This window comes from Ammodytes marinus (genome assembly GCF_949987685.1).
Source record: "Ammodytes marinus genome assembly, chromosome: 5".
Lineage (NCBI taxonomy): Eukaryota > Metazoa > Chordata > Actinopteri > Uranoscopiformes > Ammodytidae > Ammodytes > Ammodytes marinus.
Window position 1 is genome coordinate 25,164,264 of NC_137234.1, and position 144,179 is coordinate 25,308,442.

General features: G+C 40.5%; 4 protein-coding genes across 7 annotated transcripts in view; 2 read left to right on the plus strand and 2 right to left on the minus strand.

The window, feature by feature from the left end:
* Positions 1-21,531: 21,531 nt before the first annotated feature.
* LOC307250583 (homeobox protein DBX1-A-like) lies at positions 21,532-26,481 on the plus strand (the record flags this gene model as incomplete). Its single annotated transcript, XM_080027699.1, has 4 exons — positions 21,532-21,826; positions 22,365-22,436; positions 25,932-26,134; positions 26,293-26,481. The coding sequence occupies 4 exons, from the start codon at positions 21,532-21,534 to the stop codon at positions 26,479-26,481; spliced, it is 759 nt and encodes a 252-aa protein (XP_079883825.1).
* A 590-nt stretch (positions 26,482-27,071) lies between these two features.
* On the minus strand, positions 27,072-92,323 carry ckap5 (cytoskeleton associated protein 5). Of its 3 annotated transcripts, none has more exons than XM_080027212.1 (44): positions 92,234-92,323; positions 82,995-83,094; positions 80,707-80,900; positions 78,438-78,644; positions 77,763-77,934; positions 77,527-77,659; positions 77,302-77,402; positions 76,835-76,948; positions 76,545-76,649; positions 74,736-74,825; positions 72,074-72,238; positions 71,419-71,547; positions 69,757-69,930; positions 67,679-67,774; positions 65,059-65,169; positions 64,300-64,392; positions 62,358-62,543; positions 62,120-62,214; positions 61,309-61,492; positions 60,745-60,887; positions 59,817-59,991; positions 59,457-59,570; positions 59,022-59,150; positions 58,700-58,894; positions 58,465-58,591; positions 58,086-58,168; positions 57,604-57,708; positions 55,131-55,253; positions 51,754-51,903; positions 51,464-51,667; positions 51,246-51,381; positions 50,921-51,114; positions 49,653-49,828; positions 38,189-38,365; positions 37,924-38,044; positions 37,229-37,408; positions 36,483-36,670; positions 31,240-31,315; positions 30,963-31,151; positions 30,689-30,826; positions 30,422-30,505; positions 29,787-29,946; positions 29,591-29,712; positions 27,072-28,865 (listed from the first exon to the last, which is right to left on the minus strand). In XM_080027212.1, exons 2-44 carry the CDS (start codon positions 83,049-83,051, stop codon positions 28,605-28,607), a joined length of 6,156 nt encoding a protein of 2,051 aa, XP_079883338.1. In that variant the 5' UTR covers positions 83,052-83,094; positions 92,234-92,323; the 3' UTR covers positions 27,072-28,604. The 3 variants fall into 3 exon arrangements, with proteins under 3 accessions (XP_079883338.1, XP_079883337.1, XP_079883339.1); XM_080027211.1 differs by having other exon boundaries at positions 27,072-28,868; XM_080027213.1 differs by lacking the exon at positions 57,604-57,708 and having other exon boundaries at positions 27,073-28,868.
* A 1,637-nt stretch (positions 92,324-93,960) lies between these two features.
* cstpp1 (centriolar satellite-associated tubulin polyglutamylase complex regulator 1) lies at positions 93,961-109,347 on the plus strand. 2 transcript variants are annotated; one of them, XM_080027608.1, is made up of 10 exons: positions 93,961-94,142; positions 94,274-94,376; positions 95,797-95,927; positions 96,789-96,873; positions 100,979-101,064; positions 102,671-102,857; positions 103,371-103,480; positions 106,592-106,655; positions 107,092-107,309; positions 107,399-109,347. In XM_080027608.1, exons 1-9 carry the CDS (start codon positions 94,046-94,048, stop codon positions 107,258-107,260), a joined length of 1,032 nt encoding a protein of 343 aa, XP_079883734.1. In that variant the 5' UTR covers positions 93,961-94,045; the 3' UTR covers positions 107,261-107,309; positions 107,399-109,347. The 2 variants fall into 2 exon arrangements, with proteins under 2 accessions (XP_079883734.1, XP_079883733.1); XM_080027607.1 differs by having other exon boundaries at positions 107,092-109,347.
* A 16,395-nt stretch (positions 109,348-125,742) lies between these two features.
* Positions 125,743-144,179, minus strand: part of LOC307250584 (C-Jun-amino-terminal kinase-interacting protein 1-like) — a gene marked incomplete at both ends in the record, with an annotated part of 24,003 nt that continues 5,566 nt past the window's right edge. Inside the window, 11 exons of the mRNA XM_080027700.1 lie at positions 125,743-125,815; positions 126,126-126,224; positions 127,490-127,560; positions 128,401-128,511; positions 128,943-129,046; positions 130,573-130,739; positions 130,828-130,903; positions 131,192-131,461; positions 132,037-132,591; positions 136,760-137,341; positions 142,413-142,488. Coding sequence (XP_079883826.1) covers positions 125,743-125,815; positions 126,126-126,224; positions 127,490-127,560; positions 128,401-128,511; positions 128,943-129,046; positions 130,573-130,739; positions 130,828-130,903; positions 131,192-131,461; positions 132,037-132,591; positions 136,760-137,341; positions 142,413-142,488 — 2,184 coding nt within the window. The remainder of the gene's footprint in view (positions 125,816-126,125; positions 126,225-127,489; positions 127,561-128,400; positions 128,512-128,942; positions 129,047-130,572; positions 130,740-130,827; positions 130,904-131,191; positions 131,462-132,036; positions 132,592-136,759; positions 137,342-142,412; positions 142,489-144,179) is intronic.

A 144,179-nucleotide genomic window follows, 5' to 3' on the forward strand; every position in this document is an offset into this window, starting at 1 on the left:
GGCCCCGACAGTGCCTGAGTTACACGGGGATTCCACTGGTTTGTGACGGCTCTACTGCGGTTTTGCTCCTCGGTCTCGCAACTCCGGCTGTCGGTAGTGTCCAGGAAATCTCATGTACAATCAGACATCCAGCACCCCCATATAGCCGGAATACAATGATCTTTGTTTCATTAACACAATTTGCGACTATTCGACTGTGAGATTGGCAGTCGAATCGGGCTCCTCCCATCAAATAGGGTCAACCCTACTCAAGTTGTTTCATTTTAACACAGGGGTGTCCAAACTTTTTTCACTGAGGGCCACATACAGAAAAATCTACGAAGGGCCGGGCCACTTTGCAAAAATAACACATTTATCAGGACATGTAGCTGCTCTGATGTTTTGTTTCATAGTGTCTTCGTAAATTGTAATCCTTCTTCACGGCAACACTTTACTTGCACATTAAACAGATACATTCCCCCTCTTGTTAAATGCCATTGATACACCCAGTGTTTTCTGCTTTTGCGTCCAATGTCCAGCTGAGTGAAAATAGTAGCCAGCCGAGATCCCGCCCCTCCAAGGGGTTTCCGGGGGTATGCCCCCCCCCCCCGGGAGATTTTTTTTTGTTTTTAAAGTGAAATGCATGAATCTGGTGCACTTTGAGAGGGAAATTAAGAGACTAAAGCTGAAGAATTTTGTATGAAAAAAAATGGAGGCACTATGTCAGATTAATTAGAAGCTATTGGAGAAGGACACATGGATTTTCCATAATAATATTAATTTAAAATAATATATAATGCAGGGTCCTCTGGGATGGGCTTGGAGCTCTTTTTCCTTTATGGGACATATTTCTCTGTAATATAATGAGTGCATTTAAATTATTTAAAAATTAAAAGGGCCATATTACATTATATTTTTAAAATGTGCCACGGGCCAATCAATCAGTTTTGACACCACTGCACTAGTGGGTTAACTAAAAAAATTATTATTTTTTTTTTTCAAAGGGCCATATTACTAGCCTGGAAATCCAGACCCTGATATCTTGAAGATAGAGGGTCTGGCCACGATCAATAGTAATTTCCATCTAACGGGGCTGCTCCTACTCGTGCATTTCAAATACCACTGCACGCAGTTGGATAGCACTACAACCAATCAGAGCGATGCACAAGGTGACGTATTAAGTCCCGTTCGTTTAGCGAACAGCTGTTAAACTGTTCAATTAAACTTTTGCCGTGGTCGGTCGGCAAAACAGAACATTCCACTTACTTGCTAATGGAAGATTGGAGTGCCGTCTTCCAAATCGTAAAGGGTCGAGGCCAAAGCAGTCTCAAACTCACACAACATATCCGCAGCCATCTTTGATGTTTACTATCACGGCTTCGACGTCGCATGCACGTCACTGTCGTCATCCGGTTACGTCCGCCCCAGCACCATACAAAGGGCTCTGGCGCGCCCATATTAGATAGAACCAATTGAAACGTGAGCCCCGATTTCTGGGCTTTTTGAAAAAGCTTCAATGGAGAGTGTCCAGACCAACAGGCGCAGCAAATTTAATTTGCCAGTGCCTAGTGGCAGGTCTGGGAATGCCAGGCTACCATATTACATTATATTTTTTAAATCGGCCGTGGGCCAATAAAAAGCGGGCCGTAGTTTGGACACCCCTGTTTTAACACAAGAAAATACACTTAGGAAAATGAAATTTTCACTTGGGTAGATATACTTTCCTGTTATGCTTATATTTCCTTTTAATGTTGTTTCATTTAAATATAATGATTTCCCTTAAAAGATAATTTATGTTTAATCTCACAAACTGTCTCTATCTTGATACCAAATCGAACTTGTAGATCTGTTGCTTAATTATGAATATGAGTAAATTAAAAGTTTTAGTAAAAAAAAATTGTTTGGTATTTGTTGTTTACGATGTCTGACGATATGATGATATCTAACAATGGGTAGATGCAGGGCTGTACAGTGCGACAGTTTTGATCGCATTTGCTACTGAAATTGATCACGTGCGATGATGAATACAAGTCCAGTCGCACCAGTGCTAATGAGCAGATGCTGTCTGTTTGAGACACAGAGGAGCTATGCACAATACTGCTTAGAGGGCTCTACATTAACACTCTCCAAATGCGGGTGAATGTAGTCTTAGGCGAGTAAGTTATTAAGTCTACCCTCCACTTTGGCTGGTGAAAGATGTGTGCTCGGGATCTGTGCTTGTGCGGCGATTAGTGTCTAACTTCACCAACGGTTAAAAACAGGAAGGAGACGGCTCTCTTTACATTAACGCAGTCAAGTTAGTGCGTGTGCAAACAGAACATTTCCTGTGTACCTTCACAATAAAAGTTGGTTACTAGCCAAATGCGAGTTGACTCTTATTTTGAAGCAGGTAAGAACAGGAAGTTAGCGCTTCACAGTCCTGCAGTCAACCATGGACCTATAAAGCTGGGAACACACCGCATTGGCCGCCTGCGGCGGTTGGCCGCGTGAATGCAGGAGGTTCGCCGCTTGGTCATATTGGGCCATGTTCACCGCAGTCGCCGCCGCGGCCAACCGCCGCCTCATCGTAGGCAGCGGTTGGCCGCGTGACAGCAGGAGGCTCGCCGCTTGATCATATTGGGCCATATATTCCTGACGCCGACGCCGAGATCAGACCCGTCACACTTACGGTGCAACAACAACAATAACATGGTCCAGCTGTGCCAAAAAATACAGATGTAGGTTCACTGTGTAACCAGCGGCAGTCTTGTCACAAATATCATTAAAACAGCCTGAACACGCACCCCGATCTCAAATACACACACATTAACAGCAATTCAGCAACATACTAAACACATTAACAACAGCAGTGTGTGCTCAGCAGCACAAATAAAGGCAGACATCAGCCTACCTGAAAGTGAAAGTGTGCCGGCTGACGGAGGACAACACCGGTGCTTCGCTGTACTATATGGAATTCCACACGGACACTGCCATCAACTTTGGGTTCATATTATCCTCAGGAGCAGCACACAGCTGGGTGAGTTTCACTATGCTAACCGGCGCTACCTTGGCTAAAGTACAACCAACAGCTAAACAGATGCAAAATAGCCTACACATATTTGCAGAATGTATTGGAAGCCCGATGTCCTCACTCCACACGCCCACCTCGTCTTGCAGACCACCGCCACCGGGCAATCTCAACGCTGATTGGCTGTGGAGGCGCGGTGCCCGGCGGCGCTGCAGAAAAAGATGAAAAATTTCATCTTTTTCTGCGGCGCCGTGCTCGCCGCACAAGCCTTCGATTCACGCTCCTTCGATGACACAATTTCTATGCGCCGCTAATGGCCGCGCTCCCGATTCACGCGCCTCTCATGAGGCGCGGCCACGCGCCGCGCAAGCCCCCGCCGCCGGCCGCTGGACGCCGATTATTGGGTGGACGCGCAGCCACGCGCTAGTACATTGACTTTGTATGTAATCTCGCCGCGCGGCCAGTGCGGTGTGTTCCCAGCTTTAAGCTGGGAACACACCGCATTGGCCGCCTGCGGCGGTTGGCCGCGTGAATGCAGGAGGTTCGCCGCTTGGTCATATTGGGCCATGTTCACCGCAGTCGCCGCCACGGCCAACCGCCGCCTCATCGTAGGCGGCGGTTGGCTGCGTGACCGCAGGAGGCTCGCCGCTTGATCATATTGGGCCATATATTCCTGACGCCGACGCCGAGATCAGACCTGTCACACTTACGGTGCAACAACAACAATAACATGGTCCAGCTGTGCCAAAAAATACAGATGTAGGTTCACTGTGTAACCAGCGGCAGTCTTGTCACAAATATCATTAAAACAGCCTGAACACGCACCCCGATCTCAAATACACACACATTAACAGCAATTCAGCAACATACTAAACACATTAACAACAGCAGTGTGTGCTCAGCAGCACAAATAAAGGCAGACATCAGCCTACCTGAAAGTGAAAGTGTGCCGGCTGACGGAGGACAACACCGGTGCTTCGCTGTACTAGAATTCCACACGGACACTGCCATCAACTTTGGGTTCATATTATCCTCAGGAACAGCACACAGCTGGGTGAGTTTCACTATGCTAACCGGCGCTACCTTGGCTAAAGTACAACCAACAGCTAAACAGATGCAAAATAGCCTACACATATTTGCAGAATGTATTGGAAGCCCGATGTCCTCACTCCACACGCCCACCTCGTCTTGCAGACCACCGCCACCGGGCAATCTCAACGCTGATTGGCTGTGGAGGCGCGGTGCCCGGCGGCGCTGCAGAAAAAGATGAAAAATTTCATCTTTTTCTGCGGCGCCGTGCTCGCCGCACAAGCCTTCGATTCACGCTCCTTCGATGACACAATTTCTATGCGCCGCTAATGGCCGCGCTCCCGATTCACGCGCCTCTCATGAGGCGCGGCCACGCGCCGCGCAAGCCCCCGCCGCCGGCCGCTGGACGCCGATTATTGGGTGGACGCGCGGCCACGCGCTAGTACATTGACTTTGTATGTAATCTCGCCGCGCGGCCAGTGCGGTGTGTTCCCAGCTTTAAGAAAGCAGCCAACAGCAGTAACTATCTATGATTTAAACAAAGATTAACACAACCTATTTAACTTGGCCTAAATTGTACAACTATGTTTACTAATTTATTTAATAGGCTATATGTTCAATGTTTTAAAGTATGGTTTTCATTAAAAGAATGAAATGTTCTAAAAATGTTTGTTATTATTAGCCTAATATAATAATGATATGTTTATAAAAATATATAGGTATAGACATTATTTTTATAGTTTTATGGGGGGGAAATAATTCTGAATCAGCAAAAAAATTGCCATTGGCAGGTTAGACTCTTTTGTCTAAATTGCAATCAGTGCACCCCTATTCATTTTTCTACAATTATTACTGCACACTAGGATATCATATTCATTGAGAATCTCAAATAAAACCAAGATGACATGCTCAAAGGTAATTAGAGCTAAATGCAAGGGTTAGGGTCATGCAAGTTTTCGATCATACTTTGTGTGCTACCAAATTTATTTTTGTGCTACTGAATTTTTTTGCTTGCTAGCACCAGTGCTACCACTTTAAAAAATAAGCGTACAGCCCTGGGTAGATGTGATTGTGACACTGTAGAAATGCCATAATTGAAATGATTTGGAATCTGAAGATGAACAGCGGTACACAGAAGTGTATTGCAACAGAATCCCTCTGTCTGCTGATCCGTGTGAGAACGCTTGTCCATCAGCCTATGTATTTATAAGCCTCCTGTTCTCTTTTCTCTTTCTCTCTTTTCACACACACACACACACACACACACACACATACACTTTCTCTCTCACACACACACTAAAAAGGCACAGTCCCCTTTTCCCTGTTATGCAAATAACATCAGCCCTGAAACGGTTTGAGTGAGTATTAAATGTGAATTAAATGAGGCTTGGCTCTTTTCACTCCATTCTATCTGAATAGGGCAAAGTCCCGTCACCATGGGAGATCCCCACGCCGTTAGCCATGCCTGTTATGGGATTGACAAGACGAGAAGTGACATAAATACCATGGCTGGTGTTCAATCCAATTAAGTTGCGTAACTTGATTCAATACCTGCTAGCCATGAAGTGCTGCGCTAGCGTCCTTGTTCTCTGTCTGTCTCAATAAAAAAATAAGGCTGGTCATATTCATCTTCAGGCTTAGCACTAACTTTGGTGCCTTCACCTCAGCTAGCTCTAACACTCTCCGCCCTCCACCCTGCACTCCCCCATTCCCCTGGTTTGATACAGGCCTTTGGATAAGGTACTCCCCTAGACACTCTAGAAACCTGAAATAAATTCCCTTCTGTGCTACCTAAATAATCCAAGTTAGCAGTAGAAAGCTGTATTCACACTGAACAAAGACAGGATTTCGATGTCTAAGGAAATAATGATGTGACGCTTCTGTGAGAGACTTAAGGTTTTCGGCTAAGTCACATTTTAAATGCCAGGGAAAAACCAAAATAAATCGTTTAGGCCCTTACCGGATGAATTAAGTTGATGATGATCTACTTTTGCATTAAGGAGTTATTGAATTTAGTTGAATCAAGAAATAGTGTTGCGATCTAACACTACGATTAAATAATAATTTTGTGATTTTTTTAACCAAAAAAACTGCTTCTACATTGAGCCTAAGAAGGAAGCCCATTCCTTATTGCAAAGCCTGTCCTGGTCAACAATTTGCTAGGCTCTGTTAAACTACCTTCTGTATTTGGCTCTTGGTCACTTTCTATTTCCCTACTGCACTAAAAAAAAAACGGACAGAAATGTAAAATGGACTTGACAACCAAATCAGTCCCACCCTCCTCCCCAGGAGCGCCTTAGCTTGTGTCTGTGCCCCAGAGTCCATTTTAACCACAGGAGTTTACAAGCTCTCCCCTCTTAACCCACCAGGTGATTTAATCCTCCCGCCGAAAGGGCCGCACAACATTGTGAGACTCCACTCAGATTAGAGCAGAATAGCCTGTGATAGAAAGAATGGAAGCTGTTCTAATGAAAATGATTGTAAGCGCAGGGATGTTGTTGGTCTGAGCTCCCATGACCAATCTACAACTAATGAGCATTCAGTGTGTGAGGGGCTGTGATGGTGATACACTAAGGCAAGACATTTGTCGTGTTTGTAAGCAACACTGGCTAATTGCTTGGTTCAAGTTTACTCTTATATGAATTCAATATGCTATAGGACGTTTTCACACTCTCACACTGTTCGATGAAAATTCATGGGGTTTGCCACTGGCAGGCATTTATAGTGAGGTGTTCTTTAAGCAAAGAGAATTTTGTTTTGAAATTTGGGTATGTGCTGAGAAAAGAAAACATATTCTAAAATGTATTCTGCTGTTGTACATGGTTTGATTTGCAAAATGTAAATGTACATAAAAGCAGTTGTGGAAAAAGTACTCAAACACTTTACTTAAGAAAAAGTCAAAAATAAACAGTCAAAAGTGTACTCTAGAAAAAGTTAAAGTTAAACTTCTACTGAAGTAAAAGTAAGGAATTACTTGCTTTTAAATACATACAGTCCCCTCCATAAGTATCGGAGTATTTTTGCTGTAGACATGGAACCATTTGGGTTTGACACCAAAAGATGAATATGAGACAGTAGCTCAACATTTCAGCTTTCATTTCCAGGTATTCACATCTGGATCTGATACACAACTGAGAATATATCATTATTTGTAAAGGAACACCACATTTTTAGGCGAGCAGAAGTATTGGAACAGATAGACTTTAAATAAATTAAAGTGAATAAAACGTACTATTTTGCCGCAAATCCTTTGCTTGCAATAACTGCATCAAGCCTGTGACCCATTGACATCACCAAACTTTTGCATTCTTCTTTTGTGATGCTTTTCCAGGCTTTCACCGCAGCCTCATTCAGTTGCTGTTTGTGTTAGGGGGTTACTCTCTTAAGTCTCCTCTTTGGCAGTTAAAATGCATGCGCTATAGGGTTTAAGTCTGGAGATTGAGTTGGCCAGTCTATAGCCTTCCACTTCTTGCCCCTGATTAACTCCTTTGTTGTGTTTTGGGTCATTATCTTGCTTCATGATGGAGGATCTTCCAATCAGTTTGGTTGCATCTTTCCTTAAATTGTCAGACAAAATGTTTCTGTAAACTTCTGAGTTCATTTTGCTGTTGCCATCATGTGTTACATCATCAATGAAGAATAATGAGCCCGTCCCAGAAGAAGCCATGCAAGCCCAAGCCATGACATTGCCTCCACCGTGTTTCACAGATGAGCTTGTATGCTTGGGGTCATGAGTAGATCCTTTCTTTCTCCAAACTTTAGCCTTTCCATCACTTTGGTAAAGGTTCATCTTGACAACAACACAGTAACACATGATGGCAACAGCAAAATGAACTTATAGTCCAGGCAAAATAGCGTTTTTCATAGAATAAATTGTAAAATAATTTTTTTCAGCTCAGATAATTTCTATGAGGTGTCCAGAACAACATACTAAAAGTCCTAAGCAATCCTAGTTGGGGAAATATGTTTAATTCTCATCAATCCGAGATGTGTGCCAATAAGGCGAGACACCAATAAATCCCAATGGGGCTATTTTTTTCCTTTAGTCCTATCAAAATGAAACTTTACACAATGAAAGTATCCATGAAAATGTAAATGTTTTGTATTACAAGTTTCTTTGAAAATTTATTTTAATATGCAAATGAGCTATACACTAATCGTACACGCCCAAAATAAACCCAAATAGGCTTAATTTTTTCCTTTACTCCTACCACAATAAAACTTTACATAGTAAAAGTATACTTGAAAAGGAAAACATTTTGTATTACAAGTTTATTTTTAAATGAATTTGAATATGCACATGAGCTCCACACTTATTGAATATCCAATCATCGTACTGCCAATGGGTGATGGCGATGCTGCTTTTAGACTGGCCTCTAACCTGAAAAACTGCCTGGCTTACTTATAACAGGTGCCTCTCATGAATTAGATCCCCCCCCCCCCCCCCTAGCTAGTGTAATTTTTTACTTTTTTCAGTGCCATTCCCTTTCCAATGCCAAATAGACGAGACGTAGAATCACAGCCTGAAATGGCATGGAGAAAGAGGAGATTGTCACACACTTTGGGACCAATTAACTCGCCTTTTGGAATTTTATTTATTTTGACTATCATTAATTAATTTTTATCAATACCAGTATTTTTTATATGAAATAACAGATGTTTGTTTATCAATTCCACATTTTTCTTTACCGGAAATCAATTGTTAAAACTGATAAAAAATTAATTATTTGACAACTTTTGTATGTGCAAAAGTTTGTGAACCCTGAGCTGCATTGCTTAAATGGAGCAGGTAAACACAATCAGGTGGGCCAAATTGAGTGATGAAATGGACCAATGTAATGAGAGATCTTTAGGGAAGTAATTGGGCGGCACCAGATAAAACAGAGATAAAACCAGGTCAGTGTAGGTCCACCAAAGTGAACCCATACAGGTCAGACATGCCAAAAGGGAAAGACAATCTCAGAGGATCTCAGGAAGAGAGATGTGATGTTGCACATTTGTCTGGGGACAGCTATACATTAATTTATTTGGTTCTTGTGCCATAAACAGCTTGTGTGCATTCAGATCAGTATGATGCAACAAGAGTACTAACAAGTCTGTGTCATCACCTACAGAGACTGTGTCTTTTGTTCTGGCAGAGCCAATGGCAGTTTGGACAATGAGCACATCTGCATCGTGCTTTGCATGGTTTGTGATACACCATTTTTTGTCTTACAAGTTTCTTTGAAAATGAATTTTAATATGCAAATGAGCTATGCACTAATCAAATATAGGCTACCCAAAATATATCTGCATAGGCTTCATATTTACCTTTACTCCTACCACATTAAAACTTTACACAATGAAAGTCTACATGAAAAGTAAAACATTTGTATTAGAAGTTAACTTATGATGGTCAAGGCTTTCCAGAAGGGGTTGGTCGAACGTCAGAACAGGGGTCACATCATACTGCAGAGCTTGAGTTGCCACAAACCTCAATGTTGAGTATATGCAGGATTCATCACTGGGATCAAGATCAATCATTGGAAGTAATGTTACTGAAGCTCTCCCAGGGTGTTCATCTCTAGAAGATGCAGGATCTGCATCATACCAGACCATGATGGCCTTTGAGAGTGAAGGAGTAGGGATGTCTTCCACAAAACATCCAGCTGTGATGTTTTGTTATCTGCTGGCAACAGAGCCAGTGGCTGATACACAATAGGTTCACGTATAGGAGGAATCATAAAGTACTGAATGTGTATGCAACCAACCGCAGCAATATCTGCAGCAGTCACTTGGATCTTTAAAGGAAAAAATGAAGCCTATGCGGATATATTTTGGGTAGCCTATATTTGATTAGTGCATAGCTCATTTGCGTATTAAAATTCATTTTCAAAGAAACTTGTAAGATAAAAATGGTGTATAACAAACCATGCAAAGCACGATGCAGATGTGCTCATTGTCCAAACTGCCATTGCCTCTGCCAGAACAAAAGACACAGTCTCAGTAGGTGATGACACAGACTTGTTAGAACTCTTGTTGCATCATGCTCTTGTCTCTGCCTTAGATAATAGTAATCACTGTGCTGCCCTCTTTATTGATCTCAGTAAAGCCTTTGATACAGTAGACCATTCTTTACTATTAGATAAATTGGCTAACATTGGTATTAGTGAAAATGCGTGTAGCTGGTTCAGTAATTACCTTTCTGACCGATCTCAATGTGTGAAGCTAGGTAATATCCAATCTGGTTTCTTACCCATAACCAAAGGTGTTCCACAAGGTTCAATTTTAGGTCCGGTACTATTCACCATCTACATCAATGATATTGTGTCTCTTGTCAGTGGTTGTCAAATCCATTTATATGCTGATGACACCATCTTGTATTGTGTTGCTGACTCTGCAAAGTCAGCTATTGAGAACCTGCAACTGTCCTTTAATGCTCTTCAGAATGCTCTTATTTCACTTAAACTTGTCCTTAACCAGACTAAAACTAAATTCATGTTGTTCTCTAGGGCTAGAGATTTAGACAATAGTGCATGCATCTATGCTGTGAACGGTTCTTTGATCGAGAGAGTCTCTGAATATAAGTACCTTGGTATCTGGCTAGATGAAAAACTCTCTTTTACATTTCACATAAAAAATCTTGTCTGTCGTCTGCGACAAAAGATTGGATATTTTTATAGGAATAAAGCTACCTTCCCGTTGTTTAGTAGGAAAAGGATTATTGAGGCAGTTTTTATGTCTGTCCTTGATTACGGTGATGTGGTTTATCGGCATGCATCTCGTTCATGCCTTAAACTCCTTGACTCTGTATTTCACTCTGCTTTGAGATTCATTACAGGAGATGCTTATGATACACACCATTGTGTTTTATATGAAAAGGTTGGGTGGTCCTCCCTTAAGGAGAGACGTGATGCACATTGGCATATTTTTATATATAAAGCTCTGACTGGAAAGCTACCACTCTATCTGACAGAAATGCTGCTTATTTCAGATGGGCTTTATCAAACCCGCTCAACTGACATGATCATGTTATATGTCCCCTATGCCCGGTCTGAGCTTGGTAAAACCGCTTTTAGCTATAGTGCCCCTGACTCCTGGAACAGCCTACAACATACAATTAAAATAAATACACTCATATCTGTTAACCAATTTAAAAGTATTATTTTGAATCAACCCCTCCACACTTGTAACTGTTTTAATTAGGCTATTATTTATTTCATTCAATTGATCTGAATGTTTTAAATTGTTGTTGTCTGTGTGTGTGTGTGTGTGTGTGTGTGTGTAAACTTGTTATGTATTCTCATTGTATATTGTGTATCTGTACTCGACGTCATTGTAAAAGAGGGTCACCCCTCAATTGATCTTTCGAGGTTAAATAAAGGTTACAAACAAACAAACAATGCTGATCTGAATGCACACGAGCTGTTTCTGGCACCAGAACCAAAGAAAGCAACAAAAACAAGACGGATATGGTGCATAAAGTAGACAAAGGAGTTACTTGGTCCCAAGGTGTGTGACAATCTCCTCTTTCTCCATGCCATTTCAGGCTGTGATTCTACATCTCGTCTATTTGGCATAGGAAAGGGAATGGCACTAGCCTGGAACTCCAGACCTGCCACTAGGCGCTGGCAAATTAAATGTGCTGCGCCTGTTGGTCTGGGCACTCTCCATTGAAGCTCATTAAATATGTCAAGAAATCCTGAGCTGCGTTTTAATTGGTTCTATCTGATATGGGCGGGCCAGAACCCTATGTATGGTGCTCTGGGGCCTCGACCCTTTACAATTTGGAAGACGGCACTCAATTCTTTCATTAGCAAGTAAGAGGAATGTTCTGTTTTGCCGACCGACCACGGCAAAAGTTCAATTTAACAGTTAACCCCGCTGTTCGCTAAATGAACGGGGCTTAATACATCACATTGTTCATTGCTCTGATTGGTTGTAGTGCTATCAAATTGCGTGCAGTGGTATTTGAAGAGACACATCTAATTCATGAGAGGCACCTGTTATACCCCTGGCAGGTAAGCCAGGCAGTTTTTCAGGTTAGAGGCCAGTCTAAAAGCAGCATTGCCATCACCCATTGGCAGTACGATGATTGGATATTCAATAAGTGTGGAGCTCATGTGCATATTCAAATTAATTTAAAAATAAACTTGTAATACAAAATGTTTTACTTTTCAAGTATACTTTTACTATGTAAAGTTTTATTGTGGTAGGAGTAAAGGAAAAAATTAAGCCTATTTGGGTTTATTTTGGGCGTGTACGATTAGTGTATAGCTCATTTGCATATTAAAATAAATTTTCAAAGAAACTTGTAATACAAAACATTTACATTTTCATGGATACTTTCATTGTGTAAAGTTTCATTTTGATAGGAGTAAAGGAAAAAAATAGCCCCATTGGGATTTATTGGTGTCTCGCCTTATTGGCACACATCTCGGATTGATGAGAATTAAACATATTTCCCCAACTAGGATTTCTTAGGACTTTTAGTATGTTGTTCTGGACACCTCATAGAAATTATCTGAGCTGAAAAAAATTATTTTACAATTTATTCTATTTTTGGCCCCAAAATGCCTTACTTTGCCTGGCCTATTAGAAGTCTACAGAAACATTTGGTCTGCCAATTTAAAGAAAGATGCAACCAAACTGATTGGAAGATGCTCCATCATGCAGCAAGATAATGATCCAAAAAAACTGCAAAAACAACAAAGGCGTTCATCAGGGGCAAGAAGTGGAAGATTTTAGACTGGCCAAGTCAATCTCCAGACTTAAACGCTATAGAGCATGCATTTTACCTGCTAAAGAGGAGACCGAAGGGAGTAACCCCCCAAAACAAACAGCAACTGAATGAGGCTGCGGTGAAAGCCTGGAAAAGCACCACAAAAGAAGAATGCAAACGTTTTGTGATGTCAATGGGTCACAGGCTTGATGCAGTTATTGCAAGCAAAGTATTTACGACAAAATATTACGGTTTATTCACTTTAATTTATTTAAAGTCTATCTGTTCCAATACTTTTGCTTGCCTAAAAATGTGGTGTTCCTTTACAAATAATGATATCTTCTCAGTTGTGTATCAGATCCAGATGTGAATACCTGGAAATGAAAGCTGAAATGTTGAGCTATTGTCACATATTCATCTTTTGGTGTCAAACCCAAATGTTTCCAGTCTACAGCAAAAATAAAGGAATTGGCCTCACTGTTCCGATACTTATGGAGGGGACTGTATATATAGTATTTAAGTAAAAGCACATGCCAAATGTATTCTCTAATGCAACAGTCTATTACAGTATATATATATATATATATATATATATATATATATATATATATATATATATATATATATATATATATATATATATATATATATATTGTCTTGGGGCTTTTGAAAATGTCAAGCAGAGTTGACTTATGTTTAACTATACACGTTGCTCCCTAAACACATACAGTACATTGGTTAGCATCTGTGGTATACACATGGTTGCCAGTTTATTAACAACTGAGCTAAAACGACCACTGCAATACATCCTAACTTCATGTAGGTTATAATGATCAGTATTTGTCTAAACGGATTTAGGGAGCAGATGCTTAAACAGTGGCTGTAGTTTGGAGTGCTGTTGAATGGTATGGAATCATTAGCATTTCTCTTGTTATTTGTGTCTTATTTCGACCTTATTGCATGACTGCAACTGTGTGCTTTTATGACACCATTGTCGCGCGATTGAGTACGTACTTCACCTCAGGCAGGGGGCGGCAGTTGAGTAGGCAGTCCCTAATGTGGACAAGAGTCACATACCTGTTTATACTACTATCTAATCGTGGACACATGCGGCCTAAACCACCTCCGATTGTGGTTTTATGAGATCAGATCTCAATGCGTCTTCAGTGCGTCCCTAAGAGTGTTTCCATCTGTAGTTAGAGCTGTCACCTTGTGTTCGGATCGCTCAAACCACATTAGTGCCAGGTGGAAACAGGGTCTGCGCTTTCTTTCATTGTTTTTTGCTTGTTTTGCTACTGGCACGCCGCTCGTACTCGGGGGGCATCTTCATCTTGGAACCCGCAGAACTAAAAGTCGCTGAGTCGCGCGAGTAAAAAAACACATCTGATCTTGCAGTGTACACGGGTATGTCACGAATAACGCAACTTAGTTTAGAAATGTAGTGGAGTAGAAAGTACAGATATATGTTGTAAAATGTAGGGAAGTAAAAGTCAAAAGTCCCCGAAAATGAATCTACTTAAGTGAAGTACAGATAAATGAAAAATGTACTTAAGTAGAGTAACAAAGTAGTTGTACTTTGTTACATTCCACCATTGCATAAAGGTGTTCATAACTCTGTATAAGTTTGATGATCTAGCATCGTTTTGGGTTATTTTCAATGAACATAAATGGGTATTTGAGTATTTGCTGTGAGGCTGGGCTTGGAGCTCATTCCAACATCAGTATGCTAACCTGCTCACATGCTGCTTTGACATTGCATAAATGAATTGAAATAAATGAACAAAATACAAAGTCTGGATGAGGCTCATGTGAATGTCATGGTGGTGTTAGAAGATGAGACACAGGATGACAAAAGTCACAAGTTTCATCATCTTGAGCCATGATGAATGTCGGTAAAAAAGTCTAGGCCAATCTGTCGCATAGCTGTTGACATTTTTCATAGAATATGTGTAACAAGGGATTACCAGAGTCATTAGAAATTATTCTAAGGTGAGCATGAACGTTTATGAAAAATACCATGGCAATACATGCTGTAGCTGTTGAGATATTTCAGTGACTGCAAAAGTAGTGGGAAGTTGGACAGTTCCAAATCATCGTCCGAAAATCCAATGGTGAAATTCAATTTCATTCAGTTTACCCTTATTGTAAATGTCTAAAAGAAGTCCTGAAACCAACAAAACTGAATTCCATTGCAGTGATATTATTAAAGTGCCCTTTCTTTTTTTCTTGTCAGAAAAGTACATTGCCTGAACAGGTGCATTGAGGGTGACACCCTCCCCCCCTCCCCCCCCCCCACACACACACACACACACACACACACACACTCTCTCTCTCTCTCTCTCTCTCTCTCTCTCTCTTTCTCTCATTTCTCTAAGGAGCTTTATCCCAAGGCTTGGTTTCTCTCCTTCAACAGAGAGAGGTGATGTGTAATGGAAAGTTAATGTGGATTTTATGCTTGTCGCCACAGTTCGACACCAAAGGCCCCACTAATCCACTCTGTTCCACACTTCCTGGAAACAGATGCTCTGACTGAGAGACACATAGAGAAACAGAAAGACTCACACAGTAGGCACAGAGTAGAGTGTATGAGAAAGGAGAGAGAGACCACATACCCCAGATAGCATAGCGATGTAGATGCGACGTAAGGGTTTACGTAGACGCTATGTAGTGTAATCATCGTTTGCTCATTGTAAAGACGTCGCGGCGGTAACAACCCATTAGCTGCCAAACAATTTACTAGAGGTTTTTATGTGCTACCTAGCCATGTTGTGATCTGGTTGTTGCTGTGTTTTTCGCTTATAGTTTCTGTAAATCAGTGGATCTCGAAGATTAACACCTAAAGACACACTTGATTTGTCAATTCCTTGGTTCTTACAGCAGACATCAGACTCCTCAATCCATCAGTGTTTCTGCAAGTTGCTGGTTTAAGGATTACCTGTATACTTTGGAGCCCCATGTGTCCATGAGCATGCAGAGCAAACATGTCTGAACTAGGGCTATCAAGCGATTAAAAACATTAATCTAATTAATTACAGGCTCTGTGATTAATTAATCTAAATTAATCGCATACTTTTATGACACTTTTATACCTGTTTATAAACAGCTGTATAGCCCACTACAGTTTGTTTCTCAAATTCAAATTTTTCAAATTCAAATTCGCTTTATTGGCATGAAAGTTTAAAATAGAAAAACAATGTTGCCAAATCAATGTATCAGTAAGATACAATAAGTCCAATAAATCAAACAAAACACATTTGACAATTATATACATTATACAAATTATATACATTATGAACATTATATTACGTGTGTGTGTGTGTGTGTGTGTGTGTGTGTGTGTGTGTGTGTGTGTGTGTGTGTGTGTGTGTGTGTGTGTGTTAGGAGAATGTGCATCTCTGTCTCAACCTCACCTGTCGAACAGTGACCACATTTTCTGTTTTCTTTTGGTTGCCATGATTTTTTGTGTCTTCCTGTTTCAATTGCCAGTTTGTGGTCACTGAGCCTGTACTTGGTTAGGATCTGTCTCTGCTTTCTATCTCTGACAGTAGAGAGATATTCTGCTAATTCATAATTTCTTTTAAGGGCGAGATAACATTCCAATCTACTTTGGGTTTTAGTTGTTTCTTCCCAATGGTCCAGATAGGTTTCTTTACATTGTGCTATAATTTGCTTTACTCTGATTACTGTTTGGAGAGCAGTGTTGTTGTGAGGCTGGTCAGAGTGTGTCTGAGAGGGGGCAGTTAGCATCAGTACCAACTGACATAGGGGACTCTTTTCTGGGCTCAGCTCTTGGGTTTGGAGGGCTTTGGAGTGGAGGGCGTCTCTGGGGCTGGATTTCAGGTGGTTAAAAAAGTTGAGCGTTTTCTTTTGAATGTTAATTATAAGTGGGAATCTGCCTAATTCTGCTCTACATGCATTTGTTGGTGTGTTTCTGTGTACATGTAAAATGTATCTGCAGAATTCTGCATGTAGAGATTCTGTTGGATGTTTGTCCCAATAGGTATAGCTCTGATGACTGAGTGGACCCCATACTTCACTACCGTACAGCGCAATGGGCTGGATGACACTATCAAATATTTTAAGCCAGATTTTTATTGGAATTAGGAAATTATAAAATTTTCTCTTAATTGCAAATAGAGCTCTTTGAGCTTTTTCTTTTAGTGCATTCACTGCCATGTTGAAACTCCCTGATGCTGTTATGGTTATACCAAGGTAGGTATAACTCATACTGTGTTCAATTACATGATTATTAATGGTAAATTGATGTTTGTTCTCATGACACCTGGGGCGTTTTTGAAAGATCATGATGTTGGTTTTCTTCATGTTTACTGCCAGGGCCCAGTTCTGACAGTACTGTTCTACTACGTCCAACTGTTGCTGTAGTCCTTGTTCAGTAGGAGACAGTAGAACAAGGTCATCAGCGTAAAACAAGGACTTCACCTCTCTATCTAGGAGGGAGAGGCCAGGAGCAGCACATTGATCTAACTCAACAGCCTGTTCATTTATATATACTGTATATTAAATAAAGTCGGACTTAGATTGCAACGCCTCTTCTCCGGGGGAATTTTTTTTTGTTTATCTCCAATTTTGACAGCACACATGTTTTCCAAATACATGGGTTTTACCAGATCATAGGTTTTGCCACCTATACCACAATTTAAGAGTCTGTAAAAGAGCCCTTCATGCCAAATAGAATCAAAAGCAATGAAGCAAGAGAATATTTTTCCATTTTTCGTTTGTTGTACATGTTTGTTGATTAAAGTGTGAAGCGTATATACATGGTCAGTGGTGCGGTGTTTTGGGAGGAAGCCAATCTGACTTTTACTTAGTATTGACTGGTCCTCAAGGAAATCTATTATTCTTTTATTAATAATACTACAGAATAGTTTCCCTAGACAGCTGCTAACACAGATGCCACGGTAGTTATTAGGGTCTGATTTTTCCCCACTCTTATGAATGGGGGAAATGAGCCCTTTGCACCAGATGTTGGGAAAACATCCTGCCCGTAATATTACATTGAACAAGTGCAACACTGCACCCTGCATCTCTGGGGTGCTGCTTTTGAGCATTTGGTTTTTAATGCTATCTGGACCACAAACTTTCCTTGGCTTCAGACATTTTGTCTGTGTTGTTAATTCTTCTAAAGTTATATCGAAATCAAGGGGGTTTTGATTGTCTTTAATTGTTTCTTCTAATATTTGGAGTTTTTATTTTATAATACATTGATCCGAATTGATTTGATTGATTGGTATGTCTTTGTACAGATTTTCAAAATGTGATCTCCAGATGTTACCGTTTTGGATTGGTAATGTCTGCTGTTGCTTTGGGTTGAACTTGTTCCACATATCCCAGAATTGATTTTGGTCAATGGCATTCTCAATATCTTCAAGTTTCATGTGGGTATAATTTTGTATTTTGATCCTAATTGTATATTTATATTTATTTAAAATTTCATTGTATCTAATGCGCAAGGCTGGGTTGTTTGGTTGGCGATGTTTCTCATTTGCTATTTTTCTCAGCTCATTTCTGATTGTTTTGCACTCTTGATCAAACCATTTGTCAGTATTTTGCCTTTTAACAGGTCTCCGTTTTTGCTTTGTGAGGTCAGCCCTAATAGCTGCCTTATGAAATATCATATTGATGTCTTCAATGGCCTTGTTTACACCATCTCTGGAAGGGATATACTGATTTTGATTATATATTGCTATGTAATTCATCAGATCAGGAGAGTTCAAAACTTTTATGAATTTGTCTCCACTGTCTGGGGCCCATCTGTAATTAAGATTTAATTTAAACAGCTTACTGGTTTCTATTTTTGTGTCACTAATTTGACCTGACAATTTAAGGAACACATTAATTTGATTGTGGTCTGAAAGGGGGGATTGCTGTCTGACAGTGAATGCACTGATAGTTGAGGGGTCCATGTCAGTGATTGCATAGTCTACTACACTAGACCCAAGAGCTGAGGAGTATGTGAACCTCCCTAAAGAGTCCCCTCTGAACCTACCATTAACTATGTACAGGCCTAAGGCCCGACAGAGATGCACTATCTCCCTGCCACTTGGATTTAATAGTGGGTCAAGGTTATTCCGACGGGGGATCGTTGGTGACATAATCGTTTGTTTCTCTCTCTCTCTCTCTCTCTCTCTCTCTCCGTCTCTCGTAACTTCTGTCTCCTCCCCTCAGCCAGGTTTCTACATGAAATAAAATTAGGAACTAGCGCCGAATTTTCTAAAAAAAACAAGCAGACTAAATGACGACTTTCCATCTCCCACAACAGACAGCGCTGTACCGATTCATTCACCATCGTCGTACTCATAGGCAAAAATATTGACACACACACACACACACAGGGCGGGTGTCCGTTTATGCGGGAGACGAGACAGCTAGCAAACAAAATTGAGTCACACGGAGGAAGATTGGGAGATACTGTTTTGAACCTACATTGTTGCACCCACTAAATCAATAATGCACAGACACTGCGGAGAATAAAGTAAGATGTCTTCCTACCTTCATGCTTATTTGCCCGATGCATCCCATAAACCGTCCATAGAGCCCTCGGCCCCTTTCCCCTGCTTCTCTCTTTACTTTTCTCCCTTTTACCCGTGCGGGCCATGTCTGCAAGCTACAGGTGCAGCTGTGCACCACTTTTGCACTGGGTTTTAATCGCGTTAATTTTTCTGTGATTAATTAATCGAAATTAACGCGTTAATTTGACAGCCCTAGTCTGAACCAATTAAGATGAATAAAATGACCATCTATTATGTTTTTCTCTTTGTGTCTTAACTTAAAGATTTTGACACAGTATGTATAAATTATCAACAAAACAGAAAACTTTAATTTTAAAAATGTATTTCAAATCGTTAAGGAGTTAACAAAGTTTTGCACCAGTTATAGTCCAAGCTTGAACTTGACATTCTTAACACTGAATGAGTAAGTAGTAATATGATACAGCTAAGTGAGTACTAACTTGTGTTTCTTACTTTAGAATCACATGTTAATAAAGACCTACTTCACCGGTGGAAATATGAAGGTGTATTGAACTCTGAGATCCTATGTAATATAAATGTGCAGATATTTTAGAAATCGGTTCATCCTAGTCTGAGAAAAGGCAGAAACAATGTTTTATGGTCTCACTGACTAATCCTACATTTCCCCAAGTGTGATCACACATGGTAAAATGTAGGGTTAGGGTTAACAGGACAGCTGGGCCAAGCAGTGGCGTTTCCAGGAAATGTTTACTGGGGTGGCCAAGGTGGGCCACAGAGCTAGAGTGGGGTGGCCATCGCACACCAGAATGAATAGCATGTGATATGCTGTACAAACAATTCAAAGATGATTTATAATCCCAAATTCCCAAATCATGTTAGTATCCATTGCAATGTTTGTCAGAAAACTAAACCCCTGGAGGGGGGCCTGGGGGCATGTCCCCCAGAAGATTTTTTTGTGTTTTTAACACGTAATCTAAGCATTCTGGTGCATTCTGGCGAAGAGAATAAAGAAAAAAGTCAACATTTATTTCAGTTCAGATGAATAGTAAAATAAGCAAGAAAACATAAATTGCTAGCAGCCAGATGCCTAACAACTGGACAGAGGGATGGATGACCACTAGCTTTTGACCAAATATCTTGCTAAGAAAAGAAACCTTTATTTATGAAATTCTGCCCTTACTAAGAACATGTTACACTTGCCAACTACAAACTTTTATTTTTTTTATTCAGATTTAAAAAATCTGCTGGGGCACGTGCCCATACACGTGCCCATACACCTGCATGGGTGGCACGCGTATCACAAGCTTAGCACACTTATGCTGTTTTCAAGACCTTTGCTGACCAGACACCAGTTCTAGTGGCCACAGTTCTACCATTAATTTAGTACTTGAAAATTGCAGACTGATCTCATATCAGGGGATTGTAGTGTGTGTGATGAACGTGGCAACTACCTATAAAAAAAAAACCAGTTAAGAATACAAAAAAAAACTACATATCAGGAAAAAAAAATAAAAAAAACATCATTATCATCTATTAATTGAAACGCATTAGGCGTACCTTTCATTCCAGATATAGCCTAGCCTACAAAGGAGAATACACATATTTGCTTGACATTTTGATTTTTGTTTTTCTTGAACAAATTCGCTGAGGGATAATTTATCTATCATTCACACAATTTCAAACTTTGTCCAGTGGAATTAAATGTTTTAGAGTAAAGTTGGCTAAGATAGGCCCATGTAGGCCTAATGTCTTTAAGTAGATTTTCAGAAAGTTGAAATCCATCAATGTGGCTAATTGAAAAAATAAAGGAGGCTTGAAGCTTTTTTTTTTGTTTTTCTTAAAGCAACAGACAAATGCACAAGGTGTGGCTACTGGCTGCATTACTTGACCTATGGACAAAGCTGTTTTAATGGTGTAGTAGGCCTAAACTATTTGTAAGTGAACATGCACTTTCATCCAGTTTGTGAAATAATAACAAAGCATAGCCTGTCTGTATGCCTATTAGCTGCTCATAAAAAATCAAATGAATAACACAGTTACAAACAGTAGGGTAATATCATGGTTTCTGATTGAGGTCCAATCCAATGAATCAGAGGGACATTGACCAATCCCCTCGCCGTTGAACCAGATTCAAGTGTGTGTGTGTGTGTGTGTGTGTGTGTGTGTGTGTGTGTGTGTGTGTGTGTGTGTGTGTGTGTGTGTGTGTGCGTGTGCGTGTGCGTGTGTGTGGAATGAGACTATTGTATAAAATTCTCCAATAGGTTACAGAGAGCCCAGAGTAAGTGTGTGCAAAACTGAACAGAGGAAACTTCTCCATTTCGGACATGATGTTTCAATGCAGCGCTGCGCCGCCTCACGCCGCTCTGGCCCCGCCCTGGCCCCGCTCCCTGCCCGCTGGCTTCCTGGTGGAAGATCTCCTCCGGTTGAGCCAGCCTGTCAGCTCCACACAGCGGGCCCTCTGCTGCAGGTGTCCCGGGGACATGGTCCCTCTCGGTCCGGGTAATGCGCGGTGGGTGCCTCTGAGCTCCAGCAGCACCAGCGATCCAAACACTACACGCCCCGACTCTGGCTTCCTCAAGTTCGGCGTCAGTGCCATACTGGCACCGTCCACGCGAAGCGGTGAGTTGGCCTATAGGACAAAAACTGATGATGATGATGATGATGATGATGATGGCGCCTATGATCTGCATTAGTAATAAATAAAAGTAGCCTATGTAGGCTATATTGACATGTAGGCAACAAATAGACTGATATGGCCTAGGCAGCCCTATTCACAAATCTGATAGAAAATATAGCATAGGCTATAGCCTAAATGTATTAATTGGGTTAAGCCATAAAAAGGTTAAGCGTAGTAAATAAATTATCTGTCTTTAATTGATGTGCCTCAGGTGTATGGAAACCGAGAACGTCCATGCCTGTAAAAATTATATGCATGGATGTTTTCGGCTTCAATGTTAGGTTTATTTTCTCAATACATTCTGTCTCATTAGTCACAGTTTTAAAATATTTGTATTATTATTAAAGTTTAAGAAGGGGTTATATTTCCTTTATAATTTATATTATCTCTATGCCTATGTTTAGATGTTCAGTTATTTTCTGGTGTTTGTGGTATACTTATTCATTCTATATATTTTATCTGTTTCTGCATGCTCCTCAGACCAGATCTGTCAGACTAAGTCTTTCTTGGATGAAAGCCTCCATCACTTCATCAGAGCTTCCCGTTTCACAGGTAGGTTTACCCTATATTATTAACATATCATTTCAGAACTCTAAACATACACTTCTTAGATTTATAGATGACATGTTATTTGGATGGTTTCCTCAATTTTCAAAAAAAAAATTAACAAGAGAGAAAACCATTCCGTTCACCGCTAATCTAGGAATATAATACATTTTCACTTTGGCTTTCCCCTTTAACTAAGATCTGGTACACTTTAATGGAGACAGAATGTGAGTCTTTTCTACCACTAGTATGTCTCAGCTGCTGACATAGAGAATTTAAATCTGTTACATCCATGGCTAATTTTCTCCATCCTATTAGGAAAACTCCAAAAACACGACTTGCACTAAATTTGTGGTTGCTGAAAGACAAATTGATAATTCTGTCAATACTGTGCGCTATATAAGGGAGAACGGGGTAATCTGAGCCACTTTTTACATTTCCTCCCCTCTAAGCGAGCTAAAATGATTTATCACTCAAATTTACACATTTCCCATTAATTCAGGATGTTTCCTAGAAATGGGCATTAGCAGAATTTTTTCAAGACAAAGGGCAGTGAAAATATGATTGTTTTAAAAAAAGTTGTCATGTGGCTCACTTTACTCCAGCTGTGGGGTAAACTGATCCACTTACCTTCTCCACTCTGAAACTATCATAACAATACATATTGTAACAGTAAGAATCCTGAAAGCTAGCCACACATTCCAGAACTAATGTTGGACTAGTAAAAGAATGATGGGGTTTGGTCAATTAAGCAAAGTAAATTTTCTAAACACTTGAAAGTAACTCTGAACAAAATCAAATACAACATATTATAATTCAAAAGGTTTTAATACGATTCAAATGAAAGATAGAACCAGTTAGATTAGAACAAAGTCTGGGGGTCAGAAGACAGGACCCTTAGAGCCAGCTAGTGTCTGGGGGTCAAAGCATAGGAAAATCAGAACCAGCGAGAACAGCCTGGGACTCAGAGCACAGGACAAGACCCAACTGGATTATAACATCAGTCATACTCTACAACTAGGCTTACTCTACATTCCAGCCCTGAAGGTTACAGGGAAAGATGAGAAGGTGCTCTTTCCGTTTGGTTGCCCCAGGTCGTCTTCCTGGTGTATTTCCTTGGCATGATGGCTTTTCTAAAATGTGTATGACATTAAAATAAAACATATGTCATGTAATATTACATTAAAATATGTTTAAGACTAAACTTAACTTGTGCCTCATGGTGGGGGAAAGTGAGACAGTGGCTCACTTTCCCCCACCACCACAATTTGAGAAAAAACTACCGCATTTCAGACTAATCTTCAGTTATCAGCATCACATGGTTTCATATGTTGGTAGTTCATCATCACATATGATAGAAGTTTTTCTACGTGAATACATTTGCCTTGGCACAACAGTTGATTTAGTTGACAGCAAGACAATTTACTTTTACATGCAAAATACCTATTTTGGTGAAAAAACATGCTTACCACAGCACCATGAGGTCCTCTCTTTCAGGGCCATGGGGAAATGAGAGGGGCTTGAAAACATATATCTTACATGACCACAAATGTTTTCAGTTGCCTAGATACAGGGGGTGGCTCACATTACCCGATGCCTCAGATTCCCCCGTTCTCCCCTATATTTTTAACATATATCACAACAGTATTTTTTTCACACGGTGAGCCACAGGGGTGGCCTATTTTTCAGTCAAGTGAAAGAAAAAAAATATTTGGGAAAGTAAAATGTAATTTAAAAATAATTTAGATACACATCTCTTAAGTTTGTTAATATTTATTTCTTAACTTGTGACACAGGCCATTGAAGAGTTACTTTGCCACGTTTCTGCCTGGTTCACTTTCTATACTTCGGGCCATTAGATTAAAGGGTGGTTGTTTGGCTTAAAAAAACTAATCCAAGAGCAGTTTTATTAAACAGTAAATGTGAATGCAAATTTCTGATTAGTTATTCTCAATTTCTTTTTCTTGTTACCTAGTAGGCTATGTAACTGATGTAAATGCCCTTAAAACAGAGAAAGAAAGAAAAAAATCAATGTGGGAGATAACCTTAAACATGATACAACTGAATAGGCATTAAAGCATATAACTGTAGCTATTTGGTTAGTTCAGTCCTTAATGGTTCGGAAATTATCTGTGAAAACACAATTCACCAGCTGATGTAGGCTAGATAGTGGTCTCGGTGGGCTGTTAGCAGTTAGCATGGAGAATACCCGGTCATCAAGTGCTATTTAGGCATAGCACTGACTGCTGACATTAGCACCAGTTGTCCTAATCTACAATTGAGTCCGGTTGGTCACACTCTAAATGTATTAGAGCCATTTGTCACGGTCTTAATGTGAGGCGGGCATCTTCCCAGCTCAGGAACTCTGTCTCTTCACGTGCATTCCTTTTCCCACCAAGCCCCGACAAAGCTCCCTGCACCGTGACCAATAGGAACCAACACACACACACACACACACACACACACACACACACACACACACACACACACACACACACACACACACACACACACACACACACACACACACACACACACACACACACACACACACACACACACACACACACAATCTCAAAGATTTGAGTTAGGTCGTTTTTCCTCACAAGATTTGCTCAATGCACAGGTTTGAAGCTGGATTTTTACTTAATTTAATTTTTCATCATTGACCATCATATTTTTTTTATTTAGAATACAATATTTAAAAGCAGGTATAAGACAATGTGAACAATCCCTAAGATCTCTGTATCTGCTAAAGCTTGAGGGAAATGTTCTTAGGGTGATAACTTATAGGCCTATACACTGGCCTGTCTTTAATGGGTCTATAATATACTCTCATGTCCACAGCCTTTTCCACTCAATTCATTAGAACACAATTACCCTTCTCTATGCATTTGCAGCCTCCATACAACTCTTTCATGCCTGATTAGAGGCAGTGTGAGGCAGGCTTTGGAGAGCGCTTCTCATTAGCATGGGCTGTGTCTCCACTGTTGGGACAAATTGGGCTTTTAAACACCAGATTTAGGGCTGAACATGTATATAATGGGCAGCATCGGGGAGTTGACAAGACACTTAAAAAAATCCAAGTTAAGCTAAATGAACTAAGCACACACGAGCATCAAGGAAATCTGATTGAAAAAAATATTGTTGACACATGGCGAGGAGTACAGTAATAGATAAATACATTCTTCACCCCCCAAGGGAAATGGTCTAATTAAAGGAAAACAAATGCAGAAATACCAAAACGCTCAATTCATAGAGGGCTGGGGAAGCAAAACACTGAGAGTGCAGGTAAACAGACACTTGTGACTTCCACATTTGAATCCTTAAAGGTGGGTACAAGGACCCCAAGGGCTGTAACATATTTTAGTCTCTTTAATTTATTTGACATCACAACTATTTTTCCAATTTCATATAATATACTTATATAATTCCATGGGGCAAAATCCAATAAAAGGGGTTGTTTATTAAATGGAATCACTGTGATTGTGTTCCTTCCAGCTTGGTCCTGTGTGGTTCCTGTCCTGGGGAGCTTTGCCTGGCCCCTGGCCCCCACAGGGAGGCCTGGGAGGGGCATGCTGCGACGCGCTGTCTTCTCTGACCTCCAGAGGACGGCCCTGGAGAGAACCTTCCACAAGCACAAATACATTAGCAAACCAGACAGGAAGAAGCTGGCATGTAAACTGGGACTTCAAGACTCCCAGGTACACTATTGTATTTAGTTCAACTTATTTTAGACAATCCCTTCCCATTGCTCTTGCATTTAAAACTGGACTACAAATGATCTATGAAGGTTAGTAGTTATTATGAGGAAGTCAGACCAAAGTATATTGACATGGTTTTTTCCTGTGTCTTTTAAAAGGTGAAGATCTGGTTTCAGAACCGGAGGATGAAATGGAGGAACTCCAAAGAGAGAGAGCTGCTGTCCACAGGAGGCTGCCGTCAGCAGACCCTCCCCACCAGGACCAACCCCCACCCGGACCTCACTGATGTAGGCAGCACACACTGCCACAAGCCGGACACACACAGCCAAGCAACCAGTTTACAGTGAAGAAATAACAGTTCCATAAAAGCTAAATTCTTATACAGCAGCAGACTATACTGAGACACTGTCTATTTTGAAGGCTGGCAGGAAAAGGAGTTATCAAAGATAGTGCTGAATGGAAGTTTATGCCACAAGTGCTTGAATTTGCTCTGTGCAAGGCTGTCTTTTCTCAGCCTTCAGTGCCATATTTCTGTACAGTGTACGTATCAGTAGTTTAGTATATCTATATACAGTAAATAAGTCACTGTTAAAATATTTGTAGATGAAATGTGTAAAACATTCACACGTTATTTTCAAATATATTTGTATTCTTTATATTTCTTAATAAATCTTCATATAATTAATCTGGAATATTCTAATTTAATGTTAAAGGGATACTTCAGTATTTTTGAAGTGGGGTTGTATGGGGTACTTAGGCATAGTGAGTGTGTTACCTTATGGAGGTGGCGGTCGGAGCAGTCACTTTAAGGAGTTTGGGGGAGACTTCGCTGGTAGGGTTGCTGAAAATTCCCAAAATTACCCCCTTTTAAACCCCGGGATTACAGAGCTTTTTAAAATAAGCAAACTCAAAAATATATTGTTAAAAAAAAAATGACTTTATTGCCATTTTCCACTATCGATTATACAAGGAAAATGGGGAGCAACAATATAAGACTAGTACCAACTTTCAAATTAAATACAAAGACAATGTTATGTGTTTTTCTTTACTCAGCATTTGGCTACAGAACGGATGAGTGACAGGGCCATCATCACCATGGTCATCATCATCATCATCAAAAAAAAAATATTTTAATTAAAAAGTGGTTTTATTAATCATTTTATTTACACCAGAAAATAAAAACAAAAACTCATCTCATGCCATGCTCTGTTAGCCTACAAAAAACAATTGTTGCTGAGTGGACACTATTAAATAACAGGAGGTTAATGGGATGAAATGACATACAGTATTTACAGGCAAATATCAACCCACAAGCACAATCCAACACAGCTTAAACACACCTTCATTTGGCTCTTCCTGAACAAAGCGGGGAGGGGGGGGGGGGAGAGAAATATTCTCAGTCCTGATTGGCTGAAAGGCCATGTTGGGCTAAGACAGTTTTGAAACATGTTCTGTCTTACCCGTGCAGGTTTTTTCTAACTGTAGTTCAACCCTTTTTGTGTGAGTTGGAGGTAAAACAACTCTTTACCCTGACTTTACACTTACCAGAAGGCCATAAACACTGTACAACTGGACAGATTACTTGTGTAACCAAACACCTAAAAACAGACAAAGAAGTCACTGTGTGAAAGAAATCCCTTTGTTGATTAAGTGCTGGAGTGTCGAGCCCTATTTGCACTTTGTACTACCCTTGTCAACGGTCACCAATTTTGGAATTTATTCTTTACTGACATTTTCAAATGAGACTCAATTCCTCCAAAATCAGAAGATGAGCCCAGTGGGAAAACAAGACCATCAGAAATCACTGAGAAGTACAGATACTACATCTGTGTTTAGCCATAAGGGGGCATTCACGCTTCACAATCTTTCCCCATCCAAACACAGCAGCAGTTTCCTGGTATGTCATGGTAAAACACTAAGAATCAACATTTCTTTTTTTTCTGCAAAGATGGAAACAACATTGGAACAACCTTTTAAAGATGTACACGCATCTTGTGCCGCGATGCTAAAACAGAATGGTAAGGGGCACACAATAAAGTCAAAGTTATGTACTGGGGACAGCTCAGGAGCAAAATGTTGGCTGCATGAATTGACAGATTACCGACTGAGAACTACAGCTGACGATGTTCTGTACACAAAACATTCACACTTTAATAAGTTGACACTTAAACTAAAATGCCTTGATGTTTAATACGTTTCTGATGAGGTTAAATAGTAGCTGAAAAACTTTCTTGTTTCTGTGGTCTGCGTAGCGTAGTAAAAATCCCAGTCACAGCCTCAAGTCTGTCAATGTACTGAAGGGCGTTTGTCTGTTGCTACCTGCTTTGTGAATACAGAGAAGTGGTTTTGAATGTCAAAGTGTTAACTATTTCCTTTAACCAGAACATGAATAGAACCGCAGAGTGAATTTAAAAACGAGGATATTTTCATTTTTCTACAGGCTTTGCAGATGAGATGCGGTGGTAGCTTCTTACTGTCGGTTGCTCTTTATTCTTTCCAGGCGTTTCTTGAGGTCGTCCAGGTTTGCTGCGGGTGAAGCTGAGCGTGTGTGTGTGTGTGGGGGCGAGTGTGTGTTGTTGTGATCCTGCTGGTACAACTCTCTGGACTCTTTGAGCTGAGACAGCTTACTGTGGAGCATGTCAGTGGAGGAGGCCACCGGCGGCTTGGAGGAGAGCAGGGACGAGGCAGGAGCTCTCTGCTGAGGCTCCTCTTCACCTCCTCCTCCCACACCCTGCTGCACACACACACACACACACACACACACACACACACACACACACACACACACACACACACACACACACACACACACACACACACACACACACACACACACACACACACACACACACACACACACACACACACACACACACACACACACACACACACACACACACACACACACACACACATTATTAGTATTACAGGAATATTTATTTCCACTGAACAAAAATATAAATGCAACACTTGTTTTATCCCCAATTTTTCATGAGCTGAAATAAAATACGCAAAAGGTCTCTTTCTATTTTGTTCACAAATTTGTTCAAAATCTGTGTAATGAAAAGTTTGCAGCTCATTGTTTATTGTGTGGCGTTTTTCCTCTTCATTGAATTAATCAGTGGGCTACACTGTGTTTACAGTTTACACCGTTGGTCCGTTTCTGTAAACTAGCCATTACACAAATGGTGCTGCACTAGTTGGATGAGTTTGCAGAACTTGACTGGCCACTCTGCACATATGCCTGACCTCAACCCTATCCAAAACCTTTAAAAGGAACCAGAAGCCAGGCCCTTTGGTCCAACAGCAGTGTCTGACTGAGCTGCCATGGGAGGACCAACGTATCTATGCCTATGGATTCATAATGGGATGCTGTCAGAGGAATGTGGAGGTGGCCCAAAGGTTTATATCAAGGAAGTCAAAGCAGTGGAGTGAAGCGCCAGTGCATGTACTCACCCTGGAGGTGTTCTCCAGGCCTTGTCTCTGTCGGAGGATCTTGAGTCTCTCATAGTAAACGGCTGGTTTCAGCTCTTCATTGTTACTGCTCAGACTGGAGTCGGTGCCGTGCTGAGGGATGACTGCACAGATACAAACACACATCAGTAGAGAGTCCTTTACATTGTGCATGGTGCAGCCCTGGTCGTGCTTGTACCTGCAGAGGGCTGGATGCGAGCCTTGCCCTCTCTCTCAGACTCGATGACGCGGAGGCCTCGCTCCACGTAGCTCTGGAAGAACTGGGAGGTGTTTTTGAGGAAAGGCTCCAGGTCTGCATCAGAGTACCTCTGCTTATACTCATACAACTCTGTCAAACCCTGTGAAAAATTATTGGACACAATTACTTCAGATTTTCTATTCTCTTTGTAAATTTGTAAAAAATAAACATATTTTTTTTAATTAAATGTTTGTCTTCAAATCATATTGACTGTTTTAAAGGCATACTAATCCAGAACACTTTGTCACAAACAGCTAATATCTACTCACCATCTGCTACCTGTCGCTCGTTTGTGCATGCTGAAAAAAGGTTGGGTGTTTACACAGCCTTGGCTCCCCTAACAGGTGATCTAAAAAGCCTGGCTCAGAGCCAGCAGCCGCCCTGAACGTTGTGGATTGGTGTTTGGGCCCAACCACTCGCTCTTAGAGTCAACTATTGCTGTAGTTTATACTGCGATGTTTATTGCAGTATAAAACATAGACAAACGTTTGCTAGAGATCGCTTAGTATTCCTTCAAGTGTTAAACTGCAGCAAATAGTATACCAGATTGATTTTAAGAATGGAGATGAGCTGACCTCTTTAGTGTTCTCTTTGGATCCAATTTTCCTGAAGATCTCAGACAGAATGTCACTGACCTTGGCCTTCGACATGCGATCGTCCTGGTCAGAACATAGGAACAAATGCACATTTCATTTGTCATCACAACGACGAAACACAACTCATTTAGATACCCGGCCAGTCTTAAGACAAAAAGCTACTGTATCGAAATGTTTGACTTTTCTGACAGGAACCTAGATGAGCATAAAGGTGTGTGTGAGTTTTCAGATGTGTTTGTTGCTCACCGTTCGCAGGCTGCCTTTCTCATTGCCACGGTCGCTCTTGAGTCCTGACAGGTTTCCAGAGTGTTTGACCACCCTCCTGAGATGGGCCTCCAACTCAGACTCATTACGATTCTCTATCATTGAGAGGTGCTCCAGGATCTGTTTCAGTGGATGAATACAGTCGATTAAAACGCAGCAGAACAATAGCTGATGCTGGAATGAAAAAACTTAAACATAAATGAAATAAACGCGGCTCAGCAGCATATGATTAAATGCATTATCATTTGTGCGTTACCTTGGCCCCAGAGAGCTTGCACAGTGTGTGTAACAGAGTCTTGAGGGTTCTCTGCGGGACGTCACTCTTGAGCTGCTTGAGCTTCTCTTTGGGGAAAACCTTCATGAAGTTGTGGACGTCCAGTAAGATCCGGTCCAGGTTGATGTTGTCGATGGTTTCTGGGAGGAAGCGGATAATCCTCCACAGACACTGGACACAAACACACGCCATGTTAGCTTGTCTGCATGCTAACTATGCTAACTAGCAGGATGTGACTGGGGCTATCCTTATTCCTTACCTTCATCACCAGCTCAGAGAACATGGAGGGGCCAGTTGTTGTGACTAGACTGTCCTGAAGCAAAACCAGCAGAGCACTGCAGAGAGGCAAGAAGGAAGGAACCACAAGGATTATTTACTTTTTCTCCTTGAATAGCTTGATGAACAGGTTACTCTGCCACTTGAGTTGAATTCACTCAAAAAAAAAAAAAACCTTCCAAGAGTTCTCAAATGATTTCACTGTTGCAGACAGATTCATTTGAGTCCTGCTCAAATTGGCGCCCGCGTCATTTCAAAATGGTGTAAGGCGTCTTTATACACACACACACACACACACACACACACACACACACACACACACACACACACACACACACACACACTTTAACCCATTGATGACTATGGCAATCTAGGATGCATGTCCTTAATGCCTGAGGGTTTTCTGAAAAAATAGTACGAATTGTCAAGTCTACCAAAACCTTAATATCTAAGCCTGTGTAGCACATAGAAACATGAAATAAAATACATTTAAAAGGTAAGGTTCACAGGTTTTATTTAAACATGCTCCCTTAGCGCTTACAAACCAACGAATATTTCAAAAAATCGTCAAAATTAGATGAATTAGAAAATTATTAAATATTGTTAATAAATAGATGCAATGTGTTGTGTGATTTTCGTCAGTAGTCTATAGTAGACCTTGATTCTGTGCACCAAACGCCACTAACTGTTCCGTCGCCGACATAGCCGGCGTATTTTTTTTATTATTTTGTTTTATTTTTTTATTCTTTATTTTTTTGATTGACGTGATTTTCGGCAAACCACACAACTTTTGGGTGGTCACGTGGTCTTAAAAAAATCAACAAAACCCACCTCATGTGTATTTGAACCAATGACAGTGCATTCTATGCTGGGAATGCCATGAAAATTAGATAAAGTAATAATGCTGCGCGATGCAGCATCAGGCAGGAGAGCCAATGTGGCATCGCGCAGCAGCCGTCATCAATGGGTTAAATTAATATGATTATTGACGTTCCGACAAAAAATAAAGTTTGATATTATCATTATCGTACAGGAGGAGCAGTATAACGCCCGGCCTGAGAGCCTTTTTTCGGACCCTTTTACCTGGCAGACTCGGCTGGAGAACCACGCTGAAAACCGCATATTCTTAGTACTTTTCTTTCACATTTCGGGTTAGGAGTTAGAGTTCTTAGGGGACGAGATCAGTATATAAAACCATTTAATAACCATTATGAATCTATTATAGGCATTTTCTTATGGTTACCTCATGCAGGATAATGCACCATGTCATAAAGCTCAAATCATCTCAAACTGCTTTCTTGAACATGACAATGAGTTCACTGTACTCCTATGGCCTGCAGTCACCTGGGGCCTCATTTATAACGGTGTGCGTAGAAACCATCCTAAAACATTGCGTCCGCACAAAGCCAAAAATGTGCTGCGCAAAAAAATATTCAGATTTATAAAACTGTGCGGCGCACAGTTGCACGCAATCTTCCCTTTATAAATACCCACCTGCGGTAAAATGTGCGCGGACGATCTCCTCCCACTTCACCTCCCAGTTTCATCCCACAATCTACCATACTTGGTCAATGCTTGACAGCTCCTGAACATGGTGACGCTCTTAATAAGCACGGCATTTTAACTGACACGAGGAGAAAAGGGAGGCAACCGGCCGCAAAGAAAGCGACTGGGAAGGAAGAAAGCCCGTGATGTGCATGTGCTGCAGTGTCTGGCACACAAACACATGCGTGCGCGCATTTGTCACATATCATGATTGGCACAGTCAGTAGTCTTTGTAAAGCAGTTTCGCCCAACTGTGTACTGTATGAAATATCACGTATTAGCATACCTAGTAGCCTACTGTATGTAGGCCTATATAAAATGTGTTGTGAGAAGTGAAATAATGCATTGTAGTTTATTCCAGAGTATTGTTTCCCTCACGTGAGATCCACACATTTCCAACAACGTCATCTTGTAGTTAAAACTTCCAGGGTGGCTCAGTTGGTAAGGCGTCCCCCTCCCGGGCCGGGCCCAGCAGCAGACCCGGGTTCGATTCCCACCCGCGGTCGTTCTCTGCATGTCACTCCCCTCTCTGCCCCATTTCACCTCTGTCTCTCTGCACTATCAATAAAGCATAAAAATGCCCCAAAAAATATCTTAAAAAAAAAGAAAAAAGAAAAGAAAAATAAACTTCCAGGGTGAATTGCTATAGGAAAGAGATGCATGTAATGATTTGCTAAATTCATAACATGATTTTATCTAACGAAATATACAGTTTTAAATACATTTGTTGGCTTTAACTTTGTAAAAAACGTCTTTGACACACCGCCTAAGATATAGACTTGCTCTCCCGCTGGCCACTCACGTCACGGACACACCTCCCGACGTATATTATTATAGAGTAGCGCTATAAGATTCAATTAAAAGATATAACCAAGACATGTAAAGACCTACTTGATAAGTAAATCAAACAACATCATAACTGCATGCAATATACTACAGTGGCCTATATTCGCAACTATTGGTACGCTCATACATATAATTGATTAAATATATTGGGTGTTAAACCTGCAGTGTGTAGAATTTTGGGTTTTATTTCCTAGCAGATTTTGTAGAAAGTAATTATAATATCCATAAGCACATTTAATTTAGTGCTGAAACATTTTTTATTATTATTTTTTTTCCCTTAGAAAGGGTCTCATATATGTCCATATTTCTGCATATTTTGGACAAAGGCCTAGTGCCGCCATCTCGAAAGTGTCATAGTTGGAATGTCATCAGGTGCATTGTTTAAAATTTTAAATTTTTCTTGTCCTTGAAGGCCACTGTAGCTTCTGTTATTATTCGAAAGGGTTGGGGTTACCCAGGGAGCGTTGCAATCTAGAACTTTGTAGAACTTTCTTGATGATGTTATATTACACACTGCACCTTTAAGCATTTCACAGTAATATGTGTGTGTTTTTCTGATGACTGAGCTTTATTTCATGGTGTTGCCATTGAGGGTCGCTGAAAGTTGGCGTGGGAATACGCACAATTCTCCGCAAAGAATTTCTTTATAAATACAAACGTTTTGCCACCGCACATTTTACCGCCATTTCTGCCTGTCTACGCAAGGTTTTTGTGCGCAGCAAGCTTTATAAATGAGGCCCCAGATCTCAACCCAATAGAGCACCTTTGGAATGTGGTGGAACCAGAGATTCGCATCATGGATGTGCAGCCGCCAGATCTGCAGCAACTGTGTGATGCTATCATGTCAATATGGACAAAAACCTCTGAGGAATGTTTCCAACACCTTGTTAAACGCATGCCACGAAGAATTAAGGCAGTTCTGAAGGCCAAAGGGGGTCCAACCTGGTACTAGCAAATAATGTGTACCTAATAAAGTAGACGGTGAGGGGATATATTGGTAATGTAAGACTTAACACTTTCATGCTCAATTATAGCACAAATTGTGGCAAATTTGCATTTAAGAAATTCCTCACCTTTAAGAAGAACTCTACATTAAAATATATATTTACACTATACAGTGTCACACAAATACATTATTGTTGAAATGTGATGTCACGGGTTTTTTCACACAGCTGGTTTAAAATTTGTAGACACCTATCAAAACTAGCCTGTATGCTTTTCTGCTTGGATTTGGAAGTTCAGTAAAGCCAAATTCTGTCACCTTTGCTTAACCCATTGATGACTATGGCAGTCTAAGATGCATGTCCTTACTGCCTGAGGGTTTTCTGAAAAAATAGTACGAATTGTCAACGTCTACCAAAACCTTAATATCTAAGCCTGTGTAGCACATAGAAACATGAAATAAAATACATTTAAAAAGGTAAGGTTCACAGGTTTTATTTAAACATGCTCCCTTAGCACTTACAAACCAACAAATTTTTCTAAAAATCGACAAAATTAGATGGGAGAGAAAAGAAATTAATAAATAATATAAAATATTTAAAAATAATGTGCTAAATGAGGTTACAATCCTGCTTCCTTTTAGCATGGATAGTAGTGACTGAGTGTGTAGTGGAGGGATAAAGATAGACAGATATAGGAAGGAGGAGATAGATTTATTTTATTTAGAGCTGCAACGATTAATCGACGAATCGATTATTAATATAATCGGCAACTATTTTGATAATCGTTTTGAGTATTTTTTTAATAAATTTTTTCCAAATTCTCTGATTTCAGCTTCTCAAATGTGAATATTTTCTGATTTCTTTAATCCTATTATGACAGTTAACTGAAATATCTGTGTGTTTTGGACATAATACATTTGAGGACGTCAACATGGGCTTTGGAAAATGTATCAACATTTTCACCATTTTCTGACATTTTACGAACCAAAACACTAATCGATTATCGAGAAAATAATCTACAGATTAATCGATTATCAAAATAATCGTTAGTTGCAGCCCTAAATTATCACTGGCACCATAAATCCGACTTCCCAGTACAGTCTGATGAAAACGAAACTGAAACTTAACTATCGCCTGGCTGGGCTGAATTTGAGTTGGAGCAGCAAAATATAGCCTAAATTCATAAATATTGTTAATAAATAGATGCAATGTGTTGTGTGATTTTCGTCAGTAGTCTATAGTAGACCTAGATTCTGCGCTCCGAACGCCACTAACTGTTCTGTAGTACACTATCGCGGACACAGCCAGCGTATTTTTTTTATTTATTTATTTAATTTTTTGATTGATGTGATTTTCGGCAAACCACACAACTTTTGGGTGGTCACGTGGTCTTAAAAAAATCAACAAAACCCACCTCATGTGTATTTGAACCAATGACGGTGCATTCTATGCTGCGCGCACCATGAAATTAGATAAAGTAACAATGCTGCGCTACGCAGCATCAGGCAGGAGATACAATGGGTTAACATGAAGGAGGGAATAAAAGCGTAATAGTTCTTGACCCTCTGATTTGGTCTTGTTTGGCGTTTCTGGTGCACATGCAGATGACAACTCATATACAGGTGGGGGTGCCACGACAAATAAGAATGCTAGCTAGTAAACATGGATGTAAACAATGCTAGTTTAAATACTTAAGGATATACAAACTGTGTTGTGTATTAAACTGCGCCTCTATAGATGTACATATGTGGTAGGGTTAAAGTTAATACAATAAATAGAGGAAATATTGGGCTTTTGGAATATGTTGCATGACTGTTTGGTATAATTTTGCAGTCCTGAGCAAATGAAGAATAAGTTGTTATCTTAATGTTGAGTGGTTGATAATACTAACCTGATCATGTTGGTCTGGTCAGACTTCTCCAGCACTCTGATGACCAGCAGGTTGACTGATCTAATGAGCTGCTGTCCATCTTCTATCTCCTCCACTCTGCCATCCAGCAGCAGTGTGATGAGGCCGTTCATCAGGTCCTTCAACACCCCCATAGAGGCCTCTTTGGCCAGGGACTCCATAGAGAACAACTAACAGAAACAAAACATTGAATTGTTATGAGTTGGAGCAGTGAATTTCTGTTTTGCTTTTTTCTGTTTGATGGTTTTCGTTCATCTGTTCCATTATTTGTTATTGTCTTGTCCAAAAGTTTTGATTTGTTTTAACCCACGAGCCAAACATCATAGACACTGATTGATTCAAACTGAATTTTTTTTCTCTTTTGTTAACAATTGTAAAAAAATAAGAGGGGGTAGGACCAGAAACGTTTTTCTTAACTTCTTCCTATCCCTTTTGAACATGAACTATATTATTTGAGTTATGTATGTGTTGCTTAGGATCCTGAGGATCCCATTTGTTTGTTTTTAATTTATTTATTTCCTTTTTTACTGCTCATTCGTTTTTATTTTGTTTGTATTATTTTTAACATGTTCAATAAAAGACTTAATAAAAATGAAAAAAACAAAACAAGATAGGACAACAACAACTTCATAAAAAAAGGTTCCCTCTCTCCATCCAACTTTCTTTGATTTTTCTTATCAAATCAACATTACCACTAAAGCACTTTTGCTTGTTAGGCAGATACTCACAGATAACATGTTTCCAATGATGCAGCTGTAGAGCTTGATGATGTCCCTCTTGTCCAGACGGTCGTCGGCCATGTGTGTGCTGTAGATGAGCCTCAGCTGCATGAAGGTAGCTATGAGGAACTGATCGATGTGTCCTGACATCACCTCAGCTTTGTCCTCCTGACGCAATACCTCGTCAATCTGCACAGAGAGCCACAGGCTTTTCATGTAACTTCAAAGCTGTTATATTGTTATGATGAACATGGAAAATGACAATGTGAAAACAATGTTTCGGGTTGCTTGTAGTGATGAACCTACAGAGAATTATCACAATGACAAGACTCTTCAGGACCATTCAGCTTTATGAAGTTTTATAGTTAGCAGGTCATTATAAGCTGTCCAGCCTTCAAATGTACTGTTTTGGTCCATTCTCAGCAGCGCTTAAAACTGCACTGTGCATTACCCCATCAGGTAGAGACAAAAACAATTCTAAGAAGAATACTGCACTTGGATTCATCAGGTGGTCAGAAACAAGAATTAAGGAATGGGTTTTTAAATCCCCACAAACTAAAGGTCAGCTGATAACGGATTTTTAAAAACAATAGTTTTGAGCAGGACATTTTGGCATATTTAATATATATATGTGCAACTACATGTGACCAACCAAAGACTGGCATATGCCGGATAACCTTAAGCCTCATTATGTGTGTGCATACCTGTGCGAGTGCCTGTATGCTGGTGCTAATGTCACCACTAGCCACCTGAGAGATGACAAAATTGATGGTGGAGGCCGTGCTGTTGTGGAGGTCATCAAAATGTGGAGAGACAGGACGCATCCTTTGAAGACAAAAACACAAGCAATGTAATCAGTACAAAAAATAATTAGTTTTTTATTGCTCAAGCTTCTGTGTGAACTTTGTAGGGGCTTTGATGTTTTTTTTTAAATGTTGTGAGTGTGCTTGTAGTTGTGAGTGAGTTTACTTTGGTTCAGGGATCATGATGGGCTCCAGCAGCTCGTCCATATTGTGCTGGACCAGGTCTGGCAGCTCACACGCTCTGCCCTGGTTCATCTCAATCATGTCCAGGTCTAGCTGGAACTCCCTGGGGAAGGAGGGGTGGTGGGCCGACTCGCTCAGCTGAACATTCTGACGGGCTTGGCTGCAGGGATGGAGGGAGGAAGGGACAGCAGATTTAGACCAAAGGATTTTTTCTCGTGCCTTTTCATTTCAGTCTCAGACACAAGCTTGTACTAATTATTAGTTCGAGAAAAATATGACAGGAAGTGGATTTATCATTTGGCAAAAAATCAGCGCTTCAGTGCTTTTCATATGGTAAATAATTTTTTACTAAATAATTAATACATTAATTGTTTTGGAGCATCTAGTAAGGATGCCCACTGGGCGCCTCCCGAGGGAGATGTTTCAGGAGCGTCCAGCTGGTAGGAGGAAGACCCAGGACCAGGTGGAGAGATTATAACTCCACACTGGCCTGGGAACGCTTCGGGATCCCCCAGTCAGAGCTGGTTAATGTGGCCCAGGAAAGGGAAGTTTAGGTCCCCTGCTCGAGCTGCTACCCCCACGACACGACTCGAATAAGCGGTTGAAGATGATGACGATTAATCGTTTATAAAATAACTTCTTAAAAGTCAAACATTAAGCCGTATTGAGCTTTGAGTAATATTGCACATCTGTTCAGGATAATCTTATATCAAAGCCTTAAGTGTGGGAATAGCTTAATTTTGTCAATGTTGCAGATGGGGTGTGAGGACTGGAATCGACGCTGATCTAAAACCATCATTAACTGTCTGTATTCTTCAGAGAGCAAGGAGCGGGGATACAGTGAAAAGCTACCTTGGCTATATTTCGTACATTGACCATGTCCATTAATTGTTTTTTTCTAGTGTAATTTCACATACAACAGCCCCATTCTGATTGATATACATTCACTCAAAAATATTCTGCACATATTGTGTTAGTAATGCGTCACCCATGATGCCCAACAATACAATTGAAACCTCAATGAGTCCAAGCTTGAAACATAATTGTAGGCCTAACCTGAGTTGGAATTGCAGTGCACAAGCTCCAACACGGATTGATCGTCTACATCTTTTTTAGATTTTTAATAAAAATCTGATTTTTTTTTTATCTCACGCAAGTCACATGACATACCTGACATGTCTGCTCCATAGAGCAACAAAACCAATTGGTTTAATGACTTGAAGTCCCCTCTCAAATTGAAATAACTGCAAATTATTTAATTTTTCCTTTTTCAAAATTTTCACCGACACATTTTCAAAGTTCAAAATCTTTCAACGGCTTTTCAAAAGCCACGTTTCCATCGCAGGAACTAGTTCCCAGAACAAGAACTAGTTCCCAGAACAGGAACTACCGGTATGTGTGTTTCCACCGCAGGAACTAGGGTCTAAATCGTAGTTCCTGGAACTATGATTACCCCAGAAAAAGATCCTGCTCAAGGGGTAAGACTTTGCAGAGGTTCAGGAACCTTTGAGGCGGGGCTGGAATGCTGAAGATGTCTGATTGACAGAGTTGCCTGCTCGTAGTGTTTCACCCGCAATGTTCAAATCACCACTAAGCGAGCATCTAATTTCCTGGTTTGAATTAAATCCATTTGAGCGTCCTCCGTACTATCGCCTGGGCCACACATCATGCATCAGCTGCGCTTGCTTTGGCCTTTTTTTTCCCCTTCTTTGGCGAACCTGTTAAGATTATAGCAGCCGTTTGTATACAGTCTATGGTAGTACAGTAGTCTTTTTTTACCGTCAGATGGATGCTGTTCTCCGCTAAAATATACAGAGAATTAATCTGTCCGGTGCCCGTGTTAACGGACCAGTGCAGCCACACAGCGCACCTCGCCAGCACCGCTATTTATTGAGTTATTTTTCTTTCTTTTTTTTAAACGGCCGATCGCGTCTACTAAAATATAGAGAAATAATCTGTGGATTTGGATGCACTGATTCTGTCGAAACTTAAAAATGTTTTAAATGTAGACTATCATAGAATGAGGTGCAGTGCAGATACTTTTACTGCTTCTCCATACGTCATCGGCCTGATATGCATAACCTCCCCAGGACCTCAGACTCTGGTGGAAACAGGAACTAAAGGTTTGTGGTCGAGGAGTTCCTGGAACTCAAAGTTCCTGGTAGTTTTGGTGGAAACGCGGCTAAAGTTAAAATTCGGCCACTGTTCTCCTAGTGTATTATTTTGTTTCCCGGTTCTAAAACCTTTACAAATGGGGATCTGAAAACAGGCGCCAATATGTTGAGAAAAACTTTTTGAAAAGGGTGAAATTTATTCTGAAAACCATGTAGGGTGTACATTTACACTATTGTAACGTATTTATTTCATAACCGAGTTTTCAGCACTGATTTATGGGGTATAAGAAACCACATCTGAAAGCTTGTGGTTCATGTGATCATTGGCAGTGTTCTGACGCAGATGAGTTAGGAATCACTTAAAAAAAATAAAATAATCTTCAGCTAGTGCCTATTTGTTTTAGTTTCTCGCCTAACACTCAATTTTACGCGCTCACATTGAACTAATCGCTATGACGTTACCTCCTATAATAGGTCCATTGGTTAAATCTGCCGAATACTAATTTTAACCCACAGCACTTGAACTTATCACCATGTAGCGCTGCGCATGTATGAGCGCGTCTAAAATAGCTTTGTCCTTTTTTGAGGTTAATTTATTTTTTTTAAATTAAGGGTACATCACTTACGGGTATCATCCGTCAGCTTCTTGGCCAAACACGTTGTAGCGAGTGATTGCGGTGGCGTTAATAGACAAGAGCTTAACTTTAACCCAACTGTACACTTAAACTTGGCGTGTGAAGGCACTTGTCAGCAGCTCACAACAAAAATACCCATCGCACTAACACCAATGTGTTTCATCTAAAACTCATAGCATGCTGAAAAACTTCATATCAATCATTTTAACCAACAGGCCACCAGGGGGAGGCAGAGCCTGTAACACCTTTATAGCTTCTTCCAACACAGGCAGTGGTGCTGACAGAAGGCAACACACCGTTAAGACATTTATAATAAACATACACACATTACACAGATTTGTTTTTTATGACAGTAATGCCGGTAATGAAAGGAATATGTTACTATTTTTAGATACCCCAATATACGGTATTACCGTTCAACCCTATGCCATATTGACATCACAATATTCACTATAGTTTTCTGGCCTATCTTTCAAAATAAAAAACCTCCCATGTTAGGGAATAGAGCGTACTTGTATCCGATTTTCAAAACATATTTTCATCTACCAATATTGCAGCAAACATTCCCCTTCCACATAACCAATCATCAACGTGAACCCTCCGCCAACATTTTTTAGTTGTCCGTTGGGCACATGGACGTATTGGATCGCGGGGAATAGTTGCTGAACGGGAACCGGGATTCTGGTCAGCCCCCCGAGTACCGGGAGGTGACGACGAGATCCCGTGTTGCCGTTCTATTTTTTCTCCTTATTTTGGGTGGGATATTTTTTCTTTAATAGTGGCTTTTAATAATAAAAGATACTCTCGCCATCATGGCCTTTTCAGACGGGAGGCGATTGATATTCACTATGCTTCTGTATTACAGTCAAGATAAATGAATAACTAATTAAACAAATGTTAACAATATGAGTAGATATTTAACAGCAAAACAGTAAACAAAAGTTGTTTTCATGGTTACCGCACGGAGCCTCTTATCCCCGCCGGTCCATGCGAGTGCACAGACAGAGCGTCTCCTCCCGTCTGAAAAGGCCTTTAGATGACTTTTCTTTTAATGCCATTTAGTTCTTCTAGAGCTTGCATCCAGTCTGCCCTGCGCACATGAGGTTATAATGTGCCCAATAAACCACTCGGCCGAGAACAAGATAAAGTATTAAAAAGGCACTTCCGTTTTTAACGGGAACTCCCGGGATTTCCCGTGAGGTGGCTCTTTTATCCCGGATTTAAAAAAAGGTAAATTTCGGGAATTTTCAGCAACCCTAGCGGGGAACAGTCTAATATAAATTGATATCAGGATCGCCGTCTATGTGCTGGTCGACTCATTAGCATCTGTCCTTTGCCCCAGCACATTTTTCCCAACTGTGCCAGGGCCAACAAAGTGTACCGTGCTAGAAAACTCACACTAGGGAGACAAACTAGACTTTAGGGCACACATGTATTTGGGGGCAGGTTACAGATGGCCTAGTGTGAGTGCACCCCAAGTTCCTGGGACTTTGGTGGAAAAGCAGCTAAGAATTGAGTCTAGTGGTAGTCTTTGCAGTTACAATACCTAGAACATAGCCAGGGAAGAGGAGGACAGGAAGAGGTACTTACATCCTATACGTGCGATACATTATCCTGCTCCAGAATGAAGGCAGGCAGAACAGAGATAGGAAGGAAAAGCACACAGGAAGAAAAGTGAAGGGTTAAGTGAAAGATGGGAGGAGATAGGCAGTTGGCCAAGCAGCCAGTCAAAGACACACGCATACCGAGGATGGTTACACCGACAGAGTGGATATGACTTTATGCAACCAAAGAAGTATCTGTGAGACTAACCCAACATACAATGAATGAGTCAAATAGGACGAGGAGAAAAAGGACAGATTTGTTGCGAGCAGAACACAAACATGCAAGTAGAAGTCCGTTTGAGGATCTGATAGAATGGATAACACTAAACAATGTGTTTACAATGGACAAGTCTTTTCACATCAAGTACAAGACTATTTGAAACAGTTAACTAAACAATACTTAATTAGTTTTGTTTCAAAGTTTCCTGAATAAGCACTTTATTTTGAGAAGGCATTTCTACGTAGTAAATAAATTCAAACCAATCAAACAAGGGCATACCAAAATCCATCCGCTAATGAGGAGGCTACACAATTTAGATTGTGTTGCTGTGAGACATAGCTGAGGCCTGAGCCCTGGACAGCTGCAGAGATTCAACTTAAAGCCTTTCTGTGCCAGACGTGCAAGGAAGGCTAAAAAAACTTCTGAGATGCTCGTGGGTCAGATATGGCCAGGCTTATGATGTCAGTAATGATCACTCTGTGTAAACAAGAAATTATAAACTGAACCGTGCTCTCTCTTCTTTTCTGCCTGTGTGTGAGTGAGTGAATGAATGAGAGAGTGAGAGTGTGAGTGAGAAAGTGAGTGAGTGAGTGAGTAAATGAGAAAGTGAGTGGGAGAGAGAGAGGGAGAGAGAGAGAGAGAGAGACACAAGCAGGAAGTCACACTCGTTCACTGACTAGGCTACACTTGGCGATTGTCCCATAACAGATAGACGTTTTGATCGGCAGAACCATAACACCTGTGATGGAAGTTCTGTTAAGGTTGGAGGTCAACTCAGGTGGAAGAATATTTCAGGAGACTTGGATGAATTATGAAGCAATATTTATTACAGACTTGGCCAAGGAGAACCGGACTGCAACTCTCGTGACTTGCACTTCAATTCTCACAAACTCATGCTTGGAGCTGTGTTTTAACCTTGCGCTATCTCTACCACCTCCCCGGCTCGGGCACCAAGCGTACCAATGTTTTGGTTCAGAGCTGAACACAGTGAACCATAACATTCTGGAGTAGAAGGAGATGAGACTTTATCTATACAACTGACCTAAGTGTCTCCTAACGGGTTCCAAGGCTGACCTAGAGTCTGAGAGACAAACACAAGATAGGCATATATGACCTATTAATCTTTCCCATTAATATTACAACTAAAGACCCAAAATTCCCTCACAACACCCACAGTGTATAAACCTGACTGCCCGCACCAACATAAAAAACCACCCGTGCCGCATACAACTAGGGGTGTGCACGTGTAACCGGTTAGTAAAACATAATAAACAAAAACCTTTTTTTTTTCTTTCTAAGTTTTGAAATGACTTCAAGTGTTCTGGAAACAAGCATTAATTCATTTTAAATTACACAGACTATTTGGAGAAGATAAAAGTTAGCTCAGTGTGTGTGTCAGCCAGCACTTCGGACACACAACAGACACACATGAGCGTGCGCAGTCACAGCCAAGGCAGAGAGATGGGAGATAAACTGAAGATTGACTTAAACCCAGTTGACGTGAACAATGCTCGTAAGTAGGTGCAATAAAACCTACAACAGTAAAAAGCCCATACTTAATCTATACACCTGTTCAAACTGCATACAGTAGGCCTTTCACACCAAAAAGAACCATGAGTCAGTTCCGGGCTAGTCTCGCAAAGCCAGACCAAACTACAGCAAGTAGTATGGTCTGGAAGCACTCCGTTTAGAGCCGTCTATTCGGGGGGAAACTGGGCTGGCCTGTTTTTATTTCTTTAAACCAATCACAATCATCTACGGCGGGGCTAACCCCGGGAAGCAGCCAATGGAGGCGTAGCGTTGTTTGCCGACGCCAGCGCTTAATAGACGCTGGCTGAAGTGGTCAAGCCAGACTAGTTCCGGGCTGGTGCTGGGGCCAGTTCAAAACTGGTTACAGCCTTATACCAGTTATGAACCGGTTGGTTTCACAACGACCAGAGCCAGCCATGGAGCCGGTGACTTGTCATTTTCTGCTACCTATCAGATTTTGCTCCCTAGTGGTTTTGCGCATGCGCATTCCGAAAATAATAATCCTGCGTGAGCAGCCGTCAGATTCTGCTACCTTTTTGGCTGATGGTATTTTCTTTAAAACATTTTTTTAACTGTGCAATTATGCTACACATGTTTAAATTGCGCCTTTTGACCTGTGAGCATGTACAAATGTGCATGTAGATACTAGCTTTGCTGCTGAATATAGAAATAAAATGATAGGCTAGGCTAGTGTTAACTTTACCGGACTCAGAGTGGAGAAAGTTTTCGCCGGTGGTGGGAGGGGGGTGTACATGGGTAGTGGTGTAAAATAACGCGATTCTGTAGTGGGAGCATTATTTGATAGAGACAATTGATCTCACATTATACCCTACTAAATCTATAATAACGTTATGAAGGAGCATCAAAATATGCTCCCCAAGCTTTCAGTGTAGGCTACACGGGGTGAGTAGTGGTGTAAGTAACGTGATTCTGTAGTGGGAGCATTATTTGATAAAGTCTAAAGCGAATACGTCTTATTTTTACACGTGTTGGCTCTCACTTTATCTGTGTGTGTGTGTGTGTGTCTCCGTTTGTCGCGCTGCTCGGCTCAGTGGGCTCTGTGTTTATATGTCCATGCTGTGAAGGTGCTGCCTGCTTCAGCGTTTACTTTCATGTTACTTCAAAATAAAAGCCAACTCACGTTTGTTCAGTGAAATGCTAATGTGAAGCCAGTGAAATGCTTTTAATGTGAAGCCGCAGCCTTAATGCTCTATTTGTAACTTAACTGCTGCGCGCTGATCTAAAGATAGTGTTTTTCAATATAGAAAGCCGTGTCTCTGGCATTACCGGTGGTGACAAGTTTATTTTGCTAAAACAGGACCCATACAGCGTATTTTCGCCGGTCAATTTGATCGCTACGTTCGGTAATTATGTTATGTTTATGTCTCGTAGTAGCGGTGTTTTTAAATATGGCGGGCATGAGGTTTGAGTTGGTCTGGTTGGTCAGGATAATCACTCCCCCGGCAGCTGGCGCAAGCAGTTCTTACCTCAAACCCTGCTCAATCCTGGGGTTTGACTTGAACCGGTTTTTACAGCCCGGAGCCGGCTCTCTGGCGTTGTGAAACCAAAACACTGGCTCTAGCTCCGAACTAGCGGCGGTGTGAAAGGCCTACATGTGGACTTTTAGAAAGCGATAGGCTATATACTCTTTAATAATGACAGGCGAACGAACACGGTGTGTGTGTGCTCCCGATGCAGGACGACAATGACGGCTCCCTTTCTCTTCGCTTGCAAAAACCAATAAATCTATCAGCCTTACGGGCACACAATTTAGTAGCGACCAGACCCGCTGTGAAATGATTAAATGGGAAAAACTGCTCTACTCAAAATCAACCCCTTTTAGAAGTTTTCTGCTTTCAGGTCCCACAATGCATCACAGCTCATCCCTGCAGGAGTTTGTGAGGTGATTCAACTCTCCTGCTGAATGTGGACAAAACTAAGGACATGAAAATGATCTTCTCTAGCAGGGGGGGACCTCTGACCTTCTGAGGGAGTTCTGGGGGCACGTTGCCCCAGAAGAAAATGTTGTACTTTTAAAAGTAAAATGCATCAATCTGGTGCATTTCAGTAAAATTAAAAGGTTAAATCAACTTTGTCTGGAATAATTTGGAGACATTAGGTCATATAACGTGGATGCTATTGAAGCAAAAGTAATTTGTTAAAATATTTGTATCACACATAATAATACTATTAGTATATTATCATTAAAAAATGACTGGCTACAATACACAATCCAAATCAATTTTTTTATCCTTATTTTCGTTTATTTGAACAAGTCAGCATGGAGGTATATAAATTGGTTTTGTGTAAACCTCACATTATTTTATTGACGGTAAGTTAGTGGTCGCTGATGAATGTCGAATTATCCGACTTGAGACTAACTTCACTGCGGTAATTGATGTTTCCTATACTTGGTTTGAGGTAAATAGCGTTATTAAATGGATGTGCGTAGAGCAGTTTCTAAACAACCTTAAGGCCGAATTCCACCGGCTGCCTGTCCGGTCCCACTATCCAGGGGAAACCAGTAGAGATTGTTTAGGAGAATAAATAACTTTGGCACAATCTTTGACAACTTCATCAGATATTATTGTAACACATAGGAGATCCTCAGGAAATGCCAGCAGCGACAGTACCTTCTCAGGAAACTACCATCATTCAATCAGCAAAAACTTTCTTACATTCTTACTACGCCTTCATTGAAAGTGTTAGAACCTTTTCCTTCACGTGCTGGTTTCAATCAATCACATTGCAAAGGCAAGACCCGCCTGATGAACACAGCAAAAATCTGCTCAAAAATCATTGGCCAGCCTGTCAAATCTCTTGCCACCCTTTGTGAACAGCAGACACTCAAAATCAGCCAGTTCAATCCCGTTTCCTGTGTTTGACTGGCTCCCCTAAGGACGCAGACTTCTCCAGCTCCTCACCACACAGCAGCCCTGATCCAGATGCTACTGAGCAACACACTAACTATCTCACTGCAACTGAACACATTTCTGATCCTTTCAGGTTCTCTGCTCACTCCAAACCCAAAGTTTCATTTTGTAATTAGTGCATTCTTTCATGCTACAATAGCTGCATCTGGATGAGTCGCTGCTCTTATACTGCATCCATGATCTTATCTATACATGTTATGGCTGACTCAAGTAACTTGATGATTACAGCACACTCAATTACTACGTTTACATGCACAGCATATTATGATTAAGGTCCATAATCCGGTTAAGACAATATTCCAAATACAGTGAAGACATGCGCAGCAGCTACGGGGATATTCCTGTTTACGTGTCAAATCAGCATATTCTGAATAAAGCAGCGACGTGGCAAAAGCGTCATGATGCCTGACGTCAGCGGATTTTTACAGGTAATAATTCCTGTCCCATCCATGAAAAATGAACTCGCTTTGTGTCATTGCCGTTGTTTAATACACCAAAAATTACAACGCTTTTTTAAAAAGGAACCTTGTTGCATGTGAACACACTCTAGATAACAGCCGTAAACCAGGGCATGGTTCACAAACTGCGGCAAATGCCGAAAAATTTAGCAAAAACACAGATTGGTATATTTATTCTGATTAAGGTGTATACATGCCACAGTAATTTTATTAAGAAAGGAATACTCCAGGTGTCTTAACCCGGTTATGGCTTCTTTGGATTAAGGTGAGCCAGAACCTCTATTTACATGGCGATGTCTTATCCTGAATATGACCTTAACTGGCTTAATATCGAAGTATAGCTATGCGTGGAAACGCAGACACTGTTACATTAAATAGCAGCAGTGATTGGGAAACCGGTTAAGCGGACACAATTGGTTAGCAATCCCAGTGCTGTTTTTCTATATATCAGCACTCATGGAATGCCTCTCGTGCAATCAAATTACTCTTGTCAGAACTGTTGTATAATTAATAGGGATGCACCGAACATTCGGCCACCGAAAATGTTCGGCCGAAAATGGTAAAATAAGTAATTTTCGGTTTCGGCCCGAAACAGTTAAAAGGCCGAAAAAAATTACCGAATATTGACAAACTAAATGACAATAAGGAAATATTTTTTTAAAAGAGCTGCGCGCTTGCAAACCAGGAAATGGAAGTAAAGAGAGAGGTAACCGTGTATGCGAGTCCACGTCTGGTCGGGAGCGCGCAGCAGGAGCAGTCTGTAGGCTGCGTGCATGATTATGTCAGAGTCCAGTGTGGGAGCATTTTTTCAAACTGGATGAAACACGGCGCATTGCAATGCTTTAAGCAGCTTAAGATAAAACGCTCGTCCAAGACTGATGTTTTATCACATTAGAAACACAAAAGCCTTGCGCGAGCGAAGCAGCGATTCACCCAGTGAAACTAACGGTTGGTAACGGTGTCATTCACAGTGACACCTCGCCGGTGAGAGCCGCAGCGCAAAAAAAATCTGGTTTGACGGCGAAAATGATAATCATATTGTCCGTTAGCGCTGTGGGAGAGAGGGGGGGGCACTGCGATCTGATTGCATTGCTCGAGCCTGAATACATTTCTTTATATGTCCATGGAATACAGAGCCATCTCGGCAAACTGACAGCGTAACTAAATATATGTCCAGTGAGCCGCCTCCCCTTGTTAGTTTCAGTCTACAGCCGAAAAAGTTACAATCACCTCTTAAGCATGGACATCGTTTAAAGCCTCTCATTGTTATGATCATTAGGCTTTGATGCACATTCTGAAGTCTGATCATTACGGTGGGAGTTGTGGTGCAGTTTTTTAGAGCAACTCAACCTGCACTGCATTGCAAACAAAGAAAAGAAAAGAAAAAAATGGCAATAAGTCGATCTTTTTGTAGATTATTCCTCATATAAGTCAATGTACAAATCAATGAGTGGTTCACAATCACATTCCTAGTAAAATGTTAATTTTACTCTTAGATTTGAAGGCTTTGCTGTTTCTTTATTTATTTAGGGTTGATTTTTAGATGTAGGCTATGTTTGAGGAGAACATTTGGGGGTTCATGTATGCAATGTTGAAAGAAGTGGCAAAATAAATAAACAAAACTGCAAAAGCCTCTTTCGGTATTCGGTTTCGGCCATTCGGCCAACTGTTTCATTTTATTCGGTTTCGGCCAAGAATTTTCATTTCGGTGCATCCCTAATAATTAAATATAATAGAATAGTTGTCTAATTTGTAGTCTGCATGCTTCCTGTTATGTTGATCTATTGGATCAATATAACAATCGAACGTCAATATTTTAAACAACGATTTTTGGACAAAAAGCGATAGCTGACGTACAGAATTTATGATGTTCAGTCTTATGTATTTTATGGTGAACAAGTATAATTGGTCTTTATTGAGCTAAGGCTAGCGGCTGAGTGAGAGGGGACCTACTTGAGCTTGTTGGGGTCTTCTTGTGGTGGTTGCTTGCGGAGGAAGGTGGCGTTGGGGTTAGTAGGGTGCTCTCTCTGGGTCTTCTCTGGCACACTCTGCTTGACGGGCGCCGCAGCCGTCTTCTTGGCTGAACGCTTGATTCTCTCCTCTAGCATGCTCATGTCTTTCTCCGACAACTGGTAAAACATCCAGGAAAGAATATTAAGGTTTAATTGTACAGAGTATTTTTAAAGGGTTAAGTCTCATGAAACCCCACAAAGTATAGAGGTGACAAATGTAAGGAAAAACCGAAATAAATGAGTGGAGAAACCTTACATAATGAAGATGCTTCACCCCCAAAAGGGCATTGCATTGCACAATTAGGCAAATAACAAGCTGAGCAGGCCCAGTTGATTCTGATTTCGTATCAAGATGGCAAGAGGGAACAATCCAAGTGACTTAAGATCCTGCCCTCAGTGCCTCAAGAATGAAGCCTATTTCAGTAACAAAGACTGAGAGAAATAATATATATAACTAATAAATTCAACTAGCTTGAGTTCAATAGGAACGGTGACTAACGTGTCAACTTCATTTAGATCTAGGGCATGTCCCCGGATCCCCTAGATTATCTGGGGTCCCCTCCACAGTTTCACAAAATCCTGTGGGGAAACACTGGTTAGCTAGTTTAGGCCATAGGGGATAATAGCTTAACACAGAGGAACCATGGAGACCATCAAGTTAGTAACAACACCAACTCCTTGGAGATGGACGAATCCATCCTCATTTACAGCAATCAGTTCCTGCAGCTTCCTCACTAGCAGAAACCAAACCACTCCTTAGCCATCTCACTGCTAATCTGTTGTTGTACAAGTCATTTATTTCTGTACTTTCTTCCTAACTTTTTTATAACTTTGTTTTCTTTGATAATGTTTCATAATGCTTTTCTTCTTACTCCTGCACAACCAACCTCAGGACGTGATAAGATAACAGTCCGTCCACAATTCCATAGAGAGGGACATTATAGTAGGAATCACCCATGATGAATGCACGCGAGAGCTCAATGCTGCTGATATCACTGAATGGTTTGATGAATATAAAAATGCTGTGTATCATATGCTATGGATCACTGGATCGCAACTCAATTGAACACCAATGGCAGATTTTGGATAATAATGTTAGCTCTCTCCGCAGCAGCACATGGAGGGCAAACACCTTGCTTAGGCACTTTGTGGGGTTTTCCCTTTCATGTGTCAGCCGTGTGTATGAGAATGGTCTCCTCTCAGTCTTACATTGCCTATTAGCTTGTAGACTTGGTCCCCACAGACATTGTAGACAGCCACCACAGTGTTGAGGGCAGCATTGCGGACAGATGTGTCTCTGTCACCTATGTGAACGGCTATTTCCTTCAGACACTTAGCTGGGGTCGGTTGGCATACATTCATCCCAAAGCCCTCGATCAAACAGCCCAGCTCTTCCAGACATTCTAAGGACAGAAAAAAAAATGCATAAGCAGAGAAGTTTTCTTATTAGTTCCATATTAAAAAAGGCTTACAATGGAAAATAAAGAGAGATTGGGGCAACTTTAGTGTTTGCCCATTATCTGTAAAAACCTACCAGCCCTCTGTTTGGAGTTCTTGGATTTGGTCCCATCCATGAGAAAAGGGAAGACCTTAGATGCAGGGTAAACCTTAACCAGCATGGCCAGTATGGACCGAACATCTTTGCGTACAACATCCTTTGACTCTCCAACCTGCAGAAGAAAGGAGAAGAAACTGAGAAAACAGACGTTTACAATGGCTTGTTTTATCATCGTGAGGGCAACGTGTGCTAACCTTGAGTATGATGTAGGGGACAAAGGAGTTGGCCTCATACTCAGTCAGGTGATAGTTCTCTCTTTTCAGCATAGCAAACAACAGCTTTAGATACTCCAGCACCTTCATCAGGACTGTAGTGTTGGTGTCAAAGAATCGCAGGGTGAACCACTTCAAAATCAGGTCCAGACAGCTGATGGTAGCATCGCTCTCACTCTCCAACCTCTGCCAAACACAAACACACATAGAGACTTTACTACCAACAATAGTTTGATTGGCGACCACTATGTAGAAATAATACCAAGCACTACCTCAATCATGAGTCCAATAGCCTTGACATGTCTCTGGAAGTCAATGTGAAAGAGCTCATCCTGCAGCCACTTAGCAAAGCAGGTGGACATCTGAGTTTTGAGCTGCTCCACATATTCATCTCGAGGAGTCGTGAAGTTCCACTTCAAAATCTACAAAAGAAACATAGTTATACTGTTAGTCTGCAGCAAACCTGCGAAGTCTGGGGGATAGGGTTGCCGCGGTGTGGACATTTTCATACCGAGTAATACACGTGCGTCAACACCGGTGTTACCGGTAACACCACCAGACAGGGTCTTAAAAAAATAAAAAAAATATTATTAGGCTTCACCGCAGATTTCAAGAGAAGACGGTCCGTCGGCTCTGTAGGCGCTTACTTTGATCTTAAACATTAGATCGCGCAATTTATTCTTGAACAAAACAAATGCTTAGTGTTTGTAGATCATTTGGTTACATTATTATGCAATTTGTTCAATATGAGCCACCAGAGCCACCGTACTGTGTTGCCTCATCGAATCAGAATGACTGGTGGGCTACTTCACTTTTACCTGTCTGTAGGCTATCAGAGCCATGATCGGAGCGCAGTTTATTGAATGCTTGGATTAAATTCACTCGTTTAAACTCGGTGTGATCCTTGACTCATACCAACCCATATGAACTTTCTACAGTGTCAATAACTGTTGTCGTGCACTTTGAGGTGTGTCGGTGACGCGACGTCATTTTACCGGGGCTTCAGCTCCAAATGTTTTGAGTGAAGCTACCACGGATAGGCCTATATTTGCGGCGTGATTCCCACTGGGGACTTTACATGTTCTCTCCTCCCCCCCCACACTTTACAATTTATAATTTTTTCACCGCAAGCTGTCATCGACACGGAGCAGCAGCACACAGACAGCCTGCCGCTGTGTAGGCGCGGGTGTGTGAGTGTGTGTTACCTCCGGTTACCTCCCGTTGCTGAATCTTCAACAGTTTGCAGACAACCTAGTTTAGCCTACGTTTTCAGGTTCCCTAGTATTGGGGTTTCATCAAAAATATTGCCAAATAGGCGCGTTTGCTTTGGGCTTTGAAGCCAAGTCCTCCGCCATCGTCTTATAAACTCTCTACGGGAGACTCCGCTGCTGTGATGCGGCTCTGCGCTGCACGGAGCGGAGCAGACACTTTCAGTTTCATTGTTTTCTGAGTAGCCTTATTATAACGTAGAATTTAGAGTAGCCTTAGACATAGGCTACTCGTTTTTTATTTAGCCGAATGAACTGCCGCCGTCACGCAAAATTGAACCAATTGGCTTTTATGTCTATTTTTTTTAAAAATAGGCATATGCCTAGACTATCCGGTGTTGCTCGGTGTTGAGGCTCCCACCGGTGTGAGCCTCAACACCAAGTAACACCGGTAACACCTACTACCGCGGCAACCCTACTGGGGGGCAAAAAAAAGTAGTTTTATTAGCAAGAAAGAAGAATTTTCTGTTGCCGACCGACCACGACAAAAGGCTGCGTTCACAGTAAATCATGCGGTGTGTCAAATCGACGGAGTGTTGTGTAACGTTGGCAGTTTCAATTCATTGACATAAGCATACATCTTTCGACCTCTACATGCTGGGAGACGTTCCCACACTGTGGTTGGCTGCCACAGCTGGACATAGTGCTGCGTTCCTGGTGTGAATCAAGCCTAAAACTCTTCTGTCTGCACTGCATTAATGAAAAAATATCTGACACCTTAAAAAGTGACTATCGCTTGAGTTCTTTTACCTCTTTAGCTACACCGATCGGTTCACTGAATCTTTATTTTTTGAAATTTAATTTAACAATATTTTTTTTGGCGAGACAGAGGTGAAATGGGGTAGCGAGGGGAATGACATGCAGAGAACAACCCTGGGCGGATTCTAACCCAGGTCTGCTGCTTTTTTTTCAGGGTTCATTATGAATTATTATACATTATTAACTCTGCCTTGTTAGATGTAAATATAGTAATGCAAGCTATGGACAAATTCTTTTATTTGGTTTAACTTAATATGTACACTCACCGGCCACTTTATTAGGTACAGCGGTTCACTTTCTTGGTAACACACAACTAATCAGCCAATCACATGTCAGCTATTCAATGCATTTAGGCATGTAGACCTGGACAGGACAACTTATTGAGGTTGAAACCGAGCAACAGAATGGGGAAGAAAGGAGTTTTAAGTGACTTTGAACATGGCAATGTTGAGGGTGCCAGGAGGGCTGGTATGAGTATTTCAGAAACTGCTGATCTACTGGGATTTTCACCCTAAACCATCTCTAGGGCTTACAGAGAATGGTCCGAAAAATAAAAAATATCCAGTGAGCGGCATTTGTGTGGATGTAAAATGCCTTGTTGAAGTCAGAGGTCAGTGGAGGATGGGCATACTGGTTTGAGATGATAGAAAGGCAACAGTAACTCAAATAACCACTTGTATTGTACGACAGGGTAGGCAGAATACCATCTCTGAACGCAAAACACGACCAACCTTGAAGCAGATGGGCTACAGCAACAGAAGACCCCACCGGGTTCCACTCCTTTCAGCTAAAAACAGGAAAATGAGGCTACAATTCTCACAGGATCACCAATATTCGACAATAAAAGATTGAAAAATAATGCCTGGTCTGATGAGTCTCGAATTCAGTTGCGACATTCAGATGACAGGTTCAGAATTTGGCGTAAACAACATGAAAGTATGGATCCATCCTGCCGTGCACCATCAACCATGCCATGTTCAAAGTCACTTAAAGCCCCTTTCCCCCCCCCCCCATTCTGATGCTTGGTTTGACTTCAGTACATTGTCTTGACCACGTCTAGATGCATAAATGCATTAAATTGCTGCCATGTGATTGGCTGATTAGCTTTTTGTTTTTATAAGCCCTTGAACAGGTGTACCTAATAAAGTGGCCGGTGAGTGTATATCACCTACCGTAATAGATTGTTTTCCTAAAGCTGCAACTAGTTTCACTCTACTTAACAAATCAATCAGCATACTCCCAAAAGGAACACATTTAGCACTGCTCTGGTGAATAACTTGTTAAAGACAGAATATGTAACTGTATCCCTACATTCCAAATCACATACTTTTTCTTTTTACTACACTACATAATAAAGTATACAAAAGTTTGAGGGCCACAGGAGAGGAAAAAATAAATTAGATAAGGAAGTTTTTTTTCTTAATTTTGTTGAGAAATGTCAAGAATAAAGACAAATACATGCTATTGGAGTTAGTGGGGCATTTATGTATTTTGTCAGCATACAACAATTCACGTGCATGTATTGGGACAACCTAAATCTTTTTCTGGCGTACTAAATAGTAGGGAAGTATGGGGATTGGAACGCAGGGTATATAACATACGGAGCCTAACATGTCAGGTACCTTTAGTTGCTTCTCCTCTTTGACCCTCTGTTCCTTAGCGTTGGGGATAAGGACAAAGATTGGTCCGGACCTATCCTCTTCATCCTTCAGGCCTTTGGCTGCCGGCTTTTTAACAGCTGCACTCTGAGAGGGGGGGAGAGTGGGAGTCAACCATCGTGCTCCGTCTGTGGATGGCTACTTGGATAATTAGAAATGTGTGTTTCTAGGTTTTTCTCATGGTATTTTTATGCTGTGATTTGGATGTGTGTGTGTAGGTGACAGACTGTAAGAGTAAAAAACAGGAGACGAAGGGATGTTATGTCGCAAGGATCTCAGTGCTAGTTTACACACAAACACAGTCTGGAAACACTCATGTTATATAGAATTCCAAAACATTAAAAAAAAGCACACAACATTTCAAAAAAGACATTCATGCAGTGGAGGGACCTGAAACCTTTAAATGACATATGTACTCTTAAGTTTGTGTATCATTTCAGTAAGCATGCATATATGTATTTTTTTTTTACTTAACTCATATCAGCATATCGTTACATGTTAAAGCTTTACACATGTCCAGGGTTCCTACACATTTTCCATTTCAAAATTCCATACTCAAATTTCCAGGATTCTCAGTAGATTTTTCAGTCTATATTTTACATCTGAATACAAATAGTTAGATGCTTCTTATATATAAATAAATTGTTCTGAAGCCAGCCCAACTCAAGACCAGGTAAAAACTAAAAAAGGGAAATGTTTTGTAGGCCTAGGCCACTCGACATTTGTGATTGTCGCTCGAAAAAAAATCAGAAGACCTTTTTTATTTATGCAAATTGGCTAGATGTTTCAGTCGCAGGGATGCAAACACATGTATGGTGAAAAAAGAGCTATCCATTGTAGGGAAAAAAAACTATCATATTAATTAGTCTAATTATTCCTACATTGTTATGCTTCATATGACAGAAAATGATATTTAATGCACTCAAAACAATGAGAGACGGACATGTTAAGTGGTAAATTAAGATTTAAATTTTTATTTATTTATTATAGTATAATTATTATATGGGTTTAGGATGCATAAGTAAAGTGGGCGAGATTATTTGAGAGCTAGTTTGTATTTGTATTTTTTAAATATATTTAACCCATTGATGACGGCTGCTGCGCGATGCCACATTGTATCTCCTGCCTGATGCTGCATAGCGCAGCATTGTTACTTTATCTAATTGTCATGGCGTGCGCAACATAGAATGCACCGTCATTTGTTCAGATACACATGAGGTGGGTTTTGTTGATTTTTTTAAGACCACGTGACCACCCAAAAGTTGTGTGGTTTGCCGAAAATCACGCCAATCAAAAAAAATAAAAAATACAAAATAATAATAATAAAAATACGCCAGCTGTGTCGGCGATAGTGTATTACAGAACAGTTAGTGGTGTTCGGAGCGCAGAATCTAGGTCTACTATAGGCTACTGACGAAAATCACACAACACATTGCATCTATTTATTGACAATATTTATGAATTTAGGCTATATTTTGCTGCTCCAACTCAGCCAGGCGATAGTTAAGTTTCAGTTTCGTTTTCATCTCCATGGTATACAGCCGTTTGGACCAGCTGATCGTCTCCCAACAGCAGGAGTCAGTCTGCGTTCCAGTTGTACTGGGAAGTCGGATTTATGGTGCCAGTGATAACTGAACTAAATAATAAAATAAAGATATATTCTCCTTCCTATATCTATCTTTATCCCTCCACTGCACACTCAGTCACTACTATCCATGCTAAAAGGAAGCAGGATTATAACCTAATTTAGCACATTATTTTTAAATATTTTATATTATTTATTATTATTTTTTTCTCCCCCATCTAATTGACGATTTTTAGAAAAATGTGTTGGTTTGTAAGCGCTAAGGGAGCATGTTTAAATAGAACCTGTGAACCTTAACTTTTAAATGTATTTTATTTCATGTTTCTACGTGCTACGCAGGCTTAGATATTAAGGTTTTCGGTAGACTTGACAATTCGTACTATTTTTTCAGAAAACCCTCAGGCATTAAGGACATGCATCCTAGATTGCCATAGCCATCAATGGGTTAAGAGAGTTGGGGCAATAGTCCGGAAACACAAATATTATTCCATACTCGATTTTCTTTTTTCCATACTTATCCAGACCTGGAAATTACTAAAATCAAATTCCATACTTTTTCCATATTGCGTAGGAACCCTGCATGTCACTTGGTCTAATTTCACACGAAAAACTTGTGTCCGTGTGCATTTGATTATACACTGGTTTATTTAGTGACAGTATTAGTGATAAGAAAGACAGGATTAGTCTAAGCCAAAACCGGACCCGGTCAAGGCAGAGAAAAGCTGGACAGGGGGTTAACAAGTGTCCACTGAGAAACTGTGTCCATGTAAGCAGCTCTTGTACTGCAGAGCTCAAATCATTAAGACATTGTGGACTTGAGTTTCATCATGGCAACCGCTGCTACACATCTACCTGTTGACTGCCAGCAGCAGCCTTCCTTTTATTAGGCTGCTTTTTACTAGCATTACTGTCTTTGTCCATGGAGGGAGGGACAGGTTCCTCAGTAGGGGAGGGAGGCTGGGTAAGTAGAAAAACCACATTATGTTTACAAATCATCCTCATCAAATGGCTAATAAAAAACCCAATTGTTGTGCACAGACCAAAAAGGAAACCATGTCAAATGTACCTGCCCGATGTGCGCTACCACTAAACAAGGCTGACACCAGGTAAACATCACCTCCCAGGTGAAAAAACACACAACATTTTTAAACCACACCACTGGAAGTGGCAGACTGGATTTGTGCCCAAAAACTGAAATTAATTTAAATGAATATACCCCTAAAAAATGTTTTGCTTGACAGTCAGAAGGTTTATTAGGCAACACACTGAGTAATAAAAAAAAAATCTCAAGTTCAGTTCTTGTGTGCACACCAAATATATCCATCCAGACATACCTTTTTAGCAGCAGGTCCTCCTCTGATCTTTTTAGTCTCCGGTTTACCGTCACAGTCGTCACCAGCTGGCTGAGACCTAGACACTACAGGAAAGACACCATCATTATCTCAAGTTTATTAACTAACTACCGAGGGGATATTTGATGCACACATTTTATTTGCAATTTACCATTAGTATTGCACCACTGTATCTGTCAACTGGTAAAAGACACCCACGAAAGCTATCTGAATGTTTTGTACTCTGATGTTTCCTTATAAAAAACTAGCGAGGTGAAATTATCTGTATTACTACCTCAACGTACTACAGATATGGTTAGACATTGAACATCTGAAACTGGTTGTAATGATTTAAAGTAATTCATTATTTTGTCACACAAACCTGAAGCGGCTCTGCTTGGCTCTGCAGAGGCTTTCCCTCCCCCGCCTTTGGCAGGAGCAGCCGGTTTGGCTGGCATCGCTGCCCTGGCCTTTTCCAACATGGCTACCACCTGATCCTTAGAGGCAGGCTGGTGAGGACATAAAGACGTTCATTATTGCAGACGAGACAGCTGTGAAAACAGGCTCTATAAATATATTTTGAAACTGATTTAGTTATGAGTACAAGAGTTCAGTACTTTGAGTTTCCCGGTGGCTTTGTTCATCTTCTCATAGGTCAGGTGCATCATGAAAGCAGGCAGGGCGTCCTGAGCTTTCTTCCTCACATCTCCGTTTCTGTCCTCAAGACAGGTGAAGAGCTGAGGCACGCACAGCATCAGATCCCCAGGTACTGTCCGAAGAGTGGGCAGCTTCTCTGCTAACCAGCCTAGCACCTGGAACAACAAGAGTGTTAACTGCATTGGGCATGCTATGTGTATGCACAGCCACTTTCTCTCCAGAAAGTACAATACATACAAGAGCTTTCTCCACAAACAGTGAAGAGGATATGCATGTGTGTACCTCCTGTCGTAGGAAGGGATTCTCTCTCTTCAGCTCGTCCGACAGGTCTTCTCCCTCCAGCCACTCCTTCATGCCAGTCTGTTCCACCCAGGCCTGCAGAGTAGCCATGGCAGCCGCCCGCACGTTAGCCTGCAGAGGAAGACACATGGCTACCATCACCACAGGCAATGTTCCCAAATCAACAGTTGGCCCGCTTTCAAGCTTCTCCTGATTTGACTCTTTTCATCTTATTCAGTCTGTACTTTTGTGCATGATACTGTAGCTTTTACACCTATTAAATGGAACACTTCCTGTATTTCTCAATAACTTATCTTGTACTTTAATGAAGGCTGGCATTTTTCCTTTGAGCCATCAAAAAAAATACACACCGGCATTTCGACTTAATGACAACATTCCAAGCCTGTGCAGAGAGTACGTTTGTGATGTGGCCAGTACCTTGCTGTCTCCCAGTACAGTGATAGTAGAGAATCCCAGTGCTTTAACATGCTGCTTGAGTCCAGGCCCCATGGCTGCAGCTAGCTGCAGGAGGATAGTCAGGGTCTGTTGAACCTGAAGACCAAAACAAAGCTTATTTGAAATTACATTTTCAGATCAAGAATTCAAATAAACGACATAAAGTAAAAGGAAAGCAATTTTACTATTAATCAAATGAAACAATTAACCTGTTCATCAATTCAACTGTTGTTTCATGTTAAACAAGGCTGTGTTGGATAAAAGCTTTTGTGATGCAGTGGCAGCCTTTATTCCTGTACTAGATCAAAGTTCAAAAGGTGTATTAGGCAGGACAGGACTAACCAGGATCTTGTTGGAGTCGCTGAGGCGTCCCTTCAGGGCCAGAGGCAGCTCTCCCAGGTTGGCCGTGATGAACTTGGCCTCAGAGATGATGGCTGCGGCCTCATCCAGACCTTCCTTCCTCATCTTCCAAGACTTATCCTCCATCTTAGACACCAGATCAGATGTGATCTTGTCCCTTAAAAGACAGGAGAACAGGTAGAATATTTAACTTTCATGTAATAAGACAGTAAGAACCAAAAAAAGATATCAATTGAATGACAAACTCGGTTATTGTAATTAATTTCATTTCACCGTTATTTATAGTCGAGAGATCAATTGAGGGGTGACCCTCATGTACAATGACGTCGATTCAAACAAATGCAAAGAAAAAAATACAAACCCAATATACAATGCAAATACATCAAATAAAACAACAAGCTGTTAAATAGCCAAAACAATTTAAACATTTAGACAGCGATGTAGAATGGCTGCAATTAAAATTAAATGGGTGAAAGTGCAATATAGCCCAATTAAAAAAAAGTTACAGGTGGAGTTTGTCGGATTTAAGATAATATATGTCTGAATTTGTTAAATATGAAGGTATTTATTTTAAATTTGTTGCTGTAAGTTGGTCCAGGAGTCAGGGGCACTGAAGCTAAAAACTGTCTTTCCCAGGCTCAGACCAGGCTTGTGCAACATACGCCCCCGGACACCCCTAGAGGGTCCGCCCATAGATAAAACAAATCTGTGGGAAACACTGAACACCAGTATTCTGCCCAGAACTAATTGAATTGCCTGAAAACTACAGAATTCTCAGAGAAAAAAAATAGTAAAAAGCAAGATTTATGTCTATTAATATTGTGTTCATATTCTTAAATATAAAGGCTGTATCCAGTTTAACTTGGTTTGATTGGGTCGGCTGTGTGCTACACATTTCGGCTTTGGTTACCCAATATCTGTCCTGGGTAGTAGGTCCATGATGTCTGATCCTCCTCCATCTTCTTCCTGCTCCTCTCCTTCATTCCCCCCCTCCTCCTCTGCCACTGCCCTCCTGGTGAACTTGACTGGCGCTGGTGGAGTCTGGCCCGCCATCTACAAGGGAAATACACACATCATACATACTGTCACTCTCTGGACATCACCTCTTTATTTTTTTTTTTAAGTATTTTTTTTTTTACATTTTCAAAGCTTTATTTAAAAGTGCATAGAGACAGAGATTAAATGGGGCAGAGAGGGGGAATGACATGCAGAGAACTGACCACGGGATTCAAACCGGGTCTGCTGTGAAGAGGACTGAGCCTCCTGGGCCCTGGTGACCGGTCTGACTACTACACCACGAGCACCCCCTCTCTGGACATTACTTTTAGTCAGGATGACTAGGTAGTTAGAAGCCCTCTAGTTTGTTTGAATGTATTTTCTTTGTTTTCTTAAACTGAAAAAAAATCAAGCAGATTTGAAAAATAAAATAAAAATATATCTATTCTATTCTTTGCTCTCCGCAGAAAGCCCTTACCTTCTCAAACTCTGCATCTATCTGTGTGAGGAGGGCAGGTTTCTCGTCTTCGAAGAACATGCGCAGAGGAGCTCCCATGTAGAGGAACATGACTCCCAGCAGGCTGATGGCAGCAGTCCGCACCGCAGGGTTAACTGCTCCCAGAGCAGTCTTCACGTTGTTGATAAAACCTTTCACGTTAATACTGGAGAGAGAGGAGATCAAAGGTTAACATATGCCTCTAAGGCCATCTTTTATCCATCCTCTTCAGGCTAAGCAACTGAAGAAAAAAAATATATATACTGTATAACCTAAAACAAATACAATATGTTTAAGGCTATATGAGGCTGTAGTAAAAACACGCAGCACTAAAGAGAGCTAAAAGTATACAAAAATGCATTTAAATGTAGTCAAAAGCAACTGTTTTAACTGTTTCTATATGGTATAACTCCACTCCTTCATACGTTTTTGCAGAGAGAATATTTGAAAAACAATTGCAGGAACTGTGTAGTAGTATGTAAATATTAACAGTATTAAACAATATATGTTATTAGTTAGCAATGGCTACTTCTTCAATAGAAACAGGACAGTGAAGTAGCAATGCAGCCGCAATAAAGACCACAGCATCTTCAAAGTACAAGAGACCATGGTGAAAAGGGACATTGATTTATTCAGTTATACTATGGAATATGGTATGTGGATCAGTGAAGTCGGTCTTATATCCGATAAGTTAATTATGGCTATATTGGCACCCGGTACAGGTAATGGATTGGTCCCATCTGTACATGGTTACACATGATAAATTGCATTAAAATAAAGACTTTAAAATTACCCAGCAAAGCCAAAATCCTTCATGGCATTAGCCAGCCAGTTGAGCGTCTCTGCCTGGTTTTTGGGATTCTTCTGTGCAAATGCCATAGAGACAACCTGACAAATAAAATACAAACGATGAAGAACGCAGTATATCCACATTCATCAACCATCTGTTGCTCTTTATCTGGGATCAAAGTGTATCTTGAATTTCTATGTAGGTATATTAAAACCAATCAAGTTTTATGTCATGTAAAAACCTGTTCGGCGGTCCACGGCAGTGAGCAGGCTTCTCCAATAGCAGTCAGTCCCTCTTTAGCCTTTCCACCACATTTGACGTCTCCGACCTTATCCACCAAGCCATCCAGAACCACCGAGGCTGACGTCTTTGAGAACTGTCCCCTCTGAGCTACGAGAGCCACGATGTGCAGCTTCATCTGCATCACCTACACAGGGAAACAACACACAACATTAGCATAGCTTTATTCATCATCTCATGCTTGATCCAGACTTACCCTGGGTTCCAAATCACATACTTTTTTCTTTTTACTACACTACATACTAAAGTACAGAAGAGTTTTAGGGCCACATTAGAGAAAAAATAAATCAAATAAGGAAGTTTTTTTTTCTTCTCATGTCAAGAATAAAGACGAATACTGCAAAATGTTATTGGACTTAGTGGGGCATTTATGTATGTTCAGCATACTACAATTGACATGCATGTATTAGGACATCCTTCTTTTTCTGGCATACTAAATAGGGAAGTATGGGGATTGGAACGCAGGGATGGTTCTGCTCTGCCATCAGGAAGGTTGTACCAGTGACCAAAGTTCTAAGCCCAGGAAGCCGCAATGTGTCCTTTCAAAATAGTGCAATTTGGTGCCGACCATGGACCTATTATTAAAAGATGCCGACCAACACCGTTGACGTGCGCCGTGTTTGCAGCAACATTATGAGCTGGATACTATCAAAGCGTATCAAACATAGGGTTGTGTAAAAAAATAAAAACTATATGGCGATATATCGCGATATGTAGTTTTGCGATATCTATATTGATTTCCAGCTAAAAAAAACAGATTCTTTTTATATTATTATTTATTTATTGGGCTTTTCAAGGCTTTATTGAAAGTGCAGAGAGAGAGAGATGAAATGGGGCAGAGAGGGCAGTTCTCTGCATCAGATTCGAACCCTAGGATGCTGACTATTGAAGTTTTACTCATTTTGTTTATAAGAATACTTACACACTGTGTCCTTTTAATTTCTGTTCCTTGTATTCACTGACAATAAGGCATATACTTGTTGTTCATGCATATGCACGTTATTTACATATCTTTAGAGACAAAAAAGCACACTGATTTCTTTTCAGTGTGTCCTGTCCAGTTAGCGCAAGAGTGAATTGCATGTTACTTTGATGTTATTGCAGCTGCAGCAGTGTCTGATCATTTGCCAAAAACAAAACAAATTGGAAAGGAAGTTGAAATAGTTTTGACTATTTCAGCTACGCGCTGCTCCGCTTCATCCACACGGGTTGTTGTAGTTTTCAAGTCTTCCCCGATGTCTCCAAATGTCTGGTTGATCTCCTCTCTGAACACAGCCAACTCATTCTTAACATCCTCTCTTAGCTTATGACAAAAAGCACTCGGCTCCTTTTTTTACATCTGCACGCGTCGCCCTAATCTCAGTGTGTATATTAGTCAGCAAGCTAGCTTCGGAACTCACAAGCCTGCCCGGGCTAGGCAAATTAGCATTAACATCAGGTTGACGCACACAACAGCACGCCCCCGACAAACGTTTTTTTTTGCTTCTGTCCAATTTGCGCACGGCTTGAGGGAAAAAAAGACCAGACGCTGAAGCCATGGGTGCAGTGTGTTCACAGGGCGCAGCACAACGTGGCTGGGGTGAACAGTCAGATGGGTTAAACCTAAAGGCCGAATTCCACCAGCTTCTCCGCTCCGCCACGGCAGCTGTGGGGTTTTTACTTTAGTCAGTGCGTGAGCGTCCACTGGCTCCGCTGCACCGTCTCTCTGCTCCGCTGCTACTCCAGCTGTCCGGTGACAGCTGGAGTGCCCGCTTTGAAAACGGAGCCGGTGGGTTTTGACGGAGGTGGGCGCACGGAGCAAAACTGTAGGACAACGCAAGCGCACCCAGTGGAATTCCGGTGTAACTCCCTTCATTCCAGGGTGAAGCAGCAGAAAACTTTACCTGAAAGTTGGTCTCCTTCCAGCCGGGTTTCTTGGCCAATATCCTGACTAAGGCCTGGCAGGGCATCTCAGTCTTGTCCATGGTCTCAACAGCCTACAAGCATGCAATAATCCACACATCAACTTTACAAGTCTTATTGAACAACAGGCAGTAAGATGTCAGCCATTCTCCATTGCTTCAACATAAAATGTAGAGTTAAGTATTTCACAATCAAACTTTCTCGTAATAGGTTTAATTGATACTGAGCGATTATGTGCAAAAAAAGGGGCAATATTAACTTACTACAACGTAAGACTGCTAATAACTTAATACAAAATTATTCTCAATTTATCGTTTTGTTTATTACATTAAAAAAAAAAAATCAGCAGAAAGTAGAAAGAAAAGCAATGAGTTTTATTGGAAAGCCGGAGATAATGTTTATCAAATCGCTTGTATTACTCAACCAGAAGTCCAACATCAACAAAGACATTCAGTTCAGTTTCATATGACAAAGAACAGCATCCCAATTCCACATTTGCGAAGACAAAACAGAAAATATTTTGCATTTTTGCTAATATAACAATTTATCAATTCTCAGAATAGTTGAAGTGTAGTTGGTTGACAGGAAATGAAATCCATTACTTATTTCAGCTCTAGAACCAAATATAAAATGTTTGTCTTGTTAGGACGATTGCAGAAGAAATTAAATTTATTTATTGAGTTATTCATGAAACAATTTATCATGACATCACACCATCAGCATACAAGAAAATATCTTACCCTCTGGAAATCCTCCATACTAGCCAGTCGCTCCTTCCAGTTAGCCGAGTCAAGTTGCTGTAAACAGGAGGCGGGAAGTACACCGGCTGCCAGATCCTCACACACCTCAACCTGACATGACAACACACAAGTCAGCAGAAATTACAGTAGCCTATATTAACCCATTGATGACTATGGCAATCTAGGATGCATGTCCTTAATGCCTGAGGGTTTTCTGAAAAAATAGTACGAATTGTCAAGTCTACCAAAACCTTAATATCTAAGCCTGTGTAGCACATAGAAACATGAAATAAAATACAATTAAAAGTTAAGGTTCACAGGTTTTATTTAAACATGCTCCCTTAGCGCTTACAAACCAACAAATATTTCTAAAAATCGTCAAAATTAAATTAATTAGAAAATTATTAAATATTGTTAATAAATAGATGCAATGTGTTGTGTGATTTTCGTCAGTAGTCTATAGTAGACCTTGATTCTGCGCACCAAACGCCACTAACTGTTCTGTCGCCGACATAGCTGGCGTATTTTTATTATTATTTAGTTTTAGTTTTTTTTTTTTTTTTTTTTTGATTGACATGATTTTCGGCAAACCACACAACTTTTGGGTGGTCACGTGGTCTTCAAAAAATCAACAAAACCCACCTCATGTGTATTTGAACCAATGACAGTGCATTCTATGCTGGGAATGCCATGAAAATTAGATAAAGTAATAATGCTGCGCGACGCAGCATCAGGCAGGAGAGCCAATGTGGCATCGCGCAGCAGCCGTCATCAATGGGTTAAAAAAAAAAGAAGAAAAAAATTTAAAAAAAAACTCATCTACAAAATGGAGTCCCTGCAAACTTTTTTAAATAAAATGTACTTACATAATGCATTGATTCAGGAGAGGAGACTGTACATTAATGCAACATGTGGGGTCTTTGAAATGGGATAAGAGTCCATAAGTTTGGCCCTGAGGCTCCATCAACACTTTCCTGTTTTAACAGGTGATATCGTTCCAGATAATGAAATAGGTTTGTCTCCCAACTACTGAAGTTAGTTAACCTTTCTTCTTGTGGACAATGGCTTGGCCCTACTTTGAGCTGCTCATGCGTGCTGCACATTCTTCCTTTTAGCTTGATTATTTCACTGGAATAGGTTTTCTGCTCCAACTACTAAACACTCATTCAAGCTTACCTCTGTCCCTGTGACAGGATTAGATGTCTTCTGTTTAATGGTGGGTGGTTAAGGTGCATTAGGGCCACCTTCTCCTGATAAATGGATGGCTTTGTTATATGGAACATTTGTTTAAATGTCCAACAAACTGAGCTCTCATTAATCCATGTTCATTTCAGGACTTTTGGACACATGGTCATTTTACTTTATTTTACTTTACTCACTGTGGACACTTTAATTGTACTCAGCTGGTGCAATATAAATACGCTGAAGCACTTTTATATGTATATATACTCTTATTCCGTCTGTATATTTAATTAGAAATTTTCTTACTGTTTCTTGTATTTTATTGTATTTTATTTATATTATATTATTTTATTACTATGTGTCTCTATTGTATGCAAGGCTGCTGTATTCCCGCAATTTCCCCACTGAGGGACTAATAAAGGATTATCTTATCTTATCTTATCTTATCTATGAAACTTATGGAGATAACTATTGTTTTATCGCCCAGATAAAGTGTAAATGTGCTCGTCAACAGTGGACTCGTAGCCTGGTATATAAAACATGGCCGTTTCCTTACTCACCGTCAGGAGTAAGGACTCAAAGATTCCCATGTGAACATACAATTGACATGCTAAGCCAAAATACAAGATTATACTGTTTAACCCTTCAAGTGTGAAGAAAGCTCATTTAAATCTAAAAACAGATTCAAACAGGTGGTAAAACACAACAAGTTTCCTTTGACAGTTAATTTTTGACCGTTTAAACCAGCCACAGTCAGTGCGTTTCCATGGACAACTGGATTGGATTATCACATATACCGAACTTGCCACACGAACGGACTGTGTCACTTGTCTGAGTATACATGGCCTTTCAAATATTCGATAAATGTTCGATGCATGGCTGTCTCCACTATGCTAGGTGGCGCTGTAGCCCTTTCAACAAGTGGTTATAGAGCCAAGTCCGGTTCCCTTCCGGCAACAACCCTACTATGTCTTACGTCGTCTCCTTCCACTTCCTTGTGAAATCCCCGGCAGGGAACTCTCTAGCAAGCGCAGAACGCAAACTCCGATATGCGATATCCGATCCCTGTGTACATGCAGATAGAATCCCGACTATGAATGAGTTATCTAGGTGTTCTTATCCGACTTCGCTTGTCTGTTAATGTGCCGATTTTTGTGCGAAGTAAATCGGATAAAGGTGTGTACATGCATTTTACAAGTCCTGTTGAAGTCTTATTCATTTATTTACCCAATTATGAGTCTGCAAACACACCGAGTGACACAGAGTCAGTTTATTTTCTGTAAAGTGATTACAGATGTTACTAGACACCTTTACAAACACATTGGTAAAGAAAGCTAGAGGTAAGGAAGTTATCCCAGATCGGCCCAAAATCTGATAATATTCCCTGACAAAAGCTTCAATTAAAAAAAAGAAAAAGGTTGTTTTCACCCATACTTACAGACAGTTCGTTTTCTGTGAATTCTTTGTTGTCGGAGATCTTCTTGCTTTTCCCACTAGCTGCAGGGGCTGGTTTACCTTTCTTTGCTGCTGACGACTGCAGAGAAGAGACAGAAAAAGGCTTGAAGTACAACTGTATTATGACATCTACATTATAAATGCATATATATATATATATATATTAGTGGTGGGCCGTTATCGGCGTTAACGTGCTGCGTTAACGCAAGACTCTTATCGGCGATAAAAAAAATATCGCCGTTAATCTCTTATTCCACCTCCTGTTCGGCTCAGAGAGCCAGTCATTTGTACAGTTCAGCTTAGACTCGGCCGTAATGCTGCTGCACACGCACACACGCACGCACGCACGCACGCGCGCGCGCGCACGCACGCACGCACGCACGCACGCACGCACGCACGCACACACACACACACACACACACACACACACACACACACACACACACACACACACACACACACACACACACACACACACACACACACACACACACACACACACACACACACACACACACACACACACACACACACACACACACACACACACACACACACACACACACACACACACACACACACACACACACACACACACACACACACACACACACACACACACACACACACACACACACACACACACACACACACACACACACACACACACACACACACACACACACACACACACACACACACACACACACACACACACACACACACACACACACACACACACACACACACACACACACACACACACACACACACACACACACACACACACACACACACACACACACACACACACACACACACACACACACTCACACACACACACACACGCTGCATGTCAGAGACGAGGGGCGAATCTTCTCTCACACACCCGCCGCTCTCTCTCTCTCCATCACTTGCCCACACAATCGGGTATTGGAACGCAGGGTGGGTGTGTGTGGCCACCGGTCGCCACGTGACTATAAGTTTCCAAGTTTTAAACACTTCTATCTCTTCAACGTCACCGTACCCGAATCCTAAATATCCCCATAGCAGACGCTATATTTCATCGGGGGGAAAACTTTGTTTTGCGCCACAGTTCGACTCGGCCGTAATGCTGCTGCACACACACACACAGACACAGACACAGGCACACACACACGCTGCATGGCAGAGACGAGGGGCGCTACCAAAAAGACGAGAGGAGCGGTTGGAGCAGTTGGAGAGTTTAGAGACACATGCGCGCACATTTATTTACATAAAATCGCAATCGCAGTCACTTGTGCAGTTATGTAAAATGTTTCACTAAGGAAAATGACAGAAAAAGTAACGCACAGTGACTTTGATGAGTAACTTCAATCTGATTACTGGTTTGGAGATAGTAACGCGTTAGATTACTCGTTACTGAAAAAAGAGGTCCGATGCCGGTAACGCGTTACTATGTAACATCTTGTTGAACATTATTTATTTTCATCACCAATTATCATAGTAGAACAGCTTCCTCAAGCAGTTTGTGATGCATGTTGGAAACAGGAGATGAGCCCCTGGTCTGATGCGCCACCTGGCTTGAGAAACACGTTCTCAAAGACTTACTTTGAGTCATTATTTAGGGAGCACACACATATTATGAATGAATTCAAATGAGCCATTTTAATCTAGATTAATTCCAAAATTAATCTAGATTAATCTAGATTAAAAAAATTAATCTATGCCCACCTCTAATATATATATATATATATATATATATATATATATATATATATATATATATATATATATATATATATATATATATATATATATATATATATATATATATATATATATATATATATATATATATATATATATATATATATATATATATATATATATATATATATATATATATATATATATATATATATATATATATATATATATATATATATATATATATATATAGTATATTACACCTTAAAAAGGACTAAGTGCTGTACAATTAGCATCACACAACATTGGGGTACAACCATATGACAATTCTATTTTATTTGTATTTTTCACAATTAATTGCTGTCAGTGTACCTTGCTGGCAGCTGCAGTGTGGGTCTTCTTGGGTGGAGCAGACACTTTAGGGGGCGCTTCAGCAGGGGGAGGAGCTCTCGCTGCTGGCTTCTTGTCCCCACCTCCTCCTCCACCTGCTCCAGCCGCCTTCTTCTTTCCACCAGGAAGCTCCACTTTATCAGCACTCTCCTTTATCTGCAAACATCAAATCAAATCAATAAAGTCTTGGAGTAAAAAAACTATTCAGCTTTATTTGTTCAGCTTAAAACATACATGACATCATTTATTTTGGATAGCCGACTAGTCTGACTAAAGGCCTATTTATGCTCTACGTTAGATACGGACGGAGCCTTCCGTACTCTGCGTACATTTCGTCCGTATTTCTGCATGTATCCTGCAAGGTTGCGGATGCGTACCGGCAGCAAAAAAGAAGTGCCGGAGGTCCGTGCAAGACTAGTTTGTTAGACATGTCGTGATAAATGTCCTCACAGACCCCCGCTGTCTATAATGCAGCATCCAGTTTAGCCTCTTCCATCGCTACGGTAGTATATCGCCAAAGCTGTTTCTTCCATGGACCTATTATAAAAGATTTATTCCAGTTAATAATTCACCGTTTGACTCTTCTTCCTATTTGAGTAACTATTTACTCTGAGCGGCGCTGCTGCCCACTAATGGTTGATTTGCTTAATGTCCATTCCAACATAAAGGACGCATGGAAGTATGAGAGCAGTGACGGATATAACGTTGAAAACGTACGTCTCTATTTACGCACGGAATTGGAACATATAAACGCTCTTACTGGATGTAGTTAGTCTGTCGACCGTTTATCGGAAAACAATTGACTAATTTTATGTGCATGATGTGGCATGCACAATCTATTAAGTCTCTGCCTTAATGAATTTTGCGACTTCTTTTGTTAAGCCAAGCGTTACAGAACTTCTCAGTTTACCACACACACACTTTACCTTGTTTTTTTTTCTTTGTTTGAGGTCAACTAGGGCTGCACCTATTGATTATTTTCTAATCAATTAATTTATAATTTTTTTTTAATGAATCTATTGTTTTTTTATATCTTGATTAATATAATGAATTTACCCAAAATAAACTTTAAAAACTTGTCGTTTATATTTCAATATTTTATTTTGATTAATTCTCTTTAAAAAAAAATCAAAAACAAAGTCTGCACTGCATATGTAAGATGTCGTTAGACAGCTCAGCAGACATATGTAGTAATGTGCATGGATTTAGGCTCCTTTAGTGGAAAAAGTCATGTAGTGCTTTGGCTGCTCCTGAGAAACAGACACATACCCTGCATTCCAATACCCATATTTCCCAATATTTAGTATGCCAGAAAAAAGATTTAAGATGTCCCAATACATGCACATCAATTGTAGTATGCTGAAAATACATAAATGCCCCACTAACTTCAAATCGCATTTTGTAGTATTCGTCTTTATTCTTCACATTTCTCGACATAATGAAGAAAAAAACTTCCTTATTTGATTTTTTTCTCTCTTCTGTGGCCCTAAAACTCTTCTGTTCTTTAGAATGTAGAGTAGTAAAAAGAAAAAGTATGGGATTTGGAACGCAGGGATAGAACAAATGGATAAGTGACACCCTTTTTTCAACAGGGTTCCATAGCCCTGCTGATAAGAATGAGGGATTCCTTGTACTGATCCTTACCTTATCAAGTTTGAGTTTATCCAAGTCACTCAGGTAAGGGTTCACAGCTTTCTCTCCCACGACTTTCATGGCCGTCCCCAAAGCTTCAAAAGCAGCGTCACGCACCTCTGGAGCGGAATCATTCACTTGCTGGGGATGGTTAAAGGAAAAAAACACTTTGAAAAGGATTACATTTGAAAAGGTGAACTCTGTATGTTGTTAGAATCAATTGTAGGAATAGTATTTTTACTTATTGGCAGCAGTAATTTGCTCATTTTCAGTTGCTTGTATTTTTTCATACGGAACCAGCCTTCTATCATTTTAAAATCCCTATTATAATATCAATTAGCTTTTTCTTCCCTCAGTCTTCCCTTGGCCCCGCTGTCCTGTTAATCCTAACCCTACATTTTATCATGTGTGATGTCACACATGGGCAAATGTAGGGTTAGACAGTGAGACCATAAAACACTCTTTCTGCTTTTTCTCACGCTAGGATGAACCGATTTCTAAAATTGTTGCACATTTATACTACATAGGATCTCAGAGTTTAAAATATACCTTCATATTTCAACCGGGGAAGTAGTTCTTTAACTTTCTTTTCAGTATAATATTCAGATAAACAAGACATTTGTAATCGTGTACATTATGCAGTTTTTATCAAAATGGGTATGCGTACCTTGACGAGAGCAGCACAGAAGGGTTTCAGGACGCTCTTGGGCAGCGTGGCCTGTGTGCAGTGTCTGAAGGAGCGGGCGAGGAACAGAGAGGCCTGCTGTTTGATGGAGGGGTTCTTATTGTCCATCACAGACAAGATGTCCTCCGACAGATTCTGGAGAGTGGTCTGGAAAGAAAAATAGCTTTCAATACCATATAAAAAAACCCCCATCAAATTCAGATTTAAATTTCTGTTGGGGGCAGCAACATCACAGCCAGCAGTAGATCCGCTAATATGCAAGCGTTATGCATTTACACTGGACCAAGCAAAGCCAGCATACTGGAGGTTCAGAGTTTGTTTTTACACAGTGTTCCGCATCCCTAAATAATAGAGGAGCGCGATACATTTAATATTAGCAGAGCTGAAATTTCTAATCAAATTTGTAGTTTATCAGATGAGACCAAAAGGGATATTTTTTGGCAACAAACTGTGTTTTTTGCATCCACATAGGGATAGCCAGCCATACAGAAAACTACATCACATCCACTGTAAAGTATGGTGATGGATGTTGGATGTTGTAGGGCCTTTTTTTCCAAAGTTAATCAAAAAAAAACATTTTTAAGAGTCGGAGATTCTGGAGAACATTTGTGGTCAAAATCAGGTAATGATCGCATGATCCGCTACCTGTATGTACTGTGTGAACGCCGAAAAATACTCTTATTACACAGCCTAGGCTCTGTAAAATGGTACGTAAACAAATGGGGCAACCATAGATAGCAACATGCCCATTTACAGAGTTTGTATTAACACTGGATTTTGTTTCAGCGCACACACACAATACGGACAGGTAGCGGATCATGAGGAGAAATTCACTGATTTTGCATTCTCCAGAACACGGAGATATTTTAACATAGTCATGAACCAGTCAGTGTTTCCCCTAGAATTTTTCTTAGGCCCGGTGGTAAGAGCTGATAAAGAGTATGCGCGCCGCTTTTTACCAAATTTCTAGAAGAAATTGACCAAAACGAACCCCATTTGGGATGAGCCTCTTTTGACAGCCCGTTAAAAATGAGGGCATAGGGTTATACTTTCACATTCATCAGTACGTTTGTACATGTGGTGTTTCTCACAGGATTTAGATCAGGATAGATCCTGCTGGGTGAGAATGGACCTTCTAGGGAGGTCTGAGGGCATCCCCCTCCAGAAGAAACCTTATCCTTTTAAAGTTAAATACATCAATCTGGTGCACTTTGAGAGGCGAAATCTGTTTAATTCTGTGCACACAAGCCACGTAAACTATTGAAGAAAAACACGTGGATTTCAATAAAAAAAAACAATAAACACTAAGATCTAATATAGACAGGTCCTGTCTAGTACTCATTTCTGGAATAATCTGAATCACCTCACCTTGAAGCTAGCCTACTGAAACATTTTTTTAATATATTTTTTTATGCAAATAGCCTTGTTGAAAATGAATTAACATAGGCTACACATCATGATTAGCCTATCAACATGTGTGCTACATAAGGCAACTTCCCTATTCCGACCATTATATTTCATCTAGCCTATTTCTCCATTTAAAACATAAAAATAAAGTAGGCCTAGCATTGAAAATACAAAAAAATAAAGCTTGTAGGCCTACTATGGCCTGCTGTTTAAGATAACTTAACAGTTAAAACAATAAATACATTAATATGTCCCCTGAAAATAAATGAATGCTTTTCTGAGAAGAATGCCAAAGGCAGTAGCAGTGTGGCACTTCTGTAAACTTACTGAAACGAGTGCATGCCGTTTTTTCTGCGCTGTCTCTGCTGTTGATACAGATTGGTTGTGTTGCCACGGCGACGTAGCGATTTTAACTTTCTAAGTTTTGCTCAGCACTTTTTCCTGTTCAACGTCCCTGTTACTGAGTCCTTAATATCTCCATAGAGCAGGCGCTAGTTTTATTTTCGCCACTAGTTCAACGTTTTCTTGCTAGTCATGCTCCTGCTCATTGGCTTCCGTGTCAAAAAGTGCGCACCGAATGCACACGCAGACACACAGATCAGATGATGGGATGATCAAACGAGAGGTTGTAAAGACAGGCGCACACGAGGGGTAGACCGACAGTGCTGCGCAGACGCTCGCAAATGATTATTACTGAATCAATGAAAAATTGAATTAACAAAATTTAAAAAAAAATGTTTTATTTTTTTTTAAGTCAGGCTGCTGTTGACCTGGCGGGGGGTCCCGTTGGCCTGGCGGCCCCGCCAGGCCTGTATAATGGTAGGGGAAACACTGATGAACCATTGTCTGGATACAACAAGTCAAAAAAGGGAACAAAAAACAGATGTCAAAATTGGTAAAGCTATCCTTGGAAGAGAGGAGAATGATGGACAAATGGAGGAATCTCTCAACCCTCTTGAGAAGGATCTCACACATTATTCGGCAACGCACAATGTGCCCTCAAGAATAGATTATTTTTTATAAAAAAAATATATGGCTCGGCTAGGTTCACCCAGGCTACTGCTCTCTACCCCTATGACCAAACTTCAAGCTTTTGGCAACAGAGCCTTCAGCGTCACATTGCCCACCCCCTGGAATAAAATTTGTAAAGCTGACTCGTGGGCACTTTAAAAAAACTTCTTAAGCACCATCTCTTTACTAAGGTCTTTGGCATTTAAAGTTTTAAGACTGTACTTACAGTGAGAAAGATTGCGTCGATAGCTTCCTGCAGGGCTTGGACAACCTGAGGCTTCTTCTCCTTGAACTTCTCCAGAATAGTTGGAACCACCTTAATAGGCAAAAAAAGTTAATATACATTTAATAACTTTGAAGATCAAATAGTTCTGGAATTAAATTCCTGTTTCATTAGAGCAATGCCGTCATGCCACGTAAAAATCAAATGTAATTCCAACGACACAGCGATACTGGCAAAAATAGGAAGGATATCATTGAAAATCTATAGGCATTTTAAGGTTCTTTTATATAAAGGATTATAAACTCCGATTGATATACCAATAGCTATGTGCACATTACGACCAATCTCTATGGCCTTTCCTAGTGACCTTTACCATATTGTGGTCCTTGGAATACTTTTTCAACATTACTTTGAATATGAGCAGGGTCATGTTTGATGTATGAAAAGACTACAGTCAAGATGTTAGGAAGTTGGGCCACAGTTACATAGTTCTGACAGTAGCAGACTATGTGTTGTGCTGAAATCAATAAAAGCATTTACTAAATAAATAAAACCAAATTAAAATCTAAATGTAGTTGACATAATTAATTGATACAGTTAATAGCCGTGTAATAATAAGCAGGTTAATTATCGCGTTGGGCTCTTGTTCACCTGGTGTGTCTTTATGGAGTGACCCATTCGCTATTCATTATACCTTATATTGTCACCTCTGCTCTAAGAGTTGGTGTAGGTACAGCCATAACGAGCTTGCATGTTCACAACCTCTTTAATATACAGTCTTTGCTCACAACAGGTTGCACTACGATCGCAGCCACTTCAATTTAGCAGAAACGGTGCGTTCCAGACAACTGGGAAATCGTGATTTTTCCGACCTTGAAAACCCTTTTAGAGCTAATTGAACTCTAGTAGAACCAAATGCTTTTAGTCAATTATTTGGGGTCTTCCCCTTAATATTTTACTTCCCTAAATCTGAAAAAAAGATAGCCTAGCTTTTGTTACCTTACTGGCTAATACAGAAATACCAACCAACTGGAAGTCTACAGTGTCTCATACCAACTGGCAAAGCAACATCCTTTATTTTCAGAAATTTCGAGAAGATCAGGTTCATTAAAAGGTGAAGTAAGCGATTTATTTATGTTAATATAAGTGTTAATTAACTTTTTATTCATACAGTGATCACTTATATAGTGTGCGCGTTTCATAAAGCCGATATCTCAGTCACTCGCTCCGCATGTAATCGGCAAATAAACTTTTCGGGATCCCACTAACGATAACCAATCAGAAGAGAGAATGCTACAAACCGGCACCCGTCTCACTGCCGGTGCACATGCAGAGCGACAGATGGGTGAATGTGTATGCGCCTATGCGCCTTCAATAGCGGAGAAGGTAAAAATCCTATCCAATGTCTGTTTTGATGGTTTTTATCATGTTTTATCACACTCATGGATCTGAGATGATGCTAGATAACTCGCTGCTTGAAGACCGCAGTGCATTAATGTGGTGACGTGGGGACGAGGGAGGTGACTGCAGTCACTGACAAGGAAGTTAGCTAAAAGAACCATTAAGTTGCTTCTCCAATAAGTTTGGGAAGAAAAAAAAAAAAAAAAAACTTTCTTAGATTATTTTAAGAGGATACAATCACCATTCAGTTCTGCAATAGGTCAATTGAGGATTGTTATATTTTAATTTTGTAAAGATTTTTTTTGCCCCTGACGTTTTATACATGCTGTGAAGACAAAACGATCTGGTCGCAAAATGCAAAAAGCAGTCATATAATATGCATATTATTAAAAAGAGATTTCTTAAACTTACTTGTCCAGCAAATGTTCCAAACTTCTTCCGGAGACCCGTAGCCAGTCCTGTCATGCATTTAGCTGCCAAGGACACCAGCATCACATTGGCATCTTTTCCCACAACCTAGAACACAAAACATAGTCACTTGAATCCCCCTCAACCTGAGCTTAGTTAGACCAACTTTATCTAGATGGGAAATGTCAGAATTTTTGATAATGTTGCCCAATTTGTCCCTGGTTACATCCCTATAATCTACTACCAGATTAGACAACCAAAGTTTAAAATGTGCTAAGAACTTGAGTTTTTACCTTCTTCAGTGCTCTGACAAGGTCTCCATAGTCTCCATTCTCTAGTTTGGGGTTCTTGGCCAGAGCCTCTACAGCCTCCAGAGCTTCTTTCCTCTCCTGCCACTTTTTAGCTTCCTGCAGAAAGTGATTTTATGTCACATATTGCAACAATTTTAGCGTTCCTGGGCGCAGAAAAAAGCTTGATAACATGTAATGTTCATGTCGGACTTGGCAATCGGGAGTGTAATGTCTACATAGGCTCGTTTTATAATGTTACACAGGAACAGAATTGCAAAAAAAAAAAAAAAAAAGTAGTTCTTCACTGGCCATCCCCTTTTAAACCAGTTAAAATCCCAGTTAAGCCTGCTTAGATCCAGTATTTGTTTCAACTGAAGTAGAATCCAGACCCACTTGCCCAACGGGCAAGTGAAAAAAAAACTTAGCGTTGAGCCCTGTTTGAGTAGAGTACATATACTGAAAAAACGTACTATTTTCTCATAGAAGTCTTTGGGCATCTTGGACAGAATATCCACAGATTCCAGAAGTTCATAAGGATCCAGTGGTGCAGCGGTTTCTTCCTCATCTTCTCCTGAGAAACAACAGAAAGGCAGATAACACCAGACCATGACTGCAATTTCTCTACATCAACAAGGAAAGCAACATGATTTTGGATGTAGCAATGTTTAAGCAGCTTGCTACAGCATGATACCTACCATCAGACTGCTCTCCTCCTTGGGCCTGTTGCTGGTCAAACTTTGCCTTCATGTCTTGCTGTGAGCGCAGGAACCTGCTTTGCTTGGGAGGAGATGAAGGCACCTTCGCCCACTCCTCCTCCAAATCCTTCAGCTGCAGGGAACAGACAACACATCAACATTCTTTACCTTGACTCTGAATGCTCAACATTGCATATTGTTGGGTGAGCATGTGCAAAAGGAAAAGTGTTTCTCACCTGTACAGAGTTAATGTTTTGCAGTGGAGGTCTCAGAGCATCTCTGATCCATTTGTAGATCTCTACTGCAAGTAGCTTAGCTTCATCTCTCACCGCCTTCTCTCTGGACTCAAACTGTTTGGGTAAAACCTTCACTATTGGCTTCAACGTCACAATCTTAGATCCAAACTCACTACGGGGAAAAAGATAGACCAAGAGGTGCCAAATGGTTAGTGTAATTTGCAGGAGATAAGACCTTACCAAAGTAGGGGGATTGTTTTAAATCAGACTCAATCATGGAACGTTGCGCTACGTTCCATCCGCACCTATGGTTGGTGGGTATCCAATTTTTGATACCTTTAAACCTTCCTCAAACCTTCCTTTTTTAAATAATTTCAATCCCATTTTCAAAACATTAGACCGTTTGTAATAAACTGTCAAAAGCAAAGTTTGTAAGAACTTTGGGGATTGTGATTTTAAATATGAGCTAGAATGGATGAATATCAAATGTTTTTACAAATTAAAATTTCTGTATGTGGAAAATAATGGTGTATTTATACAATAATAGAAGTTAATAACGAGGGATAGGTGCTTGGCATAGCACAATCTACAAAAAATATACCCCATTTTTTAAAATAATTTACATTATGAGTTGCTCGAGTGTTGACCATTTTAACCTTGGATAGTAGCACTGACCTTAGACCCTTCTTAAGCGTGTCGATGCAGGCCACCACTATCTTTGGGTTTTTGTTGTCCAGTCCTTTGAGGAGTTCATCTTGGACCACCTCAGCCTTCTCTATCTCCATGTACATCAGGCAGATGTCTGCGCCAAGCTCCTTAGCTCGGGCCTTTGGCTGGTTAAACACTTTGGTCACCACGCCCGACACCACCTCGCCTGTGGTCCTGTAGAAAAGGTCAGAAATGCACACAGCATGTCAGAACGCACTGAAGATACTTATTGACATGGTCATATGAATAAGGTTCACTTGCATGGGCTTTTATATTTAAAAAGAAAAAAAAATTATTTGAGGCGTTGACGTAAAAATTCTTCATCTTTATTTTAGTTGGTTCACTTTTGAGAAAAAGGTGCAGTGCTGTGGCCTCCTGTCAACCTAGTGATTACACTATTGGCACTTTATATGATATAGAGTTGGGCAAAGGTCTCTCATCCAGGTTAGCTTAGCTCAAATACTGGTAGTCAAGGGGAGTAGGTCATAAGATAAACTTCACAAGATCACTAAACAAAATAATAAATTAACTATTCCTTTAACACAGATCTAAAAATTGGATGACTTTCTATCAAGTCTGCTGGTGTGCTTACCACCGCTGCTTTGAATGAATGAGACAATGAGGAGAGATTTTTTATTTTTTCTATCCCCACCCCTACCAGTGACACACAATACTATTAAAGGCCTACTTCACCGGTTTGAATATGAAGGTGTACAGTCACAGTAAAAGACATCACAGTAATATTTACAAAGTAAGTTTTTTTTAACCCTATATTTCTCTTTCTGTGATGTGAAGAGAAATATAGGGTTAAAAAAAAACACTCTTTCTGCCTTTTCTCAGGCTAGGATGAACCGATTTCATTTTTTTTCGCACATTTATACTACATAGGATCTCAGAATTCAATACACCTTCATATTCAAACCGGTGAAGTAGGCCTTTAAGCTCTGGAGTATCCCCCTTTCCCCCCCCCCCCCCACACAAAGCTGCGGTTCTCAGCTAAAATATTCAGAGAAATAATCGGTTGACCGTCATATTGATATTTTACCAGCAACATTCACTATAGACCCCTTATCTGTTTATGAACACGGCGGATGCGCGCGCTGCATAGCTGCAGAAAGAAAAATTGTTTGGCTGGTTGCCATGGTTACCCGTTTGGTTATATTGCAGTTGCGGTGTTTCTTTATAGGTCCATGGTGCTAAATAACGATGTTGTCAGCTTACTAAAAACAGTTTATCAGCGAGTGATAACATTGGTTATGCGGAAACATTAACACTATTGAACGAGATACGCCTTAATGACCCATACGCGTTGCCGGCAGTTGAGTAGATAAATGATGAGAAGAAATGGCCCCGACGACTTCAGTGGCCGGACTGCTGTTGGAGAGTGACAGTAAACACCGGCAGACAGATAGACAGAGAGAGGCAGAGATGCCTTTATTTCATAATTTAGCTTTTTGATTTAAAAGTGATCATAACTAGCCGTGATCATCTGTTTTTAGACTGACTCCTGCTTTCGGGGCCGTTGGGCTCACGAGCCGACCAGCTTATCAGACCAGCTGTTTGAGACGGAGATGAAAAGGAAAGTGAAACTTATGGTGGGGCAGTTAAATAGTTAAATGAATAAATATTATAACCAAACACAATAATGTGGTGTTATCTGCTTTAGTAGCCTACAGTAGGCTAGCAAATGTCGACCCCACTCGGTTTTCGTTTATTGATTTTTCCTAAATGGTATGATTTAGCCTACTTACCGGCTACACGTGCAAACCCCTACTGCCTAGTCAAACCATAGAGTCAAACACAAGGGAAGAGGACGGAGATGTATAACGTCTGGGTCATTGTAAATAAGCCTCCATTGCTATAGCCTCGTCTCCGGTCACTGTCCTTATTGTAAACATTTCACAACTCATTTATGTAATTATACAGCGGTGCATTTGGGCATTTACTAGCTTTATCACCATTCAAACAAAAAATAAACGGTTTGTGCATCCAACAGCACAACAAGACATGATTGTGGCTCGTGTCGCTCTCGTCTCTTTCTGCGGCTGACATGCGCAGTTGAGTGGGGAGTGACGCTGTGTGACGTAGACTGATAAGGGGTCTATAGTTTCAACAATTCTGGTGTCTCTCTTTTAAAATGAAACTAGTAAATTTGATGAAATGAAAATTGGTGTTAATCCTTGCGTATTTCAGACTTTCAAATACACAAGAGATTCTTTCTGAAACCATAACTTACTTGCCAGCTACATGGGCATTCTCAATGAAAGCCAGGGCAGCCTCCAGGCCTTTAAGCTGAGCCACAGCATTAGAGTCGGTGACAAACTTCTTCATCAGTCCCAGGTACTTCCCCCATTCTGGACTCTTCTCATCTCCGATCTTCTGGAACAACTTCAGAGCTTCTTCATAACCATTTAAACGGGCCTTCCACACCTGACAAAGAGAGCATGAAGAGTAAACGAAAAGGAACAACATGTCAAATATACATTTCTTGTAAAAAGACAAGAAGCAGGTTACTTAAGATTGGCCTTATCCACCACTGCCTCTCAAGTTTTTCCACAATATTAAACGCTGAGGAGAAGATCATGCATTTAGTTATTTATTCTATAGTACTTCTTCTTTGTCTTCCTCTGTTTGGGGTGACCTGCTCCAATATAAAAGGCTCATTCTAAAAAAGGAAATACAAATATTTTTTTATACTTTTATTTTCAAACAATTATACAGCAATTAAAAGATACTTATAAATATTATATAGCATTTCTATAAAGTCTGTACTGGACCTTAAAGCCATTTGCCCATGTACACACAGGGCTGTGGCAGCCTGTGTAGTTTGCCTTGAACTCCCTCTCTCCGTTTAGCTTGGAGCTACCCACTAAAGCAGCATACCCACATTGTACAAATGCAGCGGCGCTCCGTTGCTAGGCTACCGTTTTACTTAAGCACTCCGTTGAGCCGAGTTTGGGGCAGAGTATTTTCTCATGAGTCTGGCCTGAGTTGGGCGGTGTTTTGTGTGTGCCTCGCTGATGATAAGTGAGTAATGATGATTGTGTATGCATGTTAAGTAAGGGTGTGCCGATTCACTAATCTCACGTCACACGATATTGCGTTCACAATAACGATATGATACAACAAAGTAAAACGCTCGGAAATGACTTGGTGTAGAGAGGGTTAATTAATTAGTGTGAAAATAACACTAATTAACTAATTAATTTGTGTTAAAATAACACTAATTAACCCTCTGGTAACCGGCGCGAACTTGGTTGAAGCACAACCAGTAGCTGAACACAAGCAAAATACACATTCACTGAATTTAACAGGAATCCCATCCTACCCGCTCACTCACTACATGTCTGCTCCTTCTGATACATAATATAGGCTATGTGACGTTATCATAAACAGTGGCTGGCATTATCCACATGACATCGTCCAATGTAACATACGGTTGCTATATTAGCAGCCGATGTTAGCTCTCTGTATCTCAATGATCTTTGCTTATGTTAACAAGTGAATAGAATATGGATATGAAAAGTGCTGCCAATTTGCTCGCTGACATTCATCAGCGATCACGTTTAGTTAAGCCCGCATTTGACAGCAGGTGGATGGGTATGGTAAGCTCACCCATCAGCCCTCGCACGTAACCGAAGGTAATCGCCTCGTTATGGGTACAGCAGCGGCAAGCAAGGCATAATCATGGTCCATCACAAAACAGCAAAATGCAATGCAAAAAACAACAATACGAGTGCTGCACTAAGCTATTAATGCTAACAAACTACTTCTTCTTCCACTTGTTTTACGCGCAGTAGTGACTTGATCTGACGTATTGTCCGGTCAACCAAGTATTTAAACATTTGACTGAACAGGATCCTTGATGCATTTTGGGGTTAAGTGTCTTTCTCAAGGACACAATGGTAGAGCTGGTGGGCACCGTAGATCTAATACCAGCCACCACTAGTTTTTTCTACCAACACCCTCCTGTCCGGTGCCGGGGATCCAGCCAGAGACCTCATGGTTACTGTTCGGCCCTCTAGGCCACCCGATATATAAATATGTATTCCTTTCTAAATGATTAAATGTTATTGAGTCATTGTCTATCGATACATAGTTCATAAACCTTTGATTGATTTATTGCTGAACCCGCCTATCTCACTCTACGCCATCCGCAACCACAAGTAAATTCTCAACCTGTACAAGTAAATTCTCAACCTGTAGGAAACACTGCCAAACAAGGCTCTTGTTTGGGATACAAAAATACAGTGGTGATAAATAAATACAGTAATGTTTAATGGCAGTGAAACAGGAAGCCATTTTAGAATTCTTGCTAGGGTTCCATTTCCACAACATTTGGCTACAGAGTTAATTAACTCCATTTGTGGGGGACTTGGGGTTAAAATATTGACTTTCATGAAGGACATTTTCCTTGGAAAATGAAGTATACAGGCTAGGTGTGAAAGGACAATGAAAATGCATTTGAACAGAGTGAATTGCACAGCACTGCATATCACCGTAAAACATAAGTGAATCACTCACCTTGTGTTCACATTTCTGGTCGGTGGGAAGCTTCATCCATTCGCTATCATCCCCCATGGTGGCCACTAGGGGGTGTGGGCTTCCCTAAAAGGGTATTAAGCTGGAAATATATAACAGCATTATTAGCCAGATAAAATAGCATTGGTTGATTGAATCAAGGAGTTATTGGCAGAGGAATAAATTAACCCTAAAAATAGTTTTCAAAAATTCAGTGGAGCACTATTTTATAACGGTGAGACTAGCGAGTGAAGTGTTAGACTGCGCACCGGATAGGGGAGACCGGGGTAAGTAGGCACACTTTTTACTCTAGTGAGAATTGCTCATCACCTAAACATCTTTCAATAGTCAATCCTACATTAAATTGAAGCTTAAGGTGTTGGCTTGAAATGTGAACCCCTCACTTTTTCTAACTTATTGTAATAAAAAAGAAATGTACCATCAAAGACACTAACACATAGTGACAACCAACCCCATCAAGGGGTTGGTTGTCACACACTATGGGGTTGTTTGTCACAATGTTATCTTAATGGGAAAAATCTTAAAAAGAAGACAAGAAAGCAGAACTAATCAAGTTGAAAAATAGGCCTACATAACTTTATGCATCTTAACACATAATGAGCAAGGAATAAACAAAAAGGAAATCCATATTAAGACCAAGCTAATGAATGTAACAACATAAAGAACAAAACAAATAGGTCTAACAATAATAGCCTACTCAACCACGATACACACATTCACTATCTGAGTTACAGTGATGGCAAATGTAGGGTCTGCTCACTAACTAAGCAGATATTGTGTACCCACTGGTTGCACATACAACACTTCTCCCATACTTCCCCTGAATGGGTGCTGGAGAACGTTTCTATACAAACCAAACACAAACTATCCTCTTCATCTGATGAAGATTCCTCCTCCTGTCTCTTTCTCTTCTGTTTCTTCTTCCCCAGCAGGGGCAGTAGCCTTGGCAACTGGTCTAGTTTGGGATGCACTGGGTCGTTTTGATTTTGTTGCCCTTATTCTCTTTTGCATGCTAGCTGCCTTTCCTGCTCTATTCTCTCCTTCTCTGGGGTGTCAGTGAGGATACAGCTTGACATTTTCTTTTGTTATTGGATTCCTTTCCTGGGTGTACCCTTTGGATAACATGTGACAACCAACCCCCCCAAAAATGTGACGACCAACCCCAACTGAAATTTCTTGCTAGCATCAAGGCCAACAACCATCTGACAACTAATTAGCTTGCTAAAAACAATCTAAACTATAGCTTACCCTTCACACTTTTTTAGGGTAACAAGTTTTTGTTATAAACCCATTGTGTAAATGCCTAGAAGAAAAATACTGAGGAGCTAAATATTTTCAATTTGACATGAAAAACACTAACAGTCCTCTCACCTCAAATTCAGCAGTCTAACTCCAAGGAAAACTATGTAGGTGACCTCTAATCCCAGTTATAGATATTTACATACCAAAATTTAACAGACAGCACCTTCTGGTTCCGAGATATAACGATTGTGACAACCTACCTGTGTGACATATTACCCCGTTCTCCCCTACTTCAATCTCAGAGATGCAGACGATTTAAGTCCATTTTCTTTCTTTCTTTATTCAACAATGGTTAAGGCTAGGGTTAGGTACTGAGAGCCAGTTCCAGAATTTAGATTCAAACAGGATCATTTAGACATTTTAATTCCAGTGCTGCTTATCGATTCTTAATAGAGAGATAAACCTTTATAAGTACAAATAACTGCAACATATGGGTGCAAGAACATGCCTCCCTCACGCAACAGCCACACCTGTATGTCTGTATCCACATGTTTTGATAGGAGCCAGTGGTTAGCATAGAAGGCAAGGCAAGTTTATTTATATAGCACAATTCAGACACAAGGCCACTCAAAGTACTTTACAACAAAACAGCAGCATATATATTGTTTTATTAAGGGGTTTATTATGGGGGTGCATGTGTAACCAGTTAGTAAATCAAAACCGTTTAGAAAAAATCATTAAAGGAAAACCTTTCCCGAAAAAAATAACCAATAATACTATTTAAAATACAGCCAGGGATTAACACACCACCACATATTCTAGTGGGGCAGAAGTGATCATTGAGTGGGATTATTTTCATAACTAGAATAAATTCTCATTAAAATGTTGCACAGTATGCCTTTAAAAAGCAAAACTATAAAACTTAGTTCTCCTGTCTCTGTCCTTTTGTCTCTTTCTCTTCTCCTGCCCGACATAATTAACTGAATTAACTTTAAGCCAACAGGGAGGCAAAAACAACATGGAGTGCTGCCGACTGGGTTTAGTTTATTCCGCAATTTATGACCTTCAGGAAGGCAGAGTAAGACATGGGAAGCTTAAGAAAGTCCTGAAGTAGGATATCTGCAGGGGATGTTGGGACTGTAGCACCACCAAGTAATGCTCCAGAATAAAAGGTTTTGCACACTGGGTGCTTTTTTTCCGTGCGATTAAATCACCTTAATAGCATCAATAGAAGCTTCCATATCATTTGATCTTTCTAAGACGCCGCTTTCGATTGTCAGACGTGTCAAAATACACATTCCAAATGATACGCATTTTCGTGCCATTTATTCGCGACGTGCCCGGTGTGCAAAAGCCTGAACGGGCAAAACATCTCTTAACTGTGGTCCCTGGCTGATGACCCTGGCACTATTGGAGCAGATGTAGAGCCTATAGCAGGATTGAGACCTAATGCCTCGTTTCCACTGAGCAGCACGGCCAGTGCGGCTCAGCTCACTTACGCTAGATCTGGCGAGCGTCTCCACCGCCTACACTACCCTTTAGTAGGGGTGTAAATCGCTGCTTTCATCACGATACGATATTAAATCGATTAATTAGACAACGATATGATATTTGCCGATATCTAAAATCTGCTGCGATACGATTTCGATTCGATTCGATTCAGGGGCCTGCGATCGATATGAGACGATATTATATGCCCATTTAACACAAGATGGCCTATCTCGTTATCTAACAATACGTTGATAATAGAATAGCCTTCTTAATCGTTTGTATAATTTTAATCCATTGTATGCATTCTGAACACTAAAGATCTTGAAATTAACAGGATAAACAACAAATTTAAGCTGCTACCTCGGCTATTTCCCTCTTTTTGATGACATTTTATTTAATGTCAAGGGGACTTCCTTATAAAATACCTCTATCTATGTAAAATACAGCTAAAAAATATTAGCTTGAATTATTTGATTGAAAGATTAATATCTTTCATACGCTTAATATATTTCAATCTCTTACTATTATTCATATCTTAAGGTGTAGTGGCAGTAAACAATGCTTGGAGTGACATTTGAGTAGTTTTGGGCCGTGTAGGGTTTCAGGGCACAGGACTGAATTGGTGGATTCCTCGCTAGCTTAGCTCATTAGCCTAATAGAGCTATCCTCTTCAGCTGAGGCTGCGTTGGCTTGTAAATTCACCCCGAGGAGAGGGTGACCGCCCCGGGGAGCGCAGGAGCTTCTCACCGCTGAGAGAGCAGCCGAGCCGCGCATTCTTGGAACTTTACACTGCGAGCCGGGCAGCGCTGTGCTGGACAGCCCGCGGGGATAACAGCCGAATGCCCCGCTAGCTCAGCTGCTAACCCCGCGAGCGGCGCGCTGCCCCGGTAAGCGCCGGCTCGACTGCTCTGTCAGCGGGGATATATGATCCTCTACCCATGGTGCAAACACCGACAGGTCTGTTACCGATGGTTTCAGTGTCCGAAATTAACTTTGATAATCATAACAAGCGTGAAAAGCCTGCTGCGGTCGGGCGGAAATGGTGTCACAAACATCCGGGCAAGGACATTGTCAAAATAAAAGCATATACAACATCGATTTGTATCGATGTTTGGACGTTGTATCGATTCAGTTGGATTGTTCGCAAATCAATCGATGGATCGATCTACATCGATGGATCATTACACCCCTACCCTTTAGGAAGGCGGGGTCTTTACCAGACGGCGATAGCTGCAGCCAGAATATGGGTCAGAGTATCCTATATTTTAAGGCCCCCCATATTGCGGGCATATTTACGGCTGGGAAATGCAGAGAACAGCGCTGGACAAGGCAGCAACGTAACTATGCTGACATTGTAGCAGCGGGACACAGTGTAGCATGCCGATTAATTCAATGAAGAGGAAAAACACCATGCAATTAACAGAGCTGGACACAGACAGTTTTCGCTAAACACAAGACTCTCTTCCCTCCTGCCGAGGTGACTAGGCCTACACACAGCAGTTTAATGCGGAAATGAATCTTTCGACCAATCAACAGACGGCAGTGAGTAGTTTTACCCTTTCGGCACCCTTTCAGATGGCTTGGCACCCAATCCAAGGAGTACCGAAAATAGGAAGGGCTCAGCTCGCTTATTTTGGGACCCTACCCAACTTTTGCCAATGGAAACGCCAATATGCGGACTGAGCTGCACCAAACCTAGCTGCTCGGTGGAAAGGAGGTCTAACTGTACAGCGAAATGGATGAGTATTAAAATCTAAGAAAACTCGTTAATAATATTGTTATGCTGTAGCACGCAGAAGCATTCAGTGTTCAGTGACACAAAAGTGTATTTAAGATACGTTTCTCACTGAACTTTAATTTAGTCTTTAAAATACCTTGAATTTACACTATACCCACAGGGCAAAACCCCCCTGAAAACAGACATGGAATGTTGTTAAAGGTTGTTCACCAGAAATTATATCTAGGACCTTCAAGGATCAAAACCTGAATGGACAACCTGGTCAACTACCTGGTGGAAAGCTACAGGGGAATGAAATAGAAAATCTGAACCACGGTTTAAAGGTGCGAACTAGGGGTGTGCACGTGTACACGTTTACACGTGTAACCGTTTAGGAAAAATCAATAAACGAAAACCGTTTTTTTTTTTTTTTTTTTTTTCTCAAATTTCAAAGTTTTTAAATATGTTCTGGACACGCGTTTATTGATTTTACATAACTAATAAACTAATTGGGGAGGATAAAAGCTAGTCTGCCGAGAATCTGTCTGTCCCTCGGCGAGTGTGTGTGCGTGAGTGAGTGTGTGTATCGGCGCACACACACACACGGGGAGTCGCCGTGCTGGGGCTCGACTCACAGCCACGGAAGAGTGATGAACGATAACCTAAAGATTAAAGTTACCCGGTTGACGTGAACTACGCTCGTAAGTAGCCAGAACTTTATAACACCTGTTCAACATGCATTTAACGTGGACATGTAGAAAGCGATAGGCTATGTTAATCAGGAAATTAATGAAGCACGATTATGACGGCGAACGTGTGTGTGTGTGTGTGTGTGTACCATGGACCTATTATAAGAGGTGTGTAAACGAGCGTAGTTCATGTCAATTGTGTGTTTACAGGCGAACAAACGCGTGTGTGTGTGTGCGCGCGCGCCTACAATACGGCGGGGGCACGAGGACAATGACGTCACGGTTAACCATGTACACGAAAAAAAATTCGTCGTGTACACGGTTTGGCATTTTTGTAAACGTTCACACCCCTAGTGCGAACACACTACACGCATAAGCTTTACACGCGAAACGCAGCTAAAATGTTGCTCGATCATTTTGTGTCAAAAATGGTTCTACGCGTGCAGTGTTAATTTTGGCAGCAAATTCTGATTAAGTCTTAGTCTTTTGCATGTCATCTGAAATCTTTTAGTCTTAGTCTAGTCTTAGTCTACTAAATATAAGCAGATTTTAGTTGACTAAATATACAGCGGACTTCGTCGACTAAGTGTTTTTCTTCATTGAATGGTATTAAGGTTTGAATATGCAATACAGACACAGATTTAATGGTTGTAATACAAAACATGTATTCTATTTAATTCGTAATAATCTCACATAAAATCAGTGTACCTGACTGGATAAGGAGGAGGGGGGGCTTTAAGAGCCTTTGCCCGGGGGCCCATTATCATGATCCGTCTATGAACCAACTGGATTCCACAATCTTTTTTATTTTTGCGGGGAGCATGCACAAGCATTATTTATAAAAAATAGAAAATAAAAAATATAAGTGGGGGGCCCCACACTAGGTCTTGAAACGGGCCCCGAGATCGTTAAGGCCGCCCCTGGGCAGCAGCAGCAGCAGCAGCAGCATGCAGTTACGTGCTGATAACATTGAGCAACTGCGCTTTCCTTTAAGCAACACTGTTGCCACTGTGTGTGTTCGGACTTCTTTAGCGTTAAAGCCTTTTTGATAATAAAATGAGAGGTTTTAATTGAACTTACTCGCATGAAAACAGAAACTAACGGAGGGAGGCGGCAGTTTCACATTTAATTTCCCATATAGTTGCGCAGTCAGTTTGGGGACATGGCTCTGTGTAGTCAAGCTCGAGACATAGCCTACTACAAACAGATCGTGGAACTTAGCCGTTCCCCTAGACAACGTTAACGGGCAGGATATCCCTGACTATCATTTTGTCCATCAAACCGCAGAGTTTTTCTGCACGTCGGCTCTCTCCATCTGCTCACACTGGCGAGTTCTCCCGTCGATTTTCACCGACACAGGGTTGCATTCGCTGCTTTGCACTGATTGGATTTCTTCCCAACTTGTCCCACAGTTCTGATTGGATCTCTTCTCCATTCGTCCCGCCCTAACAGTTTTGTCTCGTTCCTATTCGTAGACTATAGTGTCAGTTATATTCGTCTCAGTCTTCGTCATCAAATATGCTTTTTTATTTAGTTTTCGTGCGTGAAAAAGGTTTGTTGACGAATATTTTTCGTCATAGTTTTAGTCTACGAAATTAACACTGTACGCACGTAACGTGCCTAGTCTCCCTCCCGATATTGTATTTCCCCTAATCAACCATGGCTGCGATCAGACCCGACACAACACAACAGCGTGCATGTCCGCACAAAAATAAAAACAACACGGCCAACAACTGTGCCAAAAGACAAACTGAACAGCACAAATAGCCTAGCATTAAAACAGCATTGCATATTCACGGCAGCTACATAACTAGGGCCCTATGATTTCCGCGATAACGAAAACACGGACGGAATCACGGAATCGGGCAATTAAAACGGAATCTACTGTTTAACACGGAATGTCACGGAATTCGCCATTATTTTGGTGAAATTCAATTTCCAAGGCAAAGGGAAACAACACGGTTGAAATTAAAGCAGAACTAGGGAGGAATTTTGGTTTGGCGACATCTAAAGACCAAACTACTGCCGTGAAAAGTAGAGCCTGGCTGCAGGATCGCTAATGTAACACACAGCGCCAAACCCCTTTCACAAATCTGTCTATTCAATGTTTACTTATGAATGTATCCATGTACGTAACTCTGACATGTACATAACTTAATGTATTGTTAATAATATGGTCTGTTTATAAATTTGGCATATGATTAAAGCATCTAAAAGCACGTAATCATGTTAAACGTTTACTGTTTTTAAGTTATTAATGCCACTCGCTCCCGCAGATACACAGCACAGGGAGGTCTTAAGGTGCGAACACACTAGGCACTTTACACGCGTACAGACGCGTATGAAATCCGCCCCTTTTCCATAGGGAACCATTGGTTTACGCGCGTACATGGCGCGTAAATGCGTCACTCGCGCTAAAGCAACATTTTCACTCGCGCTAAAGCAACATCTTTACGCACGTATATATTACGCGCGTATAGCTACGCGAGGAGTTCAAAAAATTTAACTTTTGTTGCTTCTACGCGAGGCGATTAGCCGCGTTGGCCAATCACAGCGTTGAGCTTGACCCGACATCACATACATTGGCAGGGTCGGAGAACAGTGTACTGTACACAGAGGCTGATGAGAGTCACCGAGGAGGAAAATGTATTGCGGGCGGCCGGTGCTGTATGAAGCCGCTCGGGGTTAGAACACGTGGGGAAAGTAAACCAGGAGAATGGACTTCCTGGTTAATTCAGTGAATATGTGCTGCTGTGCTTTAGCCGATAAACAAAGTTAGCGCCGTATAGCATTAGTTAACTCACCCTGTTGTGTGCGGGCGGCTAGCGCCTCATATTATGAACCCAAACATGACGACTGTCCGCGGGATTTTCACGACAAGTAGAGCGAAGCACCGGTGTTGATCTACGCCAGCCACGGTCCCCTGTCACAGCCAGGTAGGGTAATTTTGGCTACTTGCCTTTATGTTGTGCCGCCGTGCACCGATGCTGCTGTAACTGTGTTTGTTATGTAGCTGCCGTGAATATGCAATGCTGTTTTAATGCTAGGCTATTTGTGCTGTTCAGTTTGTCTTTTGGCACAGTTGTTGGCGGTGTTGTTGTTGTTTTTGTGCGGACATGCACGCTGTTGTGTCGGGTCGGGTCTGATCAGCCATGGTTGATAAGGGAAATACAATATCGGGAGGGAGACTAGGCACGTTAGGCACGTTACGCGCGTATAACCATTTTTGACACAAAATGATCAAGCAACATTTTAGCTGCGTTACGCACGTAAATCTTACGCGTGTACAGTGCCTAGTGTGTTCGCACCTTAAGAGTTTGACTGAAATGGGAAGCAGTAGCTTAGGTACGATGGAACTGCAAGAATTCTAATTTACATACAACGACTTTTGGTATCACTGAATAAAGAGAATAGATAACCATAACTGAATACTTGTTGTTTCAAACCTAAATTTCCTTCACGTTCTCAGACAGCTCTGCAGACTCCATGCACAGACGGGAACTTAGAAACAATACTGCACCCTCAAACATAGCTCGTCATTGCAGTTAATCAATTACGTTAGCAACCGTTTGCAATATGTGCTACGTCTAACCAACAGTACATGTTGTTACCAATGGGTTTTCAGTTTGCTTAGACTGGGAATTGTCAGCATCTTAACTCGAGGTATGTCCTTAATTACCAACTAGTGAGGTGTGGGCTATTAACTAGCTAACTTTCAAACGACAGTGACAGTTGCTACGTTAGCGGGTGTTTAACCCGCGCATCTGCTCAAAGGTGCCACAGCAAAGATACAAGATGCTCACGTTGGCGATTAATATGTAAATTGCAAACACAAATTGTATAAAAGTAATAGGTTCCTCAAATGTAGCAAGACCTTATTATTTGCTAGCGGTCGGTAGCCACCATTAGCTGCTTAGAAACAAGGCTAGTAGCTAACCGTTCATCCGCGCCAAGACAGCCAGGCCTAACATCGCAGTTCACAACAACAGCTGTAGCAACTAAAATGCCTGCTATCATGCTAGTTCAGAACGGGCCCCGAGGTATAACTAAGATTAGAAAACCATTTTATATCGATGAGATACCTGTTTTTGTCTCCAGGAGAAAATACGATGCTGGCTGTCTAGCTCGATGGGGCGATGGTTGGTTCACAGCCAAGCAAGCTTTATACAAGCTGTACAAACATTAAACACAACTTCCGGTCCGAAATAAAACCAACAGCTACAATGTGTCTCGGTAATATAAAATATAATTTGATTAGCAAATCGTGTGTAGGCCTATTAGTAAGAATACTAAGTAAATCAATATTGTGGAATACATTTTCATTTATGTACGCATCTGACTGTGCTATTGAGACATTGTGTGCTCTTATTTTAATACAAATAAAGACCTATTTCCGGTCACATCATTGGAGCCGGAGAGAATAGCCTCGTTCATCTTGGAGCCGTCTTGCTCAGACCTGCGCAACTATGACGCGCGTCTTGCTGAGCGCACAGCATTATTACAGCATTTTTGTTGTGCGCTCAGCAAGACGCGCGTCATAGTTGCGCAGGTCTGAGCAAGACGGCTCAAAGTCGAACGAGGCTAATAAAGGTCCATGGTGGAGACAGGGGCAACACCCTGACTTAGTCTAGTCTCTCTACATACAACTTCATAGACAGCTTAGATAACACTAGCAAAACCCATAAACTATTGGACTCAAATGTTACTCCAAGACAATTCATTATGGTATATTCTCTTATTCATAAACGATAATTGTATAGGCTTATCAGAGAAGGAAGCCATTGATTGGTTGCATTTGAATCAAGGCCCGCCCCCAATGCCTGAAGTTCCTTGACTGATTGGATCATTGGATGTATTTCGTATGCTTGCGTGGAAGCATTTTATATACTGTGGAAGAAACTTGTTTAGCTGCCTTAAAATGAAGCAGTCATTGATTCGTAAATATATAATAAAAGGCCTGTTTAAAATGTGCAGTTGAGCCTTGGAGAAAGGCGAGAATCACAAACTATCGTGCAATGCGCCCAGAAAGATTGCAAACAAAACTGTGCAGGTTAAGCTTCTCTTAAATAAGCTCCATGACAAATATTCTATCCATTATCTGTCAATGTATTACCTTACCACCTACGTGATTTGAGTGGTTGCTAGTATTTCATCTGATTATATATTTATTATTCTGCAAATTATAAAACAGCAACATTCAATGACCTAGTCAAAGCATACTGTGAAAATTATTACTTTTAATTCTATACTATCTGTGAGAAAACTTGTCTAGACAGAACAGGTCACAGACATGTCAGTCTAATTTTAAAGACACAGATACACTGACCACACTAATGACGTTGATAAAAAATATTGCATTCAACATTCTCTTCTAAGACTCCAACTTCATTCAGAGGGTCAGTTGCAACTTTACACTACATTATTATCAGCCTGGTCCAACCATCGTACTTCATTTCAGGAAATTGACATTTGAGCGAAAGTAGGTAGGCGGGCGGAGTCAGGCTACATTATTATATTATCAAAAAGCACTTCTGGAGAACAGCACCAAAGAGAAGAAAGGACAGTTCCATTATTATTATGATTATGATTATGATTATTATTATCATTATTATTATTATTATTATTATTATTATTATTATTATTATTATTATTATTATTATTATTATTGTTATATCTCTTTGTTTTATTTATCTTTTATTTATTATAAAAACAGCAGAGGAACCTTTGTGTGCTGTGTTGTTCGGGGGCGGCATTCATTTATGTAACTCACAACATTGAGCTGTTTCCTGGCTGTTTCCCTGTATCTAAGGTAGCCCACCGTGAAAGGACCGTGCAAAATCCCAAAGCTACTGTTATACAATTAAGCCTACTAAATGATGTACATATAGCTTTACATGTCAAGTTTATCGATGTTCATTTCAACGTTGTCTTCTGAAAGGACGACCACAATGAACCGTTTTAATTCGACCCTCCCAGTTGCTGAATACCTCGGTAGGTTGTGTGTTAGTTGTGCAGTGTTATAACTTATCAGTTACTCATTTGATTCGTGTAACGATAGTGGGCTATTCGTTTCTCTGTCGTATTCACAGTCAGTATATCCGTGTCTGTGTTTGTTTTTACAGCGGACAGTAACGTGATGTTTTACCTGAGTGATGCAGTGACGCAGCTGCTGGAACATAAAGAGGAATACACCCAGTTTGGGGTTAACCGCTACTTTGCTGAATAGTAAGTTACGCGATTTTCCAAATAAGCCACAAAACTACACAAATAAATAATTGATATTTATTACACAATTATTAATAAATTATAAGATATTTATTTTGCATTCCATACACGTTCATATGGAATGTGATTAGGGCTGCACCCTTGTTATAGCCTAGTCGACCAAACATTAGTGGACCAGAAAGGTAACTACAGGTATAAATGTAGAATGCCGACTATGAACGAGTCCTCCAGGTGTTCTAATCCGACTTCACTTGTCCGTTAATGTGCCGATTCTTGTGCGAAGTAGATCGGATAAAGGTGTTTACATGCATATTACAAGTTCTGTGGAAATCGTATTCGTTTATTTACCCGATTATGATGCTCCATGTAATCGTGTAGACTGTGTGAGCTTTGCACAACCTTCACGGAACCGATTTAGCATCAACTGATTTGTTTGGTAAATTTATCAGGTACAGCGGTTCATTTTCTTGTTAACACATATAACTTATCAGCCAATCACATGGTAGAAACTCAATGCATTTAGGCATGTAGACCTGGACGGGACAACTTATTGAAGTTAAAACCGAGCAACAGAATGGGGAAGAAAGGTGTTTTAAGTGACTTTGAACATGGCAATGTTGAGGGTGCCAGAAGGGCTGGTCTGAGTATTTCAGAAACTGCATATCTACTGGGATTTTCACACACAAGTTACCATATCTAGGGCTTACAGAGAATGGTCCGAAAAAGAAAAATATCCAGTGAACGGCATTTGTGTGGACGTAAAATGCCCTGTTGAAGTCAAAGGTCAGAGGAGGATGGGCATACTGGTCCGAAATGATATCAAGGCAACAATAACTCAAATAACCATTTATTACAACCCAGGTATGCAGAATACCATCTCTGAACGCAAAACGCGACCAACCTTGAAGCAAATGGGCTACAGCAACAGAAGACCCCACCGGGTGCCACTCCTGTCAGCTAAAAACAGGAAACTGAGCAGTTGGTAGGGCGTCCCCCCCATGGGCCTCGGCCAGCAACGGACCCGGGTTCGATTCCAGCCCGCGGTCGTTCTCTGCATGTCACTCCCCTCTCTGCCCCATTTCAACTCTGTCTCTACACTATCAATAAAGCATAAAAATGCCAAAAAGATTTCTATAAAAAAAAAATACAATTCTACAATTCTCACAAGATCACCAATAATGGACAATAGAAGATTGAAAAATCATGCCTGGTCTGATGAGTCTCTATTTCCGTTGCGACATTCAGATGGCAGGTTCGAATTTGGCGTAAACAACATGAAAGTATGGATCCATCCTGCCGTGCACCATCAACCATGCCTCGTACAAAGTCACTTTAACCCCCTTTCTTCCCCATTCTGATGCTCGGTTTGACTTCAGTACAGCTTTTTGTTTGTGTAATTTGTTGGTGGCTGTGTTTGTAGTTTCAACAGTGTGAAGAACAATAACCACGTCCTCTTCAGAGAGTATAACTACATCGGGGCCACTCCTCATAACAGAGCCTCCTTCATCAGAGTCTTCTGGAGATGCTACCGGCAGATCGGAAAGAGTGGAGGTATTTTAAAAGGCAGAAATAGTATGTAGTAGGGTTGGTTGGTGTTATATTCCAAAACCTGTTTTAAATTGTTACAAAAGTGCACGTTGCCAGAAAATTTAGTTTGGAGAACTTATCTGACATGAATACTCTTACACAAATCCTTCTGTGAGTCTTGTTTCTACCTTCTGTTTTGATTATAGTTACAGTAGATTGTGATGGTCATCTTAAAGGCATACTATGCAACATTGTAATGCTTGCACGAGCAGGCACCTCCGAAACTCGGGGGGAAAATCGCTGGAGGGAGGATTCTTCCCAGTTAGACATACAGTACATCAGTGTTTTAGCCACTATATTTGTGCCAAGTGTAAAGTTTGGTGGAGGAGGGATTGTGGTATGGGGTTGTTTGTCAGGAGCTGGTCTTGGCCCCTTAGTTCCAGTTATAGGAACTCTAAACGCTTCAGTATACCAAGAGATTTTGGACAATTTCATGCTCCCAACTTTGTGGGAAAAGTTTGGGGATGGCCCCTTCATGTTCCAACATGACAATGCACCAGTGCACAAAGCAACAGTCCATAAAGACATGGATGAGAGAGTTTGGTGTGGATGAACTTGACCAGAGTCCTGACCTGAACCCGATAGATAGATAGATAGATAGATAGATAGATAGATAGATAGATAGATAGATAGATAGATAGATAGATAGATAGATAGATAGATAGATAGATAGATAGATAGATAGATAGATAGATAAAATAAGTATGTCACACAAAGATACCCCCTTTCAATGATCACTTCTACCCCTCTAGAATGTGTGGTGGTGTGTTTCATAAATGGGTGATTAACTTGATTCAGTAACTAATATGTGTTTAATGTCTTCAGACTTACTGTCCATGCTGGAGTACAGGTCTCTACTGCTTTTATTGTGTCCGGACTTCCCAGCGGAGATGGTGCAGAGTGCCGTCAGGTCAGTAATAATAAACAATGTATATTAGAAAACTCTACCTGCATCAACAAAATGAAGACTCACAATCCTCTACAAAGAAAAACTTACCAGATGTTTTAATGTTGTTTCGGCGTCTGTGTTCCTGTCTCTCTCGATCTGTTCTGTGCTAAATTGATGCCAAGGTCAAGGTTCAACTTTATTGTCCCGTGGGGATTTTGTCTTAGGCACAGTGCATCATTGCTTTCTTAAGAGTACAACAGAACAAAAACACAACCACAGACACAAACACAACCAGACAAACCAACATTTAAACATCGAGAACATGGAGCTTGGTAGTCTTAAATTGCACTTTGCAGTATTATGGAGATAAAGTGCAAGTGTTTATTGCACTAGAACTTATGGATAGAGTGCAATGTGCTAAAGTGCTTAGCTCTAAAGTGCTATGTGCTAAAGTACTATGTGCTAAAGTGCTAACTTATTTATTGTGGCTTCAAGCAAGAATAGAAAGCGTGTGTATTTCCGGTGCTGCAGCAGAGTAGATAGACAACAAAGCTGAACTAATGGATGCTCACACACTGACTATAGTTAAACCTCTCAACTCTGCTGCAGTGGAGGGGCCACTAGACTGAACGGACATCTGGTGGAATTCTGCATCAAAGTTGGAGTCAGAGACTCTGGAGAATGCTTGTTTCATTGCAAGATCTCTTTTTTTTTAAATCAGTGAATATTTGTTCACAATCTGCTATTTGTCCTTAAGAAATCCTTAAGGAGATATTCACTGATTTTGAATCTTTTGACACAAAGCAGTGTGTGGTACCCCAGGAGATACGTAGTAGTGGAGGGCCTGGCTCTCCTAGCTTTCACATCCGTTTCTCTTCTGCAGATCAGTCTGGACTTTCAAGATGCCATCACTGCAGCGGCTGACTTTGCCAAAGCACTGGATGTGTACTATATGCCTCGTTTCCACCGAGTAGAGCGGGTCGGAGCGGTTCGGTCCAGTTATTTTGGCTTTCCATTTGCCAAAAGTTGGGTAGGGTACGGATATAAGCGAGCCTAACCGCTCTAAGCCGCTCCTATTTTCGGTACTCCTCCGTTTGGGTACCAGCCGCCTGAAAGGGTGCCGAAAAGGTGGAGCTACACACTGCCGTCCATTGATTGGTCGAAAGAATCATTTCCGCCGTGTGTAGTCACCTCGGCAAGAGTGAAGAGAGTCTTGTGTTTTGACGAAAAATATGAGCGCAGCACTGTTTATTGTGTGTTGTTATTCCTCGTCATTAAATTAATCAGTGGGCTACACTGTGTCACACTGCTACAATGTCACGTAGCTGCCGCAGCCAGCGCTGTTCGCTCACTGTAATACACTCACAACACGGGGGGAATAAATAAAGAAGCGGCTGGTTTGACCAAGCAGAAACAAGAGACCGCTGGCTTGACCACAGTTGTTCCACAGCCCTATACTGTAGTTTGACCCATATGCTGGCGGCGGCTATCGCAGTCCAGCCTAAACCCCGCCCTACCAGTAATGCCTCGTTTCCACCGAGTAGAGCGGGACGGATCAGAGCGGTTCGGTCCGGGTAGTTTGGCTTTTCATTTGCCAAAAGTTGGGTAGGGTACGGTTTAAGCACACCTAACCGCTCTGAGCCGCTCCTAATATCAGTACTCCTCCATAGGGGTACTAGCCGCCTGAAAGGGTGCCGAAAAGGCGTAGCTTCACACTGCCGTCATTTGATCGGTCGAAAGAATAATTTCCGCCATGTGTAGTCATCTCGGCAAGAGTGAAGAGAGTCTTGTGTTTTGGCGAAAATGTGAGCACAGCACTGTTTATTGTGTGGTGTTTTTCCTAGTCATTAAATGAATCAGTTGGTTACACTGTGTCCCATAGTCACGTAGCTGCCGCAGCCAGCGCTGTTCGCTCACTGTCTCTATCAGTTGCACCGAGCCGTCTCTGTGTTCACAACAACACGGGGGGAATAAATAAAGAAGCGGCTGGTTTGACCAAGCAAAAACGAGAGACCGCTGGCTTGACCACAGTTGTTCTACAGCCCGATAGTTTGACCCACATTCTGGCGGCGGCTATCGCAGTCCAGCCTAAACCCCGCCCTACCAGTAAGGGTAGGGGCGGCGGTGGAAACACCACGAGATTCTTAAAAGTGAGCTGTCCCGCTCAGAGCCGCTCCGACCCGACCCGCTCTACTCAGTGGAAACGAGGCATAAGGGTAGGGTCGGCGGTGGAAACACCACTAAGATTCTTAAAAGCGAGCTGTCCCGCTCTGGGCCGCTCTGACCCGACCCGCTCTACTCGGTGGAAACGAGGCAATAGTCACCAACAGTGCCCATTGCACAGAGGGCAGGAGCAGCTTTTTCCCCCTCTGCCTGTCTCATTGTCCTTCATCTGATTTAATAAGCTATGACCAGATTACTCTGTTCAGGTGAAAGTGGACCAAGCCATAGAACCGGGGGTCAAGAAAGGCTACTTTATTGAGAAGAAATGTTCAATGTAACCCATTTGAAAAATGTGCCACCATCAGGCCTATGAAAATAATACGTATAATACATTTAGCCCTTTGTACACACAATTTGAAAATTTTAAACAGTTGATATTTATAGCTCATAATATTTAATTAAAAAAATAAAGATCAGATACCTCTCAGTTCTTCTGAGATGTGTCATGAGTGCTTAGCTGAGATGTCATGCCATGCTGTTGGGTATGCATCAGCCTGTAACCAGCTTAGGCAAAGAGAGCCAGGCTCTGTTGAGCTTGCCTAGTAGTACACCCGTCTGATACATGCAGCCATAGCCCTACACAAAACACAGATAAAACACAGCAGTGACATGTTGTCTGTCTGTTATTTTCTGTTTCCTTATGTTTGAAAATCTGTTATTATTTGTGTACAGTGTTAATAATAAATAATTTCCCCTTGAGGACAATTAAGTCTAATAAATGAAATGGTATACATACACACGACTAGGGATGAGCCCGAATCCGAATATGTATTCGGATAAGCACGGATAATGAGTTAGATACGGATACGGATAATTTCCGAATAGTCCCGTTATTATTCGGGGATTTTATTTATTTTATATTATGAGCTGAATTGACGCAGCGGGTTCCGCCTCAATGACGCTACGGGTAGAATGACACTTACAGCTGTTCTGCGGTGGACACGAGAGGACCGGGCGCGTCCCGTGACCCGCGGTCTCTCTCTTTTTAACCACTGATAAACGCAGCGCGTTCGGCGTCGCCCTATCCCTTGAATAGAGGGTTCTACCGGTCGCATTCGCTGCTGTTTTTATTTGAGTTTCCTCGTAAACCGCTGCCGTGGCGGTCGGAGAACAGACGAACAGATGGAATATGCTGCACCCCGAGTCACCGTCAGCCCTTCCCCGATGTATTTACATTCACTAGGCCTACTGCTTAAACTCTTTCAAACACCACAACGTTTCCATCAAACTGATGCTTAGGACCTGTACTTTTTAAGCTGTCAATCAATGCGTAGACGCTTAGGCCTTCTTGAGGACCCATACACTGCAAACCCCAAAACAAACAGCAACTGAATGAGGCTGCGTTGAAAGCCTGGAAAAGCATCACAAAAGAAGAATGCAAAAGTTTTGTGATGGCAATGGGTCACAGGCTTGATGCGGTTATTGCAAGCAAAGGATTTGCGACAAAATAGTATGTTTTGTTCACTTTAATTTATTTAAAGTCCATCTGTTCCAATACTTCTGCTCACCTAAAAATGTGGTGTTCCTTTACAAATAATGATATCTTCTCAGTTGTGTATCAGATCCAGATGTGAATACCTGGAAATGAAAGCTGAAATGTTGAGCTATTGTCTCATATTCATCTTTTGGAGTAACACCCAAATGTTTCCAGTCTACAGCAAAAATAAAGGAATTGGCTTCACTGTTCCGATACTTATGGAGGGGACTGTAAGTGATCACTGTATGAATAAAGAGCGATTTAACACTTACATTAACATAAATAAACCGCTTACTTCACCTTTAATGCTCAATTTTTGTGCTTTTTCTTTGATATGTTTTACTGTATTATAGTTACTTTTACTGGACCTAACTTGCTTGACAGTGCTTGACAGTAGGCTGATGTTTTTCTTTTCTTGTCCTGTAGAATAGTTCTAACGGACGACGCCATGGATTGTCTGATGTCGTTCACTGATTTTCTCTATGCATTCCAGCTGCAATTCTATTACCAAGGTACAATATTATAAACTATGGTTTCATATTGGCATGTTGGCACAAAATACAGTATGTCTGGGCGTATACATGCTCAGTTTGTTAACTCAGTTTGTCTGTCACCCTCAATAATATTGGTGTTCATGATTACATATTTATTTATTTATCAATAACATCTCATTTTTAAGAGCAATTTCAAATTTGAGGCGATATAGATTGCTCTAGTTAAATTTTGAGTTTTAAAGTTTTCTTTGGGGGGTAAAATACAAATTGTTGACGAATCAGTTTTTGGATGAGAAGCTTTGTTCTCCTAAGGCAGAGGGGAAATTGTAAGGCAAGTTTAGTAAACGTATCATCCACCACAATGGAATGGGAGGAAATCATTACAGAATAAAATTTTTGGTGATAGGCAATCAATAGAAATATAATTTCCAACCAAAGCTGAATTACAGTTTTTTTCGATCGCTAAACCACAGTGGGCACAACTGTAGCTCAATGTGCAAAACTCTAACTACAGTCTGCACTACCAACATTCACTGGAGCTGAACAATTCACTTCACCTGCAAAACAGGATCATAGCAGCAAACACTATGCACCAGCCTCATTGAGATAACACACACAGTCACTCAGAAAACACTCAGAGTATAAACACTATAGCATCAAACCCCAATACTCAAAATACAAACTTTTAAGCTTTACAGTTTGAATAATTTGAGTTACTTCACACAAATTACGTAATATTTTCTTTGAGGAAAGACTGACATTATTTCACATGAAATTGTTTATTTTATAACATAGCTGTTATGTTTACGTATAAACACAAATCAATGGAAATCAGAAGTTTGCTTCGATAGATACATATTTTATATTTTTTTGAAAACATTTCCAAATGTAATATTTATCCGTGTAAATATTCTATAATTGTAATACAGAAATCAATTCCTGTTGTCATTTACTGTAAGGATGCAACTGTAAGTTGTTTGTTTGCTGGAAAATCCGTATTACAGATGCAACTTTAGATCTTTGCAGATTGGGTTGCACTCTCAACCCTGTCTCTTTCAATGAGATACCATGATTCACAACAGGGTCTATCAGTGTAGCCCTTACTGTATTTCATAAAAAATTACAGCTCAATGTCTTCTAGGTCTTCCTCCACACATCCACACTCTCACTGCCACACTTCTCCCTCCAAGAACCAACAACATTCATTGGTCCATTTAATTTATTTTTATTTTTTAGCCTTCCCTATACTGTATATACAGTATGTTCAGTTGAAATTGTAATCCGCAGTGTTTGAAATGCACTAGTCTGAAATTCATTCTGTTTTGAATGTGTGGTTTACAGTTGTGCCACTAGTGTTTTAGCATTTGAACAAAGTGCTAGAAATCCACAGTGTTGTGCAGGCTGTGGTTAAGCCATGAGATAAGTGTGTAGAGTTTTGAAAATTGTTTTTAAGCAATGAAAAATGAGCTACAGTTTGGTCCACATGAACCGCTGCGGTGCATAGTGTTGTTAGAGTTTTGCACATGTCGCTCCAGTTGTGCCCACTGTGGTTTAGCGATCGAAAAAAACTGTAAAAGAACTTAACCCTGCTCTTCCAATGGCCTGTTCTCCCCTTTGTCTGTAGAGTTCCTAGAGAGCCTGCTGTTGATTTACCTGGATCTCCTATCAGGGAAGAGTCCTAACACTGTCATCGTCCCCACGTCCATCTCCATGGAGCAGCTGCCTGCTGTGACTGCAGAGGAGCAGGACGGGGTGGAGCCATCCACTCTAGCTCAGTGCATACACGCCCTCTGTGAACGCTTCAAACACAGGTAAAATACACATACTCACTGGGACCAGCCATCCTCTACAAACTTAGGTTTTGCACTCCTGAATACAACTTGACTGCAGTCCGCTCCGCGGTGTGTGTGTGTGCGTGTGCGTGTGTGTGTGTATTATCTAAATGACTTCATGGTCTCTCACATCAATACATATACATAAATAGTTGAATGCCATATTGAACCAATCACTTTGAGTGATAACGCACCAGTTATACCAACAATCCATTTGTGTAAAGAAGAAATGTTTAGATACTGGAAGCTAAATACCTTTATGAACCCCCCTAAATTCAAGGGATCGTGGTAAATGCCTTGTGCGCTGTTGGATTTGATTTTTGGTAACTTGTGTCCCTCTGCTTTTGACAGTAAATAAGGTAAAGAAGGCCAGGATAACCAAAATATCCCGGCTTAATCCTTTATCTTGGTTTTAGATTCCTGGAGTAGTGTCGCTGTAGCACTTATTTGTTATGTGCGTGTTTAATGTAACTTCTTTGTATCTCTTTGTAGTCATCCTCCACTATCCTGTATGAGGGAAGCACTGGAACAGAATCACAAAGTCTCTTACTACAGCTTCCTGATGAGCCTGGCTAAAAATGAGACCATCAACCAATCTATTGGTAGGTTTAACATTACACATTACCCTACTCTACTACTACTACTACGAGAAAAACATATTTGTGTGTGTGTGTGTGTGTGTGTGTGTGTGTGTGTGTGTTAGGGGTGTGAACGTTTACAAAAATGCCTAACCGTGTACACGACGGAATTTTTTTCGTGTACACGGTTAACCGTGACGTCATTGTCCTCGTGCGCCCGCCGTCTTGTAGGCGCGCGCGCACACACACACATATGCGTTCGGTCGCCTGTAAACACCATGGTACACACACAGTTGACATGAACCACGCTCGTTTACACACCTCTTATAATAGGTCCATGGTGTACACACACACACACACACACACACACACACACACACACACACATATTTGCCTGTCATGTGTTTGCCGCATAGATAGGCCTAGTGGTTCGCCGTCATTATCACGCTTCATTAATTTCCTGATTAACATAGCCTATCGCTTTCTACATGTCCATGTTTATGCAGGTTGAACAGGTGTTATAAAGTTTGGGCTACTTACGCACGTAGTTCACGTCAACCAGGTAACTTTAATCCTTAGGTTATCTTTCATCACTCGTCCGTGGCTGTGATTCGAGCCCGAGCACGGCAACTCCGTGTGTGTGTGTGTGTGTGTGTGTGTGAGTGTGTGTGTGTGTGTGTGTGTGCGCCCATACACACACTCACACACACACGCCGAGGGACAGACAGATTCAGCAGACTAGCTTTTATCCTCCCCAATTAGTTTATTAGTGATGTAAAATCAATAAATGCGTGTCTCCAGAACATATTTAAAAACTTTGAAAAAAATAAAATTTAAAATAATATAAAAACGGTTTTCGTTTATTGATTTTTCCTAAACGGTTATGATTTACTATACGGTTACACGTGTACACGTGCACACCCCTAGTGTGTGTATGTATGTCTGCAACAGAGATGGTAGAGGGCCGTAAACAGATGGGATGTTATGACGGAGATGGGGAGACTGTGTGGAAAAAGGTTGAACAATGCTTTAACTGAAAACGTCTACCCACTGTGTTGTTTACAGTATGTAATGTTTTAAAAAGTACTATAACTGATGAAAAGTTACCGCCTCTTTTCAGTCATATCTTCAGTCCTTTCTGTGAAGGTAATTAGTCTTGTTTGCATTGTATCCACTGGCAATTACCCCTAAAACGGAGGCTTTTGTACGCGCTCGAAAACGTAGTATTCATAATTTCGAACCTCGTCGTTTTGGGCCAACTACAATCACTATACGTCAGGGTTTTATCATTGCAATTTAAACTTTGATCATATTTTTATTGTATTATCTGATGGCATGTTTTCTCACTTATTGCAGTTTATTTATTGATTCTATATTGTGTATTCCTCATCCTAATGTGTAGGCATAAAGCAATTTTTTTTCAAGTGGTCAATTATGAATGAAGTGTCAATCATATGCTTCAACATTGATGGAAAAACTGATAAGAAATACTCTCACACACATATGAAGGAAAACTGCCCTCTGGAGACAGTTTGGCTGCTGCTTTGTTGCTTTACGTTTTGAAATGCACAGACAAGACAGGACATATAGACAGTGATGTACATGCACTCGCGTGACGCTTTTGGTGTAGACTAGGGTTAATTAACAACTCTCACAGAAAAACTGATATTGTGTCATGGTGGACTATATCTGAGTTTCACTATACCAACCGGCGCTACCTTGGCTAAAGTACAACCAACAGCTAAACAGATGCAAAATACACATATTCGCAGAATGTATTGGAAGCCCAATGTCCTCACTCTCCACACGCCTACCACCGGGCAATGTCAACGCTGATTGGCTATCGCGGCGCGTCAACGCCGAAAAGTTAAATATTTTTTAACTTTCTGCGTTAGCCGCGCTTCAAATGACGCACAGGAGATAAAGCACGTCTACGCACCGCGCGGCACGCCCGCTGCTTGACGCCGATTTGCGAGTCTACGCACTTGTACATTGACTTTGTATGTAATCTAGACGCGCGTCATTGTGCAGTGTGTTCGCACCTTTAGGTTGGCCAAGACAACCTCCAAGACAGTACTGCTGAAGACTCATCTACATTTAGGAGCTAGTAGCTCATTTTATTTTATTGCTGTTTGGTGCTGGGCAGGTAGTGTACAGTACATACATTTGCTCAGATTTTCTGCTGCGAGGTCAATGAGAGCAGGGCCAGAGTGGGAATCATTTCCAGCATTGGAGTTTCATGACTCAGACCGGACCACTTTCGTTCAAGAACGACTATTAAAATAATGTAGCCTAATGCCAACCTTAGAATGTAAGTCTGCAATAGCGCCCTGTTCTAGACAGTCTTGTTATTCAGTATATTTTTCTAAAATATCAGAATTTTCTAATTTATTGTGAACTTTTAGATCCGGACATTCTCAATCAATCAATCAATCAATCAATTCTCACACATTCATCACAAAACGTGACCCTTTCACATTAATAAAAAAGATTTTGATTCAATACAAATATAGGGATATATTTAGCCTGGAAAGCCAGACCTGCCACTAGGCGCTGGCAAATTCAATTTGCTGCGCCTGTTGGTCAGGACACTCTCCATTGAAGCTCATTAAATATGTCAAGAAATCCTGAGCTACCAATCAAATTGTTCTTTCTGATATGGGCGGGCCAGAGCCCTGTGTATGGTGCTCTGGGGCGGACGTAACAGGATGACGACAGTGCGCCGCCGAAGCCGTGATAGTAAACAGAGATGGCTGTGGATATGTTGTTCGAGTTTGAGACGGCTTTCGCCTCGACACTTATCAATTTGGAAGACGGCATTCAAATTGTTTATGAGGAAATTAAGAGGAATGTTCTGTTTTGACAACCGACCACGGCAAAAGTTTAATTTAACAGTGAACACGCTGTTCGCTAAACGAACGGGGCTTAATACGTCACCTTATTCATTGCTCTGATTGGTTGTAGTGCTATCCAATTGTGTGCAGTGGCATTTGAAATGCACGCGTAGGTTCCGCCCCTTGAGTTGGAAAGGTCTATTGATCGTGGCCAGACCCTCTATCGTTCTAGATATGGGTCAGGATTTTCAGCTATAGGATATATTCATATACATGTTTAAAATGTTCTTCCCTTCTGCAGGAGCATTACCCAGCAAGGCAGAGCTGCTCATTGACCTAGAGATGGACCAGGAACTGGACAAACTGTGAGAGCAAACACACACACACACACACACACACACACACACACACACACACCACTACAGTTTACTGTGTAATGCAAAAGTGAATCATGACAAACCAACACATTTTAATATGCTTTTATATTCTTTCATTGAGTGCAGGCCCTAAGTAATACTGAGGGCCTGCACTTAATGTTCTCCACCATACTTTTACCTATTACTTCCGCAACTTTTTCGAGCTGAAACACCTCCCGCACTGTTATGCGCAATAATGCAAACATTTCACAGAACGTTTGCCCTTTCTTTCTTTCTTTCTTTCTTTCTTTCTTTCTTTCTTTCTTTCTTTCTTTCTTTCTTTCTTTCTTTCTTTCTTTCTTTCTTTCTTTCTTTCGTCCTTTTCTCTTTTCTACCATCCTCTGTTCTTCTCTTTATATCTCCATTCTTGTCCCCTGCTGTCCAGAATTGCCCAAATCTCAGTGAGTCCAGGTAGCAATAGCAGTGGCAGTGCTGTGGGGGTTCTAAGGGATGTACAGAGGAAGGCATCCCCCAGAAGGAATATACACCACAGGAGGAAGATGGAGGTTGAAAGCGATGGATCCACGGAAGAGACGGACTCCTCTGAAAACTGACAACTGTGGCTGTTTGGTACAGCAAACGATTCTTGCCCATTATTTGCATGTAAGCCCCTACAATATAGTAGTGAATAAGAGCACATCAATGCAAAAACCCTCTGCAACTGAATACACTGTTGTCTTCTTTTTTTCTAGCATTCTGGTACAGAAAAGCAGTGAGGAATTAAGTCAAATGACAATGACAACATTAGCACTCTACAGTCCCCTCCAATAGTATTGGAACGGTGAGGCCAATTCCTTTATTTTTGCTGTAGACTGGAAACATTTGGGTTTGACAGCAAACGATGAATATGAGACAATAGCTCAACATTTTAGCTTTCATTTCCAGGTATTAACATCTGGATCCGATACACAACTTAGAAGATAGCATTTTTTTAAAAGGAACGCCAAATTTTTAGGAAAGTAAAAGTATTGGAACAGATAGACTTTAAATAAATTAAAGTGAATAAACCGTAAGATTTTGTCGCAAATACTTTGCTTGCAATAACCGCATCAAGCCTATGACCCAATGACATAACCAAACTCTTGCATTCTTTTTTTGTGATGCTTTTCCAGGCTTTCACCGCAGCCTCATTCAGTTGCTGTTTGTTTTGGGGGGTTACTCCCTTCGGTCTCCTTTTTAGCAGGTAACATGCATGCTCTAGTCTATAGGGTTTAAGTCTGGAGATTGACTTGGCCAGTCTAAAACCTTCCACTTATTGCCCCTGATGAACTCCTTTGTTGTTTTTGCATTTTTTTTGGATCATTATCTTGCTGCATGATCAATCAATCAATTTGGTTGCATCTTTCTTTAAATTGGCAGAAAAATGTTTCTGTAGACTTTTAAGTAAATTTTGCTGCTGCTATCATGTGTTACTGTGTTGTTGTCAAGATGCAACTTTACCAAAGTGATGGAAAGGCTAAAGTTTAGAGAAAGAAAGAATCTGCTCATGATCCCAAACATACAAGTTCATCTGTGAATCACAGTGAAGGCAATTTCATGGTTTGGGCTTGCATGGCTTCTTCTGGGACGGGCTCATTATTCTTCATTGATGATGTAACACATGATGGCAACAGCAAAATGAACTATAAGTCTACAGAAACATTTTGTCTGCCAATTTAAGGAAAGATGCAGCCAAACTGACAGAGAGAGAGCTAGATAGAGAGACAGAGGGAGAGAGAGCGAGAGAGAAGAGGGAAATAAACGGGCAAAAAACATCTTATCTAGATCGATGGATCATACAACTTAGTTTAGTTAAAAATAAGTCAAACGTGTAGGGGCTTAAGCTGCGAACACAGCGCACTGGCCGCGCAGCGAGATTACATACAAAGTCAATGTACTAGCGCGTGGCCGCGCGTCCACCCAAGAATCGGCGGCGGGCGCTTGCGCGGCGCTTGATCCTCCATCATGCAGCATGATAATGACCCAAAACACAACAAAGGAGTTAATGAGGGGCAAGAAGTGGAAGGTTATAGACTGGCCAAGTCAATCTCCAGACTTAAACCCTATAGAGCATGCATTTTACCTGCCAAAGAGGAGACTTAAGAGAGTAACCCCCTAACACAAACAGCAACTGAATGAGGCTGCGTTGAAAGCCTGGAAAAGCATCACAAAAGAAGAATGCCAAAGTTTGGTGATGCAAGCAAAGGATTTGCGACAAAATATTACCTTTTATTCACTTTAATTGATCTAAAGTCTATCTGTTCCAATACTTCTGCTCGCCTAAAAATGTGGTGTTCCTTTTCAAAAAATGCCATCTTCTCAGTTGTGTATCGGATCCAGATGTTAATACCTTGATGTTTCCAGTCTACAGGAAAAATAAAGGAATTGGCCTCACCATTCCAATACTATTGGAGGGGACTGTATATTCACTTTTGATGCTACATGTAGCCCTTTAAATGCCGTGTGGTGTTACGATCTCGACTTCCAAAGTCTGATCTGTAATGAAAAGCTAGTATCTAAGTTTATTAGTTATGTCCTATTAAACCTGCATTAACTAACCTGTAACCCAATGCTTTAACTACAACCCCTATTACCATCAAAGAGCTCCCCTACTCTCACGGCTTCTGCTTGATCGTCTCACCCGGGCTCCAGGAGGTGAGCGCGCGGGATCTTAACTACTAGACTGCCTTGGGATTCTCTTAGATAAATAAAAGTGTCCTACTTAAACCCACTGTGTTCAGCGTTTCAATTCTTCTAAACGTATTCGTCTATTTCAGGAATCTCGTTTAGGTGTGAAATGTAACACTTTCTATTTGCTCCTGATGATCACTCCCCTATTTTAGGCAAAGGATATCTTTCACAAGTTATTTACCGTAATTTTTATGTACCCGATGTTTATTAATTCCACCTCCTATAAAATAGAACAGATATACTATTTTCAGCATTCAACTACCAGCGTTAAACCTGGGAAGCCATTAAAAACAATTGTCTTTCTTTGATAAAAAAGGTATTTGTTATGAGGTTGTGTTTGTTTTAAATCAGTAATGTGCCGTAGTGTGGAGTCAATGTACTTACCTCCCCGGGGGGGAAACGATCTCTTTGTAGAAAAAACCTATACCTAAAGTCCTTCTGTTCCAGCTATAAACTAATTCAAACTGAGGCTTTACAACATTTAAGGGATTTTATTTACAAAATACAAGAGAGTATAGAAATATTACATAAAATGGACAAGAAAGGAAAAGAAAGGAGGTTATATGCCTATAAACTCATCAAAATGGAGTATTTGCTCATTATCCCCTAGTAGATGTTAACTTGGTATTTTTCACAATTTGTCAAAGCACAAGACCAGAGTTATGCATGCACTCCGATTTTAAACTTGCGCTCTAGCCCTATCTAACATCCCACTGAATCTGTAAAAATGATAAGGACTTAAGGAAGATTGTTAACGACACCAGTCAGTAAATGGGAGATCTTGTCTCAACCCAATCTTCATTAATTCCAATCACCATTCTATCAGACCCCTGTTCTAATAATCCCCATCTAAAGTTTTAGATATTTTTACCAAGTCATCTGTGTTTCAAGAGTTTTAAAGAAGTGTTTTAAAAGACTCTGCCTCTAAGTTCTTCGAAGTCAAAATTCTTTCAGAGTATTTTGGACTCACAAAGTCTTTCTAAGTTTTTCTTCTGCCTCCATGGTTAAAGGGACAGATAGAGTGTGCTGGAACAGAGCGTGACTAACTATAGAGTATATAGTAGTACCTGCAAAAAGCGGCCCAAAAAGGCCTTGTCCTGCTCAGAACGAGCTGTTATATAGTAATCTGAGGACCAATGAGACTTGGAAGAGAGGGAGGAGTGAAAAAGGCACAGCTGCACGGGGGGACCAGGTAGCCCCCTTCCTATGGCCATATAATCCTCTCCCCTTCCTCTACTCCTTCCTATGATCCCAGAACACCTGCACGGGTGAACCCCGGTAACCTCCTTCCTATGGCCATATAAGGTCCTTCCCCTTCCTCTGGTCAGCTTTTACCCTGATGAGCAGTCACACTCTATTCTGTTTCATTAAAATTATCCTACTTTTACCTATGACAAAAAGATATACAAATGTCACAAGATATGCACAAGTAATAAGTTGCATCAAGATCACCTCACTCAACACCCTCTCATGTCACTTATTACTTGTAAATAATCAACCATCATCCAGATATCAAATACCCTCATCATAAAAAAATAAAACAAAAAAAACATTAAAAAAAATTCATAATCTTTTTTTTTTTTTTCTCAAACAGATCTATAGAAAATAACAATAAATCACAGGCACCCAGAAAAAGGAACCACAAAAAAGAAAAGCATAAACGTAATAATATAGTAATTATAACATTCATAATGGTAAAATCCAATTCAGTGAGCAAAAACACAACACCAGATCAAAAAGTTAAAATAAGTAAGTGACGGATTACCAAAAACCTATTAAAAAAAAAAAAAAAAAACTAAAGATAAAACTAGCAACCTCAAAGGGTATAGGCCTACACAATACTAAAAGACTCCCCTCTTTTACATAGGCTAATACAACCATGACACAACCGTACAGATGAAGAAACATTTAGCAAAACACATTAGAGTACACCTGTAAGAAAACCATGACATCCTGACACCATTCAGAGTAAAGAGTTCATCAGACAGTACAATCAAAAGTTCTTAAGTTTGCAATGTCCAAAAAATGTAAAAACACAAAGTCCCACGACGATCTTAACTTTAAAAAGAGTATCCTCAGGCCTTTCGAGCCCCTTCTTCAATCACAGAGTATGTAGATTAGTCAGTATTTGAGTGTCTGCTCAATATGCAAGATGGCAGCCCTTGTCACCAGGCTTACACACTTTGATATCTTCTCCAAGCTTAGCATAAAGGGCCCAACAGTCCCCAGAACTTCTGATCTTAGAATAGTACACCTGCCCCTGGCCCACATCATAGAAGACTTGTTGCGCCCAGTTTGAGAGCGCAGGAAGACAGGCAGATGCAGAAAGGCCCACTGCATGACAAGAATGACGCCACAGCAGGATAGAGTTGATGGCCCCCACCGACTGTTAGGAGTGCCATGGAACACAGCACTCAGCAAGCGAACGATTCTTCTCCCTCCAGGAGACATGGTGTAGTTCACCCAGATGGAACAGGAGATGGTCAGGTTTGGAGGTGTCACAGCCTGAGACGTAGCTATCAGGTCACGCCTATGTGTCAGAGGTCTAGTAGGCCCAAAAGTCTCCCAACTTCTTCTGCAGACTAAGAGTCTATGGTTGTGATATAATAGACTACTCAATGTAAGAGGAAAATGCAATTCACCAACTAAGGCTGCTGATAAAGTTGTATTTAGGGCTTTTAGAAAGGATCCTATTGATTCGTATTGGAATATAGAGAGCCTAATGCTTAGTGAAGAGGCACTACAGCCATCTGTCATAAGGAGAGTGAGAATGTCTCACCATTGAAAACTAAAAGGAAAGTAGCAAATCAAACTTAAGTAATCCATCAAAAAATAATGATAAAAATAAAGATAGAAACTGGTGTTATGCTCGTATGCTATATTCATAGGGTACTCACATAATATCAAGTAGTAAAACTAAAATCTTCTATAATAGAGAACAATAGAAATGAGCAAATCACTCACAATTTCAGTAGTAAATAAAATGAAGATGAAAATAAAAGTAACAATGAAACTAATATTACCGGTATAATCCTTTTATCATTTATGTATTCATCCATTTTAAAAATAAAAAATAAATAGAATAAAAACACCTAGTCAAAAGACACTCAGACAAGCCCTCAGATTTGATTTCAAAAGAGTTGAGAGATGCAAAAGATTGCAGGTTTCTGAATGTCTATTCCAGACATGCACTGAAAATAAAAACTAAAAGCTAACACGTTATAATCATGTCTTAGCCACTAAGGTAAAACAAAAATAATAACTTATTCTCCCAAAGGCACACATCTTCAATTAAGTCACCCCAAGTGAATAGGGATTTTTCCCTGTCTTTTAAACCAAAGAATCCAGATGTTGGATGAAGCCAGAGTTAGAACTTTATTTTATGTTTACCACATATTAGTCTTTAAAGATTTTACACCACAGATCTCGGACACAATTTCCTTGTATTTAATAAATCAAAAAATACTATGTAAAAGCCTACGTTTTAGAAATGCACCGTTGGCATGTTTTCAGGAGGAAAATGTCTCATAAATCAAACTAACAATATATAAACAAATGCTTGGGTAAAAACCTCTTAAAATAGGACAATGAATTTAAACTGGGAGGTTTAGTAGATGCCAGTGGTTTAGAAGCCGAGACACTTTATTCAGACTCGGAGTATTGGAAAACTTGATCAGCGAAAACTGTCGTCAAAAAAAAATAAAAAATAAAAATAAAAACGTGAATTCTACTGGTAATCACCGATTTTATCTACAATAATTTAGTGAATTAGGACCATACCCCTCAACACCGCTGCTTAACATATAAACTATGCTATGGCATAACAAACATTTTCATCCACACGCTAATTAAAACGTGATACATTCATTACGAGCCACTGTGGCTGTAGCCGCAGCACTCTCCCCTCTTTCTCCCCCTCTCATGCTCTATTAGACTGTGTCTCTCCGCCGTGATCGATCGGAATCATTTACATGTCTTTAACACTTCTCCCCTTCAAAAGGCAATCATCTAATGTCCGTATCCACATAAATCAGTCTTTATTTTGTGTTAGTTTGGAATATTTTCGGTGTTTTTTACCATTTTATTTTGTGATTTTCAAACTACCCGCGGCAACCAGAGCAGGTCCCGTGATGCCTTCTGGCGAATCAAATCATATGCGCACCAGCCAAACAGGTTGCGCTCACTGTACCAAATCACTCCTCACACTTTCACTATTTGTTACTAATCAAAAGCAAATGTCCATATTTTGATTCGATAAGATTATACTTGAGATACAGAGCTTTCTAACAGTACCATGGTTATTAAGAGTCAGACAGCGGTCGCGCTGCTGTATGTTACGTTAAAATGCTCACTTTTGGCAAACCCTTGTAGCAAAACTCAGACGCAAGGGAAAAAAAATAAAAATAAAATATATAGTAAAATAAACATTTAAAACGCTTATTTTTGGTCCCTTCTTTCACATTAATATGAAAGAATACATGCCGTGGAAGCCAGAATAGACACAAATCTCAAAATTGACCCGTGCTAAACAATAACCCCCTACGTTTTTTCCTGTCGTATCTTGAATTAAACAAAAGGGAAAGATTGGACTGGCAAAAATAAAGATTAACGGGTGCTCCAGCCAACCTCACAATGGGCCGTTGGACCGGAGATCCTAAACCGCCCATATGTTTTCTAAACTCCAACCAAAGCCGCGAAAACAAGGTTACCAGTCCAATCTTTTCTAAATAAAACATAAAATTAAAGATTTAGCCATATTATTTGGAATTTCAGTTTTCACGCTCAGCTGGAAAAACAAAAAAAATAGCTGAGAAAAAACCTTCTACGATAGAGAATACTGTGATTATATAAAAAGATAAAAACAAAAAGAAGGAACGATCTTCTAGACTATAAGAAAGTAAAGGCAAAATATATAAAAATTAAGTTTTAAACTCAAAGAGCACAAGCCCCAGCTGTGTCTTCAGAGATCATCTCAGAGTGTGTGGAAGGAAGGATCGACGCCGTAAACTAGGACCATTACTTTTATGGCTACTATATGGTCTCCTGTTTCTCTAAGGTGTGAATTCCCAGGCACGGTCTGTGGGAAAACTGCACAAGTTCTCTACCCACGCTTACTTCTGCTCTTCACACTCTGAGATCAAAACAAATGTACAAATGTGTTAAACATCTAAATAAGATAAAAATAAAAATCTCTCCCCGGGGCAGACAATATTCCACACGGCATTGTGTAATGTATATTGAGCTAAAAAGGGTTCAACACTGAATCAAGGAAGAATGAGATAAGGTTTCTCCACTTTATTTAATTTCTTAAAGGAGTATTCTCAGTCGTATCTTTAACTCATCAACCAAACACAGTGTTGACTCTTTTACCTCTTGTGTTGTATGTGCATTTCGGAATGAGAACAAAGTTCTCTTTTAAAATGAACCACATCTTATATGTGTTCAGTAAGTTCTACAAAATGTGTGCACCAAGGAGTAACTTATCGAGGCCATTTCAATGGTTACTCTGGTGTGTGCATTTTCTTACTCTTGATGTAAAATCAAAGTTTTCTAGCCATATTTAGGCCTTTCTATTCCTATTTCTCGGTTACCAATTGACTATCCTGTCTGACTGCTTTAACAATAATTTTTAGAACATCTATTTCTCTCATTAAAAACCCAAACCATAAAACCTTAAACCTATATTAAATAGATTACTTCACCTTTGTAGACTAAATGACAAGGATTGTTTGAGAATATTTTGCGAGTAGTTCTACTGCGCTAATTTCAAACTGTTTCTATACTGACTCGCTGTTAAAGCTTCAGAGCCGTCTCTTCTCTTTGCTCTGAAAAACCATTTTCCTTTCTCTACGAATGCTTAATGAAAATAAATGCCTGAAAGACTCCCACTAACGTTCATGAGGTTTTTAGTGTGAGCGCAGCAAGTAGCCTAGTAGTGTAAATGGAAAGCTTTGTCTATTTTTACCATTTTTAAATCCACTAAAACAGAAGACATGCCTATCTAGTGTGCTTCATGTGAAAAACTATGTTCCTGTTTTTATCTGCTTCAAAATAAAAGCCTACTTACGTTTGCTATTAATCATGCTTTTTAATGTGAAGGCGCAAAGGAAATGCCCCGTTTGCTCAAGCGCTAACTTTATTGTGGATCGCACTATCTAAAGTGAGAGCCGTGGCTGTCCCGTTTACAAAATGTAAAAGTTTGTTTAAATGTTAAAAACCCATCGATCACACATTTATCACCATCGAAATCAGCGGATGGACTCAATAACTTACTCGTATAAGACTAGTTTACCCCATATTTGTCGAAAGTTGATTTTTGAGCCTTCTGAGCAGCGGTGCTCTCCTAATGTCTCATCAAAAGCTACTTGTCATATGCGCAAATGGACTTGTATCTACCTTTGCACCTAATACGTTTTAAAGGCAAAAGGCGATCAAAACTTTCTCACTGTGGTCCTATTCTAGAATTGCATTTTTCTGACAATTTAGAAAACCCTTGTGAAATAGCTGTTAACTCTTCTCCCCCTCTTTGTGACTTTCTGGGTGCTGCACTCACAGCCTGGTTTCACGCCAAGACGTGAAAAAGACGCGCCGGTAGACTGCATGTAAGGCGATACACACAGAGGAGAAGGAGAAAAGGAAGAATTACCCTCTCTTCCACTTTAGCTTGTTCATTAATGCTACAGTTGAGTGAAATTATATTGTGAAAGTCCCTATTAGACGATAACTTATTGTATCATAATGGTTTCCAAAGGCTGTAAGTCCTATTAGTTTACCATGTAAAACTATGTCTACCATTAAATAGGTAGAAACTTTAAAATCTACTATTGTTTCGTGTAAGAAAAAAGTATTTTTAAAGCTCAGTAATAGCACAAGATTTAACTTAAGAAATCTATGCCTATTCTTAAAGAGGTTTCTCTCTCCTCTTGTGGAAGCCGTATAGGCTCTTCCTCTCTGTTTGCCTCTTCAGACTATACAGAGTTAAACCGCATCCATCCTTAATTGTAAAGTAACCACAACCTAGCCACTAAAAACAATTAAAATTGAACGTGTATAAATTAAAAGCTTAACAGCCCTTAATGTACATATGGTAGTTTCAAGTCGTTTGTCCTTTTGTGGTCCCTATTTCTTTCACGGCAGCTGATCAGGATACCTAGAAAATCACCACTGTCTGAGATCACCAAAATGGATACAATCAGTTAAAAGGGGAACTGTAATATATTTATCGCTACAAATATATCCCATTGCCTGACTTCGATCATTACAATCTAATGACCACAAGTACCAGTACCACCTAAACTTAGTACGCAGAACACAATTGTCTCATCCACTAAATCACTATCCTGTCCGCTCCTGAGTATCGTTTACTCACAGTGTGGTTTTCCACTCACCCCGTTCTCTATACCTAACAGACCATACTTCCCATTTTTCTCAGACAAACTAAAGCCCGGCCGAGTTTTTAAAGAAAGAATGTATTTTGCCTCCTGTTATAAGGTATGTTTACTAAGAATGAGCAAAGCAGACTACGAGAACCTCTGTCCAAAAAGCCGGTTCGTGGGTTTCAATTTGTTTTATTAAAATTAAAAACCCCTTTTTAAACATCGACCCTCCCAGTCTGGCAGACCGCAATTGCTTCCTCGGCTTGTTTTCGCCGGTTGATAAAGAATCTTTCCCTCACGGGAGTCGGTTCTTGTATTTTAAGCCCGCTTCCCAAAGTTATTCCTATTACCGATAAAACAGTTATTTATCCAGTCATACAAAACTAACAATGTTCCAGCGAGCCCCACGTTGGGCGCCATGTTACGATCTCGACTTCCAAAGTCTGATCTGTAATGAAAAGCTAGTATCTAAGTTTATTAGTTATGTCCTATTAAACCTGCATTAACTAACCTGTAACCCAATGCTTTAACTACAACCCCTATTACCATCAAAGAGCTCCCCTACTCTCACGGCTTCTGCTTGATCGTCTCACCCGGGCTCCAGGAGGTGAGCGCGCGGGATCTTAACTACTAGACTGCCTTGGGATTCTCTTAGATAAATAAAAGTGTCCTACTTAAACCCACTGTGTTCAGCGTTTCAATTCTTCTAAACGTATTCGTCTATTTCAGGAATCTCGTTTAGGTGTGAAATGTAACACTTTCTATTTGCTCCTGATGATCACTCCCCTATTTTAGGCAAAGGATATCTTTCACAAGTTATTTACCGTAATTTTTATGTACCCGATGTTTATTAATTCCACCTCCTATAAAATAGAACAGATATACTATTTTCAGCATTCAACTACCAGCGTTAAACCTGGGAAGCCATTAAAAACAATTGTCTTTCTTTGATAAAAAAGGTATTTGTTATGAGGTTGTGTTTGTTTTAAATCAGTAATGTGCCGTAGTGTGGAGTCAATGTACTTACCTCCCCGGGGGGGAAACGATCTCTTTGTAGAAAAAACCTATACCTAAAGTCCTTCTGTTCCAGCTATAAACTAATTCAAACTGAGGCTTTACAACATTTAAGGGATTTTATTTACAAAATACAAGAGAGTATAGAAATATTACATAAAATGGACAAGAAAGGAAAAGAAAGGAGGTTATATGCCTATAAACTCATCAAAATGGAGTATTTGCTCATTATCCCCTAGTAGATGTTAACTTGGTATTTTTCACAATTTGTCAAAGCACAAGACCAGAGTTATGCATGCACTCCGATTTTAAACTTGCGCTCTAGCCCTATCTAACATCCCACTGAATCTGTAAAAATGATAAGGACTTAAGGAAGATTGTTAACGACACCAGTCAGTAAATGGGAGATCTTGTCTCAACCCAATCTTCATTAATTCCAATCACCATTCTATCAGACCCCTGTTCTAATAATCCCCATCTAAAGTTTTAGATATTTTTACCAAGTCATCTGTGTTTCAAGAGTTTTAAAGAAGTGTTTTAAAAGACTCTGCCTCTAAGTTCTTCGAAGTCAAAATTCTTTCAGAGTATTTTGGACTCACAAAGTCTTTCTAAGTTTTTCTTCTGCCTCCATGGTTAAAGGGACAGATAGAGTGTGCTGGAACAGAGCGTGACTAACTATAGAGTATATAGTAGTACCTGCAAAAAGCGGCCCAAAAAGGCCTTGTCCTGCTCAGAACGAGCTGTTATATAGTAATCTGAGGACCAATGAGACTTGGAAGAGAGGGAGGAGTGAAAAAGGCACAGCTGCACGGGGGGACCAGGTAGCCCCCTTCCTATGGCCATATAATCCTCTCCCCTTCCTCTACTCCTTCCTATGATCCCAGAACACCTGCACGGGTGAACCCCGGTAACCTCCTTCCTATGGCCATATAAGGTCCTTCCCCTTCCTCTGGTCAGCTTTTACCCTGATGAGCAGTCACACTCTATTCTGTTTCATTAAAATTATCCTACTTTTACCTATGACAAAAAGATATACAAATGTCACAAGATATGCACAAGTAATAAGTTGCATCAAGATCACCTCACTCAACAGTGGTCCTGATGACGTGCACACCTCATGTCTACACGGTCAGCTGACATGCCACTGCTCTACCAACAAATGTTTCTATTCCATTAAATATTGGTCGGACGTAATATAATAAATTTAGCTAGTAATGATTAGTATAGCAAGGTTAAATACAAGTAATTACACTGAAGTTTATTCTCAATGTTTTTACAGATTTCCCTTAAATTCTGTAAATCCCTATTTGGAGAAGCCTTTTAATCATCAACAAGTAGATTTAGGTACCGTGAGCAAAACAAGGCAAGTGCTGGTTGCTGTACAGTGACAGGAATAAAATATAGGAACCTCTGTTATATATGAGATAGGGGTGGGAAAAATAATCGATTCTCCGTTGCATCGCGATTCTCTCTCGAACGATTCCGAATCGATTCAGAAAAGTTAATAATCGATTTATTACAATTTTTTATACTAATATTCAATACTAGTATTTCCTGCGCCACTGCGCATGCACACCACACAAGTGCGAGTTGTTAAAAGTGGCGACAAAAGGGCTGAGAGCAGCAAACCCATAAGACCTGCACTGGCTTTGTGTCTGTTTAGGTTTTTGTATGAGAGCTGAATTCCAAGCCATACTTTTTGCACAATGTGATGAAATGACATAGAAAATAATAGAATAGAAATCCTATAAAAACATGATTTACAAGAGTAGAAATAAAATTAAAGTGAATCAGTTTAGTTTTTACACACTTCCATATTGTGTTGAAATGCAAGCTGCATTGATTATTGCACTGTTAATAGAAAGTCATATTTGTGACAAGAAAAGCTTTTTCTCTAATACATTATTAGAGAAGGCAATTCATCTGTTGATTGTATTTAATGATCATCACAAAAGTAGGAAGTGATTAGCAAACTCTGAGTAGCAAACTTAGATGTGTACAGGGCCGGAGTGGGACTCATTTTCAGCCCTGGAGTTTCATGCCTCAGACCGGCCCACTTTAGTTCACGACCGACATTATTAATATAATGTAATAACAACCTTAATATATACGTCTGCAAAAGTGCACTGTCCTAAGTATGCACCCTTGTAATTCTGTGTGTGGACTCAAATGCTCCTGTGTATCCTAGCCTACTCAAGTGCCTGCCATGGTGCTACTATGTGCAGTAGGAGTGTGCAGACCCGTCATTATCCGTATCAGTTCAACAAACACAATTATCTGTCTGTATTCGGATAGCCTATGGAACCGGAAGTGGCCGGGGCTTATGTCTGAATATTTTTTCACCAACCATTATTGTCCCTTCAGAGCCTCAAATTGATTTAATATTGGCATATTAGTTTCTCTCTCTCACAGCAATGGCCCCCTGCGGCGGTTGGCCGCGTGAACGCAGGAGGCTTGCCGCTTGGTCATATTGGGCCATATTCACCGCAGCCGCCACATCGAAGGCGGCGGTTGACCGCGTGAACGCAAGAGGCTCGCCGCTTGATCATATTGGGCCATATATTCCTGACGCCGACGCCGAGATCAGACCCGTCACACTTACAGTGCAACAACAACAATAACATGGTCCAGCTGTGCCAAAAAATACAGATGTAGGTTCACTGTGTAACCAGCGGCAGTCATGTCACAAATAGCCTAACATTAAAACAGCATGAAGACGCACCCCGATCGCAAATACACACACATTAACAGCAATTCAGCAACATACTAAACACATTAACAACAGCAGTGTGTGCTCAGCGGCAAAAATAAAGGCAGACATCAGCCTACCTGAAAGTGAAAGTGTGCCGGGTCTGGCGGAGGACAACACCGGTGCTTCGCTGTACTGTATTGTAATTCCACACGGACACTGCCGTCAAGTTTGGGTTCATATTGTCCTCCGGAACAGCACACAGCTGGGTGAGTTTCACTTGCTAACCGGCGCTACCTTGGCTAAAGTACAACCAACAGCTAAACGGATGCAAAATACACATATTTGCAGAATGTATAGGAAGCCCAATGTCCTCACTCCACACGCCCACCTCGTCTTGCAGACCACCGGGCAATCTCAACGCTGATTGGCTATCGCGGCGACGCCAAAAAGATAAATAATTTAATCTTCTGCGTTCGCTGGACGCCGATTTTTGGGTGGACGCGCGGCCATGCGCTAGTACATTGACTTTGTATGTAATCTCGCTGCGCGGCCAGTGCGGTGTGTTCGCAGCTTAAGCCCCTACACATTTGACTTATTTTTAACTAAACTAAGTTGAATGATCCATCCATTGCCTGCTATTAGAGAGACGTGGTTTACGTTCAGAGATTTGAAATACATTAGTCAGGAAGGACTGAAGGTGACCCGGGGTCAGAAACTTCCAGTGGAATGGAGAGAGACCACGGCTCACGGAGCCATGCATAAACGCAGCCGGTCTTTCGCTTCTCCACCATGTCAGCGGAGATGAACAGCTGATAGGTGCCACTCAAGTTAAGGCAGAACGCGCTGTGTCAATTTAGTGCATGAAAGGCAAAATAAATAGTTTTTTCCCGAATGACGAGACTATTCGCGAAGTGAAAATAATCGGATCGATCTCATTATCCGTGCTCATCCGAATACATGTTCGGATTCGGGCTCATCCCAGTGCAGCCGACGCTCCAGTAGCCATTGTCCCGAGCATACATTTTAAATAGACCTAAATTACTGGGGGGGGGCTGTCACTAACTTTCATGAAGCCTTTGGTATGAGCGCAGAATTACAAGTTATCTTCTTTCACCGCGTAGTCCGACATGGAAGACATGCTGCTAGAGAGAGACACGCAGCAGGGCTAGGAGGCCCTAAGGTCCTGTTTCTGCTTCAAAATAAAAGTCATCTCATGTTACGCCAGTTAAATGCTTTTAATGTGAAATGGAAGTTGTAGCAAATGGTCAGTTTCCATTAGCAGTAACTTAACTGCGGACTTTTAATATGATTTTTAATGCACCATTAGGTATAATGATATTTTAACCCAGTGCCATGACTGGGCCGGCCCTCGCAGCCCAAAAACCAGAGCGGCCCACCGGGAATGCTCCCAGTTCTCCCGATTAGCCACTCCGGGCCTGGGTGTGTATATAAATATAGTTTTGAAAATCACACAAGGGTATGTACGTAAAAAAAAATGCATCGGGATGCATTGATAATCGATTTTGAATCAAATCGTTGACCTCTGAATCGGAATCGAATCAAATCGAATCGTGAGGTGCCAAGAGATTCCCACCCCTAATATGAAATGGTATTATTGAGTTTAACTGCTGGCATTCACATGGGCAATGCTCCTTGCCGGTACCAGTTCCAGAACCTACAATACTGTTGAAGCGGTCGGCGTGTTCACACCTAAAATAAATTGGTTCTGAACCTGAAAAAGTGATGTCATCAAGGGGCGTGTTTAAGCTGTGAAGACAGGAAGAAGCAGGAAGGAGATGAAGGAAAAGACAATGCCCAAGGCAGCAAAAAAAATAAACCCTGCGTTCCAATCCCCATACTTCCCTACTATTAAGTATGCCAGACAAAGATTTAGGATGTCCCAATTCATGCAATTCAATTGTAGTATGCTTAAAATACATAGATGCCCCACTAACTCCAATAGCATTTTGGAGTATTCGTCTTTATTCTTGACATTTCTCAACATAATGAAAAAAATAACTTCCTTATCTAACTTGTTTACCTCCTGTGGCCCTAAAACTCTTCTGTACTTTAGTATGTAGTGTAGTAAAAAGAAAAAGTATGTGATTTAGAACGCAGGGAAACTTGAAGTTTTTGCCAAATAAACGGAATGCTTGGTGGTGATTTGGGCACGAACATTGTCTCGCCTTTTGTCTCCTTCCTTCTTCTTCTCATCTTCACTGCTTAGATGATGCCCCTTGATGACATCAGTGTTTCAGGTTCATAACAGACACAGGCGGGTTTCTTTGAAACAGGCGTCCTTAATGGCACGTTGCATCCACACAATGACCACACTGTCACTCTGTCCGCACCATCTCAGCTCACATTTATCCGTTTACGCCTTAATGCTGTTAATATACTAACAGTAAATAAACATTATACAAAACAGCACATCAGCAAATTATACAGCATTTACATGAGGACTATATTAAACAGATATTACACTTATTGGCATGTGAAATTACACACATAATACAATAAATAAAGTGCATTGTAATGGTGAAATAAAATACCTCGCTGGCCGTTGTGAAAAGAGGTTTGTTGAAAGTAATTTTACTGTCCTTGTTACAGTCCTTATATCTTGGCCGTCTGCTTTGGCTTCAGAGGCTCACTATATTGCTGCACTTTATGAGCGTTCGTCCACGCTTGGTCATGCTTTACCCATTAACTGAATGAAACAGTACTGACGTAAGGGAACTAGGAACAAAACATTAGTTCCGTGCGCCTACAGCACATTAACACATTTTAGTATTCACATTACAAACCAGTTCAATTACATTTTATTTATATTTTTTAACATTTTAAGCCAACATGAATAATTATCTTTTTATCTATCTATTTATTACATGAATTTTAAGGATTGATTATGTTGTGTGCATTATGAAATCAAATTTATTTATGCATCGTCACTTACAATGACAATGCATAAATATTGTGCTTTTGCCTTTTATTTGCTTTTTATCACACTTTGTGGGTGAATATATTCCTGCTGCTTTAGATCTTTCCGTTAAAAGGGATGTCACAACACTGGAAATGAACAACAATATTGTGAAGAAAGTTAAATGTATTAAAAGATGTCCAACATTGAATGCAATGGCAGATACAATTTTTCTTTGATCCTCAATCTGTTGTTTTGAGCATGTTTAAGTTCAGGGACTGAACAAACAGACAGGACATTTAATTGTGATAGAATAACACCTCTTCCTGCCTGTTCATATGTAAATATGAAAAACATCATGTGCCCGGCCGGGTCTGACGGTGAACCCCATAAAGAGTTGAATGGGCCCTTCCCAACGGGTTACCAACCTAGGATTACCTACCTAGGGTTGGTCCTGGATTCAGGCACAATGAGGGCCTACCTGTCACCTGGGCGTGTGGACCACATCCTCCGCCTCCTTCCCCTCTTCAGGTGCGGCAGGATGCTCCTTTCATTCAGTTCCTCCAGCTCTTGGGCAAACTGACTGCTGCCTCAGCTGTTGTGTCTTTGGGCTAGCTTCTGCATGCTTGCAAATGTGGCTAAACACCTTCCGCTTGTATGGTAGCAATAATAACTCAGATAGATTCATACAGTATGTATACAGGATAGATCTGTATCGTTGAGTCATGCACAGTAGATCCTGATAGTTTAGAAGCACAAAATACATAGAAAATAACTTTCAAATGGATTTCTGGACTATAAAATTATATAACTTGTTACAACGTTACTTTTGGTGATTACCTTATCCTTGGTTATTGAACATTATTGTTGCAAAACAAGTCATGACATGCTGCAAAACGACATGCAGGGGCATCGGAAATCAAGTTATTTAATGTGAGTCTAAATATAGGCCCTATCATACTTTGACATAGATATTCCCAAATTTGAAAACAAGCTGCGGATTTAAAACTTTTTTATGTAGGATATGACATACATTGGTCCTCATTTACTAACAGTGCGTGTGCACAGATTCGTGCTTAAATGTGCGCACGAACGTTACACGCACAAATCGGTGATCTGAGAACATATTTAGAACTTCCTCAGTCCATGCATACGCACAAATTATACATGTTTGACTCTTAGAAAATGTAAATACTAACTTAACTAAATGCATAGCATATTAAACACATTCATTTAAAAAGAAGGCTTGGCCTATAGAATATGTTTTTAACTGTTCATATAATAATGCATTGGCCAAATGTATTGAATAATAACCATGAAATTGATGCAATTTCATCTTCCTAAAATATTGTATTACTATTTGTCATGATTAAAATATTTAAAAAAAGCTGAGTTCCCAGTCCAAGATTGCTTTGCAGCATTATTAAATACTCCATATAACAGTTTAGTTTATTTATTATTTACACTGGTTTGATTGTTTCGCTTTGATATAAAACCATATCTCAGACGACAACGTTTAACATTTACCACGTAACTACTGCCGTGACTGATTAGTCAATTCAAAGATGGTTCATAACAGCAATAGTTAGATATATGAAGTGTTGAAAATAACAACAAAAGGTTCATCATAAGTTTCCAGGTCTGATCTTTGAAAATGTCTAGCATTTTATTAGCCACGTTAGCAGTATGGGTTTACATGTCAATGTCCGTAAATCGGCAAATATTTTTGTTCAGACAGAAATATCTTGAAAAATATTAGAGACTAATGAAATTTTGTTGACATCAATGGACCCCAATGGAGGAATCCCAATAACTTTGGTGATCCCCAATTCTTGGAAATCCCCTGGCATTACTGTGCCTACATACAGCCTCATCGAGCTGCTCACAGGGTTGACTTTTTATACATGGGTATGGACTCAGATGTAATCTGTTACCAAAACTGTCACTTACTAAGAATTATTCTTTTCAACACAGGTGTTGAGTAAAACAATTGATGATATAGACGTTCTGTCATTAAGTAAACTCCAGTCGAGATGTTTATATAATTGTACATCCAATATGTATGTATAAGTTATTTACGGACATAATATCAGATATGTGTTTGCGTACTTACGCACATGTTACGTATGTTACATTAGTTCTCACTGTATGGAGCATATTATCTGACAATATCCATAGAGGAATTCATACTATGACAAGGCAAAAGGAAGGAATAGCTTGCTTTATCACTGGATGATGCTATTAAAAGAAAGCCACCATGCAAGTCCTCTGTTTAAGATATATATCTGTGGTCTAGTTTGTGGTGTAAGACCAGGCTTACATGCACATAGTGAGTATTCAGTACATTGTTTGATTGGAGGACAGATGTTATTCAATGAAGATATCTTCAGTGGGACAAGAGTAGCCAATGTTTTCCTTGTAATACTGCTGGAAGGCCCTCCTGTGGGACACCAGAAAATAGATTTAGAAAATGAAATGTCAAAACAGATAATAACAATTTAAAAAAAGATAGCAAACATATTTTTATTTGTATTATCATCTAACAGTGTCTGGTTTGCCTAGAGCCCTGTATATTCACAAATAGACATGGCTAAAAGGACATGTTGTGTGTCACTTTGGTAAAAAGCAATACTGTATAGTATGATACTATTTGCTTGACTAATGCAAAATGGACCGAATATTCGTTATAAATATTCAATGGTAAAAATTTTGCATTTGAAAGAAAACAATTCCAATGCAATATGTCTTACCCTACTGACTCTGCTAAAGGATGCAATGTCCCATCTGCCATCATCACATGACAGGCAAAGCGTTGTTGGTCAGGGTGCTTGGTGATGAAGCCAAAATACCTGCAGTGCAATAACCAGCATAGCTCAGGAAACCAAAAGTTTTTTTTTAACAAATATTTACTAATGCAAAAATTAGGGATTTACTACGAAGCATACTCAACAGAGCCTGGCTTTTACTGCATTAGCTGGCTCGACAAAACCTAAACCACAGATAATGGTTATTACAACAGTGGTTATCAACTAGATTTGTTAACCCAGGTGTTCTTCTGCAGGCTATGTGTTCAAAAACCCCAGTCAGATTTTTTTCATATAAAAAGGGAGAAGCTATGCCCATCTATTACCAACTTAATTTAGCACTACCTCCTCCTGTGATAAGAATATCCCTAGGTACACCAGAATCTAATCTCTAATCTCTGGCAGTTAGATTCAAATCGACAGTTCATTAATGTGCATTGTCCTGAAACAAATAAATAAATGAAATAAAATAAAATAAGTTAGATTCATAAAGATAAGAATATTTTAACAATCAATATATAGGCACCCTATGTGTAATTGACTATATGTTGATTGTCAACTAATCTATAAATGACAATCAACAATTCAATTTAGCATTAGTAGACAGTAGTTAGGACTATCAAATTAAAGTGAAAACAGTAGACATTCTACAAAGTATTAACAGAGCAACATAGAGAAAAGTTTTGTAGATGACAAAATAATAGTTTTGTTGATTGTCCAATAATCTATACAGGACTGTCAACAAACTATCAGTCGATATTCAATTTAGCATTAGTACACAGTAGTTAGGACTATCAAATTAAAGTGAAAACAGTTGAGAACAGTAGACAGTCTACAAACTAGTAACAGTACAACATAGAGACACATTTTGCTCAACTGATAAGTAACACTGGATGACTGCAAAGTAAAGTTAAAAAATATAGGCAGCATATCTGAGCAGGAAAGCACATTTATTTGAAGAACATTTCATTTTTTTCAGTAGTTACACAACAAGTAGGTAATTTTAGGACGATTTGTCGATTAAGAAGACGAATTGCCTAAATGACACCTAAATAAATAAATGTATTTGTTTTATTGTCTTTTTTTTTAGGTATTGATGGTACTTGATTTGTACCTACTTGTTGTGTAACTACTGAAACAAATAAAAATGTCTTCAAATGAATGTGCTTTCCTGCTCAGATATGCAGCCTATATTTTTTTAACTTTACTTTGCGGTCATCCTGTGACAAAAGGTACAATTTAATTAGTATAATGCATTTCTCATTCAAATGTGAAAATGGATTATGTCAAATGAATGTAGTTGGACTCACTTGCTGTGCTTAGGATGACAGCCACAGAAGGAAATGTTCTTCAACTGGAAGAAATTTGAACATTGGTCCCCCTTACAAAGACAGACAGAGATTTTGTTTCATCAACCTGCTAGGGACTGCAGATTAAATTTTGCCCATATGGCTAAATCTGGCATGATCTCATGATGGACTCTGATGCCCATGTTAATTCATGTGCTTTGTCCCTTTTAAATAAAGAAATCTGAAAAATGCATATAAAGGATTTAACCCTAGAACACTAACCCGGGTGAATTTCACCCGCATGATTGTGATTTAATTGGTGGCGGGCCGTTCCTGTGTGACGGGTCTGATCTCGGCGTTGGCGTCAGGAATATATGGCCCTATATGATCAGGCGGCGAGCCTCTTGAGTTCACAGAGGAACAAGTTCCGAGCTCCATTATTTATTTATTTAGGAATTTCTTGTAAACAAATTTGCTAATTTTTCACAATTTATACAGCATTTTTATAGGTTCCGCCAATGATGCCTTTTTTCAGTTTAGGAGATGTTGCATAGGTGGAAATAAAGGAAAAGTACCTCAAGTTTCCATGCATTGTTGTACTTTAATATATTTTGACTATATCGGGTGAAATACACCCAGCATTAGTAATGCTGTATCTATTTTTAGCGTTAGTGTTCTGGGGTCAAATGGAGCTGTGTAAGGCTGCCAAATATGTATAAATCCATAAATATGTTTTCAAATATTTTTATAATGGACATTGCAATTTTTTGTGAAACTTGCTGTTTGTACTGATTGCAACTGTAGAGCAAAAATACAGCAAACTCTCTTGTTTCCAACATGCTTCAGGTTTTTCCATCAAATGGATTTGAAAAGACGTGACACTCAAGAAGATAGGAAGGGAAGTAGGTGGATAGATAAAGTAGTGCACGTACCCGCTGAGCAGAGTGACACTGGTCCTGGACACTGATCTTCACACCCTTCACACTGACCTCCATCACACAAGCTGAGGGAGGCTCACCTGCTAACCGCCTGTTACACGCCACCTGATAGATAGATAGATAGATAGATAGATAGATAGATAGATAGATAGATAGATAGATAGATAGATAGATAGATAGATAGATAGATAGATAGATAGATAGATAGATAGATAGATAGATAGATAGATAGATAGATAGATAGATAGATAGATAGATAGATAGATAGATAGATAGATAGATAGATAGATAGATAGATAGATAGATAGATAGATAGATTGATTATGAAAATGCAACAAAGGGAGATTTTACAGCTTTTTTTCCTGTCTGCACCACATTGGACCAGGGTAATCCCATGCCTCAGTCAGGTAGACACTCACTGCGATTCACTTTTATTTAGTTCTTACACAAAGTGATCAACAGCTGGATTACTACAATATCACTGGTGATCAGCTTTTATGGTGTAGTTCTGCTGTACACTATCTGTGTTAATGTACCTTTTGCATCGCAGCACACAACACGTCATTGCCTTTGTGGACGGGGACCTGAACCGAACCCAGGAATCGCACCAGAAACTGTTGTATCCAATCATCTTTCTGGACTGCTAGAAGAGAGGACAACAAAGAAAAATTTGAAACAAATAAAATGTTTTGGAAGATGTGTTATGATCCGTCCATGTCCCTTTGTTCTCCTGACTTCCCTACCCTCATGTTACTGTCCCCATTGTGCTGTTTGACTCCTGTGTGTCTGGGGGGGGGGGGGGGGGGTTAGGGCAGCATGGCGTGGGCTTAGCCATGACTCACTGAAACACCTGTTGGCATTAGTGAAAGGTTTATGTATCCCCCTTGTCAGAAATGGTTATGCCACACTTTTTGCACCAACCCTCCCATCTGAGAGTGTGGATAAGGATAAGTTTTACCAATCACTTGACAAAGTTCTTGGTCGGATCCCTGAGACTGATAAGATTCTTTTGCTTGGGGAATTTAATGCTTGAGGGGGACAGAACAACAGGGTATGGGATGGAGTACTTGGCAAAAATGGTATTGGTCAGATTAATGCAAATGGCATGAGCACAACTTGACGATAACTAATACACTTTTCCAACAGAAGAACAAATACAAAACTTGTTGGATGCACCCTCGCTCAAAACACTGGCACCTGATTGAGTATGTCATTGTTAGACGATGTGACATCAGTGATGTAATCATCACCCGTGCCATGAAGGGTCCAGACTGCTGGATAGATCATTGTATGATTGTGGCTAAGAAACACATGACAGTACGCCCTCCCATGCGGCGTAAAGGAAATAATAGGAGGCGGCTGAATTGCACCCGCCTTCAGAACCAGCATGTCAGGAATGGATGATGGCTCTGAAGGCCTAGGTATAAAAGGAACGGCCCGCCACTAATTAAATCACTATTAGCACACAAGTGTATTAAAGTAGACTTAAACAGATTGAAAGTATGTTAATATTGCGGTTGGAGGTTGGTGTGTTTCATCATGTCTGGCAAGTTGTTACACATAAACAATGAAGTTGATGATCAGTGCAAACTGTAGGGATATGGTATGTAGAATGCACGATGTAAGAGTTGCATGAGTGAGATGACTACCTTGTAACTACTCTAAGCTATGCTTTGAATGGTTTTTCACTTCCATGTGTCACAATGAATATAATAAAATGGCAGCATTTATCTTAAATATTGGTTTTCTACAAGTAAATGTGTACTGCACTATATATTCAATGTCAGTATACTTTGCATTAGCATATTTGAAATGCTTTAAGTATATTTAAACACGAGTGAACTATATTGGTAGTACCAAATAATACCTAAAAATATGTATTTACTTTATATAAGCATACCTTAAATGCAACTTTGAAGATATTAAGTACAACTTAAGTGGTTTCAATTTAACACAACTTAAATGTACTGCATAAAAAGTATACTAAATATACCAGAGAAAAATACACAAGTATATTTATTTTCATTTGGGTCTGTCTGGCACATTTTGTAGAATTGACAATAAAGCATGACTTTGACAACGATGAGTGCAAACCTCCTCTGTGACTGTGAGTAATCATAACATGATGGAGATCCTATATTTTTAGTTAATTTATTTCAAGTTTACCTTTGTTATTATCTTTGACCACCCCAACAGCGTAGAATGCAGGGAATATGCCAGCAGCTCCAGTCCTCATGTTGTAACCCTGACACCAGAGGTCCTCAGACTGCTTCAGCATCAACACTGGGTCATCCATCTCTAGGTATAGCTCATCTGCATGACGAGGCACAAACCTAAAAATGAGCATAATACATTTACAGATTTAAGTCTAATGGGTATATTTGGATAAGTCAGAATTCATTTGTGTTAATTTGTGTTAACCTGTAAACAGCTCTGTGGCTCTGCTGTCTCTCCACCCCATCCAAAACACAGGAGAACACACCATGTGACCCAGCACCTAAATGATACAGCATTGATATTATACTCATAATCAAGAACCTTATAGTTTAAAAGTAAACCCAAATTGCCATCCTACGAACATTTGTTGAGTGTGTGTAGGATTTGGAAATATTTGACTTAATATTTGACTCTATTATAGGGAAGTGCGATGCAGACACTCTAAAATACCTACAGGAAGCAACTTTAATTGGTAAGCCAAATAGATGTTACAGGAGCCTGCTTATTAATTTATAGTTATACCACCAGACTTTTTTATGTAAAATTAATATTTGGAAAATATACAAACCAGTGGCATTGAAATTAATTCTGTTGTTGGCAAAGAGGTTGGGAAGTTTCCTGCTTCTGATAGCTCCGATCATTTGTCCACTAAACTCATCTTCCTTCCTGGTTCCTTCTTCTGCCGTGGTTGATGTTACCTTAGACTGTCTGCAAAATCTTGCCACAACTTCCCTTCTCCTCTTCACTTCCTCCTCCCTCCTCATTTTCACATCCTCTTCCCTTCTCTTCTTCATCTCTTCATCCTTCTTGCTTCTCTTTTCTTCCTCTTTCCTTTTCTCTAGCAGAGAATCAGAAAAAACAAGGAAAGTTTCAACTGATAGCCGCAGAAAGATGCAAACAGAGACAGACGTGGGTTAAATTTCATCCCCAGACAATCTGTCCTGAAGCTACAACTACACTGAATTCTGTTGTTTGTCTCATGCAATGACAATAAAGGAATCGTTTTCTTCATATTACAAAGTTTGGTGCTTAAACTATTATCTTTTCAGTATAGTTCCACAGATAGGGCTTTCACACCGGCAAGGATCTGTGCCAGTTCCAGTTCAAGAACCTTTTGACGGCCGGCATGTTTACACCTAAAAATAAATTGGTTCTGAACCTGAAAAGTAGGTTCTCAGCTGGAATATTTTTGGAGCAGTCCTCCTCTTTTCCTGTTCATTCTGGACTGTAGAACTAGAATGGGAATCAATTACTGATTAGCGCTTTGATCACTTCCCATAACATGCAAGGGAATTCATTTGGGACATCCTTTAATTAGATATACAAACTGAGAAATTAATTTGACATTAAAATAAGAAAGAGGATATTATTACAGTAAAAGTATATGTTTCTCTTAGTAATCTGTATCATTACCTTTCTTCCTTGCTTGGTCTCTTCTTTTCCTTTCCTCCTCATACTCGGGGTCTTCTTCCTCATTGGCTGACTGATAGACTGTCTCTGCATCGCTGTCATCATTGTGGTCATTGTAACGGTGCAAGCAGTCCTTAAGGCTGACCAACTCCAATCGAGCATGTTCATAGTTTAACCCTGCTTTGGCTTCACTTTGTTGTACAGTCTGAGAAGCTGCACAATCTCCCCGAGTGACAGTGGCCGTGCAATGAGCCTCAGAGTTATTGTTACCTTTTTCTCCCCCTGTGTCCATCTCTGACTTGCTGCAGTCCATCTGTATTTTTTCATTTCCTGCAAGGCAGTGTGTTGGACCACTCTGGGACTTCATGCAGGGAGTCCATTCTCCCTCCCCCTCTTCCTCGCGGATGTCAGGGTTGTTTTGACGGGATAGAGAGGGATGCATGGGCCCTGGTGGAGGGCCCTCTGTGTCTGAGCTGAGAGACATTTTGATAGTCCCTCCCTCGCTGCAGGACTGAGAGAGGACAGGGGGGTTGCCCTGGGTCCTGTTATGGTTTTGCCCTTAGAACACAAAAAATGGACAGTGGTGAAAGAAATAGTAATTTTCAAACCGCTTGCAAAGAGTTGAAGCAGAGCCGGCCCAAGCCTTCATGTGGCCCTAAGCAGAATATGATCAAGGGGCCCCTCTCCAATGATAGTCAGCCCAAATGATTGACCTTTGTTAAATGCCATTCACACACCCAATGTTTTTCTGTTTAGTGCCTCCAATGTGCAGCTGGGTGAAAATAGTGAAGATAAATAGAAAATAATAGATAAATCTAGATTTGTTTTAGCTTTTTAAAGTGAAATGCATGAATCTTGTGCACTTTGAGAGGAAAATGAAGAGGCTAAAGCTGATGAATTTTGTGTGAACAAATAATTTGGAGACACTGGGTCGGATGAATTAGAAGTTATTGAAGAAAGACACGTTGATTTTCCATATTTTTTTTAAATTTAAGATACAATATTATGGAGGGTCCTCTGGGTTGGGCTTGGAGCTCTTTTTCTTTAAGGGACATATTTCTCTGTAATATAATGAATGCATTTAAATACAGTGAGAGGAACGAAGCAGAAGAACTCTGTTGTCCAGCTATCTTTTTTTTCACAGACAAGGCTGGAATAGGCTATAGAGTCTATAGCCTATTTCAGACTATACACAGTGCATGGGCAACTGAGGGAAGCCCCATTTCAAAATGTTTTTAAATAAATTCAATACACAATGTGAATGGATGTGAATGTGACGTGATCAGTTAACCTTGGATTACCTCCCAGATGAACTGTTTAAATTATTAGGCTATTAATTATCTAGACCAAAACATTGTAGTTCTTTCTTTGTATGATAACTTAAATTTGCACAACATGATGTTAATATCAAACACACAAACAAAAAAGCAACCGCTTAGTTTGCTTATGCCTCAGGCCGGCTCTGAGTTGAAGGTCCTAACAATGGCCATAATTTACTAATAATTGTGTGGAAATGTTCTTACTACGCAAAAAGAGATTGATTATGCAATTTCATCGTCGGGTTTAAGACACCTGCGTAGTGCGTACCAGACAATTTTGTTCCTAAAGCATTGCGTATGTTAATAAATCAAAACCGACGGGCACATATCCGCTCTATGCGATCAGCATACTGAAACGTCCTCATTTCTCTATATAAGGAAATACATTTGCCAAGGCGTATCCGGTTTATAGCGGTGATGTTTGTTGGGAGGAGCTTGGCCCTTAAAGTAAAAAAGAAACGTTTCACACCTGAAGAAATACAAACAGCTGTGTCCGAGATGGAAGACAGAGAAGTGTTTCCTCCGTGGTGACGATTGTAACAGAAAATAAAGAAAAAAAGTCCTTTAAATATCCGATATTAAATTTGAAGCAAAAAAAAGAGTTAAAAGAAAAAAGTTAACCAGTTGAGGCAGGGGGCACCTGATCTGTCAGCACAAAAGTTAAAGCAGCTCCGAGTAACATTTAAATATCTTTTTAACAGCCTCATGGTTCCTCTCATAATCATAAATAACCTTTAACACCAAACGAGACCATCAGTGCAAAGAAAGACGTTTTTATATAGTTGTTATTACTGCTTTTGGTCTGGTCGTACACCCAGTCCGATTTCCGGTTCGCTCGTTCAGGCTCTATGGTCACATATCCGTATTGGTCGCAGATTTCAGTGTGGCGCTGCAACGCGATTTGAGAAGCCTATCCCTCCAGATGAGGGAAGGGGAGCGGGAGCCTTGTTTGAGACAGTTATTTGTCGTCATAATGACTGATAATGGGGCTGAACCATCAAAGAAAAAAAAGAAAATGCAATGAAGAAAAGCTAAAAGGGAGAGTGATAGGCGGGCGGGAGGGCGTTGCCAAGCAACGTATATACACAATTTCACGGGAGCGAATTAGACTGCAGTGTTTACTCCTAAATTAATGAGCGGTAGCCTACTAAAACAAAGTTTACTTTGCCTCACCAGCATCATCAGATGACCATTATTCATCTGAAATAACATAAACACATTACCTCATCGTGATCCATACTAACTGCCGTCTCTCGTTCATTCGCTTTGTGTGAGGACACGGACTCTTTCAGCTCCGTGAGAGGTGACACTGCATCAACTCATTGCAATCAGGTTTGTGTAGCACTGACTGGCATTAGTTGATGCTGTGTCACTAACCACTCTCACGGAGCCGAAAAGATTCCGGTGCCCTCACACTTTCAACACACGGACATGCACTATATTGCTTCCTGATCATTTGAATCTCGCACGCCCGGCACGCGCTAGAAAACAGCTTCACGACAGCTGGCGTCGTAAAAATACTACCGCTTTTGTCCAAAGGGGCCGCCAACGTGCCATGTTACTCGTAGTGGCTTTAATGAGTGGCATATTGCCAATCTATCAACGCATTAGGGGGAAAGTGGTGAAGCAAGGAATGTCACCTAAAGGTAATTTTCATTTTATTATCATTTTCAAAAGAATCAACGTCCACAATGAAATCAGAACACTAAGTTCGAAAGAAAATAGCAAAAAATAAATAAATAAACATATTCTCATAGTCCACAAGCGCCAGAATAAAAGTGATTTTTCAGATAAAAGCCAACCAAAACATTACTTCTAGAGATTTGCTGACCATTTGCCACCACCATTCGTCACTTACTTGGGAGAAGGTTATTTTAGTGGTAGGCAGACTTAAATTTTTGCCCAAACATGGCGGTTTTGGTTATGACCAAACAGTTCAATTTTGGACTAATCTGTCCACAGAAAAGACTTCCAGAAGACTTCAGATATCTCTAGGTGCTCACTGGCAAAGTTGTGACAAGCAGTTTTGTTCTTTTTTGAGAGCAGAGGCTTCTTCAGCAACCCTTCCATGAAAGCCATGTTGACTGAGTTCTCTTCTTATTGTGGAACCATGCACATCTGTCCCAGATGCTGCAAGAGAGGTCTTCAAATCACTAGATGTAATGTTTGGGTTGGCTTTTACTTGAAAAATCTAATTTATTTTGCCTCTTGTGGATATTTTTGAAGGAAGTCCACCTCTAGGCAGATGTTCAGTCACTCTTAGAGCTCTCCATTTGTAGATAATCTGCCTCATGGTGAACCGATGGAACTCAATTTTTTTTAAATTAATTTATAGCTGTCCCCAGACAAATGTGCAACATCACAACTCTCTCCCTAAGATCCTCTGAGATTTCCTTTCCTCTCGGCATGTCTTACCTGTATGGGTTCACTTTGGTGAGCCTAAATTGACCTGATTTGATTTGTTTTATCTAGTGCCGCCCAATTTCTTCCCTAAAGATATCTCATTACATTGGTCCATTTCATCACTCAATTTGGCCCACCTGATTGTGTTTACTTGCTCAATTTATGTAATGCAGCTCAGGGTTCACTTACTTGTGCACATACAAAAGTTGCCAAATAATTAGTTTTATTTTAGTCTTTCTGAAAAAAATCCAGAAAATAAATGTTGAATTGATAAACACACACCTGTTATTTAATATAAAAAATGCTGGTATTGATACAAATTAATTGATAATGGTTAAACTAAATTACATTCCAAAAGGCTCAAGGGGTTAAAATACTTTCAAGAAGCACTGTACGTGATCAGTTGCCAATTCATGAGCGGACAATAATGGAGTCTGAATAAATTCAGCATTCCTGCAAAAGGTCATTCATGAATGAGATCATTCTTAGTTACTGCTGAACATGTAACTAAGCATTCGACTAAATTTGACTAAATTATTTGATTAAATGAAAATTGTGGGAGCTTTGCAGGTTCTGAATTGTACTTCATGATTCTGAAAAATGGTCCATTATGTAATCCATGGCATTTCCATCATTGAAGATATACTAAATAGAGCTGAAGCCCTAACAGCTTATAACTTGTTGCTATGGTGCTATCGGCGGTGAGTGCAGTGTGTTCGCACCTTAAGAGAGCCTAAGCAGGCTTGACTAGAGTCGGCCTTGATAAGAACAGGCTCAACTGCGTTATTGGAAACACTTCAGGCTTAATTAGCAGGTGACACTATTATCAGCCTGGCTTTTTCAGGTGAGCTAGCCTTTCGTTTTTTTTTCCAAAGCATTTCCTTGTGAATTTGTTAAGAAAGTACTTTTTTTGTTGCTATCTCACAAGGGAAGACTGCAGATAAAATAAATATAGTAAGATAATAAACAAATTGAAGACCTCACACTAAAGGTGGGTTAATTACCTTGGTCCTGGGTCTTGTCCTGGTTTCTTGGTGCTACAGGAGTACGTGGGACCACCATGGCTGTCAGATAAACTTCTTTATTTGACAGCATGTTATATGGCTTGAATCCCCCTCCTCTGTTACCTCCTTTTGCACCTTCTTTTCCTTTCCCATTAGCCCCCTTGTTTTTCAGTCCATTTGCTTCTCTTGGTTTCTGATGTCCATTCCTCTCATTCTCCTTCCCCTTGGAATCTTCACACAGTCTTCCTCCTCTTCTATCTTCCTTCCCTGCACTCACTCCAACTTTTCTTCTGATGTCACCCAGGCTCCTTTCTCTCATTGTTTTTGCTCCATTTCCTCCCCCTCTTCCTACTCCTTTCCTTGGTCCTCCTTGTTGTTTGTTGTTCCTCTGTGTATTGGAGGAATGTGTATGTGTTGCCCCATACACCTGCCTATCCCGTGCCAGAGGCAAAACTGCTGCGGTGGTGGTAGCGGTGTTGCCCCTGGCTCCATTGGTAATGGGTGGTCTTGTGGCTGGCTGACACGTGCTGTGCAGGACTTTGTCCTCCGCTTTTGGTTGGATATCTGGTGGTGCTAGATCCCCTTAAAACACACACCACACACACACACACACACACACACACACACACGCGCACACACACACATGCGAAAAGGAACAGAAGTTTAAGATTATGTATTAGGTAACCAAGTGTAGGAATAAGGATTATCCAAGTAGTCTATCACAGGCAGATTTAGCTGGATAATAGTTATAGTCATTTCAAATTGTTCAAGAACATACCCAGTAAACATCAAGAAAAAATCCAAGCCTCTGGTCTTTAAAAAAAGGTGACTTGACTTTATTACATCTGGCACATTGTAACTACAATAAGATTAACATGTTTTTTTTAAACACACTGACTTCATGCCTCCACTCTGAGCTGACAAACTCTCAGCAAACTCAGAGTTCTCAGCAGGTAACAAAAAATTGTTGTTTTTTCTTGAGAACCGTGATGTCATCAAGGGGTGTGTTAAGGCTGTGAAGACGGGAAGAAGACGAAAGCAGAAACAATGTCCAGGCAGCAGAAAATAAAAACTTGCAGTCTTGCTGCAGAGGAAAAAAAATACTTGGTGGAGATTTATTCTGGTTCCCCACAAAAAGCAACAAATATGCCTGTGGCGCACCTGTCGTTCCTATTGCTCTGCCAGCCTCTCCAGGGGGTTGTACGCTCAAGCAGCACTGCAGACACTGTGCTCAGTTTGGGAATGAAGTAGAGCTATGCATAACCAGGGCTGTCTTTCATTTAGAAAAATGTAACTAATGTTTAATTTTTTAAATCACATTGGGATTCATTGGATCGCTCTTTTGAGTTCCTTCCTTCTGTAAAGGTGCGAACACACTCCACTCGCCGCGTGGCGAGATTACATACAAAGTCAATGTACTAGCACATGGCCGCGTGTCCACCCAAGAATCGGCGTCCAGCGGCGGGAACATATGCGGCGAACGCAGAAGATGAAAATATTGATATTTTCGGCGTCGCCACGCCGCGATAGCCAATCAGCGTTGAGATTGCAAATATGTGTATTTTGCATCTGTTTAGCTGTTGGTTGTACTTAAGCCAAGGTAGTGTCGGTTAGCATAGTGAAACTCACCCAGCTGTGTGCTCTTACAGAGGGTAATATGAACCCAAACTTGACGACAGTATCCGTGTGGAATTCCAATATAGTACAGCGAAGCACCGGTGTTGTCCTCCGCCAGACCTGGTGCACTTTCACTTTCAGGTAGGCTGATGTCTGCCTTTATTTTTGCCGCTGAGCACACACTGCTGTTGTTAATGTGTTTAGTATGTTGCTGAATTGCTGTTAATGTGTGTGTATTTGCGATCAGGGTGCGTCTTCATGCTGATTTAATGCTATTTGTGACATGACTGCCGCTGGTTACACAGTGTACCTACATCTGTCTTTTTTTTGGCACAGCTGGACCATGTTGTTGTTGTTGTTGCACCGTAAGTGTGACGGGTCTGATCTCAGAAACGGCGCCAGGCGTAAGGCATATATGGCCCAATATGATCAAGCGGCGAGCAACTCCTCATTTACAATTCCTCAACTTTCAAAAGATGCTTTGGCTGCTCAGATCACTGCAAACAGGCTGCTCGCTGTGTATGCGGGTGTACATTGAAAATTAATGGCAGGACTTCCGGTTCAGCATGAAGACGGAGTAGGCAGGCGAATCGTTCCAGAACAACTTTCACTTTAATTTCCATTTTATGGAGCTACAGCTTACTTTGGGGTTACCCCTTTGAAAAGAAATACTTTCGTTGCATCACCGGTCCTCAAAAATGTTGGGTAAGTCAAAGAAGAACAAGAGCGCTCTGTTTTTCTCACCGACCTCACTGGAACCGTCACATCCCTGGTGGCCAAAGTTCTGGCCCCAGTCAATGCATCCCTCGGCGTCACAATGGACCTACATGACCAGCGCATTGACTAGTGGATGATTTGAAGAACCTTCACGAAGATCCATTTTAAGGGTGGTGGGTATCCTAGAGAAGATGGAAGGCTCTGACCCGGCCAAGTTCATGATGGAGCTCTTTACAGAGATTCTTAGGCCCAAGTTCTTCCCCACACCGCTGAAGCTGGACCGCGCACACAGGCTGGGGAGAGCTAATGCATAACAACAGATCTCCAGCTTTTATTGTGCTTTTCCACAACTACCAGGATAAGGAGCGTGTCTTTGGGAAGAGAAGGGACAACTTGTGTTTTCTCGGGCACAAGATCTTTTTCTACCCCGACTTCAGCGCATCCCTGGCCCGAAGACCTCTTGCACAGGATTCCTTGACTGTGTGCAACCGGAGGACTATCAAGGAATTATGGAGCGCAATGTACGACCCAGTGTCAGAAAGATGGGTCTCAGTCAGAGGACATGGATCTTCCAGCAGGACAATGACCCAAAGCATACTTCAAAAAGCAAAAAAATTGTTTGAGGGAAAGCACTGGAGAGTTCTGATGTGGCCAGCAATCAGTCCAGATCTGAATCCCAACATTGTATCTAATTTGGCATTTTTGTATTTTCTTTTTGGTGTTTTTCAGTTGCAAACAAACGTTATGAAAATATTAATGCCAACGCAATGCAATCATTTTCTGGGTGAGACAGTGCATTATTTGACAGAATTCCACTTTTGTCCATGACTGTACACACACACACACACACACACACACACACACACACACACACACACACACACACACACACACACACACACACACACACACACACACACACACACACACACACGTGGACTGCAATCAAGTTTTGCATGTAGGAATTCAAAAATTTACCAGAATTCATTGATCTTAATGTCATGCACACATATGGGATACAAACACACACATCTATCCATTGATTCTGGAGAAAGATGCCATGTGTGTGGTAGGGGAGACCGGGGTAAGTAGGCACACTAAACTTCTTTCAATAGTCATTCCTACATTAAATTGAAGCTTAAGGTGTTGGCTTGAAATGTGAAGCCCGCACTTTTTCTAACGAATTGTAATAAAGAAGAAATTTACCATCAAAGACACTCTAACACATTGTGACAACCAACCCCATCAAGGGGTCGGTTGTCACACACTATGGGGTTGTTTGTCACAATGTTATATTTATGGGAAAAATCTTAAAAAGAAGGCAAGAAAGCAGAACTAACAATTAATTTGACAATTCATTGTCAAGTTGAAAAATAGGCCTACATAACTTTATGCATCTTAACACAAAATGAGCAATGAATTAACAAAAGGGAAATCCATATCAAGACCAACCTACTGTAAGTAACAACATAAAGAACAAAACAAATAGGTCTAACAATAATAGCCTACTCAACTAGGATACACACATTCACTATCTGAGTTAGAGTGATGGCAAATGTAGGGTCTGCTCACTCTAACTAAGCAGAGATTGTGTGCCCACTGGTTGCACATACAACACTTCTCCCTTACCTCCCCTGAACGGGTGCTGGAGAACGTTTCCATACAAACCAAACACAAACTATCCTCTTCATCTGATGAAGATTCCCCCTCCTGTCTCTTTCTCTTCTGTTTCTTCTTCCCCAGCTGGGGTGGAGTGCACTGGGGTGCAGTAGCCTTGGCAACTGGTCTAGTTTGGGATGCACTGGGTCGTTTTGATTTTGTTGCCCTTTTTCTCTTTTGTATGCAAGCTGCCTTTTCTGCTCAATTCTCTCCTTCTCTGGGGTGTCAGTGAGGATACAGCTTGACATTTTCTTTTGTAATTGGGTTCCTTTCCTGGTTGCACCCTTTGGATAACATGTGACAACCAGCCCCCCCAAAAATGTGACGACCAACCCCAACTGGAATGTATTGCTAGCATCAAGGCCAACAACCATCTGACAACTAATTAGCTTGCTAAAAACAATCTAAACTATAGCTTACCCTTCACACTTTTTAAGGGTAACAAGTGTTTTGTTATAAACCCATTGTGTAAAAGCCTAGAAGAAAAATACTGAGGAGCTAAATATTTTCAATTTGACATGAAAAACACTAAAGGCCAGGACACACCGGCCCGATAATCGCCGTCGTAGAGTCGGGAGGGGGCGGGGACACGAATCTGTTTGGTGTGAGCCGTGAAATCGTTCGTCGTAGATGTCGTCGGGCTTCTTTTGAGGCGGTGGGCAGTCTTTCAGTTGGAGCAATTTGATTTGTGGAGGGCTAGCGAATCAGTGAAGCCCGGAAGTGAGGCGGGTAGCACAAACAGCTAACAACAGTTAGCCATCGTTTTAATGTGTTTGTTTGTTTCGTTCAGCGAGTACTCACATGCATCAACCCTTGTTGACTGCTCGACACCATGCTCGACACTCTCTGCTAAAAATGGTGCTCTTTATGGTCCATAAATATAAATACGTATTTCTATCTATGTTTATGGTCTAGAGAGCCGTCCCATCATTTCCGGCTTCTGTATTTTTTCGGGCCACAATACAGATTAGCGCCGCCTGCTGTTATGGAGACATTACGTCCCGCGCAAGCGCAGAGGTTACGGAAAGTCGGCAGTCGGTTTGGTGTGTTCTTTGCACTTTTTCGGCCGCGACGGGAAGACTGGAGCTCCCTGAATCGGCAGTCTCCATTTTCGGGTAGTCGGACTGGTGTGTCCTGGCCTTAACAGTCCTCTCACCTCAAATGCAGCAGTCTAACTCCAAGGAAGACTATGTAGGTGACCTCTGATCCCAGTTGTGGATATTTACATACCAAAATGTAACAGACAGCGCCTTCTGGTTCCGAGATATAACGATTGTGACAACGTACCCGTGTGACAAATTACCCCGTTCTCCCCTATGTTTTAGTTTGATTGTATTTAATATTTCAGTAATAACACATTAGAATTTGCCATGAAAAAAAAACAGTTGTAAAATGTAGGCCTATAGATCTGTCATTTATCTTTCTCATTTCATTTCATTTCATTTCATTTATTTATTACGGCTCACGGCCATAGCACATGGCATGGAGCACACAATTCAAATTAAATCATTACAAACAAACAATGATCCAACACCTAAATACAGAGAAAATTAGATTTTTTTCGGGAATATTTCTAATGCCGATTAATCGTGATTAATCCACAGCTACCCTGTCATTAATCTGATTAAAAATTGTATCGTTTGACAGCCCTAGTCCATACCTGTAATGTGAGGAGAAGAAGAGTGGGGGTCCTTCCAGCTGTCTTTGTTGCCAAAAGAGTTGTTGTTGATGGAGTCCTGGATAGAGTTAATGAGACACAGAATTGGACTATCACACAAACACACACACACACACACACACACACACAAAAAGAGGGGAACCCTTGAGGTCTTCTAACGTAACACTACATGGTGATGAGTTCAAGTCCTATTTGTTAAAATTAGTATTTGGCGTAGGTAACGTCAATGTAATTAGTTCAATGTGAGCTAGTTAAATGTAGTAAATAATTATTTTTTTCTTTAAATCATAAAAAATTAAGTAAATATAAGAAAAATATATATAAAACGGACAACGTAATTACAAAATGGTAATACCGTATGCCGGGGTATATAGGTATCGAAAATTGGATTCCGTACAACCCTAGCGGGGCATAAAAAGGCTTTTTTGTGTATCCTGGAATGATACATTTGTGTATAGAATTGTGTGCACCTAAGCATAACAAAGCCTCAGTTATGATTAATTAAAGGTTTCCTGAGGTATTGTTTTTAATTTGCCCTTTTTCAACTTTGACCCCTAATAGCTCCCTGGTTCCTTGCTCAATTTAAAAGATCTTTGTAATCAAATATCGGTAATAAGTTAAGATAATTTTGGAAGTGGTTTGAAGTCACTAGCGTGAAATCTCTTGGACAAGTTTGCTAGAATATGAAACATCTATAAATTGCGATTTTATGCACTAAATCCAAAATGGCGGACTTCCTGTTGGGTTTTGCCCAAAACTCGAAATTGCTTTCTGTTGCACCTGGGGCCGTATCTTCCTGAAAAAATGTCATGCTCCCAGCTCATTCCTGCTTCGTACTATTCCTGAAAACCTTCTTAGGGGCCCATTTTTTGAGGTACAGCCCCAGAACCAATGTCAGATCGCAAGTTTCGCGTGTCCTGATGTGCACGCCGAGTTTCGTAATTGCTGCTGAAAACTATTTTGTTGCAGGCTGCTTTATAAAACGACTAATCCTCGGCATAGTGGAATGCCAAGAGTGGATTTACAATTGAATATACTAGCCTGACAAACTTTTGGTGAGTTTAAAAACTTTTGGGGATGTCATAGCAGACCTTCAGCTGAACTAACAGCACTGGCAGAACAGAGAAATATTAGCTGGCTTATTCATTTTTGCATTGTCATAGCACTTCATAACTGTTTATTACACTTAGCAAGCCGACTGTACTCTATTATGGCATAAATTCAGGGCTGGAGTGGACTCATTTTCAGACCTGGAGCGTGAGCAAGGGAGAACAACTAATTATTAATTTATTGAAAAAGAGAAGGTAACAAAATCTAATTTAACCATAGTTACGTTATTGTAGGCATATCCTCGGTGTTCTTCCTACATACTGTACCTCCAGAAGTATGTAATTCAGAAAAGCACAGGAAAGTATCAGCTCCGCTCTGATGACTTGTTTTTACTGACTGTGCCTAGAGTCCGTACTGAACTTGGGAAAAGGGCATTTAGTTATTCTGTTCCTTTTTCATGGAACCAGCTGCAACATGCGCTAAACCTTAAGGAGCTGGTTTCTCTAAAATGTTTAAGTCCTTACTTAATGATGTTGAAGCTGGCTCTTCTGTCTGTACATGCTTTGTTTGATGATGTTCTGACTGTGACTCTATTTATACAGTATGTTCTCTGTTGTTTTTAAATTATTGTTTGTGACTCTGGACTGTGCTGCTGCCTGTCTTGGCCAAGACTGTCTTGTAAAAGAGATTTTTAATCTC

Excerpts from the sequence above, each read along its gene's own strand:
- ckap5 (XM_080027211.1), bottom strand. The coding sequence starts at position 83,051 with ATGGGGGATGATAGCGAATGGATGAAGCTTCCCACCGACCAGAAATGT. Across the intron at positions 76,650-76,834 it reads TTGTCAGAGCACTGAAGAAG|GTTGTGGGAAAAGATGCCAA; the intron begins GTAAAAACTCAA and ends TTTGTGTTCTAG. Across the intron at positions 28,869-29,590 it reads GCCTGGAGAACACCTCCAGG|CAGGGTGTGGGAGGAGGAGG; the intron begins GTGAGTACATGC and ends GTGTGTGTGCAG.
- cstpp1 (XM_080027607.1), top strand. The coding sequence starts at position 94,046 with ATGTCAAGTTTATCGATGTTCATTTCAACGTTGTCTTCTGAAAGGACG. Across the intron at positions 95,928-96,788 it reads GCAGATCGGAAAGAGTGGAG|ACTTACTGTCCATGCTGGAG; the intron begins GTATTTTAAAAG and ends TAATGTCTTCAG. Across the intron at positions 103,481-106,591 it reads GACCATCAACCAATCTATTG|GAGCATTACCCAGCAAGGCA; the intron begins GTAGGTTTAACA and ends TCCCTTCTGCAG.